This window comes from Leucopleurus acutus (genome assembly GCF_964270905.1).
Source record: "Leucopleurus acutus genome assembly, chromosome: 19".
In the NCBI taxonomy this organism is placed as follows: Eukaryota; Metazoa; Chordata; class Mammalia; order Artiodactyla; family Delphinidae; genus Leucopleurus; species Leucopleurus acutus.
Genome location: NC_139161.1, coordinates 42,919,489 through 43,041,384, shown reverse-complemented (window position 1 = coordinate 43,041,384; position 121,896 = coordinate 42,919,489). Strand labels below are relative to the sequence as shown.

The window sequence follows — 121,896 nt, the reverse complement described above, 5'->3', positions numbered from 1 at the left end:
TTAGTGTCAGGTGCACGACATGATTCAATATCTGTATATATTGTGAAATGATCATTACAATAAGTCTAGTTAACATCCATCATATACATAGTTACGAAATTTTTTTCTTGTGATGAGGACTTTTAAGATCTATTCTCTTAGCAACTTTCAAATATGCAATACAGTATTATTAACTATTGTCACCATGCTGTACATTACATCCCTATGACTTATTTATTTTACAACTTGAAGTTTGTACCTTTTGACCCCCTTCCCTCATTTCACCCACCCCCACCCCCCACCCCTCAACTCTGGGAACTACCAATCTGTTCTGTGTCTATGAGCTTGGTGGTGGGGGGGTGTTTTTTAGTGAAATTGTATATTTGTCTTTCTCTGGCTTGTTTTGCTTAGCATAATTCCCTCAAGTTCTATGCATGTTTGTCACAAATGGCAAGATTTCATTCTTGTTTATTGCTGAATAATGTTCCATTGTTTGTGTGTGTGTGTGTGTGTGTGTGTGTGTGTGTGTGTGTGTGTGTGTGTGTACACACACCACATCTTCTTTATCCATCCATTGATGGACACTTGGGTTGTTTCCATATCTTGGCTATTGCAAGTAACAATGTAATGAACATGGGGGGTACATATTCTTTTCAAGTTAGTGTTTTTGTTTTCTTCAGATAGATACCCAGAAGTTGAATTGATGGATTGTAGGTAGTTCTATTTTTAATTTTTTGAGGAACCTTCATACTGTTTTCCATAGTGGCTGCACCAGTTTATATTTCCACCACGAGTGCACAAGGATTCCCTTTTCTCCATATCCTTGCCAACATTTATGTCTTGTGTTTTTGATATTCTAACAGGTGTGAAGTGATATCTCACTGTGGTTTGATTTTCATTTCCCTAATTAGTGATTTTGAGCATCTTTCCGGGTACCTGTTGACCACCTGTATATCTTCTTTGGAAAAATGTCTATCCAGATCTTCTGCCCATTTTTAATCAGTTTTAAATTGTTGTTTTGCTGTTGAGTTTTACGAGTTCTTTATGTATTTTGGTTATTAATTCCTTATCAAATATGTGACTTGCAAATATTTTCTCCCATTCAGTAGGTTGCCTTTTCATTTTGTTGATGATTTCCTTTGCTGTGCAGAAGCTTTTTAGTTTGATGTAGTTCCACTTGTTCGTTTTGCTTTTGGAACCAGATCCAAAAAATCATCACCAAGACTGATGTCAGGGTGTCTTAATCACCACTGTATACTCAGAGCCTAGAACAATCAATACTTGGCACATAGTTGGTGCTCAATAAATTTTTCTTTTGGCCATGCTGTGCAGCATGCAGGATCTTAGTTCCCCGACCACACCAGGGATCGAACTCGTGCCCCCTGCAGTGGAAATGCGGAGTCTTAACCACTGGACTGCCAGGGAAGTCCCTCAGTAAATATTTTTTGAATGAATGAATGAATGAGCAGGCAAATAAACGAACTTAAGGTTACTTGCCTTAAAACTCTATAGAAGTCAGTGCAGCTTATTGGACTGAGTGAGGAAGTAAAACTAAAGGGAAACCCAGATATTTTCTGCTGAGATAGCTCTGGCAGCTGAGACGCTGTGGGGAGGGGCCTCAGCAAAATCAACTACAGAATGACAGGGACTCAGATAACTCAGGTATAGTGGTCATGGGCCTCAGAGTTGGGGTCTAAGCTTTTCTTCGAGTCATCTGGTCAACTATCCTCCTTAGCCTGAGCTCAACAATGTCTCTCCTGCTGCACTTAGTGTTGTTTTTTTGTTTTGTTTTGTTTGTTTGTTTGGCTGCATTGGGTCTTAGTTGAGGCACGCAGGATCTTCGTTTGAGTTATGAAGGATCTTTCATTGCAGCACATGGGCTCTTCATTGTGGTGTGCGGGCTTCTCTCTAGTTGTGGCCTGCAGGTTTTCTCTTTTCTAGCTGTGGCGCGCAGGCTCCAGGGCGCGTGGACTCTGTAGTTGTGGAGCGCAGGTTCCAGGGCGTGTGGGCTCTGTAGTTGTGGCATGCAAGTGTTAGTTAAGACGCGCAAGCTCAGTAGTTGTGGCGCGCGGGCTTAGTTGCTCCGTGGCATGTGGGATCTTAGTTCCCTGAACAGAGATTGAACCTGTGTCTTCTGCATTGGAAGGTGGATTCTTTACCACTGGACCACCAGGGAAGTCCCTGCACTTAGCTTTATCACAAGGGATTCCATACTGCTTGGTCATTCATTCATTCAGAAGCATGAGTGAATAAAGTGCTGGGCTGGGTGTTATGAGAACTAAAGATAAGATAGCTATAGTGAGATCGATTTTTATCTTCCAAGAGGTAATATGTAAATAAGTGTCTACTACAAGTAGAAAAATAATAAGAACTGTAAGAGAGAAAATCAAGTGCAGTGGGGATTCAAGCAAAGTGGGAATTTTCTGAAGTTGAGGAGCTCCCAAAAAGCTTTATGGAGGAGGTCGTGTTCCATTTGGACCTTGAACAATTCATATATAAAAAGTATTTAGTTAGTTTCACTCAGGCTGAAGGAGTTCAAGTTCCTGTGTACCTCCTGCTTCTGGGGCTGGAGATCAGCAATCACCTGTTTGAAGGAACTTCCTTCAGTGTGGTGTGTAAAAAACATTTTTGACACACATTTCTATTAAAAAATGTCAAGGTAGCTGCTGAGTTTGAAAAATATACTGTATAATAATGCACTTGAGGGACTTCCCTGGGGGGTCCAGTGGGTAAGACTCTATGCTCCCAATGCAGGGGGCCCGGGTTCGATCCCTAGTCGGGGAACTAGATCCTACATGCATGCCGCAACTAAGAGTCTGCATGCTGCAACTAAGAAGTCTGCATGCTGCAACTAAGAGCCTGCATGCCACAGCTAAAGCTCCCACATGCCGCAACGAAAATCCCACATGCTGAAACTAAGACCCAGAGCAGCCAAAATAAAAACTATATAAATAAATAAATATATTTTTAAAATAATGCACTTGGGCTTCCTTGGTGGCACAGTGGTTGAGAGTCCGCCTGCCGATGCAGGGGACACGGGTTCGTGCCCCGGTCCGGGAGGATCCCACATGCCGCGGAGCGGCTGGGCCCGTGAGCCATGGCCGCTGAGCCTGCGCGTCCGGAGCCTGTGCTGCGCAATGGGAGAGGCCACAATAGTGAGAGGCTCGCATACCGCAAAAAAAATAATAATAATGCACTTGAAACAAAATAGGTGTTCATCTCAAGCACCAGGAAAGCTTTGGTCACCTGTTAAGTGTCAGTGGCAGCTGAAACATGTACCAGGTTATAAGCCAGGTGCAGATGTAGCATCTTACATTGCAGTCAGGATTCTGCCACATTTTAGGATTCATGTTTTGGAAGTGAGAGTTACTGTTTATCAGAAATGACCTTCAAAGCCCAAATGAAGAAGCTCTGCCTGCCCAGCAGTCAGTGGGAAAGAATTGAGAGGCATGTCACCTGCCAGGGAGAGCCCTCCTCATGTGGCCAGGACTATGGAGCTCCGAAAGCCAAGGATTCTGGGAGTCGGGCAAGGAAGCCTGCTTTAGGGTGTCTCCTGGCTGGCTTCTTTGTGCCAGTAGAGCCACCTGTCTTTAGAGCTCCCTGCTGCACTCTCTCTGCTCGGCTTATATTTATGCTAAACCAAAAGTTTCAGCTGATTTTCACTTTGTGAAACAAATTCTGCAACAGAAAACGTGTGGTTCTGGAAGGTGTGAGAAACAGGGACAGCTGTATGTGTTGCTTCACTGGGTGCTCGTTTAGAGAAGGAAGACAGTGTCCTCTGGTTGTTCACCCAGCCCAATATGGTTTCTGGTCTTTATGCTGCATTCTGGTAAGGATTAACTTCTACCTGCTACCTCCAAGCAACAGTTCAAGTGCTGCTTATGTTGTATTTTAACTAAAGATCTCAAGAACAAAATGGAGGGAATTCCCTGGTGGTCCAGTGGTTAGGACTCCGCACTTTCACTGCTGAGGGCCCAGGTTCAATCCCTGGGTGGGGAAACTAAGATCCCTCAAGCCGTGAGGTGAGGTGCAGCGTGGCCAAAGACAAACAAACAAACAACAACAACAAAAATGGAAAATATAGATTCCGATACTCTAAGCAAACCTAGGCCTGGGGGAGTTGACAGATAAGCATTTAGGTGAGCAGACAGTTCATTGTCATCCCACCTCACCTTAGGTCAGTTCACGTGTGCAGGGGTGCGTGGTGGGATGGTATCCATTTCTTTCCTCTTTGTGTGATATTTAAAAGGTGCTTACATTAAGGGGGCACCCAATCTGCATGTATCTTTACCCACTCATCGATATGAGTTCTTAAATTCCCCACTAGCAGGTTGGATTCCCATTCATCTTGTCGGTAGGATGGCTCTGTTAGGGTGCCTCTTCTCAAAAAAATAGAAACAACAAAAAAGGCAACGAATCCTGAGAAGCGGGTATGGGGTTATAGCAGACAAGGGTAAGATGCCTGTCACAAAAGATAACCTGTTTTGCTCATCAGTAGCTCATCTGTCCTTTGACTTCTCAGGGTCCTGGAGAAACAGGAGCTCAGCTGGCTGTGAGGTAGTTGGGACCCCTACATGTGCTTCAAGAGTGGGTAGTTTGGGATGGACGGCAAGGTAGCGGTCCCTTCTTGATTAAGAAATAACTCCTGAGCCCTTGTACAGGGCAGTACAGCATAGGAAATTCTGGATTGCAAGATGAGAATGTCTGTGCACCAGCAGGCTTCTGCCTTCAGGGTCCAGTCTGAGGACCTGGGGATGGAGGGATCCTCAAAGCGCTTTGACCTCTTGCCAGGACAGAAACGGAAAGGTGGCCAGAAGTGTCAGGAATTGGTGGGTCTCGTTTTCCTCCCCCACTCCCTGCCTCCCACATAAAGCCCCAGAAGGAAAGGGCAGCTTAGCCCCCCTACCAGCAATACTGAACAGTCACCCCCACCCACCTCCAGATCACCCACCTCTAGCCTGTATGGGAACCCTGACCCTTGAGGAAAAAATGCTGACCTATGAACTCCCCCCATTCTCCTCGAATGCACCCAGAGCAGAGTTTTGACTGAACTCATCAGCCCTTTCTTTGGAACCTGTTCTTCCAGCTTCATCTTCCTTCCCTTGTTTCCTTTATTTCTAGAATTCTGAGAGCTGTACTGTTCATTGTTTCTACCCATCATTGTTAAGGGAGAGATATGGAAACATTCCCATGGTAACAGTTTCATCTCAAAATATCTGAATGCTATTAGCTGCTTTCCCACTCCAGGGAAAAGACTAGATTCTTTTTTTTCCTTCTTCATCTTCAGAGAACAGTTGACAGTTCCTCTCTACACTGCAGGGAGGCCTGCCCAGGTCAGGGGTAGAGACCGGAAAGCCCAGAAAGTCAGACTTGTTTCTTAGCTAACTTCACTTTCTGAACAAAGTAGAACCATTTCAAAAACTTAAAATTATATGGCTCTCACACTGACCCGGAGAGCTGCTGGTGGAAGCACTGATGAAAATACCGACTTCCTTGGGGGAAATCATCACCTGAGAACACATGAGAGGGGCCAGCACAGACATGGTTCAAAGCCCCACACGCCGCACTGTTATACCGCAGAGCAGTGTGGTTTGAGCAAATTCAGATGTATGTGCTGATTGTCGTTGGAGACGCAGCGAGAGGCAGTGGGACGAGAGAGGGTTACGCTTTATATTCACGGCAGCCTTTATGGTTGACAAGGATTTTCAGATTGAAATAGGATGATGCAAGAGACAGGACACATTTGTTTTAAACACGTATATTTGTTGTCTCCCTCTTTTGATGGGTCAGAAACTTAGGAGCAGTTTAGTTGGGTGGTTCTGGTTCAGAGTCTGTAATTAGTCGCCGTCGTCTGAAGGCTTGACTAGGGCTTGAGGATCCCTTTCCAAGACGGCTCGCTGTTGGCAGGGGGCTGTTGGCAGGAGGCCTCAGTTCCTCACCACATGGGCCTCTTCCTGTAAGGTTACTTGAGTGACTTGGCAGCTCGCTTCACCACAGCGCAAGTGAGTGAAGAGCTAGAGAACAAGGAGAAGCTGCATTTTCTTTCATGACCTAGTCTCAGAGGACACACATTGCTTCTGCCATATTCTATCTATCAGAAGTGAGTCACTAATCCAGCCCACACTTAAGGGGAAGGGAATCAAGCTCTACTTCTTGAAGGTAGGACTATCAAAGACTTGTGAACATAATTTAAAACCATCACATCATAGTAGTTATGCAAAAGAAGGAGGCAGTGCTATATGTACTGATATGAGGCAATCTCCAAGATATATTCATGGAAAACAGCAAGATGCAGAACAGTAAGTTTGGATATCATTTGTAGTTTAAAAAAGCAATGAGGGATACATATGCAAATATACACACATATGGTCTCATATACATACATTATCTCTTAGAGGATATGCAATAAACTAGCCTCGAGGTAGGAGAGAGATTTGCTTCTGTACCTTTTGAATTTTATTTGTGCAACTATTACTCTTCAATAAAATAAAATTTAATTTAAAAATAGATTAAAATAACAGAAATAAATAACATCATTGCAAGAATTCAGAGTAAAAGAATGACCAGTTTGGGTGGAATGAATTTTAAACAGCTACTGGGGTAGATGATTTCTGGGGATTGGTTTGCTTGCTTGCTTGCTAATTTTCTTTGAAGCTAGTTTGCTTTCTTTGAAGGCATGTGTTGAGACAGAAGGCTATAAGCAAGAAGTTCAAGGAAAATAGACTGAGCTCTCTGAAGGAAGGCGCTTGGAAGAGAACTTCCTCAAGCTTCCACACCATATATACCTGTACTTGCATTTGTATGTATCTGTTGTCCTTTCTCTTCTGTTACTACAGATAAACTGTCCACAAGGCAGCCCCACTACTTCAGCGTTAGATTCCATCCCCTCTCATCTGCATCTTCCAGCAATTCTCTCTCTCTCCACCCCCTGCATCATCAACTTTTTTTTTCCTTTCTGCTGGATGTTTTTTTTTTGGCCACACTCCACGGCTCTCGGGATCTTAGTTTCCTGACCAGGAACTGAACCTGGGTCCTTGGCAGTAAGAGCATGGAGTCCTAACCACTGGACTGCCAGGGAATTCCCTCTCCTGGATGTTCTTATACAAACATATTGTTATTTCTGCCTTCTGAAAAAATTATCTTGTCCCCATTCTTCTGTTCCCCTTTACAGTAGCATTGCTTGAAAGCTTCTCCAATGTCTTCTCCTATTCTGTCACTTAAAAACTTGAGATATAATTCACCCACCATAATATTCACCTGTTTAAAGTGTAGGATTCAGTGGTGTTTAATATATTCACAAAGTTGTATAACTATCACCGCTATCTAATTCAAGAACATTTCATCACCGCCCCCCATATCCATTAGCATATACATTAGCAGTCTAATGTATATTAGACCACTCCCCATATACATTAGCAGTCACTTCCCCTCCAGGCCCTGGCAAACATTAATCTACTTTCTGTCTATGAATCTGCCTATTCTGGATCTTTCACATAGATGGGATCATGCAGTATGTGGCCTTTTGTGTCTGGCTTCTTTCACTTAGCATGTTTTCAAGATTCATCCATGTTATTGCATGTATATCACTCCTTTTTTTTCAAGATTCATCCATGTTATTGCATGTATATCACTTCTTTTTTTCCAAGATTCATCCATGTTATTGCATGTATATCACTTCTTTTTTCAAGATTCATCCATGTTATTGCATGTATATCACTTCTTTTTTTCAAGATTCATCCATGTTATTGCATGTATGTCACTTCTTTTTTTCAAGATTCATCCATGTTATTGCATGTATATCACTCCTTTTTTTCAAGATTCATCCATGTTATTGCATGTATATCACTTCTTTTTATGGCCAAAAAATATTCCATTGCATGGATATACTACATTTCGTTTATCCGTTCATTAATTGATGGATTTGGGAGTTGTTTCCACCTTTTGGTTATTATGAATAATGTTGCTATGAACATTTGTATGCAAGTTTTTGGATGGACATATGTTTTCAGTTTTCTTGTGTATATACCTAAGCGTGGAATTGCTGGATCATATGGTAACTTTTTTTTTTTTTATCATGGTGTTCTGAATTCACAGAACAATTTTTTTTAATTTATTTTTCATTTTATTTATTTTTGGCTACATTGGGTCTTCTTTGCTGTGTGCGGGCTTTCTCTAGTTGCAGTGAGCAGTGGCTACTCTTCGTTGCAGAACACAGGCTTCTCATCGTGGTGGCTTCTCGTTGCAGAGCACAGACTCTAGGCGCATGGGCTTCAGTAGTTGTGGCACGCAGGCTCAATAGTTGTGGCACAAGGGCTTAGTTGCTCCGCGGCATGTGGGATCTTCCCGGACCAGGAATCGAACCCATGTCCCCTGCACTGGCAGGAGGACTTTTGACCACCGCGCCACGAGGGAAGTCCACGGTAACTCATTTTTAACATGTTGAGTAACTGCCAGACAGTTTTCCAAAGTGGCTGCAACATCTTTACATTCCCATCATCCTTTCCTGACGTTACACTTGTTATTGTCCATCTTTCTATTATAGCCGTCCTAGTAAGTGTGAAGTGATATGTCATTGTGGTTTTGATTTGCATTCTCTAACTACTAGTGATATTGAGCGTCTTTTCATGTGCTTATTGGTCATTAGTATGTCCTCTTTAGAGAAATGTCTCTGAGTTCTTTGCCTATTTAAAAATTGAGTTATTTATCTTTTTATTTTCAGGTTGTAAAAGTTTGTTATTTTCTCTCATTCTGTGAGTTGTCTTTTCATTTTCTTGATAGTGACCTTTGAAACACATAAGTTTTCATTTTAAAGAAGTCCAATTTATTTATTTATTGTGTTTTTTGTGCTTTCAGTAACATATTGAAGAAACTGTTGCCTAACCCAAGGTGACCGAAATTTATACCCATGTTTTCTTCTAAGAGTTTTAGCTGTTACATTTAGACCTTTGGTCCATTTTGAGCTAATTTTGTATATTATGTGAGCTAGTGAGCCAACTACTGTCTCTTGCATGTGGATATTCAGTTGTCCCAGAACCATTTGTTGAAAAAACTATCCTTTTCCTATTGAATAGTCTTCTCTAGGTCCATCCATATTGCTGCAAATGGCAATATGTCATTCTTTTTATGGCTGAGTAATATTCCATTGTATGTGTGTGTATGTGTATATATATATATATATATATACACACACATACATACACACACACACACACACACACACACACACACACACACACACACACACACACACACCCCACATCTTCTTAAGCCAGTCATCTGTTGATGGGCACTTAGGTTACTTCCATGTCTTGGTTCTTGTAAATAGTGCTGCTGTGAACATTGAGGTGCATGTATCTTTTTGAATTAGAGTTTTCATCTTTTCTGGATATGTGCCCAGGGGTGGGATTGCTAGATCATATAGTAGCTCTCCTAGCCTGAATTCTTGCTTTGTTTTTCTCTATAGCTCTTACCACCATTTTATATACTGTACTTTTTTTTTTTTTTTTGCAGTACGCGGGCCTCTCACTGCTGTGGCCTTTCCCGTTGCGGAGCACAGGCTCCGGACGCGCAGGCTCAGTGGCCATGGCTCACGGGCCCAGCTGCTCCGCAGCACGTGGGATCCTCCTGGACCGGGGCACTAATCCGTGTCCCCTACATCGGCAGGCGGACTCTCAACCACTGTGCCACCAGGGAAGCCCCCATACTGTACTTTTTTTATAATTAATTTTGTTAGTTGTTAGTCTCCCCAACACTGTAAGCTCTGTGAGGGCAGAATTTTTGTCTATTTTATTCACTGCTTTACTCTCAGCTCCAGCACAGTGCCTGGCACATAGCAAACACTCAGATACTTGTTAGTGAATGCATAAAGAGAGCCTGCTGGGGGTGGATGGGAGAGTGTAATAAAAAGGAGGGAAAATTAACACATTTTATAGAGCTGTTTCCAAAGTCCTTTTCACATATCATTTGATTCTCAAAACCAAGAGGTATGGTATCATCATCCCCATTAAAAATATAACAGAAAAAAAATAAATATAACAGAACTGTGGCTAAAGGAATTTGGATAACCAGTCACAGACCCAGTTAAGTAGCAGGACTGGGACTTGAACAAATGCCCTCTGTCAGATGCCTTGATTGAGATTAGTACCCAGTTAGCAAAGGCCTTATGGGACAGACCTTAAGCTCCTTTCAGCTTTGATTTTGCGTATGACCATTTCCCAAAAGAAGGAGCAGAGCTTCTGACATGCACTTCGTACAAGCAACACCATATTTCTGAGTTACAGCATCCTAAGAAAACTCCAGCATGACAGAGTGAGCACACCACCTGCAGATGCCCAGGAGAGCCTGTGACTTATTTTTAGCCAGAATAGGAAAAAAGCCCAATATCTTCTAGGAGAGTTGGCAACTGGCGGGCTGCTGATACAGCTGTGTTTATGTAAGCCAGCGGCAGAGGAGAGTGTGAGGGTTAGAAAGGAGGCAGGAGGTGCTGAATCCACCTCTACACTTGCTGATGCTCTGATGCCCAGTGCCTTTGTGGGGAAGTTAGGGGTCAAGAGTTATCACTGAGGAGAGAGGGTTGTGCAGATAATTTGGAGATTGCAGAGAGCATGGGAGCAACGGTCCCCCTGGCCCACATGTCAGAGCATTGTCGAAGTGGTCCCTTAGAAGATGTGTCCACTGGTTCTTGGCCTCTTCCCACCCTATTATCCAGGAGTAAATAAAAGAACAGGAGCTCATTCAAATGGTACAGCTGTAAAGCACGGCAGCTCATCTGATTCTGAGCGTGTTTCTGATGTTTCAGGGGAAAGCAATCCCTAACACCCCATCCTACAGAAGTTGTCCAACAGTGGGCTCCTGTTTTCTCATAGAGGGAGAGAATAAAGCTTTAAAGGAGTCTTCTACGGGCTGTCCTAAGGGTAATCACGGTGGAAACGTTTTCTAGTAGGGATTTTTCTTACAATTAATTATGAAAATGTTCAAATAAAAACAGAAATAAAGCAAACAGCGTAATGAACCCTCATGTACCCATCAGCCACCTTCAACAATTATCAGTGTGGCCAGTCTTATTTCTAAAGTTTTTGTGGTTTTTTTCCCATTTTGTTTAAATCAGGATCCAAGAAAAGATTCATCTCTTTCCCTCTTTCTTTGCAATTTATTGCTGAAGAAAGGAGGTCATTTGTCCTGTAGAGTTTTCCACAGTCTGAATTTTTCTGACTGCATCTCCGTGGTGGTTTTCAACATATTCCTCTGTAAATTTATTTGTTAACTACCAATTTGTTTCCTGTAAATTGGCAGTTAAATCTAGAGACTGGGTCAGACTCAGGTTCAGTTCTATGGCAAGAATATTTCACAGGTGGTGCTGTGTACTTCCCTCAGAGGCAGCGAATGACTGGTTTCTTTTTGTGATGTTGGCAGCCTAGAATCATTGCCTAGACCCCATTCACTGACTAATGCCTAGTCATTTTAAGGAACAAATGTGGCTGCAATGTCTGTCTCTGAGTAATACAATCAGAAAGGCATTTCCTGGAAAATGTGTTGTCCGTTTCTTTGGTATCTCCCAGTCATGAAGACAGCCCTGGACGTCCTGGAGGCTGCACCCTGGGGCCGATCTGGAGCCCTTCAGGGAACCACCCGCCCTGGGCTTTGTATGTCTTGGTTGGGTCTCGGGGTGCTCTGGCTATTTTTCCCCACTAGAGGACACTCTGGCTCCAGGACTTCATGTGGTTCCCCACCAGTCTTGCAACTCCCATGCCTCTCAGAAGGCCAAGGCTTTGGTGTGCATTTATTAGGCACCAACTGTGTGCCTCCTGTGTCAAGGTGAGAAGAGGTCAAACACAGTCTTGTGGCATTGTTTCCCGAGCTAGTTTCTTTGTATTCTCTTTTAAAAATAAACGACCCTAGGTACTTCTCCATCTGTTGGAAACCGCTTTAGACCTCCACAAGGTGGCTGCCTCCTGCTGTAAACTGCAAATTTGGTGCCTTGGTGTTGGTTTGGGGAAAAAAACAAAAACAAAAACTGCAATATATGGGCTTTTTGGAATGTGAATGTATCCAAGAAAGATGCCAAAGTATATTCATCTCTGAAATAATGTATTCATTTATCCAGCACCACGTATTGAGTATCCAGGGGGAAAAGGGAGGGGCACTGGTGCTGACTGAGAGGTGCTGTGTGTCAGCACTGTCTCATCCTTTTTACCCACACTATGGCAAGCTGTGTCTTATTAGCCTCGTTCATATCCACGGAAACTGAGGCTCATTGAGCCTAAGTGAACTAACCCACTGGAGGCAAACAGAGATCTGTATGAACAAAGATATGTGGTTTCCACTAAGCCCCCTAGTTACCACGCCGACAGGCATTGTTCTAAGAGGTAGAGAAAGGGAGCTGATTCCAAAGGCATCCTGTCATTGTGGAGGTCCTGATCTAGCACGGAAGTTACAGTGAATGGACAGTTACAGGTTCCCCAATAAGTAGTCATCCTCACGACATACAGACGCCGCTGCTTTGCTGCTGTCCTGATGCAGGGGGAGGCCACTGACCACAAGTAAAAGGGCAACACCGGGCTCTGCAGCAGGGATGCCTTTGTGTTGACTGCCCACTCACCCTCCCCCATCTGCCCAGCAACCAAGGCTCTCAGGAGCATCTGTGGGATTCAGGCTATGACCACTCCACCTGGAATATGTAGCAAAGCCAAGACAGACATAGCACATACCGCTCACAATCTAGTTTCACAGAGGAAGACAAAGGCAGACACATGTGTTAGCAGGGGAAGATAGTTAGTCCCCATTACCTCACAGTTCAGCCCTGGCGGCACAACCAAACTCACATCACAGGTGCCCAAGCTGTATAATTGACTAAATGCCGACAGTTACATTAAGGAGAGAGAATGACAGCTGGCAGTTAGGAGAATGGACTGAGTGGCTTAAGCTGGGAAAGAAGATACAGGTGGCGGGTATCTAAAGAAACAGAGCTAGGAGTACTTGGAGAGGCCCAGTCCCCATCACCACCTCAACCTCAGGCAATCAGAGCTCCTCCAGATGAGCCCTAGGGTAATGAATGAGCCATCAGCCGGTGTCTTTGCTCTCCAATGGAAGGACCCCACCCCCTGCAGACCGTCACTCTGCAGATACAATTGTGCTCCAGGAACCATCTGGCAAATGTGCCCGTTCCTTCAGCGGTTCTGGTATTTCCCTGATTTGCAGCCCTTTTCTCTTGGATATAAATTGTTGCAGCAAGCCAAGCCAGCAGAATGCTTACTGGTGCCTCACAGGCTTTCCCCGAGCCTGGTCAACCCCATGGCTCACAGCCTGTGAGGCTGTTCGCAGCTAATGGATGTCTTGGATGCGTGCGTTTCTCCTCTCTGCTGTTGTGTCTATGGGAGTATGCAGAGCAGGCATACAAGCTGCAGACTGGAGCCGCAGCAGCCAGATTGAGAGGCCGGGGGGGGAAAGCACATTTCTGTTGCAGGACGTCCTTCACGGAGAAGGGACAGGTCAACTCCATCTCTCTGCAGAGGACTTGGACAGCTCCCCAAGGAGCCACAACAGGCCACCACAGCTGTAGGACAGGTCACGTGCTCCGGCCGCACGTGGGAGGCTGCCCAGCAAACCCAGACTGCCCATGCCAGCCAGCCACTGGCCCCCACTTTGCACAAAGCCACGTTCCTCCTCTGACCCAGCCTGATGGTGTAAAAGGCTGGAGAACTGTGGGTCACCTTGGAGCCCCTGGAGCCAGTCCCCTATTTCCAGCCTGCTTTACTGATTCTAATTCAGAGAACTGATAAAGGCAGGAGATGGAAGCGGAGACGTATGAGTCTCTCATCTCCTTGGTGATATGCTTTATGGACAGGGAGGCCAAGCTGAGCCATCACCCATAAGCCCCTTCACCCCCATCCAGGGAGTACTGGATTGTTCCAGAGGGGTGGGAGAGGAAGCAGTCAATGCAAAGGCTCCCAGAATGTCTCCATCACCGTAACAACAAGCGGGCAGTTTCTATGCAGATTCACACCTTCCTGCCTTAGTACACGCAGTTCCCTCTGTCTTGAACGCATCAAGCCTCATCCACCTGGCCAACTCCTACTTGGTCTTTTCAGATTCAGCTCTGGCATCATTTACTTGGACCCTCTTTCTGCCGCCACATGCTTTGTATATATCTCTACTCAGTACCCATCACATTGTACCTGCAGTTTTGTTTTGTTTTTTTTCTAGCATTTTAGCATGTCTTCTCCACCTGTCTTAGACCTCAGTGAGGGTCTAATTCATCTCTGTGTCTGGAGCCTCAGGCTGTCAAGATGTTTGTCAGCAGTGTTTTGGGAGGGGAAATCAGAGATCACGGAATTTCAAGGTGGATTCTCCTACTGAAATCTCCTAGTCCCACCCACATGTTTCACAGAAGACAAAACTGAGGTTAGGAAACTGTGCCTTCCCCAGGGTGACATGGCTAAATAGTGGCAGAGCTTGGACAAGAACCCAGGTCTGCTGACTCCTGGGCCTGCTCGCAAGTGCTGAGGAATCACATCCTGATCTGTATTTGCCCTGGCCAGCCTGGGTGGAAGGGATGATTGAAAATGAACAGGCTTCTGAGCAAACAGCAGGAGAGCAAAGGATTAGAGTGAGAACGCTTGAACTGCAGAGCTGCTGGAAGAGGTGTCACAAGTCATCTAATCTGACCTCTGCATTTATAGATGAGAAAATGGAGGCCCACGGGGTTGAGCTGCTTTGCCCAAGGTCGCACAGCAAGCTGGTGGCAGAACTAGGACGAGAATGCAGGCTTCCTAATTCCCAGGAGACTTGAGAGCTCACCTCCCACCCCCACCCCAGAAAGAGGATGACCAAGCCCCCATGACCAGCTGCTATCCGAGGGGCGGGTCCCTGGAGTCTTCGACTCTTCTGGGCTTTTCTCTCCCTCTCCTAGTGGCACAGCACTTAAGTAGGGTGCGTTCTGCATAAATAATAAAGAATGCTTCCCTTCCAGGGAGGAAAGCCGCGTCTGGGCAGGCAGTGTGACAGATGGTATTTACAATGTGTACTGAGAAGTTCTCACACAGCCTCACTTGGGCTGAGTGGCTGAGAGATGGAGGAAACAGATTTGAGTGCCCGCTGTCTCACTCCTCTGCCTGGTGTTTGCTGCTGCTTCTGCTGCTGTGAACTCATCATCAGAAAGCCTCCCTGTGGGGCTTCCCTGGTGGTGCAGTGGTTAAGAATCCGCCTGCCAGTGCAGGGGACACAGGTTCGATCCCTGGTCCGGGAAGATCCCACATGCCGCGGAGCAACTAAGCCCATGCACCGCAACTACTGAGCGTGTGCTCTGGAGCCCATGAGCCACAACTACTGAGCCCATGTGCCACAACTACTGAGCCTGCACTCTAGAGCCTGTGTTCCACACCAAGAGAAGCCACTGCAATGAGAAGTCCAAGCACCACAACAAAGAGTAGCCCCCGCTCACTGCAACTAGAGAAAGCCCGCACACAGCAACGAAGACCCAATGCAGCCATAAATAAATAAATAAATAAATAAAAATTTTTTAAAAAAGAAAGCAAGCAAGCCTGCCTATGGACCCCAAGGCATTCTTCCCCATAGCGCCTCACCAGAGGAGGTGCTGGATTAATGGACACTCTTCCCCAAAGGAGGCCAAGGAAGTCCTCTGAGGCCAAACACTGGGCAGAGTTCCCAGGAATTCTGATATCTGGGAGGCCTTCCCCAGGCCTGGAGAAGTATGAATAGGACAGGTCCATTCACTGAGCACATACTTGCTGTGAATCTTCTAGGTGCCAGGAGTCGTTCTAGGAGTCAGAGATTCTGCTGTAAGCAGACAGAACCAAGTCCTTGTCCTCGTGAAGTGGCCCCTCAAGCAGGACGTTCACCACGGGCTTTGGGACAAATTGCCTCCAGACTCTCTGTCCCTTTCACTCTGCACAGACTCATGTCTGGCTCTGTGCAGTGGGGAGTGACAGCAAAGCAGTCCCCCTCCTGGGGGCACTGCACATGTAGCTTAACAGAAACAAAGCAGAAAAACAATCCAATGGCTTTGCTCCACAGCCAGAGACACACCCCCTGTTCTGACTCCTACTAGCCTGCAGCTGGACAAGCCCCCCCCGGGTGCCCTGACTTAACCCCACCCGCTTGCCTTGGGAGAAGGTCACTGCGGGCAGTGGTCGGGGCTTTGGCCTTTCACTCTTAAAATATGAAATTTGGTGAGAGGAATGGAGAATCGAGCCTTCTCTGGGCCTGGGGATCTTACTGTCCCCATTTGTATCTGTTCTGCTACCTCAAAAAGGCCAGCTTTTTGAGGATGGAATGAAATGACAAATGTGTAAGTGCTTTGAAATAAAGGCAGCAGGGATACAATTGTATTTTTATTATGCAGAAAAATCTTTTCTCTATAACATAAAACTTGTTTCTTGTTGAGGGCTGAGAGTAATAACTATGTAATTAGACTCCATGTCAGATCAAGACACATGCTCTGTTTTTCATTAAACAGACATTTGTTCAGCTCCTACGGTGTGCAATGTTGTGTATTGTGATGGGTGCAAAATTGAATAAGCCATAATCTCTCCTTCAAGGAAAATATATTTTCATACAAGGAAGACAAAACTTAGATAATTTAATGCAAGGTCAAAAGAAAAAAGTGATCCAGAGGAAGCAGTGGTCCATTTGGGCTTGGAGGGTTGAGGAAAGGCTTCTGGAGGAGAGAGCATTCATCAGAGAGGCACACGACTGAACATGAACGTGCTGTTTGCTAAGGACACAGGGCCTGCCTATGGCATAACCAAAGGTCACACAGACTGTTGGAGGCCCAAAGAGAATCCAGAAATGGGACCCTGGGGACGGCAGAGAAGGAAGGGGAGACCCAGCAAAGTAGCTGAGTTTCCCTGAATGTGGGGCTGGCTAAATCTTGGAACCAGAAACGTTTCCTCTGCTTTTCTGAGCTTCACTTTTGGGTGCCCACGCCTGTCTCTGAAAGGGCTTGGTGTCTGTGGACCTAGACGTCTTTCAGTAATGATTTAAGTTCCTTGGAAAATTGGCCCTGGCGTGAGAGAGGAAGAGACGAAAGGCGGGGGGAAAAAAGTCCGTTTAGCAGTCATGTTCCGTTTGATCTCCTCGACAGCGGGCAATAATGGAAGAATGCTGGAGCTGGGGATGGAGGGTGGTTGGATTCCAAGTGGCGGTCTCCTCCCTGAGCTGCGCCCGCTGTTCGGACTTGCAGACTTCAAATGTGACTGGGGGATTCCTGGAAGACAAAAGAATTCAGGGCCGGGGCTTGGATCTCAGTCAAAAATAACTAATGTCTTCATCTCAGGCAGCTCGGGGCTGTTTGCAGGTTTCTCAGAAGATGGAGCTCCACGCGGGCAGGGGGGACTGTGAGGGTCAGTTTAGGTTTGCTTTGGGGAGAGAAAGGACCTTGAAGGGTGTGGGCTGTTGGGTGGGAAACTGTTGTTGAAGCCCGAGAGGTTCTGGAGAGAAAGTCACCCCCGTTTACCCCCCTTCTCGGTGCCGCCATTTGCTTTGAGCGGTAATTACAGCCCTTAATGTTTCTTCCCTGGCTTCTAATTAGCTCACCGTGTCCACAAACAAACTCCGGACTCCCCTCACCGCCCGCCTTCCCTCTCCCAGTGGTTCCTCCTGGCTTTCCTGGTTCCCCATGGCAGCCCCATTGTTCCAGCCCCTCCCCCACCCCAGGTCAGAACATCAGGTCCTTAAAGCAATCCCCCTCCCTGTCTTGGTGGGTGCAGCTTAGACACTCAGCCCCCAGACAGCTCTTCCTCACTTATCCCACTGGGCTGTAATTAGAGGATTATCTAATTTTCTCCCAGGAGGCCAGGGCCTGGGTCTTATTCTCTTTGTATTCTCAGCACCTCGGCCAGGGTCTGGCAAAGAATGGACACTCGCAATGTGTTAGATGCATTGCTCTCTTGGGCTTCTGCCAACTTCATCTTCCTAAAATGCTTCAGTTAGAAGCCACCACTGCTTCTCCGTCGCCCATTAAGCAAGGTCCAGCCTCCTCAGACTGGTACTCAAAGACTTTTGTGGCAGTTTCTCACCCACCTGGCATCCCCACTTTGTGCTCACCCACTGAGTTGTCCCCGGGACAGTCATTGGCTTTCCTGTCTCTGTGCCTTTACTGCAGTGGCTCCTTTTACAGAGAAACCCTTCCACACAAAGCTGCCCCCCTTTCGAGGTTCATCTCAATAGCACGCTCCTGCCCCTCTGAGCTCAGTTTGATCCTTCAGGGTTTGAACTGCTCTCTCCCAAGCTCTTATCCTGTTCTGCATTGACTTAGCGTCTGGATAGGAACTTCAAGAGAGGTCATGAGTGTAGAGCTCTTACAAAATGAAAAGCAGGGTGTAAATGCCAATCAGCCTTTGCTTGCTGTCATCTCCAGGTCGGTCTGGGGTTCCCTAGGGCAGAGCCCGTGAACACCTCTGAGTGCCTGGCCATGCACCGTTCGGTGAAAGTGAGTGGTCACCGTGTCCTTTCTCTCCTCTGTCCCCAGCAGGGCTCAGAATGTGCTGGTCCTCAGGTTGTGTCAGAGTGGGACAAAAGCTATCAGACAGCCTGGCCACTCCCACCCCTCAGAGGTTCCGGGCCTCGGGACCCAGGCTCTACATCCCACTGCCTGCTGGGGAGTGGGTTATTCCCAGTTGCACATTCCCCTGGGGCTGAGGGGTGCAATGAGCTGGCTGGTGAGGCTGAGGCAACACTGAGGGCAAAAGGTGAGTGTGGCCTCAGGTCCACAGGGGATGATGGATGTCACAGCTCGTCTCCAAGTCCAGATGGCCATGCTCCTTCCAGCAGGGGCCAGGGAGAGGGAAGCCATCTCCCGAAGGGAAGATTCTGGCTAGAGGTCAGGAATTCTTCCCTAGGAGACTTTTGGGAACAGTCTGCCAAGGCGGCGTGAAATGTTCCTAGGACAGAAGGAAGAAGAAGATGCCCTTCTGGATACTTCCAGAGTCTCGCTGCTGCCCTCAAGTCTCTTGGACGGCACCTCCCATTCTCATCTCCCTATGCTCAGGCCAGCCTTCTGGAGGGGATCTTTTTTTTTTTTTTTTTTTAGTTCCCTGACCAAGGTTCTAACCCGGTCTCTCGGTAGTGAAAGCTTGGAGCCCTAACCACTGGACCGCCAGGGAAGTCCCTGGAGGGATCTTTTTAAATATTACTTTCCTGCTCACAATCTTTCGATGGATCCCCATTGCCCTCAGGGTAAAGTCCAAGCCCCTTTCTCAGGAAACTCAGAGCCCTTCAGACCCTCCACTCCAGGCTGGGTTCTTTACATTGAGCACCTTGCTCTCATTTCCAGCCTTGCCAAATTGCTTGTAGTTCCCCTCCCAAACCATACTGCTTCCCAAGCCCAGCCTCTGCCCATGCTGTTCCCTCCTGGAATGTCCCACTTTGCCTGGTTCTGGGGCATATCCTTTGGGAAGCCCTCTTGGACCCACAGGAACCCCCCTCCTTTGGGTTTCTGTACCCCCTGGACTTCCCTGGCTGTCACCCCCAATTAAACAGTTTCTGAAGGTCACTGGATGCTATCCACCTCTCCCTTCCCAAAGTTCTGTCACTGGCACTCGGTAGGAGCTCAAGAAGTGTTCAGGGAACTGAACTGAGCCTGCTGAGGTCCCTTCCACTGGAGGAGATGAAAGAGTTGGATAGGTTGATGAGAGCTGTTCCTGGGCTGGAGAAAAGGCAGAATCCAAAGGGCAGCTAGGGTCAGAACACTGCCCAGGGCTGCTGGGCATCTCACAGAGACCAAGCCCTCTCTGAGCTCTTCTCCTCCCCCTGCCCCTGGAACCACCCACTTCCTGGCCCACTTCTCCAGCCCCAAAGATCCAAGTGTAATACATCCAGCACCCGGGTGGTGTCAACGGCAGTGACACTGACCTCCCGGCCCCCAGCCACACCTTGTCCTTCTGGGCTTCTTTCCACGAAGAAGTGTGTCGGCCTCTCTTCTGTCCCCTAAAGGCTGTTTTCAAAATCACACCCTATGCAGTTTTATTTACAAGGAAATCTTGGCAGGATCTTGACTTAGTAGAGTAGGGTTGGGGGGAGGGTGGTGAGAAACAAAAATAGTTGGAATGATCACACTTTCTGAAACCGAGATGAAAATTGGTGTCTGTAGCAAACTCAACTAATTAGAAGGGGGTTAATTTCCTTCTCTGTGTTTAGGGGGAGCAGTCATTGTCAGGTGAGATGGTCACAGGTTGGATCCTGGGGCTGGGGTCATGTGTTTGCTTTACGAAGATGAGAGCATTAATTGCAACTTCCACTACTGGATTAGAGCATCAGTTTCTGAGAGGAAGAGGAGCAAAGGCCAGTGGGTGAGTGGGTGGTGGTAAGAGGGGTGGAAGGAGGTGTGGGCTGGGGACTGACTGTGGGACATCACCAGAAGTGAATCCCTGAGCCCCCTGGAAGAGCTGGGCACCTGTCCCAGCCGGCCACTGACACCATTTACAGGCACGGCCTCTGCTTAAGGGAGACAGTCTCTCCTGGGAGGTCTTTCCTGCAAGGAAATGGCATCAATTGTTTTCTTTAGAACCCCTGTTCCTCTGCTCTAACTTGATTCCTACTTGCTGTAGTTGCCTTACCTCCCCTCTCCCAGTTGGGGCACTTCCCTGGTCTTACCTTTGTCAACCTGGTCCAATGAAGCCAGGGCACTGTCACATAGTTCTGGGGTGTGAGGAGGGAAAGATTTAGGGTCTGGGGTCCGGGACTCCCCTGAGTTCTCTCATCCCTAAACTACTGAGCCTGCCTGGACCTCCCACGATCTGAGACCGAAGTGAAGAGAGATGGAAGGGTGATCAGGGCATCCTGTCTTCCCAGCCTCCGGCCCCCAATTCACTCCTAGTTAACTCCGACATTGCCAACTTAGTGAAAACCTCGCCCCTGCCACCGTCACGCGTCTACTGCCTCCAAGTCATCTTTAACCCGGTGGGTCCCGGCAAGTAGACGCTGCACCCCCACCCCCGACCCAGTCCTGAGAGACAGACCTGAACCCGGGGTGGAGGCAGGTGGGGATGGGGCCATCCCCGCCCGGGACCTTGCAGCCACTTCCCCGCCAAGCCCGCCGCAGCCCTCCTCCTCCCTGGGCCGCGGCGCTCTGACCGATTTGGCCCGGGTGGTGGCGCCCGGGGTGGGGGGGGGGGTAGGGGGCGGCGGTCCCGGGAGCAGCCCCGCCCCCGCCTGCGCGCCGCCCCCGAAGAGTCCGCGGGGAGGAGGAGACTCGGGTGCGGAGCGGGGAGCGGGAAGGCAGTGCGGGGAGCCGGGAGGCCGGGGCCGGCCCAAGGGCGCCCTCGCCTCGGAGCCGGGCGTAGGGCCGGGGCGGAGGCGGAGGCCGGCGGGGCCGCGGGAGCCGAGAAGTTTGCGGCGGAGGGCCGGGCGTCCCGGGGTCGCAAGACGGCGGCGCGGGGGCTGGGACCATGGGGGCGGGCGCGGAGGCGGAGGCGGCGCGGCGCTCACTGAGAGCTCCGAGCGGCGCGGCCGCCGCGGCGCAAAGTTAGCCTGGAGCCCCGGGACGAGCCCCGCAGCCGCGCCCGGCCCCGGACGCCGCCTCGGCATGGGCGAGCACCCCAGCCCGGGCCCCGCAGTGGCCGCCTGCGCCGAGGCGGAGCGCATCGAGGAGCTGGAACCCGAGGCCGAGGAGCGGCCGTCGGCGGCGCCGGAGGACGTGAGTGCCCTCTCCCCCGCCCGGGCAAACTTTCTGGGGGGCTCCAGGGGGAGAGCTGCCCCCGGCTTGCCCCCCGCGGGGCAACTGGGAGGTTTCAGGGTGACGCGGGAGAGCCCCGGATTGGCCGGGTCCCCACGGGCGAGAGAGGGCGGAGGGACCGGGCTCCCCGAAACGCGCGCGCCACCCCCTGCTTGGGCTCCCCGGGCTTCCCTTCGGAACGCAGCGCCCGCCGCCGTGCTGGGGACCCGTCGGCCACCGGAGACCCCTCCTCGCGGCTGGTGCAGTGCCTGGGACACGGCGTTTTCCCGCAGAGGCGGCCGCGTCACAGCAGTGGCTTGGCTCCCCTCCCCTCCCACTCGCGACCTGCGGGCTCTCCGAGTCCGGGGAAGGAGCGGGCGCCGCAGAGTCCCCGGAACCCGGCGGCGCAGACCGGTCTGGCGACCCCCTTCTCCGCTCCCGGATTAGCTCCCGCCCGGCACCTGGCCTGTCGCGACAGTGATTGAAATTCAAGCTGGCCCCTGCCCCTGAGCCCGGCCGGAGGAGGGAGAGAAGGAGTGCTGGGAGCGCTTTTGCTCCCAGAGGGGGGCTTAGGAGCCCCAGACCGCGTCGGTGCCAGCGACGGTCCCCTGGGCGAGGATAGGGAGGGGCTGCCCTAGAGGGCTTCCCTGCCATCTGCTGCCTGTGTCTCCCTCCCTCCGGTCCTGGGAGCCGTGGGCAGAGCCGGCACTGGGGAGTCCTGGGAACTGGAGTTTCTTAAGCTTCTTCCTCCCGAGGTTAACCCGCTAACAGAGGTGAAATATTGGGCAGACGTCCTGCCCGTTCCCTCTCAGGGTGGGGACAGGGAAGTGAAGCCAGGCCCTCAACCTGCCAGACCTCAGCCGGAAAGTCTAAATTGGGTTGTATCTCCTGTAACTCTTGTGATTAAATCCCTCACTTGCTTCTGGCCCCAACACTCTGGCAGACTCTCATGTGCTCATCACTTAGACTCAGTCTGGAAAGAGGCCGGGGGTGGGTTTCAGTGCAGGCGGAAACCCCCTCCTCCCAAACTACAGGCAAAATGTTAATGCTTATGCAGGGGTGGATTTTCCTGATAGGGGTCATTGGCCCCCAGCAGGTGGAGACCGTTGCAGCAGGTCTGATGGAATTGCAGGAATTGCACCTGGGCGTGCATTCCCACGGAGATAAGCTTTAGCCAGAAGTTATTAGAGGCCCTCGGACAGAATTGGACGACTTTATTTAGGAATTGTTGAGGATACCCTTGTTCTGCTGATCTCTCCTCCTGCCTGTCCCAGAATGAGGGACGCTGTCTCTCCCCAACCTGAGTTCTCCACCTTTGCTATGTGTAGACTCGTTTGGGAAGCTTCTCCCAGGTTTTCCTGATCTCTTGTCCGCGCGGGTCCCTGAGCCTGGGCAGCCGCTGGGAGGCTACAGAGGCCTTGGTGATAAGTGTGTTTCTTTCTTTCTCTCTTCTTCCTCCTCTCCTGCATGGCCTCCCTCTCTACCAGCACTGGAAAGTCCTGTTTGATCAGGTATGTGAGCAGTTAAATCCCCCCCCCCCCGCCCCGTTCCTTCCAGCCCTCCCCGCAGTCTCCCTGCTTGCGTGGGCTTCCCCAGCTCTGCACTCCTGAGACGGTGACGTGGGGGCGTGGCTTAAGGCAGCTCTGGAAATGAACGGTCCTGCTCTCCAGGTTTGGGGGGCGGGGGGGCTCCCCTGAGAGATCCCTCCCTCCCTCCCTGCCTCCTCCTCCCAACGCCACTTCACCAGGACGGGCTTTATACCAGGGAGACACTGGATAATATGTATTGAAAGCCTGGGACGTTCTCTGTATGCCAGGGGATCACCTTTGGGGCTGGGGAGGAGGGGGAAGGGCTTAGGTTAACGTCCCCTTTCCTCTTCCCCCTCCACCATCAGAGAGCCACTGAAGTCAAATCTCTGCCATCCTTGAAGGGCGACTCGATATGAGCACTTCTGAAAGCTGACTCTACTCTAATTTTGCTGCAGGGATGGGGGAGTCATAGCTGGAAACTTGTATGTGATTGTTCGCAATGCTTAGAGCCTAGGCGTGGTGGATGGAGTTGGAAGTGCCACGCATTGGCTTTGGAACCGGGAGACGGACATTTGACCTTCAGCGGGGAAATGGTTCTCTTCTTTGCTTGGTACTCCTGTTGCGTGCTGTTGTTATGTGTTTCCTTCTCCCTCCCCGTTTCATGATGCAGAAGGAGAGGTGGCAAGAGCTGTCCCAGTGTGGGGGAATAGTGAGCATTGTGGTCCTGGGGTGAAAATGACTATACCATGAAGTGTGTGTGACTTTAAGAGACCAGTCTGGTTGGGCCAGAGGGAGCGTGTTGGGTTGGAGAGGTAGATAAAGCTGAAAAAGTAGCACGGACCAGACCTCGTCCTGTTGGAGGCAGGGGAAGCCTTTGAAAGCTTTTTTGACAAGTTTGTTACCAGATCCAGGCAGTGCTTTGGGAAGATCCTGTGTGAGAGTGGGATAGAGGTGAGATGGGTTGCAGGGATGAGAGGAACTGGCCAGGAGCCTGCTGCCATGAATGGAGACAAGCCCTTGACTTGGAAGATGACAGTGGGAGTGGAAGGGAAGAGGGACATGGTGATGGGAGAATTGGAAGATCTTATTAGACCCAAATAGATGAGGTGAACCACATGTATAACTTTGAGGTTCTGCACCTAGGAGGAGAAGGAAAAGTCAGGCTGGGGGCAGGGGGGTTTGTAAAATTGACAACTTTGGTTTCAGACCAGTTCAGTTTGAGGAGTCAGCTAAATGCAGACAGACGGCCAAGTGGGACTGACAACACGGAATTCAGCTTGAAAGGCATGGTGGGCCTGGGGTGGGGATTGGGGGCTGTCATCCACCTCAACACAAGGCCTGGCTGTGGCTTGGGGAGCATCCTGCCGCTCCTGCCCCTCTGGGGTACACCATCTCTCCCTCCGGCTCTTAAGAGTACAGACACTTCTGGCCTGACGCCCTGAGGCAGGAGGGAGCTGCCTGCTGCCACAGATGCCACGACCAGCAAGCTGCCAGCCCTTCACACCTCCTGCCAGATTTAGAATCCAAACCTAGAACAAAGTGTATCATTCTTTTTTTCCCTCTGTCTGTGTCTTTCTCATTTTGATTAATTTCCTTTGCCAATCCCTGCGTGTGTGTGTGTGTGTGTGTGTGTGTGTTTACATTGTAAAATGAACTATTTGGGCGAACGGAGGAAAACTTTTAGGAGAAAGAATCTGGAACTTGAGGGAGCAGAGAGAATGTATAGCACCTCATATCAGCGCGTGGTCTCTGAAATCCCATTTGTCCCACTGTAGGGAGATCCTGGGTGTCACAGAGAGCATCCACCTGCTTCTGGGAAGGCCCACTCAGAAACCATTCTGGACAGACAACATTAATTCTCAGAAAGAAACTCCCCAAACTTAACTCTGGACAGTTTTTTCTCTCATGATAAGTTCTGCCTTAGGTCCGCTCCCCAGCCCTCACGGGGCTTTAGCAGCATGTTTCTGTTGTTTTCCTTCCTATGGGTGCTTTAGTGTTTGAGAAGAACTGCTCCTGAGCGGGGGCCTGACCTCTGGCAGATATCCAGTCCCTCTGCGTCTGTTCCGCCTCCTTTGTGCAGCCCACCTGGACCATTCCCCTGATAGGGCTGAATGCAAAGCCGGTGTGAAACTTCATAAATGGATGTACAACTTCAGAAGGACGCCGGGTTATTTGGAAAGCTGAGGGGTCTTATCCTTTCTGACTCTTCCTCTGGGCCTACTTAAAGGAAGGATTTGGTGATGGTGAACTTGGTGCACTCAAGAAAGAACGTTTGGCTGGTGGTTGCAGGCAGCCTTCCCACAGTTTCTTACAGAAATAGCCCTGATGGGCCAAACTCTGCTGAATGGGGTAGGATTCACATGACATCCGTCAGAATCCCTGTAAACTGATGTGGCCCTGGAATTCACCTTCCCGCGGTCACTGGATTGGGAGGCTGGCCCCAGTCGGTCCTCCTTCCCATCTTGGGTCAAGGGGGGGATGCCAGTGGTCACCTGGTTTCAAACCGGGATCAGCTGGGACCTTTTCCAGGTGTTAGGAATGGAATTAGACCGGTGCCTCTGTGCTGTCTGGTTCTTCAGCATGTAGAGTAGCTTTGACCCAACATGACCCTAATTGGATCCAAGGGCTCGAAGCCATGACCTTGGCCTTTTGGTCCTATGTGGTCACCCCTCAACTCAATGGCCAGAATGCCTTTTGGGGAGTTGGAGGTGCAGAAAACAGGTGACCCCAGTCCCTTGGATGTTTACCTGGCCGCCGCCCACCCCCGGCATCCTGGACATTTGTCTGGTCTGCTCAAGCAGGGGTGTAACACGCCACCCAACCTCACCCCCTCCCCAGTGTTTCCTCACAGGTCCCAGAAATTACAACAGACAGGAAACCTGAAGATCATCACGTTGACCCCCAGATGTTCCAGGTGTTTGTTTCCTGTTTGAACTTCTCCTTAAGGAAACTGTCTTTTCATATCCTTGGGTGGTTTCCCTAAATACTAGATTTTAAAGTTACCATAAATATTAACCCGTCATTATAGTGTAATATCATGGTAAAAATGTCTTATTTTTCTACAGCTGAATCTGTTGGGCCTTTTCTTCATGATTCCTTATGTTGCTTTGGAGCCGAGACACTTTTCTTCCCTCTTCAGATCGCATAAATATGTGCTTCTGTTTCCTACTGTTTTTTCTCTGATTGAAAAAAAAAAATTGTCTGACTCTTTATTCCATCCAGATCCTATTCCTATCCAGTTACACCAGCATCACTTACTAAGAAAGGCTTAATTTATTTATTTACTTACTTATTTAATTTTTTTTTTATTTTTGGCTGCTCCACGAGGCATGCAGGATCTTCGTTCCCCAACCAGGGATTGAATGCATGCCCCCTGCAGTGAGGGCACAGCGTCTTAACCACTGGACCACCCGGGAAGTCCCAAGAAAGCCTGCCTTTATATATTGAGAAATTGTATCATTTAGTAAATTTGTATATGTGGTTAGGTTTATTTTTGATTTCTGATCTTCTCCCCTGATATTGACAATTGTGCCCAGGTAATGTACCCTTTAGTTATTGCTCCCATAGGTTTCCTACAGGCTCCTCTTTTTCAGGTTATGCTCTGATAGTTTCACTCCCAGTCCCTTCCTGAACTCCAGGGAGATGCCCTCAAGGACCCAAGGTCAAATAGCAGGTCCATGGCAGGTATGGGGCTGGAGCCCGTTAACCCATAAAAGGTTTCCAGGGTTGGAAAACCATTTCCAGGTTCACCCTTACAAATGCCTTCAAGATCTCCAAATGTTTAATGAGCAAAAGGGTTTGGAGCAGAGTTCTGTTAAGTCAACAGAGCACAATTGCTTTCCAAGCTCAAACAAGCAAGAGGGAAAAGGGAGAATTGAAAGGAACTTGATCCTGTCTCCCTTTTTCCCTCCCGACTAGGAGCGTGCATTTTCCAGACCTCAAGAAGGGACCCTAACTTGGCTAATCTCCCAGAAGGGAAGCAGACAAGTCTTGACTATCCCTCCAAAATTATAAACATGCTACGAACACAACACAGAGCTGCTTGCGTGGGCTGCTGGGGAGAACCCTGAAAGTGGGGTCAGAGAGTCCTGGGTTCAAGCCTTACTGATTTTGTGATTGGGGTCAAGCAACATGAGCTCTCCGAGCCTCAATTTCTTCATCTCTAAAATGGGGAGGGTTATCTTTAACTCCGGGGATGACTGTGGGAGTTAAATGGAAGTGGAAACTCTCTTAGTGATGTCTGATACCCAGTGGACTTTTTTTTTGGCCACACCGAGTGGCATGTGGGACCTTAGTTCCCCGACCAGGGATCGAACCTGTGCCTCCTGCAGTGCAAGCGCAGAGTCTTAACCCCCAGTGGACATTTGACAACTGTCTTTTGACCAGGAGCCAGAATTTGCTGGAAGAAGCACAGGGCTGCTTCTGAGATCCAGGCCCCTATAGGAAAGGCTGAAGCCTCCAAACCAGCTCCTTCCCAGTCCCGGCTCCTGGAGAGAGAGACACTTCTGCGCCCGGAGGATTTTTCTGCTTGCTTTTCCCAAGTGTCTCCCCTGTCCAGCCTCCTTGCCTCCAGCCTGAGGGTCTTCCCTTAGCCTGACCCTGAAGCCTGCCTCATTTACAGCCCTGCAGGCTGGCTTAAGAGGGTTCTGGGAGGTGGAAAGAGGTTCAGATGAGACTGCTGCATGGATTAGTGAAGAGCCGCACAGAAAGCACCTGCCCCAGAGTCAGCCACCAGGACACAGGATGAACCAGCAGGGAGGGATTCCCTTACTCAGGCTCTGCATCTCCAACCCCTTATCAGGTGGCGTCCAGGCCCCTAAAGTCTGTGGACTTCCTTCTACCGCAAAGCCAGCTTCCCTACCCTGCTCCTGGCCCAGTGACCCCAGCAGTCATGCTGAATTAACCCTTTTATCCCTGACCACTCCCAGAAAGGCATTTGATAGCGGTTGAGCAGCGGGGCCAAGGGAGCTGAGGTTGCTCGCTGCCTTCCTGCCTGCCTGACACGGAACAGGCACGCACATGCTGGAGTGAACAAGTCCAGCTACGTCCCTGCACATGTTGTCTTGGGTTCTGATGTCTTCTCCAGGGGCAGACCCCGACTGTGCGGCCACCTCGCCTGTGTCAGCCCTTCTGGGGCTGCCGCCACCTCAAGGACTGTGGATTAGTAGAAGGTCGGTGGAAGCATCTTGTCCGATCTGCTCACTTTGCAGATGAGGAAACAGAGGTCCGAGACCTTCTGAGGTCACTTGGTGCAGTAATGTCGGAGCTGGAACTAGAGCCCGGCTCTGCTTTCTTTCCCTCTCTGACCGGTGTTCCTGCACCCGGGCCTCGCAGGCTTCCGTCTGCTTTCTTGGCACCCTGAGTGACTCAGGCAGGGGCGAGGACACGGAGTCTGCCTCAGGTCCCAGTTTTCCTCCTCGCTATGTGACAGGGGGCAAGCCGGGTGACCTCTCCAAGCCTTGGTTTTCTCATCAGTAAGCTGCCTGCCCTCAGGGCTGTGGTGAGGCCTGATGAGATGGTGTGTGTATAGCACGTGGCACAGTGTGTGGTGAGCCCCTGATAAATATGGAGGTGGTTACCGCGTTACTGGAATTTAAAGAAATTAACACAGTTTTCAAAATAACCTCCGGCCACGTAATAGTTCTAGGTCTTGAATCAAAGTGTCCAGATCCCCAGTCTGGGGTTCCTTCCACCATATCAAACTGACTTCTTCAGGGCAGGAGCTGGAAAACCACGTTCCCCCTGAACCTTCCAAAGAAAGGAGAGAAGTGTTTGGATAGAGGCTGCCTGGGGGAATGTGGACGCCCAAGCATTTTCCCTCCGCTCACTGGCTGCCTGCATGGCAGAGGGTGAGGGTGAGAATGAGGCATCGGGCACCACGTGTGGCCAGACCCCAGGGCGGGCCTGCTCTGCCCAGTGTTCAGATTTGGCAGTTCCTGGTGATCGACTGTGAGATTGGGCGCAGGGCGCTGTTCTCTATTATGGAAGTGAGCTGATGTGTATCTCGAGTTGTGGACAACCCACTCCCCTCCTTCTCCCTGGATCTCTCTTTTCTGGGGAACCAGAGGGATCCCTTGGTGGATTCCAGGAGAAGCAGCAAGAGGAAATGAGTTTAGGCTGAAGGGGGTGGGATGGGGCAGATTAAGACCCCTCCCTGCTCGAACCCTCCCACCTCTCCCTGCCCGCAGCTCCCCTGGGACTCCTACCTTTATGGCCATGACTCGGCTTCAGTCCCCAGTTGTCCTTGATGGTTGGACCTGGGCGAGGCAGCACAGGTGTTACATCTGCTCCTGGGACCCAAGGGGCCTGCCTCTGAGTCACAACCCCCAGCTGCCCCCTCAGAGTCTGTGTGCCTCCAAGGCCTTCTGTGGTTTGAAGCGGGAGAAGCAGGGTCTTCCAGGAGGCTCTCTCTCAGGGTGGAGATGGGCAGGCCTGGAGGAAAGAGGCGGCCCCCACTTGACCCCAGCTTTCTGCCTTCCGGGGAAGGTCTGAGAGCTCTTCTTCTCACGGCCCAGGTGTTGAGAGAGAGAGAGCTGGGTAGTTTTCTGGAAATTTGCCAGTTGTCCAGCAGCTCAGCCTGGATTCAGGCCAGGACGTCCTCCGCTTCTCTGCTGATGGAAGGGTGTTCTAGCTTCCTAATCAGCCTGCCAACCTCAGATCCTGGGGTTCAGCTCTTTGACTTATGGGAGGGATGTTCAGGAGCCTGACTTGGAGCTTCTGGGAGAAGCCCCTTGAGAGGGATGAGCTCCCTCCCCCAGAACCCTGGGGTGGCAGCTGTAAGAACAGAAATAATGTAACTGGGAATCATCGAATTGCTGAAGCTTCCCCAGCTGTCAGATGCCTGGCCAAATCCCAGGGGAGCCCCTCGTGCCTCCATGTGGGGAGACTGGAGAGCAGGAGGGGTCAGAACCTGGCTTTTAGGAGCTGGTCTCTCTTCTTCCCAGGGAGGCTTGAGGTCTTTATAAATCCACTCCTAGCTTCAGCTGAAAGCAGGCCCGATGGTACCCTGTTCTACTCACTGAAGCGCCTCTGGACAAGTCGTTCGTCTCTGTGTGCCTCAGTTTCCATATCTGTTAAATGGGACGAATCACACTTATACTCTAGGGTTGATGTGAGAATAAGAGCAATCAAATATTTGTGCCAATGAGTATTTCAGGTCTGGGGGGGAAGTCGGGGGATGGTGTGAGGTGGTTTTCTCTGTGGGGCGAATTAGCATCTTCATTTGCAAGGCAGAAGCGCTAGAGAAAGCTGCTACTCCCCTAACCTCGCCTCCTGACCTCAGCAGCTGCAGGCCTGGGCCTAATTTATGGGGCTGTAAATATCCCTGAATGGGCCTGAGTTCCCTGGTGGGCTGTGGCTGTTGGATGGGGACTGCTCTGCTGAGCTGGAAACCCCTGGGCAGCCTCGTTAATTCCGCTCTGCTCAGAAGCCGGGTGATGATGCAGGGAGCCAGCAGATGAGCCATGGTAACCCCCTAAGTGGGGAGGGGCAGTTGCCTGCACCCTCCTCTGCCCTGGCACGCATACCATGGGGTCCTTTCCCAGGGCTTATTCTGTCTCAGTGGACAGAGCGGGGACAGTGGGGCCTGAGATGGGAGGCTTCCTTAGACTCCAGGTCCCGACCTTCCGGGCGTGAGAGGTCTGCACAAGGATGGCTCCCCAGGTGCTACCTCTGGGCTCCCACACCCCTCACTGAGGACATGGACCTCTCGAGATGAAGGAGAGGGAGAGGTCCCCCTGGGAGAGAGAAGGGACCAGACATGTAATTGTCCTGGAAATGAGTTGCTGCAGATCACACGTAACATAAGAGCTATAAAATAGACGTGTTCCTTTCTTCTTTCTCTTCTGCTTTGCTGCCGCTGGGTGGATTCTGAAACCTTGGCCGGGCTCCTGGGCCTGCAGCAGGGAGGGGAGAAGTGGCGCTGCTGTCCTGGGTGCTGAGCAGGCAGATCCCAGACCCTGCGGGCTTGGTTCCCTGGAAGCTCAGCTCAGCCCATTAGGCCAGTCACTTCCTCCTCGGCCACTCCGAGGGCCTGGCACCCTCCTCAACCCTCTGGCTGGGGCCTGGATCCGGCAGGCTTCTAACTTGCCTGGAGGACTCCGGACAAAGTGTCAGCTGCCTCGAGGGCCTGTGCCACTCATGAGATGGAGGCGAAAGGCTGGTTCGGAACCACTGACAAAGGGGCCTGGTTTCACAAAAGGGGAAAGTAACTCTGCTATGGATTCATGCATTTTCCCCAGATCGTGTCCCATGGAGTGTTACTGTGAAAAAATATTATGATCAAAGACCCAGTAAGTTTGGGAAATGCTGGGCTGAACAGAATCAGACAGGATTCTCCACTGTAAGATCTTGAAGAACCTTTAATATGGTTTTATACATCACGCCCTTCCAAAAGGGCTTCCCAAACTTCTGGAACCACAGCACCCTTATTTCATGCACCGTCTTGGGCCTGGTGTTCCACGAAACACACACTGGGAAACCCTGAGCCAGTTATATTTCATACGACAGAACAGGACAGATAAAAACAAGGAAGAGCAATGCTGGACCAGCCAACCACTGTGGAGGAACCCTGAGCTATTTCCGTCTTGACCACTAACTTGCTCTGTGACCTTGAACTAGTTTCTTTTGCTCTCTGCACCTGCTTCCCTGTCCATAGAGCTAGTGTGATGCCAGACACGTAGTCGATCCTTAGCAAGTATTTGTTAAATGAACGAATGGGAGGACTGAACTGGGGTCTCTCGAACCCTTTTTAGCCACAGCATCCTAATGATGGGAGCGTGCAAGCTCTGGGCCCGTCCCCCTGGATGTGAGTCCACCTGCACCAATGACCAGCTCTTCAAACTTGGGCAACTCTGCTCTTGGTGCCTCGTTTTTCTCCCATGTAAAATAGCACCTACCTCGTAGGGTTGTTGTGAGGTTTAAATGGGGGAACCACATAATTGATTATCCAAATTGGGAGGATTTTGAGGGTGAAAGGGACATTGTTAATAGTCATGCCCAGGGACTTCCCTGGCGGTCCAGTGGTTAGGACTCTGTGCTTCCATTGCAGGGGGCACGGGTTTGATCCCTGGTCAGGGATCTAAGATCCCTCAAGCTGCGCAGCCACGGCCAAAAAAAAAAGTCATGCTCAGACAGTAGGTGTAAGAAGCCAGGACTGTCCCAGACAAACCTGGACATAGGGGGGTGACCTGAGGTTTCAGTGAGGTAGCACCTGATACCTGGCAGGTATTCTGCATACATAGCCACCATCGTTGCTGTTCAACCAGGCAGTATGCAGAAGGCTAACACAGAAAACAACTCAGAACGGGGCCGCTTGGCAACCCCCGCCCCACCTCGCTGGGCTTCGGAAGTCCCCCAGCCCCTAGAACTCTGCAGAGCAGTTTGAAAACCACTGAGGTTCCGTTCAGCTCTCCTGGATCATGACTTACAATTTCCTGACCTGCTGTCCTTCTTTCCAGTGTCACCAGGTCCTTCCTACAGCACAGACCTCCCCCCTCCCCCCCCCAAATGTAAGCTGCCTCATCCTGATTCCAAATTTCCCATCAGCCCTTTGGCCGAGCAAGGATGCAGAATTGAAGATCAGCTGCTCCCATGGGCTGTGTGGGCTGTGGATGTCTCTTTCCCCAGCCCCCATTTGCATATCGTATGCTTAGGTATGCAGGGCTGGGGACGGACCACCTTACATCGCCCCAGGAAGGGAGATTTCCTACTACATGGTGGATGGGGAAAGTGAGGCAGTGTGGTTAATGATCTGCCCAAGGTGGTACAGCGGCTGGGGCCGGGGTTCCTTCCAGAACTCTCCCCCAACTCCTTGCCCCAGAGGAGGGGAAGAGCCCTAGGTGGCAACAGTACAGAGAGAATCCAGTGGGTCCTTTTTGCATCCAAGGTCATAAGTGAGCCAGGAGGGGGCGCAGGGCGGGAGATGGGATATATATACAGCAGAGCATGCGTGGGGCGCCGGGGGTGGGGAGAACTGGCGACCTAGAGGATTAAGGGACCAGAGGGCTGGGTGCTGGTGGGATTAAGCGCCCCTGGAGTCTTGAAGCTCTTTTCAAGGCCAAGGCAGGTGGGCGGGAGCTGTGGGAGGGTCACTCGTCACTTTGTGTTTTCCTCCTCTTCTGTGTCAGCAGTCTCCATGCAGGCTGAATGTGGGCTCCCCCTTCACACACGCACGCACGCACACACACACACACACACACATGCACACACACACCCGGCCTTGCACAGCACTGGGGAGGCAGCTGCAAGGATGCTCCTGGCTCTCCAAGGGGCCTCTGCCTGCGGCTGTTCACAGCCCCACTCCTCCCGCTGCCCCGCCACCCCCAGACTAACCCCGGTCAGGTTGTCTCCAACCCACCCAGCCTAGACCTCATTCCAAGAGCCCCCCTTCAGTCCAAAGTGGGTGACTCTGGGTCATGGAGCACCCAGGACGGGGAGCTTCGGGGCCTTCAGTACATTATTGACAAGGGTTTGTTACCCCCAAAGCTCCAAACCACGGTGCTTGTATGATCCTGTCCCCAGAGCTGCCCTTGAGGAGGCCCAAAGGCGGGAATGGTGTCCAGGAGGGTCGGCCAAGCCTCCATGGCAGGGCTGCTCCCTCCTCGCTTTGAATGAGGCAAGTGGAGCTGGACACTGAGTCCGGGCGGCCCTGGGCCCTGGAGAGCACAGCCCTGCGTTTGCTCCAACCCACCGCACCCCGAGGGCACGCTCGCCCCGCCTGATGAATGAGGCTGGCGCAGTTATGGCTCGAGATGTTTACCCTCAATCGCACAAACTGGTCAGTGGCTGAGACCAGAGTGGCGTTTTGCCTTGCTGCTCGCAGCCTCCTTTAGAAGCTCCGTCAGGGCAGTGGTACCCACCTCTCTCCGCCTCTGCACGAATCCTCTCTGTGTGTTTCTTTTTGTCTCCCCCTCGCTCCCTCTCTCTGCACTACCCCCCCCCGCCCCGCCCCGCCCTGTGCCCCCTGCCCCCTGTCAGCTGGGGCTCTTGCCCTCATCTTCCCAGGTGTTTGGGGTTGTGGTTGGAAGGTGTCCCGTGTACATCTGTGGAGCCCAGGCAGCTGGCCCCTCCCTCTCTCTCCCACCCTTTCCCCCAGTCCCCCTCCTTCATCCCTGAGGCCTCATTATTAGCGTAGCGATGACCCCCCCCCCCCACCATTGTCTGGGCTGTCTGGCCCTGGCACGAAAGGTAGAGTTTTGGCAGAGAAGGGAGGCTCGGCCGGCTTCCAGCTCCTTCTCTGCGGTCTGGAACCTGTAATGTGCTAAGGGCAGGCCTGGCAGGCCCTGGTGGGGGGTAGGGGGAGGAGCCACAGGGCAGCCCCTGTCACTAGGACGACAGCAGGGAGCCCTGGAGGGGGAGGGAGAGCAGGGGAGCAGGTGGTCCTTTGTCTGGAGCTGGAATGAGGGAGAGGGGCCCTTGCCTGATCCCAGCGCCTCCACCCCACTGCCCCCCACCCCAGCCGCGGATGGGCCCCCGGGGCGGGGATTGGCTTCCTTCCCCCGGGCTGGGCAGCAGAGGCTCCCTGCTGTGAGCAGCCCACTGCCCCCTGCCGTGCTCACCAGGGGAGGGTTAGGGAGGGGATGGATCTTCCCAGGGCCCGGGGCTGCTTCACATCCCCCACGTCAGCCCACCCAGTACGAGGGCCACGTGGGCCCAGGCAGGGGCCAGGCTGGTGAGTCCCTGTAGCCAGTGCCAGCCTGTGGGGACGGGAGGGGTCCCAGGCAGAGAAGGAGACCCTCCCTAGCTGCCGTCTCCACTTTGCCACTCCAGGCGTCATTTCCTGTCTGAGCTATAAGGAGATCAGAACTGTTGCTGTTTGAGCTCTTTCCTGCTTAAAAAATCTGTGTAGAGTGGGCCCGTGAGGCTCCTGGAGCCCCTCCGCTCCCGGGCCTGCACTCACCTCTTTGACCCTTGACATTTGGCTTCTGAGCAGCAGAGCAGAGGCCCTAGAGGCTGAAGGTCAGCGGCAGCCAGTGGTTAAAGGCAGTGCCGGGCTGCCCGGGTCTGGAATCCTGGCTCTGCCACTTGCAGACATGTCACTTAACCTCTCTGTGCTCGTTTTCCCGTGTCTCTACTTCCTCATCTGTGACATGGAGATCTAATCATAGGACCCGCTCATAAGGTCGCGGTAGGAGATCAAAGAAATCATATATTTACATGAAGTGCTTGGTGTGATGTTTGGCCCCATGAAAACACTCAGCAAATATTAGGCGTTTTTACTCGTAAAGGTCTTTCTGGAACGGAGGGTAGGTGAGTTTCCTGAAGTACTCGATGGTGGGAACCGAAGAGGTGTCATCCCTGAAATCTGGTATTTTGGGTGGAGGATTGGGTACACAGGCAGATGTTTAAATAGGCCTCATTAGAGAGGTCCTCTCTCGTTGAGTTCTGGGGAGAATTGAAGGAGTCACGACTTGTGACTCTTGGCTGTTTCTCCTGGATTGTCTTAGACAGGCTGCACACAGCATCAGCCTTCCGAAAATAGTCTTCACTGACCTTATCCAGAAAAGAGGGAAAGGTGGGTTCGGTCTTCGGGCTCCCTTGTCATGCACACGCGGACGTCTGTCTGCCTTTTAAAATCTCAGCAGCACCTCCGTGTGCAGTGAATTCATGTGGGGACGAGGTTTGTGAACAGGACTTCCCTGGGCAACCTGGCAGCTCGTTAGTGTGTACTGAGTGGGGACACTGGGCTCTGCAGGGAAGGAGAGGCGATGGAAGGGTGACAGAAAGCTTATGTGCTTCTCTGGGAGAGATGAATAAGCCCCTTTTCTAACTGAACCTGTGAGCCTTTCCTTGGAAAACGGGTACCTGTCTTTTCACCCAAACATCCACTTGTTCACCCAACAAATCTTCACTGAGTGCCGACTCTGCCCGGCTCTGTGGTCTAAGCCCCGGGGAAAGTTGTGCACCGACCTGCAAGGAGTTGAAAATGGAGGCCAGTGCAGGGTGGAGGCCAGAGGGCGGTCTGACATGCAGGGGATGCAGATCGTGTGTTGGGGGAAGGCTCCCTGGACGCGGGACATCTGAGGAGTCGGAAGGGTGAGTCGGAGTCTCCCAGGGAGACAAGGGGAGAGAGGGAGTCTTAGGCAGAGGTGCCCACGTGTGCAAAGCTGCAGAGGGAAAAGGGCAGCGTCAAAAATCCAACCAGGGACTTCCCTGGTGGTCCAGTGGTTAAGACTCCGCGCTTCCAATGCAGGGAACGCGGGTTCGATCCCTGGTCTGGGAACTAAGATCCCACATACTGTGTGGCATGGCCCAAAAATAAAGAAAAACAACCAAACACTCAGAGCACAGTGTCTTTGGGGAGCCCTGTGTGCAGGTTGTGGGGTGTACGTGGGTGCAGGCGTGGGAGAGGGGCTGGCAGGCAGATGCGGAAGCGCTGTCCGGGCTGTGCTCCCCGCTGCCCGGGGCCTCGTGCCTTCCCCGCTCAGTCCCTCTGCCCCAGGCCCCAGATTTCCTCATGTTCCTCTACTCATCGCCTTTTCATTCCCTCTTTCCCCTTGTCCAGGGTCAGGAGTAAGGGCAGAGAGTAATAACCTCTCTGAACCTCCGTTTCCCTTCTCCACGCACCACAGGGCTGCGCTGGGCGGTCTCAAAGGTCTCCAGGGCCTTCTAGGGTTGTACGTGGTTGTCCGCCCTATTTGGATGTTTCCCCTGGGGGCCTTGGAAACATCCCAGATGCCGCCTAGCCCTCTGTCAGCAGAGGGCTGGAGACAGGAGCTGTGAGTGGTGACGGTGATGGGGCACCCGGGGCAGTGTGGAGAGGGAGACGGAGCCCTTCTGACCCCGCTGCTGTGTGTGCTTCTCCCTCAGTTTGACCCTGGGAACACGGGCTACATCAGCACATGTAAGTTCCGGAGCCTCCTGGAGAGCCAAAGCTCCAAGCTGGACCCGCACAAGAGGGAGGTGCTGCTGGCTCTCGCCGACAGCCATGCCGACGGGCAGATCGGCTACCAGGATTTTGTCAACCTGGTGAGTGCTCTGGGCCCCTCGCCACTGGGAGAGGCCTGTTTGGGGGTGTGGCTTAGAGGATCCTTTTGGATAATTAATGGGATCTGTTGGTCTGCAGCATTGAAAAAGTGCAGGCTTCAGCAGGTGAAAGGAAATCACCAAGGACCCAATTTCTCTTTATCTGTCAGTTCTGCTTTCTGCAGTGTCAGCACTACTCAAAAAAGCCCCAGGCAATTCCAGGCCCTACCATCGTGGCAGCAAAGTGGCTGCAGCTGTTCCAGCCCTCATGCCCTCAGGCCTCACCGCGCAGTGGAGGAGAGGGACTTGGTAGCTCCCACCTGAGGCCTGGGATTTCCTTCCTCCAGTTGGCCTAGATTGGGTCAGTGGGTTGTGCTGATTGAATCAAACCAATCAGTGCCCACCCGTGGAGCTGGGAATGGGGTCATTTCCACAGAAAGGAAGGATTTGGAGTGGGAGGTGGGAGGTTATCGTTGGCAGGAGAGGAGCTGGGGAGTGGATGTTGGGAGGATCAGGGCAGACCTTTCGGGAGCCACGGGGCGCATGGGTGAAGGCCGGAGCTCATCAGACCTGCCGGCAGCTGTCCTGGGTTGTCGGAGGGGCTGGAGACGGGAGGCCCGGGAGTCCTGCCCAGTGGTCTGGTGTCTTGGAGTCAGGACTTCCTCCTCACTGGGGTTACTGCTGTGCTGTCCCGGGGGCTACTGTGGCGGGATTGGAGTGGGGTTCAGTGGGATTAAGCAGGAAGCATCCCTCTGTGGGGTGGATGGCACATGAGTAGAAGCTGCATGAACTAGCAGCGTGAACACGAGGCCGGAAGGCCCCACTTGGTTTCCCTGTTGGTGAAATGGAAACAGTCGCCCCTCTTCTTGTCACCCATGAAATGACTGGTGTGAAGTCCCCAGGCTCTTGGAATTCAAAAGCATCAGTGATGGAGGAGCCAGGACCTGCCATCGTGCCAGGTTTGCTCTCTGATGTGTATGCGTGGGCTCTGGCATTGTTTTAATTGCCTCTTGATTAAGGACCTGCCTTTGCCCAGAGGTTAGCGTGATTGCAGGGAGCAGCTGTAGGGCTTTTAGTGGTGAAGAAACCTGCTGTTCAGAGTGGACCCAGGGAGCAGATCTCCCAGAGGGCGGGGGTGCAGAGCTCAGATAAGCAGGGGAGTTGGGGATGGTTGGGATTCATGGGATGGGCCATGGAGGTGAGCCCCGTGACTGGGAACCCAGCAGTGCCAGCAAAGACCAGGCCACGGAGTTGAGCCTGCATCGGCTCGTCCACAGCCCCAGCGTGTTTGCTGCATGCCCTGCTCAGCCCAGGGCAGAGTGAGGGCATGGCTGGGCCAGGGGAGCTGCTTCTCTCCAGCTGGGGGTTCGTCCGTGTGAATTCGCAACCGCAGATCACTTGTTACCATCGAGATTTCTCTATTTGCATTCTGAGCTGGAGCAGCCAGCCATAGCCTGGATTCTTGTGAGCAGGGCTGCCCTGGAGGCCAAGACTAAGAACGGGTTCACCAGGAGGGAAGCTCTGGGCAGGGCAGAGAGCTCAGGGGCTGGAGTCAGGTGGGCCTGGGTCCTGCGACAGGCTCTGCCTTTGCCACTCAGTGGCAAAACTGAGCCCCGGTTTTCCCATTTGTAAAATGAAGCCAAAGGAGACCCTCTTCAGGGTTGTGGCAAGGATTAAATAAGAAGTGTTTGAAAGTTTCTGTTGCCTCTAATGTTCTTCCACCAGGTTAACTCCTCTGCATCCTTTGTGAGCCCTTTCCAACCCCAACCCAGGCAGAATGAACCAACCTTACCCAGAGCCCCCGCAGTGCTTTGCACAGGCCTGTCTTTTAGCACAGACCACATTGCATTACAGCTGAGTGGCCAGGGTTGTCATGTATGGGTGTGCAGGTTGTGGACTGCACAAGGATGCTGGGCAGAGAGAGATATGGGGCCTGAAATCTGGCTTGGGCTTTGTTCAGCAAGGCCTGGAATGGGTGCATCCACCTGGAAGGAGAGGCTCCCTTATCTAATTGGCACAAAAGCTCCACATGAGGGCTTCCCTGGTGGCGCAGTGTTGAGAGTCCGCCTGCCGATGCAGGGGACACGGGTTCGTGCCCCGGTCCGGGAAGATCCCACAGGCCGCGGAGCGGCTGGGCCCGTGAGCCCTGGCCACTGAGCCTGCGCGTCCGGAGCCTGTGCTCCGCAATGGGAGAGGCCACAACAGTGAGAAGCCCGCGTACTGCCAAAAAAAAAAAAAAAAAAAAAAGGCTGCACATGAGCCGGCATGGGCTCCAGAGTCAGGCAGATCTGGATTTGAATCCCGACTCTGTGATTTACTAACTGTGGGTCCTTGAGGAAATTACTTACGCTGTCCAAGCTCTCATCCCCGTCTTTATAACGTGGGAATAATACTACGCCCCAAATAATGAAGATGACATCCTCTTTTGCTGCCATTTATGCATCTGTCTCTCCTGTATGCTCCGTGAGGCCAGAGACCAGGGCTGCTGCTGTGCCCGGCACAGTTCTAGGCACATCGGGGCACAGCTGAATGGTGAGTGTGTATGTGTGTACACACTGCTTCTCCTGTGTTTATGCTGAGCTCCTTCCCACCACGGGTCTTGCAGATGTATTGTTTGTGAGTATATGTGTGGTACACGCACATGTGCATGTACACATCCAGGAATTGGGGGAGAGGACGGCTACAAACTAATTTGATGACATGGTCTTATCTTGGACTTGTAGTGATCATGGAGCCCCAAGTCCCATCTGCATTTACAGAACCGCCAGGCCACTAAGAACCAGACCCAAGCTTTGCAGGCGTGGAGAGGATGGGAATAGGGCATCGTTGGAAGGGGTTCATCCAGGAAGGCCTGCTGGATGGGGGAGGCTTAAGCCAGGTTTTTCAGGTGTGTGCCAACCCAGGAGAGGGGACGGGGCACTGCAGATGGAGGCTTGTTCCACCTGGCCTGGTCTGAACCCAGATCCTCCCCAGCTCCCTGCCCCCTGACAGGGCTTCAAACCCATGTGCCTTGGTTGGGCTGGCTCACCTCCACAGCCCTGTCTGGACTCCTGCCTTCAGTTTTAACCTGATGTCCCTGCTGGGCCCACAGTCCCAGGAATATGTCGATAATCCCCACCCAGCAACCACAGAGCAGACCCTGGGTGGCACTGTGAGCTCTGGGGTTGGGAGAGCTGTGTCTTTAGGACATCTCCCCGTAGGAAGGGTCTAGAGTGTGGTCGTGGAGGGTGGGTGGGAGATAACAGAAGCCTTGGGAGGCTGGAAGTCAGTAGGACCGCCTCTGATCTCTGGGGGTCAGGCTGACCGCTGGGTGAGGCAGCCAGGACTCTGCCTGGGGAGGGGCCAGTCCTGGGGCTCCCTGAGCATCACAGTTCCCTTGGAGGCACTCAGGGCTGATGATCTTCCACAAGCACAGCTTTAGGTTCTGGTTCCGGGGACCAAGGATGCTGACCCCTACTTATCCTTCAGTTCTCACTCATGCCACCTCCTTCAGGAAGCCCTCCCTGACTACCTTGGGACCGGGTTGGACTCTTTCCTGTGTGCTCCCGCAGCAGCCTTCACTCTGAACCGTTACTTATTGCTGGTTACTTATCTGTCTTGAGCACCACTGTATCCCCATGTCTGGCAACACCTGATGCTTAGTAGTTGCTCAGGAAATTGTGATGGATAACGGACAAGTGGGTGGAAGGGATATGAATACAGGCTCCGGAGCCCTACTGGGTTTGAACTTGATGGATTCCTAAAACTCTCTACGCTTTGGTCTCCTGTCTGGTGGAATGGGGATGTTCATGGTCTTTATCTAGCAGGCAGACTAGTTGCATCAATGAGCCAAGCTGTGATGTGCTTCGAACAGCCCCTGACACATAAGAGCTCAGTGAATATTGCTTCTTGTTAACTATTACATTTAACTTCTTGTTAACTATTATTACAGAAGAAAGAGGAAGGTAGAATCAGGCCTGCTTGGTCTAAGGAATGTGCTGGCTGGGAAAACGGGATGGGGCTCCCCTGAGACTCCGGTTCTGACCCCCCTCCCCTGCCCTGTTTCCTGTGTAGATGAGCAACAAGCGGTCCAACAGCTTCCGCCAGGCCATCTTGCAGGGCAACCGCAGGCTCTGCAGCAAGGCCCTGCTGGAGGAGAAGGGGCTGAACTTCTCCCAGCGACTGATCCGCCACGTGGCATACGAGACCCTGCCCCGGGAGATTGACCGGAAGTGGTACTACGACAGCTACACCTGCTGCCCACCGCCCTGGTTCATGATCACAGTAACGCTGCTGGAGGCAAGGACGAGGGTGGGGAAGGGGCTGCCGGAGGGTCAAGAGGATATCTGAGATCACGAGGGGAAGGGCAAGTCACTGCAAGTCAGGCCCTGTTACAGGGCACGCAAGTGTTGTTATAACCCCCGGACCGTAGAGAGATTACAGAGATCATTACTTTAAGCAATACGCCCTGCAGCAAAATCCCCATGTGACCACCTCCACCAAAACCAACAGCAGCAAAAACAATGTCAGTAGTTCATTGATTCGGGGGATTTAGCCAGGCTAACTCATGAAGACACCTTCTTTTAGTTCCTCCTGGAGTGAGTAACGTGGACGAGTCATGTGCTCCCCTGGGATACCTGTAAAGTAGGAATAACCAGACCTGCCCTCCTTTTCCCACAGGACTCCCCTATTTCGAGCCAGAGAACGGCAGGTGGTGCTTTCTGAACACAAAAGCATTGCACAAATACATATGGGAGGGAGCCTATATGAACAGGTAGATGTGGGCTTCATGTATTTTGCAAGAACACTCTCCCCTTAGGAAATCATCCATACCTATTGTTATTCTAAAAGTCTCATGCTTATGCAGCAGAATCCAAGTACCGCCTTCTGCATCAGCGCTCCTGTATGAGGAACTCTCAATGCGTTCTGCTCCTCAGCCCAAGAACCAGCGGGCCTCCCAACCCCAGCTCTTGAACTAACCAATGCTTGGCTTCCCTTGGGCGTTTAATAATCTCCATCGTTTCTCTTCCAGAACCAGGGGCCTACTTACCGCCCCTGCATATGTTCTTGTAAAGTTCCTGCTGAATCAAACTGTGGGATCATTAAGCTTCATGGAGTCCCTCTTCTTTTTTTCTAAGTCATAATATTTGGACTGCAGGCTGGAGCTCCTGTGTTGTTCTGGCTTCACCCAAGTACATGTGGAAGTTGTGATTTTTCTGAGATATTCTTGGACTTGTTTTCTAAGCACTTACTGTGTTGGTCTACTTATTAACTTCTATTTGAGGACCAATAATAACAAGCTGTCTTGGAAGCTGTATTTGCTCCCAGGCCACCTGTACCCATGGTGTTAGGTGGACAGAATGGCTCCCAGAGAGCCCCGGGAGTCCAGCTGCTGGGAGGCCTGAGCCATTCCCAGGCTCAGCCCAGGAGGGCTTAACCACACACTAATTACAGCTGCCTTCCCTCAGTGCATGCCTGCTCCTCACGTACTTTATCGTTTTTAAACCTCACGATCACCGTGGAAGTGTAAGAATTAGTATCCCCATTTCCAGATGGGGAAACTGAGGACCAGTAAATTAAAATAATTTGCCCAAGGTCATCCGGAGGAGTCAGATCTTGTGTCCAGATTGGTTTCAGATTTTCAGAAACCTCAGCTGTGTAATCTCGAGCCACCAATCTAGAAGAAACTGGAAAATGATGAAATAACTGTTTCAGAGTCCTTATACTAAAGCCCAAGTTTTTTGTTTTACATACAGTTCTAGTAACCTGGTTTTCTGAGGCCATAACAGAGTGAACATGGTGGGAAGCTACTAGAAGGGGCCCCCTACCAACCAACAATAGGAAGTAAGAACCTTGTTGTAGTACCTGGTCAACAACATGCTGACACCCAGGCATTGCGGGAGAGGACAAAAGAAAATGTAAAAGCAAACGTGAGTCGTAAAGAAACACAAGAATTTGGGACCATTTAGTATAGGAGCAAAACCCCTATCAGTTACTGGAGAAGACATCACTCCTATAGCCCAGATCAATACCTGAGACATCCTTAAAATTAAGGGACGTGAATTTTGCATTCTAGAAAGAGTTCCAGGGGACTTCCCTGGTGGCGTGCTCCCAGTGAAGGGGGTCTGGGTTTTATCCCTCGTCAGGGAACTAGATCCCACATACATGCCGCAACTAAGAGTTCACATGCCACAGCTAAGGAGCTGACAAGCCGCAACTAAGGAGCCCACCTGCTGCAACTAAGACCCAGCGCAACCAAATAAATAAATAATATTTAAAGAAAGAAAAAGAGTTCCAGGAAAAAATAGTTCAAATAACTACTCTCTTAGGGCTTAAACAAGTACACATCAGTCATCTTTAAAATTAACTTATGTGGGACTTACCCGGCGGTCCAGTGGTTAAGACTCCACGCTTCCACTGCAGGAGGCACAGGTTCAATCCCTGGACGGGGAAGTTCCGTATGACACACAGTGCAGCCAAAAAAAAAAAGAACAATTATGTGAGGTGTTGGTGAGAATTCAAAGAAATTGAAACACTTGTGTACTGTTGGTGGGAATGGAAAATGGTACAGCCACTGTGGGAAACAGTATGGCAGTTCCTCAAAAAAATTAAACAGAATTACATGGTCCAGCAATTCCACTTCTGGGTGTATACCCAAAAGAATTGAAAACAGGGGTTCAAAGAGATATTTGTACACCCATGTTCATAGCAGCATTGTTCACAATAGCTGAAAGGTGGAAGCAACCCAAGTGTCCATTGACAGATGAATGGATAAACAAAATGTGGTAGATACGTACAGAGGATTATTAGGAAGGAAATTCTGACATGTGTTACAACAGGGCTATACCTTGATGACGTTATGCTGAGTGAAATAAACCAATCACAAAAGACAAATACTGTATGATTCCACTTTTTGCAGTCCCTGGGGTAGTCACATTCATAGAAACAGAAAGCAGAATGGTGATTGCCAGGGGCTGGGAGGCAGGGAATGGGAATTAATGTTTAATGGGTACAGAGTTTCTTTCAGTTTTACGAGATGAATACTGTAAATGGATGTTGGTGATGGCTGCACATTATGAATGTATTTAATACCACTGAACGGTACACTTAAAATGGTTAAGATGGTAAATTTTACCTTATGTGTATTTTACCGCAGTTTTTTTTTTTTAATCAACTTATGTGGAATTGCCTCAGCCCCCAAGTGGGTATGTGAGTTATTATCTGAATTAAAGTTTAAAATCCTACAAACCCTTCCTGCTTAACACCGAGGAAATGTGGGCAGAGACCATTTTGTGAACATTTAACAAAATAATCGAACAGAAGTGGGGTAAGAGATGGTGCAGAGCTAGCTTGGCTCTGGTCGTAGGGATGTCCCTCCTTCCGTAGGGATTCCAAAGGTCAGTACAAGAGGGGTTCCTGGGCAGTTTCACACCTAGTAACAGGCTCTCTTCATTCTGTGCTCTCATCCAGGTTGCCTTTTTCCTCTATAATGGGGTGTCGCTGGACCAGTTTGTGCTGCAGGTAACCCATCCACGATACCTGAAGAACTCACTGGTTTACCATCCACAGCTCCGAGCACAGGCTTGGCGTTACCTGACCTACATCTTCATGCATGCGGGGTGAGTACGCTCTATCTAGAGTACCTGTGGGAAAATAACTGGTCCAGAGAGCCTGGATTGAAATATATTTTTTATTTTTATCTACCTGGACACAGGATTTGAGGTGGCTTCTTGAAACTTATCTAATACCAAACTGTATGAGTAAATTATTAAGAGTGTATGGGAGGGGCTTCCCTGGTGGCGCAGTGGTTGGGAGTCCGCCTGCCGATTCAGGGGACACAGGTTTGAGCCCTAGTCTGGGAAGATCCCACATGCCGCGGAGCAACTAAGCCCGTGAGCCACCACTACTGAGCCTGCTCTCTAGAGCCTGCGAGCTGCAACTCCTGAGCCCGTGTGCCACAACTACTGAATCTTGCGTGCCTAGAGCCTGTGCTCCTTAACCAGAGAAGCCACCGCAATGAGAAGCATGTGCACCGCAATGAAGAGCAGCCCCCACTCGCTGCAACTAGAGAAAGCTTGTGCACAGCAACGGAGACCCAAGGCAGCCAAAAAATAAATAAATAAAGTAAATTATTTTAAAAAAAAGTGTATGGGAAAGGGAAAATAGAGAGAGGAAAATGCTAAAAAGCCAGCAGAGAGCTTTTTAGCATATACACAGCATGTGATGCTATGTACTTGCTGTAAGTGGGTTATAAATTTATTCTGAACTTCCTAGCGGCCAAAGCAAAGAGGGAAATGTGGTCCGCCACCAGGTTCATTGTCCATAAACCATGTGTGTGAGTGCCCCATAAGTGAAATAAAGGACAGATTTATTGAAAGGAGGTCTCGCAATATGGTGGCATGAGTCTTCTTGAGGAACTCTGGCAATACTTAAAGTTTCTGTTTGTAGAGCCGTGTGGCCTTTTTTGGGGCCTGGAGTGCAATCAGTTCTCAATAGTACCTCCTACCCCATGATAAGGACCAGGCGACCACCCAGGTCCAAGTCCCTTGAAGAGCATGGTCTTGGCTGGAGACTGTTTTTACATGGTAGAAGCATGGAGTTGGGAAATCAGAGTCCCCAGACACCAGACCTCTGCGGTGTCTTCTACAGACTCTTCTAGAGAAGTGATGGAAAAGCCCTGTGGGTGCCTGTCCCTGGGATTGCCAATGGGGAGCGGATTATCCCGGCCCCCATGGCTCTTTCCTTGGCAGAAAGTCCCACAGTGGCCAAGAGGAAGCTCCACTGTGAGCCTTCCTTCCTGCTGAGCCGCTAAAGGGGGCACGAGAGCCACCCCCTAACTGGCTGCACGTGCTGGGAAGGGTGCTTTGGCGTGAGGAGACTTCTGGATGGTTGTTGATGGATGTCTCCACTCTGAGCCTGAGCAGATGGATGCCTTGCCTGCTGTGTCCCAGCTTCAGCTTCACAGGCTGAGGAACAGGGTCGGGGAGGCCCTTTATGCTTCAGTCTCCTCGTGAGCCAAGATCTGGACACCACAGGGACTGGAGGATAACTTTGATATACTAAGCTCTAACGATATCTTTCATGCTTGCACTTGTTTGGAAAACATCTTTCTCTTTAAATATCAGTAGGTCTTACAAATACAGTAGCGAGCCAGAGCGACTGAGTAGCCAGGATAATGGACCAGGTCCCGCACATCGGAGATCAGGGCCGTGGTCCCAGCCTGACCACTGACCAGCTGTGTGACTTTAAGTCACACAGCTTCAGCTTCTCTTGTGTCAACTGATGGAGTTGCTGGATCTTTTTTTTTTTTTTTACATCTTTATTGGAGTATAATTGCTTTACAATGGTGTGTTAGTTTCTGCTTTATAACAAAGTGAATCAGTTATACATATACATATGTTCCCATATCTCTTCCCTCTTGCATCTCCCTCCCTCCCACCCTCCCTAGAGTTGCTGGAGCTTGACCGTTGTTAGCCCCTCATTGGCAAGTGCAGACACTGCCAGTCACCGCCCCCCCCAGCCCTGTACCTGTGTTCCTGTCCCAGCTAGCAGGGAGGGTGGAAGGAACACTCTAAAATGGTCTGTCTGCATTGTAATTCCTTCCCCTCCACCCCCTAGACTGTGAACTCCTCAAAGGCAGCTACAGGGTCTTTTTTTTTTTTTTTTAATTTAATTTTGGCCATGCAGCGCAGCTTGTGGGATCACAGTTCCCCAACCAGGGATTGAACCCGGGCTACAGCAGTGAAAGCACTGAGTCCTAACCACTAGACCACCAGGTCTCCCAGCTATAGGGTCTTGTTCACTACTGGATCCCCAGCATCGTGGCATGCTAAATGAATGGATGAATGAATGTGATCTCTCTGTACAGGATAGAACACCTGGGACTCAACGTGGTGCTGCAGCTCCTGGTGGGGGTACCCCTGGAGATGGTGCACGGAGCAACCCGCATTGCGCTTGTCTATGTGGCCGGTGTCGTGGCAGGTAGGCAGGTGGGCCCCGTGTCCCCAGGGGTGAACCTCCCCAGGGCGGCTAGGAGACCCCATGAGGTCAAGCAAGCCCCAACTTCCGGAGGACCCTCACCATCCAGGCTCCTGACCACTAGGCTTGGCCTCCAGGCAAATCTCCCCACTTCCCTGGGGATACTGGAAAGGGACCTGCCACCCAGAGAGGGAGGCATGTGACGACAAAGGAGGGGAGAGCACAGGATTTGGAACAGGCAGACTGACCGGAGTTTCAGTCTTCACACCGCCATGTTGCAGCTCTGTGAACTTGGGGACATGCTTTACCTTCTCTTGGCCCTGTTAAGCTTTAAGAGGGAACTGATGAGATCTGCCTGCCAGGCGTGAGGAGGGCAGAGTGAGGTGAAAGATGAAATAAACCGTGCAAGGGAGGTGAGATCCCTGTGGGGACATCCAAGGAGTGGGTGGAGCCAGGTACCTCCCCTGGCCAGGCCAGCACCTGTACCCTAAGGGGGATCTTGCCTCTGCCCGGGCTGGCCCTTGATTGACCCACGGCTGGCTGGAGAGAGTCTGGCCTAGGAGGCAGTGGGCACTCGTGCCAGCTGGAGCAGTCTGGGGCCCTGGCTGGCTCAGCGCACATGGCAGGTGATGATAGTGATCATTGTGGGCTTGAGGGTAGTGGCCAGCCCCCTATCCCCCTCCCCAGTGGCAGGGGAGGTGCACCGGGATGAGGTGGGGAGGGCAGAGCAGATTTCTGCAGGAAAAGTCTGCACCAACTGGGCTTCTGAACAGAGGGATCTCCCTCGTGATGTTTCCACCTTCATCGCTGGCTTTTCTCTTTACAAGGTCTGCCGCCTCAGCTCTTCCCCCCTGACAGCTGTACCCAGGGGAGCTTTGTGTGTATGTTTAAGTAAGATCTTAATCCTTTCTGAGTGGCATTGAAGTTGTCATCAGGAGAGCAGGGCAGCGTCAGCTTTGTAAACAGTGGTCAGGCAGGGACCCTGGAAGTAAGTGGAATGACTTCAGGAATCAAAGAGGGAAGGGTCCCACCACACACCCCCATCCCATGAGAGGCTGGTCTGCTAGTTCGTGAACCCTCAGCCTGGGAGATTGGCTCAGCGCTGTCTCCTTCACTCCTGTGCTGAGGTTAAAAACTTGGCCACCTTGGACAGCACTCACACCAGCTTCTCCCAGAATCCAGCACCTTCTGCATCCTTGAAAAAAGGTCTGATGAACATCTCTGTGTGCCAGACTTACTTAGCCACTGACACACCCCTGAGTGTCGACATCTGGGGATTTAGAGCCACATTTTCCATGCGGACATACTCAGAGACCCAGATGGTTAATGGCGAGGAACAGGAAAGATGCTCGTAACACTTGCAGTTGGTAGTTAATTAGATGGGAGTGCCAGTAACCTAGAAGACAGACATAGATTCAAGATGACTCAGGCCTCGCCCAAACCAGATGACACCCAGCGGGAAGACAGTGCAGGTATCGCTTCCCAGTGATGCCAGTGCAGAAGGAGATGGTGTAAAGGCAGACGGGGGCTTTCCAACTAAACCTGAGGGTGTGGGGCTGTATTGCAAAGCAAATTACATGTGCTGTTCTATCTGAGTCATTGATTCAGAGCAGAGGGCATTCTGGTCACCGCATATCAAATCGCTGATCTCCAGGACTGAGTTGATTGACCTGCCTGTACCCCTTCCTCCCTCTCTGCTCTGTGTGCATCCCTCCTCAGAGAAGGGGTCCTGTTCAGACAGCCAGACCCTGACCGGATAGCCAATACTTATCAGGTGCCTGTCCTGTGCAGGCTGTTTTTAATCCCCACAACTCCATGAGGCGGGAACTGTTAACTCTCCATCTGTTACAGATACAGAGACCGAGACTTAGGGACGCTAAGTGACTTGCCTAAGAAGATACAGTCATAAGTGGTGGAGCTGGGCTCTAATCCAGGCTATCTGACCTCAAAGGCTGTGCTCTAACACTATCATAGTGATATGAGAATTAAAAGGCAGGCCTTCTCCTTTATGCACATAATTTGTCAGAAACCAAGGGAGGTCTTAATAGACATTGACCCCTGCTCTCTAATTCCTGCCCAATGAAAATATTCCAAATCCAAGGCCATCGCATTTTGTAACAATAATAACTAACCTCTGCTGAGCGTGTCTAGTAGTCCAGGTACGTGATAAATGGTTCACACGTATGTTATCTGCTCTTCTCATCACACCATTCCTATGAGGTAGGTGCTGACACCCCCATTTTATAGGCAGTTCAAAGAGGTAAAAATGACTCTATTTGCTCAGCCAAGAAGCCCTAGCACTGGAGTGGAAACCCTTCCTCCGCCCGGCGCTTCTAGCCAATGCTTGAAGCCAACATGCATCTCACTTCTGGCTAATGATTACAGGGCTGAGTTTAAATACTTTAAGATCCAGTCTCTTCACTGCTCTGCCCAGCTTTATGATAGATTATATAGATCAGAAGTGATGGATGCATCCCCAGAGCCTAGCACAGGGTTTGGTACATGGTAAGCAACAGATATTTGTAAGCTAAGTGAAAGAGTACATACATAAATAAAGTTGTACTGCTTAAAGGTAGATGTTCTGCCAATTTTTATTTGGATTTGTTTGGGGTTTTTTTAACGGCTAAGGGAGATGCTGGAGAACACCTGCTTTAAATTTTCCAGGCTAAAATTATCGCAGCTGTGCTTTATGGCAAAGTCACCAATTCATCCCCGTGCTGGCATGGACCCAGGGTTTCGGGGGAAAATTCATAGCCCTGACTAGCACTGATCCTTTGGTTTGCTGCTGTGTACAGGTGTGGCGTGTCACTCCGGCTCACCTTTCTCTCCCCATCCTCTGCCCCCATGACCTCCAGGAGTTCACACTGGCCTTTATTGAACTGTGATCCATTCCGTTCATCGGGAATCCTGCCTGGCCCTGGCTTTCTGTCCTGGGATGACCTGTCTTACTTTACTGATATGCATACATACATTTATACTTGACCTCTCTTAGTCCCTATAGTCCAGGTCTAATCTGCAGTCACTTAAGGAAAGTCTTTCTTTTTTTTTTTTGCGGTACGCGGGCCTCTCACTGTTGTGGCCTCTCCCGTTGCGGAGCACAGGCTCCGGACGCGCAGGCTCAGCGGCCATGGCTCACGGGCCCAGCCGCTCCGCGGCATGTGGGACCCTCCCGGACCGGGGCACGAACCCGCGTCCCCTGCATCGGCAGGTGGACTCTCAACCACTGCGCCACCAGGGAAGCCCAAGGAAAGTCTTTCTACCACAAATGGAGGGCAGGTGGATCCAGATTGTCACCTTCCAGATTCTAGAACCAGGATCCGAACCTCAGAACCTGGATTTTAGGCCAAGACTTGGATTATTGTATTTCTGATCTGGAAGGAACCCTTGAGATGCCCTCCAGTGGGTGGCAAACTTTACTCCCCAGGTCCCATCCCCATTCAGCCAGAGCAGCTCTCTGCACCATGGGGTAGGGGTGTGAGTCAGTTTTCTTTGAAAACAGTGTCTCACTGTTCAAAAGTTAGAAAGCCTTAGACTAACCTCCTCATTTCACAGATGTGAAGAGTGAAGCCCAAAGAATTCAGGAGCTGTGCCCAGGGTCACACAAGTAACCAGTCACGCCCCCATCCCATAATCCTGCCACAATCCAGACTGACCTCTGGTCCTGGGGTCAGGACTCTCATCCATCCTTAGGGTGAGGGAAAGGTCAGTGCACGGAAGCTGGACCCTGGGGGCTTCCCTGCCGCCTCCCTGTCCTGGTGGATCCCACCAGGGAGGCCGAGGGAGCAGAATCTGGCCCAGTTTGTGGGGACTCACGTGGAGGAGAGAGGCCAGCCCCGAGGAGGCTGGGGCTTCCTCTGTCCAGACGGTAATTAATGGGCAGCCAGCCCTGTGCAGCCCTGCAGTGCAGCCTTTGCGGCCAGCCCTGCCGCCAGGGAGGGTGAGAGCGTGGGAATCCTTTGTCATGCAGATCCTGCTGCCTGCCCGTTGGCCACCCTGGGATTTTTTTCTTTTTCTTTTTCCTGTTATATAGGGCTGACCCCATGGCTAGGCAGTTAAAAAAAAAAGAAAGTTATCTGACAATAGATCAATACCTAATTAAAGCCAGAGGGAAAGCATGAAAGGGGAGAAGAAAGATTTATAGTTGCCCTGGGAGGGGAGAAGGACTTGGGTGTCCTTAGTTCATGATGGTTTGTATTTTCCTGAGAGATGACATTCCCCTTGAGACTAAGAATCTGTTGTGGGGATCTCTTCCTCCAAGGATCTCAGTGAGACAAGAAGCCTTGAGAGTGGTCTGGGGGTGACGGCAAGCCAGGGAGAAGGCACATGACGTTGCAGGGGCCTCTCCACGCCCAGGGTGTCAGGCACTCTGGTTCCCGGGCCGGGCCTTGCCTCCTGCTAAGTAGTGAACCCTCCACCCCTGTAGGGCCTGCAGAATTTGGCCTTCTGCCTGTCCCTCTTCTCTCCACCCAGGCAGCAGCTAATTGGCTCCTGAGCCTGCGGGCCTTTTCCAGTGGTGATTTCTGCACACTCACCCAGGCCAGCCACCTCTCATCCTCTGAGCCCTGGGTTCTAACTCCCAGTTATTTTTAGTCTCCTGTGTCCTTCCCTGAAAGCCAAAGCATTGATCACACTTAAATGAGACCAGAACAACACATTTCCCATCTTCTTCTCTGCCCAGCTTCCCTCCCAGGATGAAAGTTTATCATCCCCCAGACCAAGAGTCTCTACCATTCCTTTCCCCCAGAGGGTATGACATCATCTTTCTCTCTTCCCCGGGACTTCTCAAGGACGTTTTTCCTCCAAAGAAGCCCCGCTCTGGAGATCCTGTTGGCCTGTTGTCATTTCACTTGGTTGGAGGTGATGCTAGGCAGGTTTTTGGATGCTGTTGAGGGGAGCGAGGGTAGAGGGTGGAGGTTGACCTCTGACCCATTTTGGGGAGTGACTGCTAGAGAGGCCGAGAGCACACATGTGTCAGGCAGACCTGGACTCATATCCTGGCTCCAGCCCTTCCTACCAGGTGACTCTGGGCTCAGCCTCATCTCTGCAGTGAGGCTACTAGAGCCTGCCTCAGAGGGTGGTCTTGAGGGTCAAAAGGAAGGATGTCTGTAAAATGCTTGGCCGGTGTCTGACACACAGTGCCCCATAAGGGGCGGCTGTTTCTGCAAGAACTACTGCTACTATTTTTGTCGTTGCTCAGAACCCTGAGATAGCACAAGGGGAGGCTGGATTGCCAGGCAAGATGATCTGGGTGGCAGAGTTCTACTTTGGGCAAGTCACTTCTCTCCTTGAGACTTTGCTTCCCAGCTGCAAAAGGAGAAGTTTGAACCGAATGGTTCTTTCAGCCATAAATGAATCTTCTAGGAAGCTCCGAGGTGACATGCGATCAAGGGAGGAAGAGAGCGAGCCTCTTGCTCTGGGGTCTCATCCCCGAGGCTGCAGCATCCGAGGGCCTGGGACTGGGGTGGGGAGCCGACTCCAGCATCCTTGAGTTCTCCATCTCTCTCTGTACCAGGGTCCTTGGCGGTGTCTGTGGCCGACATGACCGCACCAGTGGTGGGCTCCTCTGGAGGGGTGTATGCGCTTGTCTCTGCCCATCTGGCCAACATCGTGATGGTGAGCACCCCCTGTCCCAGCAGCCCTCTCTTGGCCTCCCCTCTGCTGTCACTGGGCCTGGCGTTAATCTGTTGGAGCTGGGTTTTAGATCCTCCTTCACGCTCCAGCCCGGGCTTGGCAAGCACCAGGTGGCCTTGGCCAGTAGCTGAGTTTAAGGACACTCCTCGCCCTCTGCCGGGATACTTCCAGTGGGACCCTTCCATATATGATTCATATTTTCTCCAGCCATGGCTCTGCCCATCTTCCTATTCCAACTGTTTGCTACTCAGTGACTTTAAAAAGTTTAAATCCTTGACCACTAGCATGCGTTGTAATTGTAACTTGTTGTTTGTCATTGGCTGTTAAAAGTAAGGGGATCTTAGGGACTTCCCTGGTGGTGCAGTGGTTAAGAATCCGCCTGCCAATGCAGGGGACACGGGTCTGAGCCCGGGTCCGGGAAGATCCCACATGCCTCAGAGCAACTAAGCCCGTGAGCCACAACTACTGAGCCTGCATGCCACAACTACTGAAGCCCGTGCGCCAAGAGCCCATGCTCCACAACAAGAGAAGCCACAGCAATGAGAAGCCCGCGCACCGCAACGAAGGGTAACCCCCACTCACCACAACTAGAGAAAGCCCGCTTGCAGCAACAAAGACCCAACGCAGCCAAAAATTTAAAAAAAAAAGTAAAGGGATCTTAGAGATGATCTCATCAAAAGTCCCAAACAGGAAAGAAGGCTCTGAGAGGTTAAGTGATTTGTCCAAAGCCACAATCAAATCTGTGGCAAAATGGGGACTTGAACCCACATCTCCTGGCAGTCATTCTAGTGTCGCTCTCCTCCACCAGCCCTTCAAAGCGACTGGACGCCGTCATTCCATTTCTCATGCTCTTCCTTGCCTTTTCCCGAAAAGCAATCTAGTGTAACTCGCTAAGAGCAGGAGCTGTTATTCCTCCTAGATCTGAATCCCAGCTACCCACTTCCTAAAGAGTGACCTTGGGCAAATGACTTTACTGCTTTGTGCCTCAGTGTCTACATCTGTGAAATGGGATGAGATGGGATCAATGACATAAAGTGAAAATAGCCACTCAGTATAAGTGTGAACTTAATTCCTGACTCCCCACAGAAGAGGCCGGGGTAGACTCAGAATAGAGACAGGATCTTCAAGGCAAGCAATTGGAAGCCACCTGATAGCCTCAGAGGAGGTCAAGACGGCTTCCTTGTTTTAGAAGCTGTCTGAAGTTTGGAGGCTGAAAGAGGAGTCACTGGCAGTGCTTGGCTCACCCTGTCTGATGCCCCCACTTGCCCAGGAGCCTCCAGGCAGAGCCCAGATCTTACTCATCTTTTCCCCAGTGTCTGGAATAGGGCTGGACACATGGCAGAGGGTGCCCACTAAACTGGGGGGAAGGAGGGAGAGAAGGGCCGGAGGGAGGGCAGGAGGGACTGTCAGGAAAGGAGTAGCTTCTCTTTGGGGTCTTCTTGCTCTCGCCTCTCTCCTCCATCACTGTCGTCACCCACGTGGCAGATGTGTGAATGCTCAGTGACAGCAGTTTATGGAGGTCTTGGAAACACGAGTCTTAACCACTGGACCTCCAGGGAAGTCCCACCCCCATTTCTTCATTATTATGGCCACTGTCACCTAGCCTGCTCCTCAGCACCATCCCCTTTCTTTGCACCAAAGTCCCCTTTGTACACTGAGAGAGAAAGAGAGCTACAGCAGGGGCGGGTGGGTGTGTGACAGTGTGTTTACACACGGCGTGCTTGGCTTGGTCTGCTAAACACCTGGGAGCCCAGGGCCGCCTCACATGGCTCTTTAAATGGGTCATTCTGTATCAGTGCCACAGCTTTCCCCAGATACAGCTTTTCCTCTGAATTCTGCTTCTGCCACTCCCCCCTCCCCCTGCCCCAATTCCTTTCTGCAGGGGGAGGAAAGGCCACCCTCCCCTTCCCCTTCCCCCCAAGGTGCATCTGTGTATGAAGGGGATGAGCCAGCACAACTAAGAAAGAAGAGGCAAACAGGACTTCATAACGATGACCTTTTCCACCCCTTCCCACCGCCTGGGAAGCAGCCCCAATGCCCCAGAAGTTCCTGTGGTGAGGGCAGACCACCTCTAGGACCCGGACCGAGGGCTGGGGCATGGGGTTGAGGAGGGGGGTGTGAGAGCAGTTTTCTTCCAGTTTATGTTTCTTTCTGCAAGTAGCCTGTGGCTGTGCAGATGAGCTGTCCCACCCAAGAGCCCAGCGGTCTTACAGAAGGACGTGGCTTTCCCTGACCAACGGGGAGCTTTGGGGTCCCCTGGAGTGTGACATAAGGTAGCCTTTCCCTTAGAAAGTTGTGTGGTGCTTATTGGACAGTGAAAAACACTCACTTCCTCCTTAGGTCAGTTTCCTTTCATCAAGAGGCTGCCTTTACCCAAGCTAGCTCAGTGCCCAGCAATTCAGAGATACATTAGGACACACCATGTGAAATTGCCATTTCTGTGGATCAGAAGCATTGAAGCATTGGCAATTTCATGTGGTTCAGCCTAATAGATAGACTATCGATTTGTTTTTTCCCAGAATGTTAGCAAATGTATGGGGAGAGTTTTTTTTTTTAATTTTTATTTTATATTGGAGTATAGTTGATTTACAGTGTTGTATTAGTTTCAGGAGTACAGCAGGGACTTCCCTGGCTGTCCAGTGGTTAAGACTCTGCACTTCCACTGCAGGGGCCAGGGGTTCGATCCCTGCTCGGGAAACGAAGATCCCACATTCCACTCGGCCAAAACAAAAAAAAGAGTATATAGCAAAGTGACTTAGTTATACATATACATATATCTATTCTTTTTCAGTTTCTTTTCCCATATAGGTTATTACAAAATATTGAGTAGAGTTCTCTGTGCTATACAGTAGGTCCCTGTTCATTATCTATTTTATATATAGTAGTGTGTATGTTTAGACTATTGATTTTTTTTTTTTTTTTTTTTTTTGTGGTACGCGGGCCTCTCACTGCCGTGGCCTCCCCCACTGTAGAGCACAGGCTCCGGACACACAGGCTCAGCGGCCATGGCTCACGGGCCCAGCCGCTCCGCGGCATGTGGGATCTTCCCGGACCGGGGCACGAACCCGTGTCCCCTGCATCGGCAGGCGGACTCTCAGCCACTGCGCCACCAGGGAAGCCCTAGACTATTGATTTTTAATTCCAAAATGAAGACTTGTCTGTGTGTCCCAATAAAGCACCTCATCAGAACAAAAAGGAAAAAGAACATGCACTTGACATCCAGGAAATCTGGATTTGAGGACTGGTATCACCATTTTGATAGCTGTGAGTCCCTTAACTTCTCAGGGACTCTGTTCTGTCATCTGTAATCCCTTCTTCACAAGGTAGTTGTGAGAAAGACATGAAAAAATTGAATGTGAAAATGGTTTTCATGTGACAAATCACCAGACAGCTGGGAGACCCTGTATGTATATGTGTGTATTTATATATATATATATATATATTTTTGGCGGTACGCGGGCCTCTCACTGTTGTGGCCTCTCCCGTTGCTGAGCACAGGCTCCGGACGCGCAGGCTCAGTGGCCATGGCTCACGTGCCCAGCCACTCTGCGGCATGTGGGATCTTCCCGGACCGGGGCACGAACCCGTGTCCCCTGCATCGGCAGGCGGACTCTCAACCACTGCGCCACCAGGGGAAGCCCTATATATTTTTATACATATAATTCTTTATCTTTATAAATTCCACCTGATATCTGTACAGAGAATAATCTGAAAATGCGTCCTTTATGCTTCAGATACATAACAGAAAAATGTTGAACACTTCTGTTCTCAGGACTCTGTTTAAGTGAGAGATTCTGCCTTAAATTAAAGTATGTCTTATTTTTCATAAAAGACACTCTGAGTTTCAAAACGCTTGTTTACATCAAGGGAATAAATCTAAAAAATATTTCAGCAAATGATCTGGATGGCATTAAAGACCTGTAATCAAGACTTCTTATTTTAAATTCTAGCAGTATAAAGGCACACATAATTGAATAATTTATTAATTGCCTTTTGCTGGGGCCCATAGGATAGAGTTTCATTTTTATTTATTTTTAATTTTTAAAAATTTATTTATTTTATTTTATTATTTATTTTTGGCTGCATTGGATCTTTGTTGCTGCGCGCGGGCTTTCTCTAGTTGCGGCGAGCGGGGGCTACTCTTCGTTGTGGTGCGCAGGCTTCTCATTGTGGTGGCTTCTTTTGTTGTGGAGCACGGGCTCTAGGCTCGTGGGCTTCAGTAGTTGCGGCACACGGGCTCAGTAGTTGTGGCTTGCAGACTCTAAAGTGCAGGCTCAGTAGTTGTAGCGCACGGGCTTAGTTGCTCCGTGGCATGTGGGATCTTCCCAGACCAGGGCTCAAACCCGTGTCCCCTGCATTGGCAGGCGGATTCTTAACCACTGCGCCACCAGGGTAGCCCTCATTTTTAAATATACAAGATATTTTCTTTAACTTTGCCCCATCTGATAGATGTTTTTCTAAAACATTTGAGATCTAAATTTTTGCTATTGGAACCATACTGTCAAAGCACAAGGAAAGGTTGTTGTCGAAAAGTCACAGAAGATTTCTGTTATAAGGTTCATTTTATTAAGTAAAAATCCTTCTGTAGGATTTTTACTTAATAAAATGTAATTTTATCTGTGTCGTGCTTTCTTTTTTATCTGTGTCATGCTTTCCTTGTTTCCTGTGTTGGGTTTTCTTGAAGTGATTTGACAAGAAATTGTTTCCACTGGGGTTATGTAAAGCCGTCTGGGAACAGAACCTCTCCTGGGTTTCAGCCTCTGAGCTCTTGACTGACTGGGTGAGCAAGATGCCTAGGGGACTGGTTACTGCCTTGTTTGTCGTTGGTGAGTTACCATCTCACCCTGTGAGGCTCTGGTAGAGAATGAAATTAAAGGACCTGAAAAAAGTTTATATTCCCCAGGGGCCTGCAGGCTTTTCAACATTTATAGCAGCAGCAGCGCTGGCTCTGTGTGAGATTTTTTTCCTTCTCTCCTGTTGTTTCACTGTGCTTATTTTATTGGAGGGAATAGTGGGGAGGAGGGGGGGAGATGAGGCAGCTGGTGGAAAGGAGTGACTTTCTAGTTTAACCCCTCAGCTGCTGGGAGGCTGCTCATTTACTGATGTTTGCTCAGCTCTGGGGGCAGCCAGCATGGACAGACAGAATGTGACCCTGCCTTGGAAGTGTGGGCGGACAGAGCCCTGGACTGGGAACCCTGTCAAGCTCGACATTAACTCACTGTGACCTTGTACTTGCCCTCCTGGACCCTCAAGTGCAGATCAGAGTGGGATGACTAGATCAGCTTGGCAAACTTCAGAGCCTTCCAGGGCTTGACAGGTATGGTAGATGAAGCTGGTCCTGGGAGCCATGCTGCAAAACTGGAGCTCCCCGGCCTCCTCCAAGGTCATTGAGAGTCTGAAGCTTCTTTTAAAAAAATTTTTTTTTATACAATTTTTAAAGGTTACTTTCCATTTACAGTTATAACAAAATATCGGCTATATTATGCAATACATCCTTGAGCCTGTCTTACCCCCTAATAGTTTGTACCTTCCACTCCCCCATCCCTATGTTTCCCCTCCCCCCTCACTGGTAACCACTCATTAGTCCTCTGTGTTATATTCACTAGTCTGTTGAATTTTTTTAGATTCCACATGTAGGTGATATCGTACAGTATTTGTCTTTCTCTGTCTGACTTAGCAGAGATTCTGAAGTTTTGAAGCCGCTCTGCAGGGCAAACTCACCATCTTTGCCCCAGGTCCAGATCCTATCAGGCACTTAGATGACTCTTACCACGTGCCAGTGTTCTTCTTTACACATATTAATTCATTTCACCTTCGCAACAAACCATGAGGTGGGTAATGAGTTAGGTACTGTTGTTATCTCAGATGTACAAATGAGGACATTAGAAAAAAGGAATTCTGAGCCACCACACCAGTGGTCTTGCCAGACCAAAAATGCAGACAGTGCTTTTTTAGACAAATCCCAGATAGGGCCCAGAGGGACCTGGACCTCAGCTGAAGGAGAGAGCGGCCAATACATTCTAGACTGAACTCTGCCCAATACTGTCACTCAGAACACAGTGTCTCCATGAATTTGACTACCTCTGTAGTCTGTACCTCGTACAAGTGGAATCAAACACTATTTGTCTTTTTGTGAGTGGCTTATTTCACTTAGCGTAATGTCTTCAAGTTTCATTCAAGTTGTAGCATGTGTCTTAATTTCCTTCCTTTTGAAGGCTGAGTACTATTCCATTGTGTGGATACACCACCTTCTGTTTCTATATTCATCCATCCATGGACACTTGGCTGGCTTCCACTTTTTTGGCTGTTGTGAATAACACTGCTGTGAACATGGGTGTCACATTTAAGGGAGAATGACAACCCATGGGTGGACCTCACAGGGAGACAAAGCCTGCCTGGACAATAGCAGGAAGAACTTTTCAGTGAGTGGAGCCCCTTCACGGGGCTGCTTCAGGAGGTGGTGAGTTCCCGGTCACAGGGGCTGGAGGGCCATTTTGTCAGCTTCTTGGCAGGGGTGTCCCTTTGGGTGGAGATGGCCCATCAGGTGACTCCCAAGGACCCTCCCATCCTTGGGCCTCATCTTGGAGAGTTGCTGAGGGGCCACCGACCTTCGGCCAAATGAGCTAGCTTGGGTTAGGTGGCCAGATCCGGTGGAGGGCACCAACTCCCGTTTTGTTGCCTGTCTCCCAGCGAGGGTCCCCTGGGGGCAGATGCCAGCAGGTGACAGCGTTGTCCTGCCGTCTGCTCCTTTAGCACAGAACATGTCAGCAAGCAGAAATTCGACTCCCCCACCTAAAGAGGGGCCGTGTGTCACTCACCTCGCCTTTTGTGAGGTTCAGGTCATTGAGGAATAATAGGGAATAACAGGGAGGCAAAGGGCAAGAAGCCGAATGTGGCAGGATTTCTCTGTCTTTTGACAGCTTCCCGGCATCCTGCTTGGTCCAGTGAAGCTTCCATAGACATTATTGTACATGCCAGTGTTCAGGGCCTCTGTCAAGTTTCACGCATGGGTCCCCCAATGTCAAAGGAGTTCAAGACGTGCCCCTGAGCTGGGCCTGGGCCAGGCAGCAGAAACAGGGGAGGTGGGTGGGAGGGAACAGAAGCCCTCGCTGTCCCCACTTGCCTCCTACCCTAGGACTGATGTGTTCCAGGAAGATTCCAGGCTCGTTTCTGCTTCTGGGTAAATGGAATTGAGCTTTGAAAGCGCTGCAGGAGTGCCCCTCAAAGGAGCCCTGTGGCGCAGTCTTTTGTAAATTGAACAGTCCTTTTGTAAAGTGAGTAATTGTACTCTGATTATCTGCTTTGGAGGTTCAGAGTTTCAGAGCTTCTCAGGGGAAAGAGGGATTTGTCTGAAGGCAATCTGGCCCACCCCATTTCCAATGCCTGATTCTCTTGAGCATCCCCTCTGAGTGATGCGAAGCCCCCATTGAACCCCTCGACGATGGGAAACTCACCATCCCAGGGATAACTTCATCTTTGTTTGGACAGCTCAGCTTATTAGAAATGAAAGCTTATCCTGAGCTTAAAAAAAAAATCTCTGAAGTTTTCATCCATTGAGTCTTCCGCTTACAGGTTACACTGAATATGCCCTTTCCTGCGTTGACTCACTTCATACTTGACGGCAGTGAACTTGACCCCTGAGTCGTCTCCTCATTCGCTCCTCAGATGGAGGATTTTGAGTTCTTTTATCATCCTGATGGCTCTGCTTTAACTTGGCTTGCTTTGCTGTCCTGCATCCCCTTGCAACCGTGGGACCCAGCAGTTGAGGCAACCGTCAAGACATCTGTGTGAGGGAAACAAGGACTGTCATCTCCCAGGATCTAGATTCTCTTCCTCTGTTCGTGCAGCTTGAGAGCTTTTATGACGCTAATAAACTTACCATTGCCTGAAATCTCAAAGCCATGCTGGTGTGATCTGGGACAAAACCACAACCGGCTCATTCAGGATTTAATGGAGATGATTTTTTTAAATGTCAGATTTTCCTAAGCGGGTTACCTCTGCAGAGGAGTGGTCTGATCTGGAACTAATGGAACTCTCTCTCCTTTTTCCCTAGAACTGGTCAGGCATGAAGTGTCAATTCAAGCTGCTTCGGATGGCTGTGGCCTTGATCTGTAGTAAGTTCTGACGGGGCAGGCTGGGGGAGGGGAGCCCTGTACTGGGCCTGGGGGATGTAGAGACGGCACGGTCCCTGCCCTTCTGGGACTTGTGGTCAAAAAGAAAAGGGAGACGTGTCCACAATGTGCAACACAGTGGGGATGTTACGAGAGGGTCTGGCCTACGATGCTGCTACCTAACCTTTCTTCAACTTTTCACTGATGTATAATCTGCAAACGGGAAAGGGCATGCAGGATTAGTGTCCAGCTCAATGGTCAGATCAAGAAGAATAACCTTTTTTGGCTTTTATTTATTTCAAAAAAATTTCTGGTTTTAGTATTTTTATTTAAAAAGATGTTTTTCCTTCCAGCTTTATTGAGATATAATTGACATACAGCCCTGTGTAAGTTTCAGGTGTACAGCACGATGATTTGACTTACATACATCATGAAATGATTAGTACAGTCAGTTTAGCGAACATCCGTCATCTCATACAGATAAAGAATTAAAGAAATGGAAACAAATATTTTTTCCTTGTGAGAAAAATCACTTCTTAACCTTTTGGGTCATAGAGTTGATCCTTTGAGATCTCCTTGGAAGCTCAGGATTCCTTTCCAGAAAAGTGCCTGGATGCACGCGCGCGCGCGCACACACACACACACACACACACACACACACATACACACACTCTAAAACTCGCAGTTCAGCAGGTTCACAGACTAGCTAATCCATGAACCCCCGTGAACGGGTGCCATGGGGGCCTTAGTTGGGAGAAGTCAGTCTACCTGCATTTTGAGTGTGAAAGACAGGCAGGTGTTTGCCAGATAGACAGGATGCAAGAGGACACTTCAGGTGCAGCAGGAACAAAGACACGGGTGGGTGAAGGGTCATGGCTGGCAAGTCAGTTAACAAAACTGCCCCAGGAGGTTCAGGACTGTGTGTGATTATGTAAGAGGTCATTGGAGTCAGATCATGGAGGGATTTAAATGCAAAGAGAAAAATTGGGCTTCATTTTGAATGTACTGGGAGGCCACTGGAGGCCTTTAAACAAGAGAGATACTGACAGTTTTGAGTTTGCAGTCACTCATCAGGCTGCAGGATGAAGAGGATGTTGAGTGAGGGGGATGAGACCAGAGGCCAAGAGGCTCATTGTGAGATGGGAAAAGATGAGTCTGAACAGAGGAGAGAAGAGGGACACACAGACTCTCATTCAGTCCCCAGAACATGGCTGTGAAGAGTGGGTTATTGTCAGGCTTAATTTACAGGCTCAGAGCGTGCAGTTCCTTGCCTGGGGTCACCCGCCCTAGAGGTGGTAGAGCCAGTGTTCAGAGCCAGCCTGTGTCATCTCTAATGCCCCACCCTTTAGCCAGGCTGGGCAGGAGCTCCTGGACTGTCTGTGCCTGGGTCAGCTACCTGCTGTGTGGGGAGGAGGAAGACTGAGCCAGAAGAAAGGAGCAGGGGCCTGGGTGGTTTCCACTTAAATCCACTTTTACATCCCTTGTACCCCCGGCGTTCAGGGCCCTCTGGTCTCCGTTTCCTGGATGGGGTTGGAGGATCTCTAATCCCAGAGAGGAACTTCCAGCCCTAAAACTCACAGAATCTTTGAGCCGGGGCCATGGTGGGCCGTGGGTGGGGGGGGCAGTGGGCTGGGAGCAGTTGGGGAGCATAGCCTCCAGTTTGCTCAAACTGAGTTTGTCTGTTTGCAAGGAAAGGAACAGAATGATGTCTTGCTGTTTAGAAGAATCCAACTCCAAGCAGCATAAAAACTGAAATGTGGTTTTGGAGCTGGAACCAATGCCATTCAAACCTCGTTTGCGGACTGCAGGGCCTGTGAAGCAAAGGCAGGAAGATGCCCCAGGGCTTGGGGAGGCGTGTGGGAGGGCACTGTGGGCGTCCCTCGCCGCTCCTTTTCCGCCATCTATTGGCCACCCCTGGAGTTGCAGGGTCCAGGCCAGGAGGCTGGGCAATTCCCCTGGGGAAGGATCATCCCTCGAGGTGCTGGCATCTCTGGGACGGTTAGTGTGGAGAGAGGTGCCCTGGTTAATTAACTGGTAACGAATAAGTAGAAAATTCCCCTCAAAGGCTTTAGTCTGTCAAATGGGGATAAGAATCCCCACACTTGGTGTTTTTTGGGTGGTAGGTAATGAAATGGCACAATTTCCCAGCGCTTATCCTTTCAAGAGAGTACATCCCCATCGGACTGGCCAACCCAAGAAGTTCGTGCAAGAACGAGGGATTGGAGAGCGGGATGGGGGCGTTTTAGAATCCGTTAAGGTTAAATTCCAGCACTTTGTTGGGATTGTTTATTTCCATTCCTTCTTTGCCCTTCTTTCCCTTCATCCCTTCCTTCCAACCACAAAAGCACTGGTTCTGAGGGTTCTTTAAGGATTTTGAACTAGTACATGAAGACACTTTATAAAATGTAAAGGGCTAGCACGTATTGAGATTGTTATTAATGTCCCGGCCGTGCAGCCTGGTACCTAGAGGCTGAGACTTTATACAGATGGGGAAACTGAACCTGCAGGACTCACACCTGCAGGGGTGCAAGGGCCTTTGGGCTTCTGCACAGAGCTGTCCCCTCTGCCTGGAATGCTCTTCTTAGGGTCTTCTCTTGATATTCAAATGTCAGTCCTTTAGGAAGATCTGTCCTGATTCCCCAAACTAAAGAATCCCCCTCCTTAAATGTGGCCTTGATTTTAACTCACCTATTTTTTTCCCCATAGAAGTTCTTTTACTGAAATTATCTTACATACGTAACTATATGCTGGTCCATCTCCAGACCCTGTAAGCTCTAGGAGGACAGAGGTTTGTGTGTTATCTTCACGATTATATTTCCAGTGCACAGAGCAAACAGTGCTGGGCCTGATGGGTAGTGAATGCCTTAGTGGGTGGACGGCTGGATGAATGGATGGACTGCAAGGCTTCCTGCTCAGCCCCCGCCCTGTGGCCCTCCTGTGACTTCTCTGTGCTTCCTCCCCTTGCAGTGAGTATGGAGTTTGGGCGGGCCGTGTGGCTGCGATTCCACCCATCAGCCTATCCCCCGTGCCCTCACCCGAGCTTCGTGGCACACTTGGGTGGCGTGGCTGTAGGCATCACCCTGGGCGTGGTGATCCTGAGGAACTACGAGCAGAGGCTGCAGGACCAGTCGCTGTGGTGGATTTTTGTGGCCATGTACACCGTCTTTGTGCTGTTCGCTGTCTTCTGGAACATCTTTGCCTACACCCTGCTGGACTTAAAGCTGCCGCCGCCCCCCTAAGGGCCTGGAGGACCTTGGTCGGGGAGGGGAGGGAGAAGCAGTCGGGCAAGGAGCAGCCGTGTTCTTTTTCTCATCACCAGCTCAGTGAGGCCAGGGAGGCGAGGACAAGAGACGCTGGGCCGCTGTAATATTTGTGTTCCGATTTGAACAGAGTGGAGGCATTTTTCTGAAAGGCACCTGTTGGAGGGTTTGGATGTGGCTTCTGTAGTTTTTCTAGATTGTTCTGAAAACCTCGGGCCAGGGTGAAGGCCTGGGGTGAGATGAGAGTGGCCGTCCCCTCGGGCTGGGCGTGTCCCATGTGTACGGGGTCCCCTCCCTTGTCATAGACTGGGCACCAGCCTTCTCACTCATCGCCACCCTGAGACACCTAAGCGCGTAAGGAGGGCCTGAGTCTGTAGTAGCCAGGCAGGCCCTTGTCCAGCCCAGAGGTTACTGTGGGCCAGGAAGTGTTCCCTCCATAGCTGTTGGGTCTGGAGCTCTAGAGTGGAAGGGAGCCTGGTGGTGGAGGACATGTCAACTTTGGTCTGGGGGGCCCAGGGTGCCCTCCCATGCATGTCAGTGGGTGCTGGGATGTGGTCTCTAGTGCCTGGGGTGGGCAGAGGAGGCTGATTCTGTAACTCCAGGCCCCACCTTTGCCCTGCAGGTACCCAGCGAGAGGAACCCAAGTGGGAGGGAATAAACTTTGTTCCAAGTTCCCCCCCGAGGAAGGGTATCAACTTTGGGTGTCTCCTGGGCGCTGACATCTCACACCAGTGTCCCAGCATCCGTACCCTTATGTTCAGGGCCTTTTCCTCCCCTTCCACTGCCCTGACGCCCCAATGTGCCTGTCCTTTGTTTATAGAGCCAGTGTTCTGATACGTGTGTGCATGCGTGAGTGTGTGTGTGTGTGTGTGTGCGCGCGTGTGTGTGTGTGTGTGTGTGGTCTGGTGGGCGGATGCACGTGGGATGGGAAAGACAAAGTGAGGCCAGTTGGAGGCAGCAGAGGAGGCTGTGAGGGGCAGAGGGGGATGGGGCGGGAGTTTGCATGAGAGGAAGGAGGGTGCTGAGAGATGGGAAAAAGCTTGCCCCCTTCTTTCTTGCTTTCCTCAGAGAGGCTACTGGGCTTTCTTGCCTTTCTCAGAGAGGCTCCCGGGAGCCTCTCTGAGAATCATTGACCGTGGGAGACTTGCCGTGGTGGAGGGAGACCTCGGGCCTTTCCAGGCACCCTCAGGATGCTCAGGTTTTCCTCGCCTTTGCCAGTTCTGCTCCAATTCCCATCTAGAATAGACGCCCTATCTGAAAAGGTTCTGTTGGATCTCCCTTAGGAGCCTTGGGGGCGCAGGAGAGGCTGGAGCAGGAATGTTGAGGCCAAGTGCCCTTTTGAGTTGAGGGCACAGGAGGCTACATAAAAGGAACTCAATTCAGATGGAAAACTACTCCTGGAGAAGAACTGTAGGGTGCTTGGGTGAGTGTCAGAGGTGAGGGCAGCCCGTAGACTCAGATGCTCAGAGCTCGGAGGGAATACGGAGATGATCAAATCCATCCCCCCACCCATTACACAAGTGGCAAAACAAGGCTGAGGCAATGACCCCTGATAGAAGCTTGTGCCCACCCTGAGGGGAGGGTGTGGGGAGGATGGCGTTTGACAAACTACGCCATTCCCTTTATACCGCTCTGGGAACTCACAGCCACTGACAGCCCAGGAGGCTGCGTTCGTGCAGGAATGGGGCAGCCACATGCCTGTCAGAGCCCTTAAATATACCAAGGTCCAGAGTCAGCCAGGCCAAGCATTTGGGGGTCTTGGGCCACTGTGATCGCACGTAAATGGTCAGGGTCTTCCTAGCCAGGGACACCCCCAAGCCACGCCAAGCCCTTCCCTGGCTTTGCCCAACAATAGATGGTTCTGGTCCCCGCGTCTGGCTCCCGAGGTCCTGCTGCACTTGTGCCAACGCTGTGCTGAGGACTGCCAGCCCCAGGGTGGGGGATGAGCCTGGGTGTGGTTGAGCTGTGCCAGTCTGTGCCCTGCCAGCCACTCTCTGCCCTCCTGAGAGACAGGTGTAGCTGGAAGAGTCTGCTTCTTAGGAGACTCTGAGCTGGAATGGGGGCCAAGAGGCTCGGGTGAGGACGGAGCGGGGGGGGGGGGGCCTCAGCCCTGGGCTGCCGCCACTGCTAACCCTGAGTGGCGCTGTCCTTTCCTGGAGGGACAGAAGCTGCTGGTGCCCTGCTGCAAGGCAGGGGCTTCCCCTCCAGACCCTGGCACCTGAGAGCTCTGGGATGTGGGTGGAGGGGGCAGAGAGGGGCCTTCTTGTTTGGTGCGGCCTGGAGAGAGGCAAGAAGACTGTGAACCAGAAGAGTCTAGAAAGCCCTCAGAGAAGCACCCAGTTCCTTCAGAGTTTCAGATGGAAGCCTGTTACCGAGACGGACTGCCTGAGGCGGAGGGCCTGTCTCCCATCCGGTTAAGTCTGCCCTGCAAGGTCTGGGATGCGCCGAGGGAGCCTCCTCCACACCTCAGGCCTCCAGCCCCAGCTGCTGCCTGTCCAAAAACAGCCCTGAAGTTCTTTGCTGCGCTTAACGCCCACCTGCACCACCCCTCCCAACCATCGCTCCAAGCAAGACTGCCCAGTGATGACGGCAGCCACTCCACACCACTCAGGTCTCCAACCCAGGGCCGGGAGACAGCTGTCCGGTAAGAAGGCTTTACTTTTGGAGTCTGGCTTTTTCCCCCGGCAAGTCCCTCTGTTCCCGAGCTCCCAGCACCTGCCAGCAGCACGTCCCCGTCGTCCTCCGTCCTCCCTCCTCTAGTATGGCCACCTGGCCAGGGTGCTGGGAAGCAGAGGGTGGAGTGAATCTTCAGGCTGTGGAGGACAGTTGCCTTTCATCCGCAGGCTCCAGAGATTGAAAGCTGAGGTTCCCCAAACAGCAGCCCTAGACTCACTCCCTCCCTCCCTAAACGCAAGAGGAATCACGGAAACTGGGGAAAGGAAAACAAACCTTCGGAGGAGAAATTTCGTTTTAATGACACCATTCATCATTCATTTTTTAATTAGGAAAACTCCCTAATGAGACGCTTTTGACAGCTAATGGGATTCTCAACTTCCATGAGAATCATTCTTGCCCAGAGGATTGGGGGAGTTGCTGCTCGCCAAGCCTGGATCTTCTTTCCCCAGTGTCCAATTTAGTTTGCAAATAATGATGATTCCCGGGTGCAGTGGAAACCCTTTCCTGACATCACTCATGTTGCTCCCAGTGCTGGCTGGAAAGCTCTGAAACTCCTCTGCCTTAAAAAACTGCCCAACGCTGATCTTCCTCTGCCCAGGACTTGAGTAAGCGGAAACAAAAAACACAAGCTGCAATGTTTGTTTCTAAATATTTTTATATTGTGTATATTCTGTATATTTTTGTTGTAACATATTATTTGAGCACAGATTCCATTAAAGATTTTTTTTTTTCTTTAAGCCATTGGTTATTCAAGAAGTGACCTGAAGGGCTGGCATTGGACTCTATTTCATCTCAGTTTGGGTTAGGGAGGGGGAGAGTGTGGACAGCAGTGGGGGTGGGTCTACGATGTATGCGCTACAGATGGGGCATCCGTGCTTGGTGCTGGTGTTTCCTGCTCGGTGGTTCTTTTTTTTTTTTTAATATAAATTTATTTATTTGTTTATTTATTTTGGCTGCATTGGGTCTTCGTTGCTGCGCGCGGGCTTTCTCTAGTTGTGGCGAGCGGGGGCTACTCTTTGTTGCGGTGCGCGGGCTTCTCATTGTCGTGGCTTCTCTTGTTGCGGAGCACGGGCTCTGGGCGCCAGGGCTTCAGTAGCTGTGGCACGTGAGCTCAGTAGCTGTGGCTCACGGGCTTAGTTGCCCCGCGGCGTGTGGGATCCTCCCGGGCCAGGGCTCGAACACGCATCTCCTGCATTGACAGGTGGACTCTTAACCACTGCGCCACCAGGGAAGCCCGGCTTGGTGGTTCTTAACTTTTCTTGAATTACTGAGTTCTTTTGACTGGTTGATGAAAACACGATTTCTCTGCCCATAAAAATGCACAGATAGACAATTTTGCGTACGATTTGGGGGGAAAGGGCTGTGAATAAGGAAACTCATCCATAGTTTCAGGTCAAGAACCTCTGTGCCAGCTGTCCTGGTGGGTGCCCTGCCTTCCCCTTCCACTCTTACACGGTACCCCAATGAGAGCTTAATATTTTGACTATTATTATTGGAGGAATTGTCTTCAAAATATCCTAGGTACTTCCATTTTTACCCCAGTGACCTAGTCTTTAGGTCTTTCTAGAGGCTGTCAGTACCCTGATCTTGAGAAGCGATTAGGAATGTTCTCAGGGTAAAAGGGCATGGACAGTTCACATACAGAAGGGGAAAATAAGCGGAGCATTAAGCGTTAAGGTAGAGTCTGGTGCTTGGTAAGTTTAACAATCGAGTGGGCTTTGAATGGATGAAACCTGAGAAGGTGATCCGTTCTCACCAGTTTTTCTAAGCTGATGGCAGTGTATGTAGTTTTGACATTCATGACTTTCGCTGGAGGATTAAACTACCCTGTTAAACTCACTGTGGGAGTCGTTTCCCTTAAATGTTTTCACATCCGTTTCCTGTGTATCATTTACAAATATTTTTAAATGCTTTCTGGAATGGCAGAAGTCACCCCAGAACAAACTTGAGAGCAGGGTTCAGCCTAAAGGTCCAGGAACCCACTTCTGTCTGGAGTGTGGAGAACTGACTCTCCTAGAAGGAAAGTCTGGACCCTGTCAGCAGCCGTGTTCCCAGGACTCAGTTCCAGGTTCCGACACCCGAGGCAGTTAAAGGTAAGCTCCCTGGCAGCCAGAAGTCGTTCAGCCAGCTTTGGACTCGGCCTCTTATCACTTCCTTCTTCACTCTTCGGCTTCCTCCCTTCCTCCCTTCTACCATTAAGTAATGGGAAGATTCTTTCTTCCCATTCCTTAATGTTTACCGATAATGAGGTAATTATGAAGACCATTTACTGGGTACCTACTACGTGCCAGGGCACTGGGCGAGAGGCACTTTCAATCTTACTCTCATTTAATTGCACAGCTACTTGGTGTGAAGTGGGTATAAGTACACCCGTATTGACACATGAGGGGAAGGCTTAGAGAAGTTCAGTAACTTGCTAGTAGGATCACACCCAAGACTGCCTGGTTCCAAAGTTCGTGTTCTTAGCCTTCGGGTGTTTGTATAGAACTTTAAGGACAACTAAGTTTGTAGAAGCATCAGGGTGTTTGTTTAAAGAGCCAGTCTCATTGCCCTGGGCCTAGGGCCATCGGTCACAGCCGTGAGCCTTGGAACATTAACTCGGTGTTCACTTAACAGGATCTCCGTTTTGTCAGCCCTCCCAGAGGCAGGTCACAAGAAAATCAGCAGCTATCACCCCCTATCACCCCCAATTTCCAGAATCTAGCATTTATGCCAGCGCAGAGTGGTATGAAGTCCATGAGGCACATCTAAGAAGTTTAGCAGATATAGGACTGGAGCTGCCTTCTTAGACCTCCAAATGGAAAGACTTCATTGAAGCCAGTGGGGTTTCATTACTAAGAAGACACATGGTTAGGAAAATGTAGTCCTAGTAACTGAATCTCATTTCTGAGATGCCTGCAGGCTTTTCTGGCATCTGGTATAAGGGATCCTCTGGTAAAGGAGAGGCATTCTGTCATGGTTAATAATGAATGAGAGTGAAAGGAATTGACTTGGGTTATTGAGTTCGAAAGGTAAACTTTACTGGACAATGAATAAAACATTGTGATGGAAATTGCTCCTACACTCTGCCTGATGCCTCCTGCAAGATGCAGAAAGGTGTCTCCCAGCAGGTGATTTGATCTTCTTCAACAAATTCCTTAGCCTAACGAGTATAATTTCCCCCATAAACTCGTTGTGAATTAATAGAAATGTCAGGCTGGAGAATTGAGCTCACTGAATAAAAATGACTGTGCTGGTGAGAAGCTAAGTTGTTTTATTATTATTATTATAAATATAATTACAGATAAATTGAGACCATTTTTGATATGTGACAAACATACATTTCCTGTGTATAGCACACAAATAATATATAATGTATTCCACACTTGAACAAATGCTTTTTAAAACTTGAAAAGTTAATATATTAGCTTATTAAAATTTGAATACAGTACATGTTTTTGGTCATGAGCTCTTTGAGTTTCTTCTCATGGCCCACAAGATATTCAACTCCATGTCACTATTTTCCTTGTCTACAGTAGTGATATACAGTTCATCATACACTTTTAAAATAAGACTGTTTTATATATAACTGTGTAATGTGGTGAGCTTACATTACAAAAAGTATATATGAAAGTACATATAAAGAATATGTAATTATGCCTTGACTCTATCCATAAATGACTTGAAGCAGGTAATACATTTGCTTTTAAATGCTATTTACAACATGGACTCTTGAATGATACGTGAATTTGAAAATGAAAAATATGTTTTCCAGACTCAAAACGTTGATGTCTTAACATTGTTTATTTAAAAATTTGATTTCCAAGTGGGCAACACTACATTAGAAAAAGATTCAAGGGCTATGCCATAAAATCGCTTGTTTTCCATAGTCATTCTGAATTTAATGCTATAAAAAAGATGCTACTTGGATTTTTTTTTTTCTACACTGACTATGATCCAAGTTATTAAAGTTTAAAACCATATGAAAGCCTTTATGAGGATCCTGAATTATATTTCTCATTAAAGAAAAGAAATGGCTCAGTGAGTCATGTCTCTAGACTTCAGTATACGAGAAAGCAGAAGGCCATTGTCAGTCATTTGGAAAGTTAAAACTCAGCACTTAATGTGAATTTAGATGAGTGTAGGAGAGGACTTTTATGGGCTTGTGTTCCTCTGGGCATCCTGAGGGCAGTGAGGACACAAGACTTCTGCTCTTCTAAACAAAAATCATTATCAAATGGATTTATTAAAGAGCTAAGCAGAACAAACTGCAGTCGTATGTGTGTAGCTACAGTTGGCTTCCATGGGAATTATAAACGGCTCTGAGAACACTTTCAATTGATTCAGAATAAAACAATTTAAGGCTTGCAACAAATGTACAAAAAACTAAAAGCAATGATTAACCCTGACATGAAGGATCTCTGTTACATTTGCTTGTAAAATTTATGTACTTTGTTTCTTTTTTAACCCTCTGTTTAAAAAATCCAGCATTTTCGTCTGAAAGAAAAAAGAAAGTATAGGCTCTTGGCAAATACTTGTGAACAAATGAAGAAAAGTGATGGGGCCACTTCTGCAGTAGCTTTCCATCAGAGATAATGTTTTATCTTGAAGCTAGTACATCTATTTTTAAAGCTCATTTACCTCCCTACACGCTCATGATTTATTTGCATATTGACACGAAATCTGGCTTCATCATCCATCATCAATCAGACAAAAAAAATCTATCAAGCACCCACAGGATGCACAGATCTGTTTTTGAAATGGTGTCGTGGTGTTAATCTGTCCTAAAACTAGGAGTACTTTTTTTAAAAGAAGCTATAGTACGTTGAGAAAGAAGTATTATCATTTTTCTGGGAGGAAAAGTTGCTAAATACTGCAGCAAACTCCTCACAGAAGCCACAAAATCACCTCTGACGTTTTTTAAGGAACAACTCCCTGAAGTCTAGAATTTATGAGACCAGCAAATGTAAAATTTTCACAACTCTAACACACACCTATCTAGGGCTCAGTGAAGACTTGCATCAGATTTATATGTCTTATTAGGTTTAATCTTAAAAGTACAACATGAAAAAACCTAGAATGTTTCAAATAATCTGAAATAGCAATCCTATGACAGTTATAACAACTGCAATTTCAAACACCAAGGCTTGCATAACTTCACAATATAATCATCTCAAAACATGTGATCAAAAACTTTGGGTAGGAGCTTCTTTCATAAATTCTTCGAGGACAGCTACCACACTTTTGGCTTCGGGCATTTCTTCGTGTTCCACTTTAACAATCTTCAAAAGGATATCTCCACTACCACAGTTCTTTAGGAACATGTAACATTTAAACAAAGCATAATGATTCATTTCTGCCTGCCGGATAAATCTCTTCAAATTATTTGTGTCTTGTATGGCCTAGAAAAAGATTACCCAGTTAAATGTGTGTTTAGTGAGATAATAATGAAGCCTGAAAAAGATCTCCTATCCAGCTGAGAACTCAACATATGTTACTGAAATGTTTGCTTTTTATTTTTGAATATTTTCATCATTTTTATTGCTAATATGCTTTGCCCTCGGTAGAACAAAATCTTTTATATATATAAAGTAAAAATACTTTACAAATCTCCTAAATAAGGTGACAACATGCCTCCCCACCAAAATTTTGAACCCTTAGTCATGGAACTCCTTTTTTTGTGCTTTCCAACTAAGATATGTCACGAATTACAAGACTGAAGTCCTTGAAACATAAGCAAGCATTCAATCCAATTAACTGGATATGCAATGGCACATATGCAGAAGCCACTGAAAAATACAAATGGAACGCCTTTTGAGGATTCTAGTTCGTGTTTGTTTTTAAAAACTTATTTTAATTATTGTGAATAAGGCTTATGGTACAAAATAGATACAGAATAATGCAAATTTATGGTTAAGACCCGGACTCTACTGACAATTAGGAAACCATAAACAAGACCAAAAGACAACCCTCAGAATGGGAGAACATATTTGCAAATGAAGCAACTGACAAAGGATTAATCTCCAAAATTTACAAGCAGCTCATGCAGCTCAATAACAAAAAAACAAACAACCCAATCCAAAAATGGGCAAAAGACCTAAATAGACATTTCTCCAAAGAAGATATACAGACTGCCAACAAACACATGAAAGAATGCTCAACATCATTAATCATTAGAGAAATGCAAATCAAAACTACAATGAGATATCATCTCACACCAGTCAGAATGGCCATCATCAAAAAAATCTAGAAACAATAAATGCTGGAGAGGGTGTGGAGAAAAGGGAACACTCTTGCACTGCTGGTGGGAATGTGAATTGGTTCGGCCACTATGGAGAACAGTATGGAGGTTCCTTAAAAAACTACAAATAGAACTACCATATGACCCAGCAATCCCACTACTGGGCATATACCCTGAGAAAACCAAAATTCAAAAAGAGTCATGTACCAAAATGTTCATTGCAGTTCTATTTACAATAGCCCGGAGATGGAAACAACCTAAGTGCCCATCATCGGATGAATGGATAAAGAAGATGTGGCACATATATACAATGGAATATTACTCAGCCATAAAAAGAAACGAAACTGAGCTATTTATAATGAGGTGGATAGACCTAGAGTCTGTCATACAGAGTGAAGTAAGTCAGAAAGAAAAAGACAAATACCGTATGCTAACACATATATATGGAATTTAAGAAGAAAAAAAAAATGTCATGAAGAACCTAGGGGTAAGACAGGAATAAAGCACAGACCTACTGGAGAACGGACTTGAGGATATGGGGAGGGGGAAGGGTGAGCTGTGACAGGGCAAGAGAGACTCATGGACATATACACACTAACAAACGTAAGGTAGATAGCTAGTGGGAAGCAGCCGCATGGCACAGGGATATCGGCTCGGTGCTTTGTGACCGCCTGGAGGGGTGGGATAGGGAGGGTGGGAGGGAGGCAGACACAAGAGGGAAGAGATATGGGAACATATGTATAGGTATAACCGATTCACTTTGTTATAAAGCAGAAACTAACACACCATTGTAAAGCAAATTATACCCCAATGAAGATGTTAAAAATAAATAAATAAATAAAAACACCAATAAATAAATAAATAAATAAAATAAAGATATTGTTTACATATAAAGAATGACAGGTAACATCTTTCATTAGTATTGCCTTTACAATTTATAATGTCGCTATATCACAGTGGATAGATTTGCTCCATTGAAATGTGTCTTTTTGTTTGTTTATTTGCAAATAGTAAACTAACATGAAAAAATGTTCAGCCTGAATAATAATTAAAGACAGATTTGAATAGCTATGGAGTGCCAGTATTAAGTTAATAAAAATAAGTAAGATTGATAAAAACCTGTTGTATTAGGTTCTGCATAGACAACCCACACACATTGCTGGCCATTCTGTAATTTGTTCCTATTTTTCTGAAGTGCAAGCTGGCAATTTGTAAGAGGAACCAAAGCATTCAAACCCTTTGACTTGGTAATCCCACGTTAGGGAACATACCCTAAGGTAATAATCCAAATGAAAAAAATAGGATCCAGCAATGCTCCTTCTGCATCTCCCTGAAGAAAACAAAACACCTATTCAAAAAGGTATCTGCACCCTCATGTTCCCTGCGGCATCACCGAAGAACCCAAGTGTCCACTGACGGATGAGCGGACAAAGAAACTGTGGTATATATACCCAGTGGAATACCACTCAGCCATGAAAAAGAATGAGATCCTGCCATCGGTGACAACGCGGATGGACCTCAAGGGCATCGTGCTAAGTGAAACAAGTCCGACAGAGAAAGACAAATACCACACGATCTCTTCTACATGTGGAATCCAAATATATATAGAGTTAAAAAAAAAAAAAAACAAAAAGCAAGCTCATAGACTTCAAGAACAGACTGGTAGCCACCAGAGGCAGGAGGTAGGGAGTGGGAGAAATGGGTGAACTGTTTTGGTTTAGGTTGAAATAAACTGAATTTTTAAAATGCAAATAAAAGGACTTCCCTGGTGGTCCAGTGGTTAAGAATCTGTCTTGCAATGCAGGGGATGCTGGTTCGATCCCTGGTCAGGGGACTAAGATCCCACGTGCTGTGGGGCAACTAAGCCCGCGCGCCACAACCAGAGAGCCCGCACGCTGCAATGAAGAGCCCACGCTCTGCAACTAAGACCCGACACAACCAAAAAATAAAAATAAAAAAATAAATAAAGCAAATAAAAACAGTGATATACCATCGTCACCCTGTCAGGTTAGCAAAGATGAAAAGTTTAGGTACCCAGTGGTCACTGGGTACGGGAAAACTGGCACTGAGGATTCTAGTTTTGAGAATGACATCATAGCTATAAAGCAGATTTGTTACTCAGTCACCGGTACTAATTACAGTTCAGACAAAGACTATGCGTGGCACTCGGCACACAGCCAATTAGTTACCTTTAGTTTAAAGTTCTCCAGGACTTGTCGAAAAAGAAAAGGGTTACCTCCTTCAGCACCATTCAAAAAAGCCTGCATCCAATCCTCACAAAACCGATTGCTTCCTATATTTTAGAAAAATAAATAAAAGTGAAATCACAAGACATTTATTCTTCCTTTCTTTTTATTTATTTTCTTTCTTTCACGGTACACGGGCCTTTCACTGTTGTGGCCTCTCCCATTGCGGAGCACAGGCTCCGGATGCGCAGGCTCAGCGGCCATGGCTCACGGGCCCAGCCGCTTCGCGGCATGTGGGATCTTCCCAGACCGGGGCACGAACCCGTGTCCCCTGCATCAGCAGGCAGACTCTCAACCACTGCGCCACCAGGGAAGCCCTATTTTCTTTAAATTGAGGTGTAATTGACATATTAGTTTCAGGTGCACAACATAATGGTTCAATATTTGTATACATCACGATATTCTTTCCTCCTTTATAAAAACTCTTATAATGAATTATTTAAGACTTCTATAATGGTCTAAAAAAACTTAACTCACCACCTGGTTAAGAAATACCAAAATGGTTGAAGTTCCCGTGTGCCTCTTCCCAATCGCATCACCTTCCTTTCCCATCAGAAAGAATTATCATGCCCATGTCTTTCTATAAACTTTTGCCACATACTTTATCTATAAGCCTATATAGTATTATTTTGCATATGTTAAAACTGTATTTTTCTTTAATGGCTCTTGCATTATATAATACATTTGTGTGCTATACTGAGACATATAGCTCTAGTTCACTCATTGTCACGGCTATATAGTATTCCATTGTACGAATAGAGCAGTTTATCAATTCTCCTGTTGACAGACACTTAAGTTGCTTTCAGTTCTTTGCTATTTCAAACAGTGCCCTTATGAACATCTTGTATTTGTCTCCTTGTGTACATGTACAAGAGTTCTCTATATACCTAGGAGAAGAATTGCTAGGCATGACATGATTTCCACGTTTCTAGAACTGCTATTGTTTTTGGTGATTTGGGGATAAACATGTAAAACTGCACAAGACAGGAAGGATAAGTTTGCATCATTTGTTCTCAGCGCAAAAAAGGAGATTCACAAGCCTGCTCCCGGGGTTGTTGGCTCACCTGCGTTGTGGAACTGAGGCTGGGAGCTACTACAATCGATGATCACAGACTTATGCTGCTCCTCCGTCATGGCCATGCACAAAGACGTCATGGTGCCTTCGTGAATAAGGCCTTGGAGACTGGCCACACTCAGAAACCTGCCACACACACAATCCTTTTGCACAAACTATATTATAGGATGGGAGGGAGGAAGCAAATTCATTCTGCATTGGGAGTGGGGGTGGGTGTTAAAAACATAAACATCAGGCTTGCTGTGGAAAAGGTTCTCTCTTTGCAAAACTGTTCTTTACCTGTGAATGTCTCTCTTTGTTTTTTCATCTGATTCTTTAACCTCAACAGGAGTATAACTCAGAGCCTATGAAAGAAAAATAAAGCCTAACTGATACATGTATTCCAGTTTTCCTTGTTGCGCAGCCACTTGTGACTAAACATCACCTCCCCCAAAAACCACCACGCTAGACGACGCTTGCTCGGCACTGTCCGGGAGCCCTCCAGAGCCTTGTTCAGCTGTTGCTCACTAGTGGTCTGAAACCTGGCTTCACTACCTGGGCTTGTGGGGCCATCCAGCCTCAGCTGCATCTACCTACCACATATTTACATGAAAAACCTGGCCATTTACTCGAGCCTACCCCATTGTCTAGATATTTTAGTGAATTTTTCATTTTTTATTTGGACATTTTTATATAGGTAAAATCCCTTTTGATTTCCATTTTCCTTCTCAAATTATTTTGGAAATTACACCTCTTCCAGATCACTTCAAAGGGTAATTATTTTAGGGCGTTCCCTGCTGGTCTAGTGGTTAGGATTCGGGGCTTTCACTGCTGTGGCCCAGGTTCAATCCCTGGTCGGGGAACCAAGATCGCATAAGCTGTGCAGCGCGGCCAAAAAAAAAAAGGTAATTATTTTAAAACGTTTTATCTTATTAGAAGACTCAGTATTTGCAATTCTACCTTAGTAGTGTAACTTTCTAGATCTGAATAAATAGAGTGTGGTCTATCCTAATGCAGGCATTGTCTGAATGAATATTCGGGGGGAAGGTAATGTTCAGAGAAAATAAGTATGTCTTTAAATAATCCAAACTTGGCCAAAGTGATTCTCAATTAAGGAAATGCTTTTGTTTGGGCAATACTTACAGCATGTAGCAGAAAGGTAAGCTGCTCCTGAAAGAGATGAACCACCCTTTGGATTGGGCATACAACATCCTCAAACCAGCTGCTCAGGTAGGACTGTACGTGGTTCTCCCCACCCCTTTCCTAGATCAAGAGAGAATGTCATTTGCTTTGATATCAGCCTTCACCTTGGACTTAACATTTTCTTCATGATACTCTTGACAGTGAAAAGAACTGGGGACAGACACCTCCTTTTAAGCTAACACCACAAATTTTAAAAAAGGAATTGTGATATAACTTTGCTGGGCTTGTTGGGCAGAGTGGGGATTAATTCAGTACTGCATTTCTTAAAAACACACTAAGAAATGCGTTATATAAAATGAAGAGACTGAATTAATAGGGTTCCATGCTATTTCTTCACTGAAAGGAGTTGGGGCATTTACATGTCAATCTCCTCCCACTGTACTGTGAACTCTTGGAGATACTCTCTTAATAATCCTCATCTCCCCAGCACCTGGCACAGCGTCTGAAATGTCCATGGATGAGCTTATAAAGTGCCTGTTGAATGAAAGAATGCAGATAGTTCGTTCACACTCGAAATGCGAACAGGGAAGGATACAAGTCATCGCATCAAAACACTCAAGCCCACTCCGGGTGTCAGACACGCTGCCAGGAGCTCATTTGGCTTCCTTGGCTGTGCTGCTCCCTGGGGCTGGAGGGAGAGCTCCAGCCTGGGAGAGCAGCTCCCCCTAGACTCGTAACCCCGGCTCACTCCTATGCTATCCTTTCCCCTCCTGCAGTGTCTTGTAAGCACAGGCACAAGTGAAAGAAAGGAATTATTACCACGTGTAATGGGGAGTAAATTTTAAGAGTTATGACTTAACTGCCACCAACCAAACACATAGTTTTTAAAAGGTATGGATAAAGGAATTGATACGGAGGTATCTAATTCATAAAAGATCGATTAATGAAAACTGGGATGTTTCTAAAAATCTTTGAGGTTGAGTTCAAGGACAGTCATCCCATTGCATAGCATGTCTCTGGTGCCAGAGGCTTTGTGGGCCATTAGTTCTGACCAGAATATAAATCTTATGTGTCTAGAAATTGGGAAAAGAACGTCATCTTCCTCACTTGGCATGTTACTATATACCTTTGAATTTAATTGAATTTTTCATAGATGCAAAACTTCAGAAGCAGTCTTGTGAAACATACAGCACTTATAGGACTATGTTCCCTGCTTCCCTTAACAAGCACCTTTCTTTTTTTCTCTTCTTTTTTTAAAACAGAAATCCATTTTAAATTAATTTATGTATTTTTGGCTGCATTGGGTCTTCATTGCTGCACGCGGGCTTTCTCTAGTTGTGTGGAGTGGGGGCTACTCTTCATTGTGGCGCGCGGGCTTCTCATTGCGGTGGCTCCTCTTGTCGCGGAGCACGGGTTCTAGACACGCGGGCTCAGTAGTTGCGGTGCACGGGCTCTAGAGCGCAGGTTCACTAGTTGTGGCACACGGGCTTAGTTGCTCCGCGGCATGTGGGATCTTCCCGGACCAGGGCTCGAACCCGTGTCCCCTGCATTGGCAGGCGGATTCTTAACCACTGCACCACCAGGGAAGCCCCCAAGCACCTTTCTTTTAGCCCACAAAGTAGCACATTTTCAGAATTTTTAAGTGTTTGTGTCCACCTGGATGATTTGACAAGTATAGCAGTCGCATAATGTTAATCATCTCAGTCTTTAAAAATATTAATGCAGGGACTTCCCTGGTGGTCCAGCGGTTAAGACTGCACACTCCCAATGCAGGGGGCCCAGGTTCAATCCCTGGTCAGGGAACTAGATCCCGCATGCCACAACTAAAGATCCCGCGTGCTGCAACTAAGACCCGGCACAACCAAATAAATAATAAATATTTAAAAAAAAAGAATGAAACTCTTTTAAAAAACATTAATGCAATCATCTTACCTCACAGTTCATGTTATTTTTCAGCCCTTGAATATACTTGTCCAATTCAAGCCTGAAAGTATGTTCTTAAGGAAGCAATAAAGGATGAATCAAGAAAGGGTTTTATTTCTCAATAGGTAATATAAAAATCTCTCAAATAACTGTTAATTAAAACAAGCCAAGACAAACTGGTCGTATGGAGGTCTGAAATTGAAGTTAATGCATAAGAGGTAGAAAACCTTTTCGGACGTTGCTAGTAATAATCCTCTACTTGCCTGCCAACATTTTCCTTCCCGATACCCTCAAAGACCAAAGAAAGGATATAGCTCAAGTCCTTTTTCAGACCCTCCTAAAAAGCAGACCACATACTCTGAACAGTTATGTTCAGAGTCTGTTGTTGTTTGGGAAAGCAGTTTTTCTTGTTGGAAAAGGCAGTAATAACAACCAACTCGGTAACCTGGAGTTCTAGAACAGAAAGAAAAAGGTTAAATGTATTATTTTGATAACTCATGCATGTAGTTCTGTAGACTCCTCTGAGCCCTGGTCATCCTTGTCTGGCAATACCATTAGATTGCTCAGTAGGTCAGAGCTTCCCAGACTTCTTGGTTTACTTGTAACAACAGAGGAAAATGAACGTATACCATAATGGGCTTTAGCTAAAGCAGCACCTAACAAACACGGAATTTCTTTGAATTCTCCTGTCTTATGTGAAAAATTCATGCAAATTTCACTCTTGTTCATAGTTTTTCCATGTTCACATAAATATAATCATCTTTTCTCCCTCCCCTAAACCTTCATGAATCACTGAAGCTCCAGGCAGATGTGAAGTGTTTATCCGATGGCCTTATCTTTGGTATGTGGCCTCATACTCCTGAGAGGACTTGATGCCAATATTATGGTCTGAAGTGAACTACAATCAAGGGGTGTAGTAGAAAGATGGCTGGAATTCAACTGAGGACACCTATATTTAAGCCTGAATTCCATCAATGTGACCAGCCTTGGGACCTCAACTTCTCCGGGTTTATTACTTCATCTGAAAATGGAAGTAAGAGTATCTGCTTTATCACCCCTTTGTAAGGAGAATGGCATTGAAGTTTGTGAAAGCCCTTTACCACTGTAAAGTATACAGTTATAGTCTTGGTAATGAGCTCTTCTCTTCCAAGTACAAGACTAAATATGTACACCGAGGAGGCAGAGTCTCTGCCGTTCAGTTAATTCCATTCCACAAAAATGTGAGGCCCAGTGCTCAGCTGCCAGGGAACAAAGATGAACTTTGCAGGTCTAGTAGGTACTGATCTTTTGGAGTTTCTCACCACTTCTCATATTTAGCTCAGAAATAAAATCTCAGGATACAGCACATTTTATACTTACCTCAGCTCCACAGATGCAACATTACCCAGCCCTTCAAAGACTGCTCCCTTAGAAAGACGCTTAGCAATGAAACTGCACAGCTCTGGCTCCAATTCAGATGGTAGATTAGTATCCGCCAAGGAGAGGCTTGACAAATGAAACACACACGTTCCTTACCAGTGGACTCTGCATTTACACCCCGCAAGTCAGACAGGACATCGCTAAAAGCCCTCACTAAGGACTCGGCAAAGCTTTCTATCTGACTCCTGTTGGTGAGGCTTCTAGGAATGTATATCACCAAGTATGATCTACCTCATCCATTTAAAATAGTTCTATCTTTCCAGCTCATTCTCTCTAGTATTATGACTCCACTGGGACCCCCAAGCCACTGACCTTATATCTTTTTCACAGTAGCCTCAAGTTTCTCATCCTCATCTTCTTCCTCCTTACCCAGCTTAAATTCCAGTCATTGTAATCACACCCCTGCACACATTCTCATTCAACCCCTTTGTTTTCACCTCCCTGTACCTGCTTAGCAAAACTTCAGCCCTGGTTAGTCCAGCTCTCTACCTACTCTGCATCTGCACCTATGCAGCTGAATGTGGTTGGACAAAAACCCATATCCACAGTGTCTAGTCTCATTTTAAATTAATGACCACTAGGAATTCCCTGGCGGTCCAGCGGTTAGGTTGGTGGTTTCACTGCCGTGGGCCCGGGTTCAATCCCTGGTCGGGGAACTAAGATCCCGCAAGCCGTGCAGCACAGCCAAAATACATACATACATACATACATAAATAAATGACCACTAGCCTCCAGTGGGCCCTACTGCTGCCCAGCTATCACATTTCCTGGTTCACTCATTCTTCAACTCTTTGAGATCTCTATTTTTCTTTAAATTAATTAATTAATTAATTTTGGCTGCATTGGGTCTTCGTTGCTGAGCGTGGGCTTTCTCTAGTTGTGGCGAGCGGGGGCTACTCTTCGTTGCAGTGCGCGGGCTTCTCATTGCAGTGGCTTCTTTTGTTGCAGAGCACGGGCTCTAGGCACGCGGGCTTCAGTAGTTGTGGCTCGCGGGCTCTAGAGCACAGGCTCAGTAGTTGTGGGACACATGGCTTAGTTGCTTCACGGCATGTGGGATCTTCCCAGACCAGGGCTTGAACCTGTGTCCCCTGCATCGGCAGGCGGATTCTTAACCACTGTGCCACCAGGGAAGTCCCTCGAGATCACTATTTCATGCCTCCTCTTCTTTCCTCAATCCTCCAACTACCTACTACCCATGAATAAACACACCAGCTTAGTGATCATTTATGAGCTAAACATAAACACTTCAGTTTGGTTGAGATTAGAATATAAACAGAAACTATAAATTGAATATGCAGGAAGAAAAGCTTTTCTGTCATCAAACTTCCCAATATAAAATATAAACCCAGTACGCCTCACATCTTTGGTTTCATGTTATGGAAAATTTCAAACATATAAAAAGTAGAGAGGATAGTATAATGAACCCACATGTACCTACCACCCAGTTTTGACAATTATCAGCTTATGGGCAATCTTGTTTCACTTGGTGGCGGGGATAAATTTGGAGATTGGGATTGATTTTTACACACTACTATATATAAAATAGATAACGAAAAAAGACCTAGTATATAGCACAGAGAACTCTACTCAATACTCTGTAATAGCCTATATGGGAAAAGAATCTAAAAAAGAGTGGTTATATGTATACATATAACTGATTCACTTTGCTGTCCACCTGAAACTAACACAACATTGTAAATCAACTACACTGCAATAAAAATTATTTTTAAAAAAATCTTGTTTCACCTGTACTCCCATGTTGTCCATACCTCCCACTTCCCAGACTTATTCTGAAGCAAGTTTCTGGAATCATATTATCTCATCCCTAAATTTCTCTAAAAATGAGGACTTAAATATATATATATATATATATATATATATATATATATATCTCCACAGTTCTATTACAGTACCTGAAAAATTCCTTAAATCATCCATCATCCAGTCACTCAGTGAACATAATTTTGTTTTATACTCCACTTTGCATCCATCAAGTGTTGAGGTTCATTCATTCATATATATATATAAGTATATATTAAATACCTACCCTGTGCCAGGTACCACTCAAGGTACTAGGTAGGGAGACATCGATGAACAAAAGAGACAGCAATCCCTGCTATCCTGGAGTTTACACTGTAGCGTGCAGCAGAGGAGCTATGAAAGGGTATTCAATGCGGGGGGGAAAGGAGGATTTTAAATTTCTTGATACTTATATTGAATATTTACTGGAGTTCCAATCAAGAAGCTCAGATTAACTGTGTGGCTAATCACCCTGGGGCTAATCACAAGGGTATTTGGATCTGCCCCAGCCTTGACTAAATGAACTAATAAAATCAAGATGAGGTTCCTAGGGGAGAGGTGGGCTTGATGGTTTGACTCAGGGAAAGCTGCGTAGAGACAGGGTACCCACTGACATCTGCAGGCCAGAGATGCCCTTAAGAGAAAAGCACATACGCGGGATATGGCCAAGCTGTTTTTACCTGAAATCATCACCAGAGGGAGTTTCTGCATTTGTGCCACTTGGGCTTCCATCATCACTGTCCGCTCGCTGCTGTGCCAATCTGCATGCCGCAAAAGCAAGTCAGCTATCAACTTATGGGTTCTAACTCAAGCGGAGTATGGGGCCCCACCCCCCGCAAGCAGGATAGGGGCAGTCAACTAAAATGCTGCAAGGTAGAAGTGCTTGAATCCTCCACTGCCTCCATTGACAGGGAAAACCCATAAAACAGCTCTGACAAGAGCTCCTTCTCTCTCCAGGCCACTTAAGGGGTGGAGGAAAGGCTAAATTAAACATCCAGAAGAGTCAAGGAAATTTACTCTTAAAAACAGACTTTACAGTCTGTTTTGGGATTCCCTGGCGGTCCACTGGTTAGGACTCGTAACTTTCACTGCTGAGGGCCTGGGTTCAATCCCTGGTCGGGGAAATAAGATCCCCCAAGCCACGCACTGCGGCCAAAACAAAAACCAAAACAGACTTCACAGGGCCAGAAGAACCCCAGGAAGTCTGCTGGGGCAGAGGGAAAAGAGGCAACAAGGACAGAGGGTAACTAGAAGGTGGGCGTGGGGGTAGGGATGACGGGTTGGGGATGGAGGAAAGTGGGGAGACAATGACAGGAAGGACAGGGGATGGGAATTGACATTATTGAGCGTGTGTGGCACTGCGCTAAACAAAAGGCAGGGGCGACAGGAAGGGGCTGGAAGATGTTAAGGACGGAGCGCACAGGCATGGGAGGGCCAGGCACAAAAGTCCAGGATGGGGGCCCGGAAGTACCGCGTAAGGCGAGGAGGACCCTGAGGGCCAGAGACCTTGGCTGGGAGGGGAGAAGACGGCGTTTGAGAGCCGCCAGGCTGCGGGACCTGGGGTGGGCTGCGGGGCCGGGCGGCGGGGCCGAGCGGTGGGGCCGGGGCGGGGCCACAAGGGCGGTCGGGCGCTGCACCTGCTTCCGCGGTAGCTGTAGAGACAGTAGTAGCTGCTGGGCGGCGGCTCGAGTCTCCGCTCCTCAGCGGAGCCACCCTCCTCGCTGCTCTCTAGCTCCTTTTCATCCCCATCCAGCGATTCCTGCAAGGAGGGGAGCATCGCGGCGGCCACTGAACGGCCCTGTGTCCCCGCCAAACCGCTCCCCCGCTGCCGTACAGTCCTCGGTGGCCCGGCTCCTCCGGCTCCCGGCCCTCGCGTATCTGCGTTCCGCCGGTTTTCCGGGCTCTCAGGCGAGGAAGCTGGACCGCCCCCTGATTTTCCTGTCTTCTCTCACATCATTCAGGTCTCTGCAGAAACGTCACTTCCTCAGAGAGAACTTGACTGCCCTATGCAAAACACACCACACACGCATCTCTACTGATGTCCCATCAGTCTCTGTCCTGTCCCCTTATATTTACTTCTTCTTCATCGCACTTGCCCCCACCTTATGTATTTGTTTACTATGTCTCTCCCAGTAGAATGTCAGCTTGTTCACTGCTATATCCTCTGTCCTAGCCCACGGCCTACGGTGCTCAAGAACTGTTTGCTGAATTCGTTTTAAGATTTTGTAACGCCTAGGCATGTTTTTCTCGCACGTTTCACCCTATCACTATATCAAAGATATTAAAGTACACCTACATCCCATGTTAACTTTATATAGAAAAATAATAGCTAACATGTACGGAGCAGTTTCTGTGTGTGAGGACCCTTCTAAGTGCTTTACAAATACTTACTCATTTAATTCTCACAACTCCATGAGGTAAATATTATCCCATTTGACAGATGAGTAAACCAAGGCCAGTATTACTTAACTTGTCCATGGTAAAATAGCTAATAAGTGGCAGAGTGGCATTCAAACCCACTCTGGCTCTAGAACTCTTTTTTTTTTTTTTAATTTATTCATTTTTGGCTGCCTTGGGTCTTCATTGCTGCCCGCAGGCTTTCTCCAGTTGCGGCGAGTGGTGCGCGGGCTTCTCATTGCACTGTCTTCTCTTGTTGCAGAGCGCAGGTTCTCGGCGCGTGGGCTTCAGTAGTTGTGGCTCGTGGGCTCAAGAGCACAGGCTCAGTAGTTGTGGCGCACAGGCTGAGTTGCTCCATGGCATGTGGGATCTTCCCGGACCAGGGATCGAACCCGTGTCCCCTGCATTGGCAGGCAGATTCTTAACTACTGCTCCACCAGGGAAGTCCCTCTAGAACTCTTAATACTGCAAAATTGAATTGAGGATGACTTGTTGACCTAAAATTATTGGACAATTAATTTCAGGGTTGTTTTGTTCTGTTTTTTTTTTCACTTCTTCAGATCTTTAATTTCTTACAATATTTTGGTTTTCCAGAATATAGCTCAGAACTTTTGTTAAATTTATTCCTAATTTTTATGCTTTTTGATGCTATTGTAACCAGATTGTTTTCTTAATTTTATTTTCAGATTGCTTGTTGCTAGTGTATAGAAGTACAATTGGGGCTTCCCTGGTGGCGCAGTGGTTGAGAGTCCACCTGCTGATGCAGGGGACACGGGTTCGTGCCCCGGTCCGGGAAGATCCCACATGCCGCAGAGTGGCTGGGCCCATGAGCCATGGCCGCTGAGCCTGCGCGTCTGGAGCCTGTGCTCTGCAATGGGAGAGGCCACAACAGTGAGAGGCCCGCGTACCGCAAAAAAAAAAAAAAAAAAAAAAAGAAGTACAATTGAGTTTTGTATATTGATCTTGTACTGTGAAATTTGTTGAACTCTTATTAGCTCTAGATTTTTAAAAAATGTATTCCGTAGAATTTTCTACAAACAAGTGTATTAGTTTTCCAGGGTTCCCATTACCAAAGTACCACAGACTGAGTGGTTTAAACACACACACAAAATTTTTTTTTTGGCTGTGCGGCTTGCAGGACTGAACCTTGGGGTCCCAGCAGTGAAAGTGCTGAGTACTAACCACTGCACCCTAAACAACAAAATTTATTGTCCCACAGTTCTAGAGGTTAGAAGTCCAAAGTCAAGGTGAAAACAGGGTTGGTTCCTTCTGAGGGCTATGGGGAAAAGTCTGTTCCAGGTTTTTCTCCTTGATTTATAGTGGTCTTCCTATCTCTTTATAGTGTTTTCTTCTATACCTATCTCTGCAACCAAATTTCCTCTTTTTGTAAGGACACCAGTCACCAGTGTCCACCCCAATGACCTCACCTTACCATTATTACCTCTGTAAAGACTCTATTTCCAAATGAGGTCACATTATGAGGTACTGGGGGGTAGGATTTCAACACATTACTTTTTCTTTGCGGGCTTTTTCTTTTATTCACATACTCATGCCATCTCTGAATAGAAATGGTTTTACTTGTTCCATTCCAATCTGGATTCCTTTTACTTCTTTTTCTTGCCTAATCACCCTGGCTGGACCTGCAGTACAATGTTGAATAAGAGTGGCAAGAGTGGACATCCTTATATTGTTCCATCACTTTCTTTCTTCATTTTTGTTTTTGGTAGAGCACTGGGCACCATCTAAAATTATCTTATTTTTTATTTCAGGAAGAATGAATAAATGCTTTTCTATATATAACCACTTCCTACTTCAGACCAATTTCATCTCTTATCCAGATTACTGTCACATTCTCTATGACTTGCCTTTCAGCCTCCACCAATCCACTGTTCCCACCGTAGGCAAAACGATTTTTTCTAAAACTCAAATCTAATTCAGCTTCATACTTACTAACTCTGTGACTTTGTGTCAATTACTTCAACTCCCCGCCCCCCCCTTTTTTGGCTGCTCCCCCCGCAACTTGTGGGGTCTTAGTTCCCCCATCAGGGGTCGACCCTCGGCAGTGCAAGTGAGGAGTCCTAACCACTGGACCACCAGGGAATTCCCTGCTTCAACTCCCCTAAGCCTCTTTTTCTTCATCTATGTTAACCGGGTGATAACAATGGCACCTCCATCACAGGTTTGTTGAGACAAGTAATGTAACTTACCCCTTGTCTGGCGCACGATAAGCGCTCCATGGATATCTACTATTACTTTTTCCTTTTAATAGTAACATCTAATTTACATTACTGGTTATTTCTCTATGCCAAACTGTGTTATAAGTGCAGACAGAGGAAGTTTAAGTGGCTTGCCCAAAGCCATGCAAATAGGCAGTGGCACTGGTGGAAAATGAACCCAAGCACTGGACTCTTAACCAGCTATACTCTTATTTGCGTTTTTCTCTAACTGCTCTCTTAAAATTCTTCTGTTGCTTCCCAGAGACTTCAGCATAAAATCCAGCTCCTCAGGCTGCTGGAGAATCTCCGGAAGTCGCCTTCGCCAGCCTCCCTAGGATTATCTCTTGCCATCAGCCCCTTCACTACGAGCTCCAACCCTACTATCTCTAGTGTCTTTTCAGGTGCTCAGGCTCAAAGACGTGCACTTTTTGCGCCCTGAGTGAGATACCCTCTCCTCCACCTCGTTTGCTCCCATTGACCCTGCAGGAAACCTTCCTCGATACCCCAATGACCGCCAAGGCCCTGTAAACGGTTCCTCTCCTCTGAGGTCCCGCAGCACCTCGAATTTCCGTCACCGCGGTGGTCACGCTGCGTCGTTTACGCATCCGTCACCGATCTGTGAATTACAAGGCAAAGACTCCGACTTCTTCGACTTAGTAGGCAAACGTCCGACAGTTACTACAGAAAGGAGTAATCCGGGAAATGAAAGAAAAGAAAAATTGGGCGCTGTCTCAATTATCCTTTATTTGTAGTTTACCTTGAATTACTCTGGTAACCTATTGAGGTTTTTTTTTTTTTTTTTCTCCAATTCGCGCTGTCTCGGCGCACCTACGTATCACCGGCTCTTTTACAAACAAAGTAAACCCGGAGTAATTCGCACGCACGGGAGAACCCGGACCGGACGCACGGACAAGATGGCAGCCGGCCCTCCGCTGGCGCGAGTGTCCGCCCACTCAGGGCGTAGGCCTCGTCATGTGAACCTCCCCTGCCTGGCACCGCCCCCGGCCGCAGTGCCTGACGGGAGGCAGAGCGGCGAGCGAGGGCGTCGGCCATTTTGTGGCTGTTTCCTGTGGGGCACGGAGGTGGCGGTTGGGTCGGAAGAGTGAGAGCCTCTTTGGCTAGTTTTTCCTGCTTGTTTTCTCCTCCTTTTTTTTCTGTCGGTAGAGCGCAGTTATGGGTCGCAAGAAGAAGAAGCAGCTGAAGCCGTGGTGCTGGTATCCTTTGTCGGTTTGAAGTCGAGGCCGAGCGGGGGCGCCGGTTGGTGGTGACCGGGACGGGGAGGCCTGGCTTTGGCCTATGGCGGAGAGTGGGATTTAGGCCCCGGGGTCGGTGGTTTGGTGGCTGGGCTCAGATTTGGGAAGGTTTCTCGGAAAATGGGGTCCCTGGGGCGAGAAGCTCTGTCAGTTGTGGGTCGTGGGACTCCGTGACTCAGGAGGGTCTTGGTTTGGTGCGAGCGTTGACCCGCGGGGAGGCGGCTTGGACCCCCTTCACCAAGGACAGAGTCCCCTGAGGAGTCTTCTGCCACACTCCGTTGTTTTGGTGACGGTTCAACAAAGGGACTTGAGCTTCGAGTGTAGTACGCTTATTGACTCTGTGGCGGATCAGGGGGGAGCTTCCGGAGTCGGTCACCCACTCTTTTCTTTTTTCTTTTTTTTTTTTTTTTTTGTAGAATCGGTGGTTTAGTAAAGGCTTATGTTAGTCAACCCTGATTTCGACGCCCCCCACCCCCCCTTTTTTTTTTTTTTTTTGCTGGGGGTTGGGGGGAAGATCTAGCTTCCGCCTCCCACCCACTGACGCCTTAATCTTGGAGAAGCGTTCTCTTACAGGGTGGGGTTTCTTGTTATCTTTTTACCTGTTTTATTGCAGTGAGAAAGTGCCTCTTAATAAGGAAACGTGGCGTCGGTTCCCCCCCCGCCCCGAAACGTTAGTAAACTTTACGTTTCAGTTGATTTTATTTACTGTCTGGTACCTAAAAACGCTGCATTTATTTATATAATAGTTGAAAACCGGTTACAGATTTTGTAAAGTGCTTTCAGGAAAATCTGACAAGGGAGAGAAGAATTCTCAGTATTATTGACAGAACTTATCTGAGTTTATATACATTTTTGGGCGACAAATTCGTACGGAATTGCAAGCAGCTTTGTGGATTGTTCATAGGAAATTGTCGCAATGAACTTATTTTCAGATTCTAAATAATATAAACATTAAATTTTAAATGTTAGGTAAATTCTTAGTATTTCGATTATTTTTATCTTCTAATTTTTGAAGATCTGTCCACATTAACTTTGGGTTTGTTTTTTTTTTTAAACATTTTGAACCCTTCCAGTTCACAGTGTGCATTTGTAAATGTTGAGACATTGAACACAAGAAAAGTTAATTTCACATAAATCTGTGAAACGCGGGAATTTGACAAAACTATACTGCCTACTGAGATGTGTTTATTTAGGGGTGGTGAAGAGATAATGTGAGATTGTGAGCTTCCAGGACATTGAAAATTCCAAAATTATGTGGCAGGTTAATCCTTAGTTATATAATAAATATCAAAAGTAGACTTTATATAAAGTACTCGTGGTTTTAGCTGTTGCCTGTTTTTAATGTTACTACTATTCTCTTTCATTACAGATTTATTTTTTATAGGCAGTGTCACTATTGTGCTAGTTTTGTACCTTAACAATAGTGATCAGGTATTGTAATAGAGATTTTGATGATGAGAAGATCCTTATACAGCACCAAAAAGCAAAGCATTTTAAATGTCATATATGTCATAAGAAATTGTATACAGGACCTGGCTTAGCTATTCATTGCATGCAGGTAAGGAGTTTCTTTCGTATTTAATTTTTGCTCTCTTGTAGTTTGGAAACAACATGAAAAAATCTTGAATTTCTCTTTGATAGCTGTAGAGTTTTTGTTGTTGTTGTTTATTGCAAAAGGTTAGGTAAGATGACCAGTAAGCTTTAAAATTAAAAAAAAACCCTGTTCTTTAGCCATTGAGAAGATAAACAATTGATTTTTCATGTTTAAAGAGTTTATGCTACTATTTACCTTTAAATTATTGATAATACCTTTTATCCTAGATTTAGATGGGTGACAATTAGATTAAGATCACGAAGTATTTCGTCAGTACTTGGCTAAGAGAACAAGGATCAGTGATTTAAATTTTGTGGGCAGTCTGACCAAATCCAATCCCATAAGAATTAGTACATAGTTAACCACCATTACTCACTGTCTTTGAACCATTTGTTAAAATCTGTTGCCTGGGGCTAAGCTACCATTTATCCCGTGGACCTCTTTTGGAATGGTGGCGTGGTGTTTCACTTAATAATTTCTAGGTTTCTTGAGTTCTTTCACTACTAGGTGGGGAGGGCTTTGTAATTTATATTTTTGAAGATCTAATAAGTACCGTTTTTATTCAACATTATTTCTTCTACTTTTGCCAGTCCTAGAGCTGCCTGAATTTTTGCCTAATTGGACCCTAGAGAGATGTGAGATGAGCAAATCCCCATTCATTGGAAACTACTGTTGGTAGGAGGCAGGGAGGTAGATTAAAACAAGATATTGCTTCCCTGAGTTTAAAAATAAGTTTATAAAGATCTGTTTCACTCCAATTATGTTGCTATAATAGCAATTCAGTATTCATTTAAAAATATGAGACCCACAATTTTCCACTGTGGTAGTCACTAGTTACTTGTGGCTATTTAAACAGAAATTTAAAAATTAAAACTTCAGTTCCTCAGTTACATTATAGTCACATTTCCTGTGCTCAGCCACAAGTGACTGGTGGATGACTATTGTATTGGATAGTACAGATGCAGAACATGACCATTTATCACAAAGTTTCTGTGAGACAGTACTGTACAGTGTTTTAGGCACTGAATATACAGCAGTGAATAAATTAAAGTCATCATTGTGTTGCGGAGTTTAGATTTACATTGTGGAGGAGAACAATCTATAAATATTTAATTTTATGCTGATATGTGACAGAGAAAACTAAAACTAGGTAGGGGTTAAAACTAGGTAGGGGGGATAGGGGAGGGCCACAAGGTAGTACAGGCCTGAATGAGAAACTGACATCTGAACAGAGATCTGAAAGGAGTTGAGGGAGAGATTCCAGGGAACAGCAGATGAAAGACCTTTACTTCAGGGGCATTCTCGTATATTGAGGGCAAGGACAGCAATGTGCTACTTTACATAGGAGGGTTTGCAGGCTATTGTAGGCCATTTTCTTTAATACTGAGTGAAATGGGGGGTTTTAATTGAGATGTAACATGCTTTGGCACACTTTTTAAAGAGTCATTTTGGCTGCAGGGTTGAGAGTAGACTGTAGGGTGCAGTAAGACCACTTAGGAGACCAGGCAAGAGTGTTCCAGGCAAGAGGTGATGGTGACGGAGAATTTGCTGATGAATTAGATGTGGAGTATGAGAAAGTGAGGAGTGGAGGATGTTCTGAAAGTATTTGGCCTGAGCAGTGTGAAAAGTGAGTTACTGTATTCATTTGGCCCTTGGTATCCACATCTGCGTATGATACCGCAATTGAAATTTGGTAAGTTGAATCCACGTGTACAGAATCCGTGGATACAGAGGGCTAACTGTACTGCGCCATTTTATATAAGGGACTTGAGCATCCTTGGTATTGGGGGGAGTGGTCCTGGAACCAGTCATGCCTTGATACCAAGGGACGACTGTACTGAAATGTGGAAAGCTGCAGGAAAAATAGGCTTAGGGATGAGGCTATCAAGATCATCTTACGTTAATTTTGAGTGTGGGTATGTTAGTTTTGAGATTTTGAGGAGGTCTGTTGAATATCCAGATGGAGATGTCATATAAGCAGTTGAATCTACAGGTCTGCAGTTCAGAGAGGTTGGAGCTGGTGATAGAAATTTGGGGGGATACAGTATAAGGATGGCTATTTTAAGCCATGATATTATATGTCCTTAGGGAGTAGAATATAGATAGAAAAGTGGTGCCAACGACACCACCATGGGCCACTCCCAGCATTTAGAGGTCAGAAGATTAAGAGAAACCAATCAAGACTGAAAAGGTAGGAAAATCAAGAGAGTAGTGCCGTGGAAGCCAAGTGAAATGTTTCAAGGAGTGAGTTATTTATTTAAGTCAAACGCTGGTGGTAGGTTAGTTAAGCCCAGGACTAAGATTGGATTAATCAAACTAGAGGTCATTGGTTACTTGCCAAGAGTGATTTCCTAGAATGTAGAGGATGAAAGGCTGATAGGAATGCTTGCAAGAGAAAATGAGAGGGGAAAGTAGAGGTGCTATTTCAAGGAGTTGTACTATAGAGAAGAGCAGAGAAATGGAGTGAGTGGAAGCTGGAAGATCAGTTAAACTACTAGTAATAATCTTTAATTGACTAAGTGCTTCTGTTTATATGTTCTTACCATAATTTCACAGGAGCTTGTGAGATAGGCATGGCAGTTAAATCAGACACATGCTGGAGTTTTATAGATTAGTTTAGGACATTAGTAATTTAGATACTTTACATCAATGTTTGCGCCTATCTTTTCAGCCGAGACCATACTAATTTCTACTATGTAAGACTCTAAGAAATCTAATTCTGGCTGTAACATAAGGTTGGGAAGATTTTGAGTGAATGGCGTTATTTTTTCTTCTCTTTCCAATACCTTTTAATTAAGATATTTCTTTCCTTCATCACTTAGAAATGTAGTGAAAACTAGTTAATGTGTATGTGAATGTAATTGTATTTTTTCAGAGAACATATGTATGAGTTACTTCATCTGCCTTCATCAAGAGAAGTAACATGTTCCAAAAAATTTAGGAAATGGTGATTGTCATTTATTGAGTAGCTTTATTCATGGATCTTTTAATCACAATAAGATAATTTGTGAGTTTTATTTGCATATCACTTTTTAAAATCTTTGAGATACTCTTCCAGGAAAATACTTAGTTTTCTTTAATTACCTTTCTATTCTTCCATGAAAGCGTCTTGGAAGGAAAGAAAAATTGAGTATTACTTGGACCAGTATATCCAAGTCATTAACCTAAATAAGTGGTTCTCAAACTTGAGTATGCAAAGGAATCACCTTGAAGTCTTGTTAGATAGATTTGCAGTTCCACCCAAGAGTTTCTGATTCAGTAGGGCTCAGGTGTGGCCTGATAATTTGCATTTATTATTTATTGTTTTAAAATTTTTATTGGCGTAGAATTTGCATTTCTAATAAGCTTCCAGGTGAAGCTGAAAATTTAGGCAAAATACTTTGACATCCTTTAGCCTAAGGTAATACCTTTTGCGGAAGAAACCAAGACCGACAGGGATTTTAGCATATTGGCAAAAGTTATTTGCGTTTGAGGGTTAGAAATGTTTGATCTAGCAAAACCATACAGTGAAAAAAGGTGCTAGATCCCCAGTGTTTTATTTTACAATAAAACCTCTGAAGGACTTCTTTTTGTGATCTGCCAAATAAATTCAGAGGTGGAAAGTGACAGGATCGCTACTGTGGCAGTGTTAAGCTCTTCAGGTGACTCATTAGTTACGGGTAATGCTAATTGGAAATGTCACTTTTGTGGTTTGTAGCTACTAGCTGTCTCAGGATACATTCTTGGAAAATTTACTTATTCTAATACTTAATTTTAAGACTTCATAAGCTTTACTTAGTTCAGACTTCACACTTCCCTGATTTGAGTAGCACTATTAGTTCATTTTTAATAATTCAAGCAATCAAGGTTATAAGGTAAACTTGAAATAGTTTATTGAGCCCTTGCTATGTGCTTCACATTGCCAAGTGCTTTTTACATACACAGTATCTGTTTTAATCCTAAAAATGACCCCAGAAGTTAGGTGCTGAATAGGTGAAGTAAACTGAGGCTTAGGTCAAAGAATTTGCCTAATCTCACATAGCTAATAGGCCATAAAGCTGGGGGTTGAATCCACATAGTCTGGTCATTCTTAACCATTATACTAAGTGGTCTCTGAGTAATTTAAAAGTACTCTTTAAAAGACTTTCATGAGGCACTTTTGTTTATCTAATGGAAGGTTTTTGTTTTGTGTGGCGTCTTTTTGGTTTGTTTTTTAATGTTAGGTGCATAAAGAGACAATAGATGCAGTACCAAATGCAATACCTGGGAGAACAGACATAGAGTTGGAAATATATGGTATGGAAGGTATTCCAGAAAAAGACATGGATGAAAGAAGACGACTTCTTGAACAGAAAACACAAGGTAAATGCTAAGATGTATGCTTTTTCTTGATACAGCTTAACTAGTGAGAGTATTATTACAATATTTTCAAGTATAAATTTAATGGTAGATGTTAGTTCTATTCAGAATTTCAATTTGAGGTTTTTTTGTTTTGTCTTATGTTCGAAGTTAATGTATCTTATTTGTATATGTGGTAGCATTTGGATCATTCCATACATTTTATTATATTTTTACTCATAACTGAATTCCAGGTGGATTTAGCAAGTGTTGAGGCCTTTGAAAAGGAAGGTAGCTTGTTTTGATTTATGAAACCACTAATTGTAAATTTTTTTAGTGGTGTATTTGACTTGGGATTTGCAGCCCTCTCCTATCCAAATGATAGAAACTTACTAATAAACTATGAAATCTTTTGTTTTGAAAAGCATTCTGGAGAGGTCAGACTAGTTTTCATAGTTTACCTTTTGGAGTGGAATAGAAAGCTGTTTTTTAAAAGTATAACTGCTTTAGGAAAATGTTCTTTACCTGCCATAGAATAGGGAAAGGATGTTAACCTTCTTAATACAGATTGAAAAAAAACATTTAAAGAGTAAAGAGCAGTGAACTGAGTTTTTTTGGAAGAAAAATCTCAGGAGCTACTTGCACTGAAATAAAAATTTTAAATGTTGTTGAATGTCTTAAACTTGCTTAGGTTTTCTTTTTTTACTCTATGGGAAAAATTAATTTAAACTTTTTTAGCAGAGAGTCAAAAAAAGAAGCAACAAGAGGATTCTGATGAATATGATGATGATGACTCTGCAGCTTCAACTTCATTTCAACCACAGCCTGTTCAACCTCAACAAGGTTATATCCCGCCAATGGCACAACCAGGACTACCACCAGTTCCAGGAGCACCAGGAATGCCTCCAGGTAGCACATAAGGCTTCTTACAATTTAACACTCTCAGGTCTTTGTTGATACAGTTTAGAAGTATTAATTTTTTCCTCTTAACCCTTTTTTATTTTTTTGGTTGAAATACTTGTTTGTAGGCATACCTCCATTAATGCCAGGTGTTCCTCCTCTGATGCCAGGAATGCCACCAGTTATGCCAGGAATGCCACCTGGGTAAGAAAACTCTTTTAATTGACTTGTGGGCTTGTGCCTAGAATGATCTTTTTCAACTTGGGTGTGTTACATCACTTAAATGTTACTTTGCTGTGTTTTTTTTTTTTTTTCTTTTTGCTTCTAAAAGGTATGGGCTCTGTAGCTATTAAACTTACCTAATAAAGGGATCTACTAATAAATTTAAGGAATATAAATTTGACTCTGAAGAGAATAGATTTTTGGGTTTTAGGATGTATGTAGGCAGCCATCTGCTTCAGTTGCATCTGATGTAATTGAAGTAGTTGGTTGTAGATTTGAGTTTCTGAGATTCAAAACTGTCCATGACACTTCGTAGTTGTGAGAAGAAGCAAACTCTGTAAATGATTTATTTGTCAAGTCATCAAGAACTAAAATGAATATGAGGTGCTCGTGGCCATCACTTTTATTTAAATATTGTTGGATGTGAGAGGTATACAATACACTTTCCCACTGTATTTTGAAAATCAGTTAGATTTTGATTTTGTCATACATTTTCACAGATTGCATCATCAGAGAAAATACACCCAGTCATTTTGCGGTGAAAACATGTAAGCATCTCATTCGTAATGTAATTCAGGAGGTATAATCATAATGTCATTTTTTTGTGTGTTTAATGGTATCTATTAAGTTGACTTCAGAAGTTTTCTAATCTTCCTCACTAAAACTTCTAAACTTTGCAAACTGATTGACACAGATCTCTTAAAGGAGGGAACTAAAACATCTGTGAGGAAATCGTAATAGACTCATATAAACAAAGCATTTTCTAATTGTGCAGCTGTTTTCCCCAAACTGCTAAAAGTAAGGGGACTTAGTAAAAAGGGGTGATATTTAAGAAAGAGTATATATTCCTTTGCCAAATTACGTGCTGTGTTACTATAGAAGGTAATTGATTTTTCTTCTGATAAAACCTATATATAGAAGTTATTCTGATAAGAATCCTAAATCATTAATTCACAAACTTGGTAATTTTTTAAGTGAATTGGACACTGATATTTGAAGGTGAGCTCTTTTAAGGAAAGGAAAACAAATATGGGTTGTGTTTTTAAGTCCTGGTTTAGTGATAGCAACTTTGTACATGAAAAGTAGGGATTCTGAGTTTACTTTTGATTATCTTTAATTTTGATGGTAGTTTTTCCTTGCCTGTCCAAAACAAATCTTTACTCCACAGAGTACATTCAGTATTTTCTTTTTGAAAAAATCTGATAACTCTAAAATATAGAGGGTTTTTTTTTTTGATTAATATTCTGTGGATATTTTCCAAGTGAGACAAAAGGTGATTTTGTTTTCCAGTTACGCACATTTTGGATAAGGCCTCTTGTTTATATTAAGGAGAGTATAATAATTGTTCTCAATGACTTTAAATGTATTAAAATGTTCTGTTAACAAAGACTGAATTTTTTCCCCTATTTTACTGGTAAACCAAAGAGTTCGCTGGTTTTTAGGGAATTTATTTTGATAGAATTGTTTTAGTGTGTTGTGTGTTCTTTCAGCTTGATTTGATTTCAATATTAGGGGTCAAATTCAAGTCTTATCTATTGTTGTTTCAGGCTTTAGCCAAAATATTTTCTAATGTTTTATACTGTTAATTAACTTTAGTTGTCTCTTGAAATTTGCTTTCTAATAGAATGATGCCCATGGGTGGAATGATGCCACCTGGACCGGGAATACCACCTCTGATGCCTGGTATGCCACCAGGTATGAAATGTTAGACAGTTTCCTTTTTAATATGACAGAAGTGCTTTATTCTTAAGTATTTTAGACAGCAGATTTGTGGGCATTGGTGCAGTTTTTTTTTGTTTGTTTTTTGCGGTACGCGGGCCTCTCACTGTCGTGGCCTCTCCCGTTGCGGAGCACAGGCTCCAGACACGCAGGCTTAGTGGCCATGGCTCACGGGCCCCGCCGCTCTGCGGCAGGTGGGATCTTCCCAGACCGGGGCACAAACCTGTGTCCCCTGCATCGGCAGGTGGACTCTCAACCACTGCGAGGTGCAGTTTTAAAATTGGTGTAATTTTTAAAGTTTCTGTAGGTTAGTGACTTCTTTTTAAAATTACTGTGAGAAATGTGATGATCTCGTTTTGTTCTGAGTTCCGAGTTTTGAAATAGATAGTAAAAGTAGTCCTCAAAGCCACCAGAATGAGTCACTGAGCCTGTGACTTAAGAGTGGTTATATCTGTTAGGAATATTTTAGGCAAGTACTGGAGACTCTTAACAAGTAATAGAGAAATCCAACAAACTATTAAACAACGTAGGTATTTATTATCTCACTTAACCTAAAAGTGGTAGACTCAGTGGCTTCAGTGATAATAAGAACCCATACTTTAAAAATTTTCCACTTTGCCAACCTTAGCTTTCTCTCTCAGACATGTAACTCAGTAGTTATAAAATCTCAGGCAAGAAAGGGTGATTTCCTTTTTCTTGTATTAGGGAACAAAGTAACTTTCCCAGAATCTCCTTAGCCTCTTACATATCATTGGCCAGAAATAGGTCTAATGGAGCTTCTAGGTGCAGGGAAGCATGGGAAATAAGTATCTTGACTTTTTAGCCTACAGTGTGGGGAAAGGGATTTGGTTAGCCCAGTAAATGTGCCACAGAGGTCTTCATGAGGCTTTCTGAGTCCATTGCCTAGCGTTTTAATCCTAGCAAGTTTGGTTTGTAGTCCATAGCAGATTCAGATGTACTCAAGTGATAGTTGGTTTAAAAGGAACAGAAAAATCAGCAGCAAAATTTGAATCATGCCAGTGCAATTGTTAATTTATAGGCAACAGCTTCACATACATCATGCCCTGAGATAATTTTAGGCATTTAAATGAATACAGAAAAATAACCTATGTTCATTTGGTAATGTGAAGTCAGTAAAAGTTTTAAGTTACATTGAGGAACTTCAAAGAATGCCTAGTGGGCTTCCCTGGTGGCGCAGTTGTTGAGAGTCCGCCTGCCGATGCAGGGGACGTGGGTTCGTGCCCCGGTCCGGGAAGATCCCACATGCCGCGGAGCGGCTGGGCCCGCGAGCCGTGGCCGCTGAGCCTGCGCGTCCAGAGCCTGTGCTCCGCAACGGGAGAGGCCACAACAGTGAGAGGCCTGCGTACGGCAAAAAAAAAAAAAAAAAAAAGAATGCCTAGTGGTATATTTTAGGAAAATCTGTGTATTTAAAGCACACTTAAAGGAATAACTTAGTTTCTGGAATAATTTTTATGGGTATTTGACCTATTAACAGTTTTTACTGTAGTTCGCATTAGAGTTCTGGAAACATCTGTCTGTTAGATGATTGAAATAATTCTATATGTTTCAAAAATTTGCTGCATCAGTAATATCAATAAGCCTAATTGTTGGCTTTGCCCATATACAGGGTTTCTAGTGGTATCTTTCATGTCCCAAAATTCTGAAGAGACGAAAAGGTGTAGAAAGTTGGAGGCAAAACTGTTCCAAGGGGGCAGGTGCCCAAAGTACTTTGGGCTTCATTGAGTTCAGCAGTCAGTCGTCAGTATTGATAACTTCGTAGTATAGAATCTTGTTTTGTGTGTGTCTGTGCCGCACGGCTTATGAGATCTTGTTGGTTCCCTTACCAGGGATTGATCCCGGGCCATAGCAGTGAAAGCCGAGTCCTAACCACTGGACTGCCAGGGAATTTCCTTGAATCATTTTTAATTTAATTTAGTATGTTTTAATGGCAAAGTTCTGAGGAAGTATTTTTTCTGAACTAAATGTTTCAGCAACAGGGTCCCACTCCAGTATTTCTTCTCTGCAGGTATGCCCCCTCCTGTTCCACGTCCTGGAATTCCTCCGATGACTCAAGCACAGGCTGTTTCAGCGCCAGGTATTCTTAACAGACCACCTGCACCAACAGCAACAGTTCCAGCTCCACAGCCTCCAGTTACTAAGCCTCTTTTCCCCAGTGCAGGACAGGTAAGGTGAAATTTCTGAAAAAGAGTGTGCTTATATTTAAAGGTAAAGTGGAGTTGTTCACTGAACTCTTTGAAAATGTCAAGTCATTTTAAATTTGTAATCTTCTTAATACAGTTTATTAACTATACTGAAGAAGTGGTGTTCTCTTCCATTTTTGCACACATTGATTTCCTTTACTCAGAAGGTTGACTGGAACCAGAAAATAGTGTAGTATGTTATTTTTTTGTAGTTGTGAACTCTGGTTATTCTTAGCTTTAGTTAGAAATGAAAATTTAATTTCTGGGAACTTAAATACATAAAAATGTTATGAGGTCCTCCTTTACCTAATGAGCTATGAGTAGAATGAAAACCAAAGTCAAAAAATCCTAAGACCTTAGCAAATAATTTTTGGGCTCTTCCTTTAGTCTAGAATTGTGACAGACAGTAGTGCCTCACTGTTGCTGGAAGGGCATCATTTAATGTCTTTTGACCTAGTCACACTCATATTTCCTACTCGTCCTTTTTTTTTTTCCCTCCCCAGAACTCAGAAGCAAAAAATCCTTTTATATATAGTATGTATATAATGGTGGTTACCTTCGCTTTTTCACCCCAGTTTGATTCAGAGTTAGGCAGATGTATTTAATTCATTCAGAATTGAGACACTCAGGATGTATGTTCTTCATTGTTCACCTTAAAATTATCCCTTAGATGTTTTCTTTTTTCAATTTTTTTTCTGTTTGTAGTTGCTAAATTAAAAGCATTACTTTTTAAGTACATTAACATGTTTTTGAGGTGGGGGGTTTTTGTTTATTGTTTATTTTGTTTATCCTATTAATAAACTTTTGGCAAAAATTGTAGTTATCGATGGAGAATTGGATTGAAGTGTCAATAATGCATCATAATTCTCAGTTTTAAGGTTTCAGTTTTGAAATATAGTGTAAAACATTAGTTTTAGGGGAAAAAACCCTGTGGTTAATTAGGTTTATTGGTGTAGAATTTAGAAAGTTTTTTTGAGGCTCATAGTGTCACTCTGTTTATTGTAAATGCATTAACTGCCTGCCTCTATAAAACAGATTTGATTGCATTGTATTTTGCATTTAGAAAAATGCAATCTATACTGAAAAAAAAGTCTACCACGTGGCTTATTTTCACCCATTTGTTTGGAGACTTTTCATTGTTTCCTTTCTTTTATGCTACAGATGGGGACACCTGTAACAAGCTCAAGTACAGCTTCATCCAATTCAGAAAGTCTGTCTGCGTCTTCTAAAGCTCTGTTTCCTAGCGCAGCACAAGTACGCAGGAAGTTGCAGTTTAAAATTGTTAAAAATGGCTTTATAACTTCATTAACCCTTTGGACCCTACTTTAAAACTAAATCTTTTCCCAAAAATACGTTTAATTTTTCTAAAGTAAAATTAATGGCTTATAAATCAATGGTATTTGAAAATTTGAACCGCATACTAATAGAAAAAAATATACCCCAAACTCCTATGGTTCTAAAGGGTTAAAAGCATGTAAGCAGTAAATGCATTTTAGTGGCCAATGGTTAGCCTGATGCATGATTAAGCTATTCTGTTTTATGCTGTTTAATGCATCACATGTAATGTAAGGAAATTTAGTACTCTGCATTTGATTCTAAAAGTTGGCCTAGTTTACATGTTTCAGATGTTCAGTGTTATGAAAAGTAACAAATTTATTACTTGGTAACTTTATACTTAAAAGCTTACTAAACCCTTTAGTCCATCATAATAATCTAGCCATTGTTAATTGGGAGGGCATTGTATTACTATATAAAGAATACTTCTGAAGGACATATCTTTAATGTGTCACCATTGGTAGTTATTATTTATGTTATACTTAGTAACTGAAATTTATCCAAACATTTGTATTCTATAATTTTTAACTATTTTTTTTTTGAGCTCCTTGGTAGATTAATTTTAAAAAGGAATTTAGAATGATGATAATAGAAAATATGCTATTCCATTTTATGATAATATCTTCAATTAGGAATAAATACAAAGCTTTGTAAATTAAGTAATTTCTGGTGAAGAGATAGATGATATCTGAGAAGTTACATAAGCAGTCTAACTTGTTTCTTGTTTCCACTGCTGTGGTTTGGATGTACATCTTTTGGTATTATGTGTTATCTCGAATTTTGTGGATTGTTCATGATTTTAACTTTAAGTTTTGTCCCTTATTGAATGTTAGTGTCTTGTTTTTAAGTTAAATAGGTAGTAGATATATTCAGGTTTGGATTTTGAAGTTTTGTTGATGAAAGATAATGTTTTACAGGCTCAGGCAGCTGTCCAAGGACCTGTTGGTACAGATTTCAAGCCCTTAAATAGTACCCCTGCAACAACTACAGAACCCCCAAAGCCTACATTCCCTGCATATACACAGTCTACAGCTTCAACCACTAGTACAACAAATAGCACTGCAGCTAAACCAGCAGCTTCAATAACAAGTAAGCCTGCTACACTTACGACGACCAGTGCAACCAGTAAGTTGATCCATCCAGATGAGGATATATCGCTGGTAAGTTGTTTACATTTTTTACTAGCAGAGTTTGATTGAGTACTGTGGTAGCAGCTTGTCCATTTGAAAAGTTTTAATTTGTATACCAGTGGTCTTATGATCTGATTGAATACTAAGTGATTTTTATCATTCTGATTTTTAAGAACCACAAAACAAAGTGAATATTGCATGTTTTGATCTTAGATACATCCCCCCTAAGACTATTCCTAAAAGAAGACAGTAAGTTGGGTTCTTACTCTCTCAAAAATTATTTTTGTTGTTCATAAATTTAATTAATTGAAGAAACAAGTGTGAGAGTCTGCAGGTCCCTTGCAGTCCATATACCTTCTTCATTACACAGTTTCTTGCTGAAGCAATTTATAATTTCTGGGAAGTTGTTCAATATAACGTGCTTCAAATATAAAAATAGGTAACGTTTTCTTAAGGCATCAAGATTTTAAGTTGGACTGGTTTGTGGGGTGAAAGTAATTGGGATGTAAGGGAACATTTAAAAATTAGTCTCACTCTATAAATATAAAGACTTTAGATGCTTACCTTCATGCTTAACTCCCTGTGTTCAGATGTTTCACATTTCACATATTTTTATTCCTAGGAAGAGAGAAGAGCACAGTTACCTAAATATCAGCGTAATCTTCCTCGACCAGGACAGGCTCCCATTGGTAATCCACCTGTTGGACCAATTGGAAGTATGATGCCACCACAGCCAGGCATCCCACAGCAACAAGGAATGAGACCCCCGATGCCGCCTCATGGTATTCCTCTTTTTACATTTATTTTATTTAGTGGATTTTCTGAGTGTACACATGAAACAGATTTATCTGCAAAGTGCATTGCATTTAAAAGTACAAGGCAACAGACTCAATCTATTTTTTTGTGTTTTAAATGTGTTTTTTAGGTCAGTATGGTGGTCATCATCAAGGCATGCCAGGTTATCTTCCTGGTGCTATGCCACCGTATGGGCAGGGACCGCCAATGGTGCCCCCTTACCAAGGTGGGCCTCCTCGACCTCCGATGGGAATGAGACCTCCTGTAATGTCGCAAGGTGGCCGTTACTGATCTTACTTCATCCAGTCTAATAGGTTTGGAGATTAAACCTTTTCTCAACTTGTGCTGTTTATATAGCCAAGCTTTCGTCAATAAGGCTTCATTGTGACTTTAACAAACATTATCTTCCCACATACCAGGAACTATTGGACATTTATTTTACATGGGAAAATTTATTTGGAATAATAAAGCAGGAACTTTTCCTGAAGTTGCAATTTATACTGTATGGCTTCTTTTTCATGTTTCATCTAGGTTTTTAGAAGTGAAGTATAGTAAATTTGGTTCGTTATATTGTGAAGGCGCTGGAATTACATGAACATACCACCCTAATAAAGGCAAGTTCTGTAAGCTTATGTTGCTATTTGTAAAGTTATGCCTTCGCAGCATTTCAGATGCTGTTGGACTTCATGTCCCCAACCTAGCTTGGTGAGGGCTGTAACTGTCTTCAAGTACCTGTACATTGGAAGTCTGAATGTGTAACAATATTTAATGTATTTAGAGTTCCTCATGTTTCAGGGTTTAAGAAATCTGACCCACCAAGGTCATGTGACTTTTCTGTACTGTTAAACTTCATTGTAATAAAATGAGAGAAAAATTTATGCCTTTTTATTCATAACCCAGCTGTGGACCACTGCCTGAAAGGTTTGTACAGATGCATGCCACAGTAGATGTCCACATAATAAAATTCGTAGTTATACCAATGCAGTTTTGATATATCATTGGATTCTGTCTTTGAATTGTAGGTTGTTCCTTAGCTGCATGTTTTAAACTGGACAGTATATGTAGAATTGTATGTTAGTCCTTCAGTTGACAGAAAAACTTAGATATACCTATGAGTCATTACATGGGTATGAAATCTTTGTATTGTGTCACCTTTCCACCCCCTTGGTGTGTCAATATATGTTAGCTATCATAGATATTTGAAATGTAAACCTTAATATTCCCTCCTTCCTGCTGATGTTTAGAGCCTAGTGCCAGACCCATTCATTTCCTTCTGATTATTTTTGAGACTGCGGTACTGTGTGGACCTCAGAAGCTTTTCAGGTGCAAACTTCTAGAAGCTTAGGTGCATGCAGTAATAGCCTTCTGTACTGTTAATGACTGGTATATATTCTAATGTTATGATGAGAATCTAAATGTGCCTCTGTTAAGATGGTTAACAGATGGATTTGAAATTTTTTATTATGTTCCTGGAAGATTACATTATTTCTTTGATTAAATGGCTATCTTCTGTTATTATTAAGCCTAAATGGCTTTTTACTGTTAACCTTTTCATCCTTGGAAATTTGAATGTTCAACTGTGTTCTATGGAGAACTTTTCTGTAGAGATGACTGCTATTATTCAGTATCTTACGTTGCAAGTCTCATATATTAATAGCCTTGTTGACCTCTTTTTGGCATCCATTTTTTTGATTTTCATTTTTTCAGAGTACTTTCATGACTAAGTATCAAATGACCTGTACAAAGTATCACTATTAATATATTATGAACTCAGGTTTAGTTTTCCTCAATATAAAGTTAAGACAGCTAAGAAAATAACATTTCTTTATAACCTTTATGTGAAGGTGTAGGTATAAGGCACAGAATCTGAAGTTTTGTTTAAACAAAAGAAAGCTTTAACCATATAAGAAAATACTGAAAGATGTTTTAATTATCATAAAAGAGTGTATATAAGTGACAAGTAAAAGTCATTCATCTTAAAAAAAACATTGTAAGTATTAACAAAGCTGAGTGTTATTTTAAATCTGCTATTTTGCTCCAGTGGTTTTACAGCTCCTGTGCTATTTTTGAGGGTCAAAAAATTTCATAGTTTGAAAAGGCAACATGCATGTATCGCCAAGAATGCATTTCTTCCTGCTCCCAGCAGCCAAGTCTCTACCCCTTTCTCACCAAACGCCTGTCTACGTAAATACGTAATAGAAATTATCATATACTTCTTAGATTTGGCAGCATGTTTATCATACTGCCAAAGAAAGACCTGTGTTGAAAATCTTTTAAGGTAAATATGGCATAATTAAATTTAGAATTATTAAATAGGAAATATTCTCCCAAACCAAATTTCTCTCAAGCGTTTCATGTACAGGCTTATCAACAAACTACGGATGGATTATAGCAGTGGGGGAGAGGAATCAGGAAGAGGGAAAAAAATGGGTTAGTAATGTTTCAAAAATTATGCAAAGCTTGATTTGCATTTGATGCAAAGAGAACTGATATATTGAGGTTTGTTGCTATCTGAGGTCAGAAAGGAGAAAATATTGCCACTTTTAAAGAAATGATAGAATGAATTCTAATTAAAAGTTAATTCAAAATGTTATGCACAACACTTAGGCACATCGTTCATCTGTTGTATTTTGTAGGTCTGTGGCTCAGATGGTGCCCATTTGGTATATTTAATGTGTAATCTGTGCATGCATCAGAGTGTAATTAAGCTTCTAGAAAATATCTTTTACCTAATTGCTTCTGGGGTCCATAATGTGGTTAAATCACGAGTGGAACAAATTATGTTGAAATAATTAACTCTGACTTACGCTTTCTTAAAGAATAGATGGAGTTGAAATAAACTTCATCTGCCCTCACAGAAGACAGCTTTGGGACTTGGTATATACCGGCAGGCATTGTGATTGCCATAATTTAGGAAGTTGTAAGATTAATGGGGCTGCCAGTTTTGGCTCTTACCTTACATCCACTGTTACCACTTTCTTTAAAAAAACAAAAACGATTTTTGTCTGGCACTAGTTTCTATTGTGTGTATGACAGTAACAAGACCAGCAGGTGAGGATCAACTTTTGAGTGACTGCTGGATATCATTTGATTTGAATACTATTTTAGCAATCTTTCACACTTTTACTGTTAGGAATGGGGTAAATATTCTTTGAGCACTCCTGTTCCACTGATCAAGTCACATACTGAACTTAAACTCAGTTTAATTAAATTTAGTTATTTGCAGAGGTGGACGAGATTCCCAGTAAAAGTATGGGCTCAGAGTGGAATTATAATGGACAATAGATTTTTTTTTTTTTTTAAAGAGCTACTCTTTTTTCCTTTGCTTGCTTGATCATTGGGATTTTTTTAAATGCATGTCTTTTAAATTAATTGGGTAATGTTTTTCTAAAATTAAAATTTTCTTCTTCCTATAGCCCTGCCATAGGACAGGCTGAGGCTGAGTCTCAGTGTTGCCCTGTTCAGTCTGAGGCAAGTGGGATTTATTTTATTCCTTATAGGGGCTTTCACAGCTTTATGGCTGTTGGATATTCATGTCCCCAAACTTGCAGCAAGTTTGGTGAAGGCCCCTAAATTTAATTAAATTTAGGATTTTTATACTCTCTTGGCAGAGAAGGCTCTATATTAATATTCACGTTTGACTGTGGTGTTAATAAACAGAAAAAAGTATTTGATATATGTAATTTTATGTAATTTACTTTGTGTTACATAATATTTAACAGCCTCAGTAAAGGTGATGTTATTTATATTGAACTTGAGTAAATTGACAAAATTTGACGTTCTTGATTTGGAGGCATGAAATGTTTCATTCAAATTTTCCCTTTCACTTTTAGGAAAACCTTACTGGTTATTTTCTCCTCAAACTATTAAATTTAACCTCAAGGATAATAATCATTGGAAATGCCACTGGATACTGAAATCTGCATTTTTAATCCCAAAGTTATGCATTGAACGTTAAGGTTGAAAGGTCATCTGGAAATGCTTGTGACTTTTAATATTTCCAAATTTCACCACATTAGAGCAAATGTTAATGTAGAGCCCTGTGAAAAGTGGGAAGATGGTGTGTATGTGTGGTATGTATGCGTATACACTACACATTTGATATAATAAAAGAGTTTGGGTATTACACACTTACCAGTATGGATGGATTACAAATTTTCAGGCAGCCAAACTGAAATTGTTTCACATAGTAAAGTTTAGTATATTGAATTGTGGTTTTGGAACGATTATTTTGAGTTTCATTTTTATCCTTACTGAACAATATTTGATGCAATATGCACACATGAAAAACACCCGTGTTTGTTTCCAACTAAAAATTGCTTTTATTTGGTGGAAAAAGTTGTGTTTATGTGTGTATGTTGTAGTGGGCAAGTAACGGGGGAACTGAAAGAGAGGCCAAAACATTAACTTGGATTACTTTTGTTCCTTCCCGTGTTAAAGCCACTGTTCTATGCAGATGGCATTTTCCTCTGAACAGTAACAGTTCACTTATAGTACAATGTTTAGCAAACCCAGGCTTGTGTTTCTATGTGGTTTTAATTCTTGGAAACATAAAGAAGAAAAATGAATTAAATGAATTCCAAATTTTCACCTCTGTTATTAGAATATAAGCTTTTCTCTATAACTGAATCATGGAAAAAAGATACTAATGTTTGAAAAAAGAATTGTGTCACAACAAAAAAATTCCACTGGAATATTTTACTACCTGCTCAATAACTGCATCTTTTAAGACTCCTCAGTTGGAGTTGTTTTCTGTTGCATCCATCATTCCCCAATATACTGAAATATTCAAGAGTGAAGTTGCTTGTCCTAATTCTAATAGTGATCATTGAAATAATTATAATTGAAATACCCTCTTAAATGCTTGAGTACTGTCGTGGGAGGGATTTTCTAAGGGAGACATAATTTGTTGAAGGTGATACAGATATCTAAGATGTAGGTTCTTCGATCTTTGTAGTCCTCTGACTCAGACAAATACAGTTTTGAGAATAACTTTCAGGTATCTATTATATCCACAGATAAAACTTAGTAAATTACTGAAAGGAAATGTTGAAGTCACTTCTTTACTGAGATGAAATTTTGTTTAAGTAAACTGACACTTGTATCGGTTAGGGGATTTTTTAAAAAGTAGTAAACATGTTCCCTAAAATTTTGTGTAAATCAAGTATGTCTTTTTTTAAAGGCGGTATTTATCTACCTTATTGAATAACCTTTGTATGTTATTCCAAAATGAAACTGGTTTTCTTACTCTTTTATGGAAGTCTTCTAAAAGAAGAGATTCATTATAAGACTATTGACTATAAGGCAGAGTTTTGTAAGTAAACATTCTCCCATTTATGCTTCTGCTATCATGATTTGAATATTAGTATAGGTTATTCCTTTTTAGCCTTCTTTCTCAGTATTTTGTTTTCTGTCATCCGAATCATTTTAATAAATGATCTTTTGTTTTAATAGCATAGCAATCATCTGATATTTCTTGGCAAAATAAGCAGCTACTTTAATGATGTTATATAGTGTCATGCACATAGTGGATATTCACAATTTTGTAATTAACGTTGTATTTTCAGAACTATACTTTTAATATCTTGGCTCTTAGGCATCCCCTGTTATGAATCTAATTCAAACTAATACATAGCAAATGGGGAAAGCGGGACCTCAGTTTGAGCTCCCTAATACTTTAAACATCTCCAACATTTCCAAGTGTTTTCATGTTCTTACTTGGCATTTTTGTAGGAAAATAAGTTTGAAAGTATCATGTTTTAAAAATCTAGATTTCTTCAGTAAGGCTCAGAGGAGAATTGTTTTTTATAAGCATTGTTTTTCTTGCTGTGGACTTCATACATTTTTGCATAATAATTTGGCCATAAAAGAGCCTTTCATTTTCTTCCCAACTCTGGAAAAATAATAGCTTGAAACTGTATTAGTTTGAAATTTTTGAACCATTTCTCTTTAAATCTGTTCAACTAATCTCATGTATATTCTCAGGGGAAATTACATTTTACGAGTCAGGATATAGAAATCATATTAAGGCAGAAATTGGAGACCCAAAGGAGATCTTCACTGAAGCTAATCTGAACTATTTCTATTTGAAGCAAATTGAACACTGTATTATAAATGAAGACTGGTTCATGGTTAGGTTCTTTAGGAGGCAAATAATCACCAGCTTTATCATGAGAATGTGTTTGTGTATATGTTGTAATTTTGGGCACATTAACTACAGAGAAGATACATGTGAGTAAACTGTTTTAACAGTTGATTAGTTGGACCCCAGCCATTAATTCCAAATGCTGTAATGGTATGTAAGGTTGTGATATGGCACAGTTTCAGTAATGTGCTGTGTGTTTGGTCAGGGGTTTGTGTAATGCTTTGTTTGTAAAAAAGGGGAAGTCCTTTATTGGAATTCTCCGGGCCTTTTGGCATTCTTACTGTGTCTGGGTTTTTTTTTATCATTATTATAGTTAAGAATCATATGCCTTCGTTTTTGTTTAAATGTGAGGAACTGGCAGTGAAATTCATTGATGCCCAACTTGGATAAAAATGAAGAATGTTGTTTGCCCAGCTTACTACACACAGACCAGTAGTGATTATTTGGGTGAGAGGCCATTGTACAGTATCGTTAGACTTTTAAGAACCTTAAATGTAATGGAAGGTAATAGTATTTTGGCCTTGGTTTACATTTGTTATGCAAGATTTCATCAAATCATTTATTATAATGTAGCTCATTCTTAATATTTTTATTTATAAATAATTTGGCAATCAGATGAAAATAAACAAGGTTTGCCACGTCATTTTCCAGTTTCTACTAATAAAGCAAGTCTGCTTAACTACCCAAGTGGACCAAGGGAAGCGTTATTAAAGTTTCTGTAAGTTTGAGTTAGAAAAATATGGGCGATTTAGTTACTGAGCATAGCCTGCCTTTTAGCTATTAGCTTGTTAGTGTACTTATAGGAGAAGCAATAGAATGTGCTTTTCAGCCCATGCGTTTAAAATGGGAAATCTTTAATATACAGAAATGAAGTCAAGTATTTTAGAAGTTGAATTTAAAATATTAAAAATTGCTTGTTTCTGTGGGATGTGTCTACATGTACTTAAATTAGAAATTATGCAGAGATTTTTATTCCTAGATATATGTACCCCCTCTCCTTTTAGAGTAACCCATATCTTTATAGTACACATACTGGAATATATAATTTATTAAAATTGAGAGGTGTCCAAGAGATATACAGTATTATTAACTCATTCTCATAAGGTCACTCTAAATTTAATAGCCAATATAAGGTACTTTTTGTAAGACAGGGAAATTTTTTTTAATGTAGTTATGTCAGGCTCTGAGGAAATTTTATGCACATTGACTTTTTAAACTATGAATTGAACTCCTCAGTTTAATACAATTTGTGTTTTTGTTAACTAGCAGCAGAATTTCAGCATTTGCTACTTACTGGTAGAGAAGAAAAATCCCACAGCCCTGCCAGTACAGGTTAGTTTAATCTGTAAGTACCTGATGTTCCTATTTTTTTCAAACATATCCATATAACCCACACCAGGAAGAAAGCTGTGCAGTTACTGAAATGTGAGTATGACATTGGACACTTCTAAAGACTCAGTACTTGGGCCAAAGTAGCTCTAGGTTTGCTCACCTGAGTTGTAATAAAGGTGTGATACTGCTCCTTTATTATCGGGTTACGGTTAAACCTAAATAGATATGTTGTACATAGAAGGAAGACTGAAAGTTTTTTAATTGGCTATATGCTCATGTTGGTATATGGAGTACAGGTGTTTGGGTCCAGGGTCTCCTACTTAAGCCCCTCCTTGGTACTCATACTTACCTTTTAACTTTTTACAGTATGAATCAACAGATAAAAAGTCAAGTTTCCTCACCTCTAGTAGTGATAAATGGTGTGCAGTCGTATGCCAGAATATATTTTTATGCTGCTTTTTTGTTCTTAGATATTTCTAGTAACTCTTGTTGTAAGTACTAATTTTGTTCATCCTTTTTGTAAACTATAACCTGTTGGTGCACCACCACTGTGGGTTCATTTTAATTTGAACTAAGAAGAACCTTTTTAATATTCAGATGAAAGCTGACTACCCATCAAGAAATCTAGACACATTCTTTGCATATTCCTTTTGAGGAGCAGTGAGGACATAACAGGTTGTGAAAGTTATGTTAAAGTTTTTATTAGTTTCATTGGTTCTACCAGCGTTCATTGTTGTCTTGAACCATCCTTCAGAGATTTCCTTTAACCTTTAAATATTGTGCTCTTATGTTGATAAAAATTTTAAATACTGAGGAGAGAAGAAGAAAGTATACAATTTAGTTTATACAAGCCTACCTGAACCATTCTGCTATTCTGTATGGCTTCCTCTTCACCTTAAGTGTAATATTGTATGATGTGAGTCTGTCCGTACAACTACTGATTTTTTACTCCTGTTAAAGTGGGATGGTGATAAAGACCTTGATTTATCAACCGATAATAAAATATATTTTATAAGATATCCACTTGTTTTTTAACATATAAAATTGCCTAAGGGCTTAAGTTTCATTGCCTTTCACAGTTTAATCTGTATAAGAAATGGCGTAGATACAGTGGAAATGGTTTTCCTTAAAACCATCTCTTTAAAGCTGCTTTTCTGGTGAGTACTATTTTATACTTTTATATATCAGTATTTTTCCATTTAAATTTAACTTAAGTTGGACACTTTGATCAAAGTGTATGAGTTTCTACACTCTTATTACCTGAATTGAGAATGTTAAGGTGATTATTTTACCTCCCTATGTTTCTCTAATAATTGGGGCTCACTTTTTTCCTGACCTTCACTTAATAGACTATATAACTGCAAAAACTTTAACATGTAAATTATTTCTTTTTGGTGAGATAGGAAAGATGTTTTTACTCAAAACTAGTGTTAAAACAATTTTTATTTTAACTTAAAAATTTTTTTAGTTGACAGGCAAAAGTGTTTTTTTCCCTCAATGCTTTTGGTTGCCATGTTGCATAGGTTTAAAATTTAAAGACCAGAATTTTTGTCTAGTGATTCTTGAGTAGTTAAGCTGGGAATAGAGTTGAAGGAAAGCTTGCCCAAAATGGTCATGCAGACTAATTGCTTACAGGAGTCTCTGAGTGAGGCTTGAGAATTTCAAATGTATTCTTAAATCATTCTAACCTTGCATGAAAAACTTGGGTTGGACTACTGATTTCTGGGATTGTGTATACCCGTGAAAATTAACCTGAGCATATTTCTAATTACTTGATCCCCTGTTAAATCCCTCCGTCATTGTAACACGTGGATTTTTTTCTCTCTAGCTTTTAGCCACATCCTACCTAACATCAGTTTATCTTAAGGATGTTTTCACATTGTATTTCCTGCTGTGATCTTTGTAAGCCAATAATAAAAAGTCAGCTCATGCTTTTTAGTATGAACAGTGATAGTCTTCTAAAATAAATCTGAAAATTTGAATATGTGATAATGGTAATGTATTCTTCTAGATAAGCACTACACAAAGTATGGACCCTCAATTTATGTCTTTAAGATTTAAAGTGAAGTAAATTTCTAAGGAACTCTGTCCTTTCCTAGCAAGGATAAGCAGACACTGAAAATTTGGTAAGTATGTAACTAAATGCATGTAATAGTGATGAGAATAAGTAGCCAAATTTCCACGGTTTAAGCTAATATTTAGATGTGAACAAGAATTCTTAAATCTTCTTTGCGACTTAATGAATGTGTCTAGAATTTTTACAAATTTGTGTGCACACTGATTAAATTGAAATGTACCTTACTCCTTTGTCTGCATTGGTTTCTTTTTATTTTCTATGGTGTTTTACTAATTTCATATTTCAGGGTTTTTTCAGGGTAGAAATAAGTGGCGGGTAAAGAAAATATCTTCAAGAATAATTATTTAAACCTCCCTATCTTAAAACTCAGTGATGACTTTCAGTTTATGTAGGCCTTCTGTTTTTCAGCTCCAGTTAAAGCTGACAATAGACAACTGATCAAAAATGAGAAAGAAATCTTTGTGCTCTTCCTGGAGTATTGTAGGAATCATCGTATAATAATGTTAAGCCAATGCTGGATTTTCATGGAAGGAGTGGTTTTTAAATAAGAGAAAAAGGTGGTGAGATTTTGGAATCTCTCCTCCCTGGAACTGCATTACTATTAATAAGAGTAAATAGAGGTTAAAGGGAAAACATTTAATTACTACAGCAGGGAAGGTGATTTATATCTGAGCGGTATGTCTACAGTTTTCTAAACTGGTATAGCATTATTTTGTGAAGTGGTACAAGATCTTAAAGGGTTGGGACCCGGGTTGGGGTGTTGGGGGTGGGTGGCTTCCCTCCATTCAGTCTCCAGGTTTCACTCCAGCATTGTACTGGCAAGGAGGGAAGTGAAGGGCAAGTCATACAAGGGGTATGATACGATGGTAAGGAGGACCTGAACAAAACAAACAAGGGAGGATAAATGCTAGTCCATGTGTATGATTAAATGGTCTAGCTAAACAAAAAGATATTGACTAGTGGCATAACCTTTAGTGTAAGTAAGTGAACTCTCTGATTTAAAGGTTGTAATTAAATACTAGCTTTAAATTATTACCAACTTTAAAACTCTAGCTGCCCCCCCAAAAAAAAATCATTGGGGAATTCCCTGGCAGTCCAGTTAGGACTCAGCACTGTCAATGCCAAATTCCTGGGTTCCATCCCTGGGCAGGGAACTAAGATCCTGCAAGCCCGCAGCTTGGGCCCACCGCACCCCTCCCCCCTCCCCAAAAAGGAAAATACTAGCAATTAATACTTGGAATTTTTTTGGGCAGGGTGTGTTTAAAATTTTTTCTTAACACAAGTGGTAGTGCATTTTGGTTTTTTTTGCGTTACGCAGGCCTCTCACTATTGTGGCCTCTCCTGCTGCGGAGCACAGGCTCAGCGGCCATGGCTCACGGGCCCAGCCGCTCCGCGGCATGTGGGATGTGGGATCTTCCCGGACCGGGGCGCGAACCGTGTCCCCTGCATCGGCAGGCAGACTCTCAACCCCTGTGCCACCAGGGGAGCCCAGTAGTGCATTTTGTCACTTTGACATAGCACCTGGAAGCTAGTGCATAAGAAAAATGGATGACCACGTTTATAGTAGTTAACTATATTAAATTTTAGCCTACTGGTAGGGTTTGGATGGAAGAGATGTTCCTAGGTGTTCTTTAGTGTATGGAGCCATGTAATTATTAGAGCTCACAAAAGGCATTGAAGTGTTTATTTTCTTTCTCTTGAAGTCATCTGGGAGCGCTTGCTAGGCTTTAAGAAAGCCAAAACTACCATTTGAGAAATGGTGCTTTATTTTCATATTGGAAGCAATTTTCAGTTTGTGTTTTCTTTTAAAGGTTGAAGGATTTTTGCTTTTGCATTATTAAAAGCAGGCCTCTTTTTATTCCAAGGTAATGATTGACCATTAATAAACATTTGAGTGCTTGTTCTTAACAAAGATGAGTAAAAATTTTTTTCATTTATTATTTATGATACTTGTCTGAGCCCATTTTATTAAGTTGTATCCAGAACAAATTCTATTGAGAATGAATTGTAATGATACACATCAGCTGTCCTGAACAGTTTTTGGTATGCCTTGGGAAATAGAATACAAAGCTATTTTTATTAAATATGGAATGTGTATTGGGAGAAAGTAAAGGGTAAATGAGGAGGATTAGACTGTGGGTATGGGGTAATTGTGATTAGGTATTAAGGTTGAACAAGTAGATGGGGCCAGGAGTAGCGTAGTGGTTTAGACTATAGGCATAAAATTAGACCTTGCAGTCAGATCCTGCTCCATCATTTAGTAGTTTTATGACCTTGAACAAGTTAACTTCTCTAAAATGATGGTAATTTTCCTAGACTTGTGAGAAGAAGTTACTGTGTGAAACAACTTAGCCTTGCCTGACGGATCAGTGGAAATGGCAGGGCTGGGGACGGGTAGGCAGTTATTGAAAACCTAAAAATTTCATTTAGTAAATATGAATGCCTATGACATGTTTGGATACTCTCCTGTGTACAGATAGACAGGGAATGCATCTCAAAAGGGACCTTGGAGTTGAGGATTTAAGAAGCCAGCCATTGCAAAAAGTCTTGTTGGGTAACAGTATTACAGGCAGAAGGAATAGTATGTGCAGAAACTGAGATGGAAAAGCATAGCATCTTGGAGGAACAAAAAATGAAGTATATGAGTGGTGGATTGGGATGGCCTTTGTGCAGCTTGGAAAGGTAGGCCAAATCACAGGTCATGGTTTGAATTTTATTCTAATGGAAGTCATTGAAGGACTTTGAGCTGGTGAGTAGTATAAATGATTTTTAAAAGGTCATTCTAAGTTGTTTGAGGGTGGGGGGATTGGTGGGCAGTATAGGGACTAGTTAGAAGGCCAAGAACCTGGCTCTAAACAGAAGTCAAGAATAACTGATGTTATGAATTAATATGGCTTAGATGATCATTGGAGAAGAAGTTAGAAGATGCCAAACCTAAGCACAAAAAAAGTAAAAAAGATTTGAAAGTTAAACTCTTACACATGGTTTAGCCCACACCTGACCGTTCATTTAGGAAATGTTTATTGAAGATCTGGTAAGGCATTGAGAAAGCTTCGGTCTTTTTAGATTTAAGGATAAATGCTAACACAGGAAAGTGAAAATGCCCTCTGAGGAAGTTTGGAGGACGGTAATTCCACCTGCCTTGTGTCGGGAAAAAGAGGCATTTGAACTAGGTCTTGAAGAGTTGTTAGGATTTGGACAAATATGAAAAAGTGTTAAGGGAATGACTGGAAAACCCAACAATATAAAGAGGTATGTGAGTGAAAGTTGCAAAGAATGAGAAGAAAATTTAAGGTGTGTCTGTAAAGGTCCTTGAATACCACATTAGGGATATACATTTCCTCTAGAAATTGGAGTGCCTTTGATCTTCACTGATGAGAGTTTTGTTTTGGTCTCCACATCTCTTCAGAAGCATCCACAGTCTACCACCAGATCACCAGACACCGTCACCATTTCCTCAGTGCCACTGTTCTAGTGATGTGGAGTAGTAGGATTCAGGAACAGTAATTGGGCCTGACTGCTATTGACTCAGTCAAGTTAAAACTAGAATTCCTCCTGTTCACAAGGACTAGCTTAAAACGTTTTGGCAACCCTCTGTATCTCACACTTTACTTGGCCACCGTCTTGTAATCCCTCAATTTTTTCTGTCACTTTCTCTCAGTAGTAAGACTGCTCCCCTGCTTCAAAAACCTTTCTGTTAGGCCCAGGTAAATCCTATTTTACATAACTGAACTCTTTATAAAACCTTCCCCAGGGCTTCCGTGGTGGCGCAGTGGTTGAGAGTCCGCCTGCCGACGTAGGGGACACAGGTTCGTGCCCCGGTCTGGGAAGATCCCACATGCCGCGGAGCGGCTGGGCCCGTGAGCCATGGCCGCTGAGCCTGCGCGTCCGGAGCCTGTGCTCCGCAACGGGAGAGGCCACAACAGTGAGAGGCCCGTGTACCCCACACACACATAGAAAACCTTCCCCAAAACTGGTTTTCCACAGTCAGTTTCTAATAGTTGGCAGAGTGAGTGTGCTGTTCATCCAGCTTATTTGTACCTGGAGTTTGAAAGGATCGGTGAGCTGCTCATTACCTGAAACAAAACCGTTATTTATAAGCTCATTTGTTCCATTTGACCTCATGACTTTTATCTCTCTGCTTTAATTTACTGACTCCTGAAAGTTCCTTTTTATTGATGTCTTTGACACACTACTTAATGTAATAGGTGCTTAATGTTTTTTTTGATTTTTTGAGTGATTAATGTTCTTTGAAGAATATGGGTTGTAGTGACACTACTGAAGCAATCACACAACTTTGCAAGTTGTCTAATAGGGTATAATCATACACTGTAGATGGATAACATATAACCATTTCAACCTTTGCTGAGCCCATGGTGCTGCAAAGCAATTCTGTGTAAGGGTATAGTCACCTTTTCTGCTTATTTGTTCCATGTGTCTTCAAATCCTTATCTGCTTCCTTCCCATGCCAGCACACACGGCATACATGTACTTGTCTCATGGCTTTGCTTCCTAATTCATGAAGGTAATAAAAAGTCAAAGCCTTCAACTTTTAGATACCATATCTATAAAATAAAATAACCTGTATTTACACCCTTTATTGCTTTGGAGTCAGTATCTAGTTCTTCATGGTAACCCCTTTTACTGTGCTCTGGAATTCCACCACCTGCCTTTTTTTTTTTTTTTTCTTTATATTTTAGAGCAGTTCTAGGTTTACAACAAAATTGAGAGGAAGGTTCAGGATTTCTCATATACCTTCTGCCCCCACACATAGCCTCTCCCATTATCAACATCATTTACCAGAATGGTACTTTTTTTTTTTTTAAATACTATGGATAAATGTACACTGATACATCATAATCACCCAAAGTCTATAGATCTGTAGTTTACCATAGGGTTCACTAGATGTGCTTTGTATGGGTTTGAATAAAAGTATAGTGACATATCCATCATTGTAATATACAGAGCGTTTTCACTGCCCTAAACATTCTCTGTGCTCTGCCTATTCATCTCCCCAACTCCCACCCCTAGCAGTCACATCTTTTTTTGTTTTCATAGTTTTACCTTTTTCAGAATGTCATACAATTGGAATCATACAGTATATAGCCTCAGATAAGCTGTCAGTAATATGTGTTTAAGGGTCTTCCATGTCTTTATGGTTTGTTAGCTCATTTCTTTTTAGTGCTGAATAATATTCAATTGGATGTACGAGTTTAGCCATTCACCTACTGAAGGACGTCTTGGTTGCTTCCAGGTTTTGACAGTTATGAGTAAAGTTGCTATAAACATCAATGTGTAGGTTTTTGTGTTGACATAAGGTTTCAAATTCTTTGGAGTAAGTGTGAAGAAATGTAATTGCTGGATTGTGTAGTAAAGATTGTTTAGTTTTATAAGAAACTGCCAAACTCTGTCAAAGTGTGCCCTTTTGCATACCCACCAGCAATGTATGCAGGCTCCTCTTGGTCTGCATCCTTGCTAGCATTTGGTGGTGTCAGTGTTCTAGACACTGGCCATTCTAATAGGTGTGTAGTTGTATCTCATTTAACTGTGCATTAACTTCATATAACATGTAGCATCTTTTCATATGCATATATCTTCTTTAGTAAGGTTTCCGTTAAGGTCTTTGGCCCATTTTTAAATTGGGTTGGTTCCTTATTGAGTTTTAATAATTTTGTTTTTATATTTTGGGTACAAAGTCCTTTATCAGATTTTTTTTTGCAAATGTATTCTCCCAGTCTGTGCTTGTTTTCTGTGCTTGTCTTGTAATGTCGTTACAGAGCAACTTCTACCTTCTTTAGTGCTCTCTAGATTATTCCTTTTGGTGCTTCTTAAGCTTCTTTTCCTGTTCCTCATTTAATGACTTCTCTTTTCCCTCAGGATAAAACTTGAATGATTGGAAGTGCCATAAAGAGTAGGAGTGAAGAGTGATACTCAGGTTTCACTTCTTTATTTGGCTTGGAAGACCTTTCATAATCTGACCCACCGCTTATCTTCCCAGTTTCACTTCTTTCCAATTCCCCTTTGTACTCAGTTCAAACTCTCAATTCTCTTAGGCTGAACACCCTGTCTCCTCCCATTACCTCTTGTCTTGGTTGACATCCTCATCTTTACACTTAGCAAATTTTAGTTTAGAGGTTATTTCCTCTTAAAAATTCCTGAGCCTTCACGATGACCTTCATATATGCTTTCATTACACCAAGTACTCAACCGTTAATGTTGCCTGTTTGGACTGGAGTGCAGCCTTCTTGAATGGAGGTGTGTCTTGTTCATTATATTTCTAAAACCTAGAATGCTGCTGCGTGGTATTAGGTTGGCCAAAAAGTTCGTTTGGGTTTTTTCTGTAACTTACAGAAAGAGCCGCGTGAGCTTTTTGGCCAGCTCAATACTTAAAGAGAGGCACTTAATAATTGCTGAATTCAACTAACTTGCCAATAGTGGGTTGATTTCATCAGAGCAGACTAGCGGTTCCAACAGACATGTGCCTTTATTTGAGCATTGCGCAGTTTAAATCTGACTAACTCATGCTGTTCTTTTGAGCAGGATTTTTTTTTTTTTAAGCAGGATTTTAGAAGGTACTTAGAGTTTCTTGGACAAAACTGTTCTGAGAAACAGTGTAGTTTGTGCTTTTCCAGGAAGATTAGAAGGATTTTTGAGAGGTAACTTTTCCTATAGGATGTAACTTTTGAGAGGTAACTTTTCCTATAGGATGTCTACCAGAATAAAAAGTTCCCTTTTCCTACATGGTGAAAGATCAGCTCGAATTTAGAATAGAGGTAGGCTGGACTAGGGATTGCAAACTATTAATAAAATATCTAGAACCAGATAGGTAGTAGAAATGAGTGAAACGAGCCAATTGGGGAGTGGTGAAGTCCTGACCCTTCTGAATGAGGTTCATGCCATGTGTAACGTTTGGTCAGGGTTGTCTGATTTCATTTTCCTAGAAAAGTTAGAAATCTTTTTGAATTTGACAAAAAGGTAGTTCTGTTTTAAAAATTAAATGAAACACTATGAGCCAAACACACCTTCAGACCAGTTCTTCTGTGGGTCACCAGTGTGGGGCTTCTTGGATGGAAGCTGATGTTTGTGGGAATTTATCTAGCAGCTGTCAATAGCAGGAAACCCAGATAGTCCCAGAGAGGAAGGTTTGATAATGGACAAGCAAATGATATGTCAGCTTGATGGAGCGTGATGTCAGGGAACAAGAGTGGCAGTAATTGGCCACTATGACTGAGTTGAAGGTTGTAGATGGGAATAAATAAAGAAATTATTGTTCAGCCTCAGGATTTCAGTTCCTAGAAGGGTTTTGGTGGCAGTGCAGTATTCTAAGAGGGTTGAGATCATGAAAGTAAAACTTAAGAACAACCAGTGAATTGTTTGGGTGGAAGACATATCTTGGAAACAGTTAAAATAGATGACTAAATTTATTACCCTGGTGTTCATTCTACCTCTGGTTCATAGTGCCTGGCACATAGTGGGCAATAAATAGTGGGCAATAAATGTTTGTTGCATTGAATAGGTTCATCTTTGTGATCTCAATTCTCAAATCAAAAAAGCTGTGATAACTGTCAGGATATTGACAAGCATACCTCAGGCATCTGTTTCTCAATCAGCAAGCAAGTAGTGGTGAGACTAAAAAAAAAAAAGAATTTAACTCCAGAAATTCATAATTTCTAAGAGCGCCTAATCTTTTACGTGGTCCCTGGAAATTTGTACAGAGTTCATACTGTTCCTTTTTGAAACAGTAAATTTTTGTTTAAAGTATTGCATATCACTTTTAAAAATCCAATGTGGATCAAATAAAAAAACAATAGGGAACCTCCCTGGCGGTCCAGTGGTTAAGACTTGGCGTCTTCACTGCCATGGGCCTGAGTTCAATCCCTGATCGGGGAACTAAGATCCTGCAAGCTGTGTGGTGTGGCCAAAAAAAGGGCAATAGTTCCCTGCCCCACCCACAGTCACAGTACCAAGGAAGAACTACTTTTAATAGTATTTTTATTTGGCTTCCTCTCAGTATGTATAAATGACATCTTTCTGTTACTGACTTATAAATATTAACATTTGTTGATTTCCACTGTCTTAAGCAATGATTTAGCTTATTCCATCTATGCTATCCTTTATGTAATTATATCACTTTTTTGTTCCACTATTTGTTACCTCTGTAACATATCTTTATTCCTTGTTCTGTCAGTTAAAGACAGTATCTAAACTCCTTACTTAATAACATAAAGATATCATCGTTTACTCTTCTGTTCCTTTTCTACCTTTCACTTTTTACTTTGCACATCTATACTTTCTGTAGTGTCAAGGCTCGGACATTTGCATTTTCTATAAAACATAATTAACATGTTTTGTCTATAGATTGATTTTTTAATTTCTTTACAGATTGATTTTAAAATTAGAAATCGACAGATTTCTTATGATAGTAAATATTATTCAAAAGGCCACAAAGTGTAATGTGATTACATTTCCTTTTCAGTAAAGTTTTTTGTTTTACCTGGAGTCAGTCTCTCTCTCTCTCTCTCTTTCACTTTGCCTACTTTATTACATCCTTTAGTTCTAACGATTTTTTGAGGACAGTGTCAGTCTCTGGAATTCCTTTTCTTTTTTTTTTTGATTGTTGTGTGCCTTTTATAAGAAAAATCCATCATGTAGTATTTTAGAAGTATGTTTGCAAATCCTGGATGCTTTCTGAAAGGTGTCTTCATATTCAGAACTAAGAATTACGTTCCCAGCCTACATACACTCAAATGAAAATGCTGTAAAACCATGTTAACCTCCTTGTGTTGGACAGCTAAGAAAACTGAAGTTAGCTCACAACAGTAAGGTTAAGTCAGGAAGAAGTATTTTGCTATCTATCTATCTATATCTATATATACAGAATATTTAAAGCTTTTAGTTGACAAGAAAAGTATAGTCCAGTGGAAAAATGGGCAAAGTATCAACTGGTACTTCACAAAAGAGAAGACGAGAATGACCAATGAATATGAAAAGATGACTCATCTTCACTAGGAGTCATAAAAATACAAGTTAAAGCAGTAGAATACCATTTCAAAAACCTATATCGATTTGGCAAAAATCAAGGTCTGATAAAAAGACAAAGATGCGGAACAACATATGTTCTTACACATTGCCAATGGGAGCGTGTTTTGTTAGGATCCACGTTCTGACTGTTGTAACGAAAATCCAACTATAACGTGGTTTAGTGAAGTGGAAGTTTTTCTCTTGTAACAGTCCAAGCATAGAGCTGATGTTTGTGACCCAGGCTTCTTTTAGTTTTTTATCTGTCAGCTTTAGTAGGCACCTTCATTCTTTGGTTTCATGATAGCTACTCCAGCTATGACCATCATATTCACATACCAATTAAGAAGGGGGGAGGGTCCATCTCATCTTTTTAAGGGTATCACCTAGAAGTGGCCCAACTTCTATTTACATCCCATTGGCCAGAACTTAGGCACATGGCCACAGATAGTTACAAAAATTTTGAGAAATGATATTATATATTTTTAGTTGGCTATGCGCCCATCTAAAATTTGGAGGATCTGTTATTAAAGGAAGAAGGAGAGAATATCTTGGACCTCTTAGCAGATATTGCCACATAAACTAGTTCAGTCACTTTGGAAAGCATTTTGGCAAGATTATGAATAAGATTGGGGCTTCCCTGGTGGCGCAGTGGTTGAGAG

General features: G+C 45.5%; 3 protein-coding genes across 16 annotated transcripts; 2 read left to right on the top strand and 1 right to left on the bottom strand.

Moving 5' to 3' along the window:
• Positions 1-21,520: 21,520 nt before the first annotated feature.
• RHBDL3 (rhomboid like 3) lies at positions 21,521-64,081 on the top strand (the record flags this gene model as incomplete). Of its 4 annotated transcripts, none has more annotated exons than XM_082860044.1 (9): positions 21,521-21,631; positions 23,137-23,160; positions 36,988-37,146; positions 41,197-41,421; positions 44,593-44,741; positions 46,991-47,103; positions 52,613-52,713; positions 60,785-60,845; positions 63,810-64,081. In XM_082860044.1, the coding sequence occupies 9 exons, from the start codon at positions 21,521-21,523 to the stop codon at positions 64,079-64,081; spliced, it is 1,215 nt and encodes a 404-aa protein (XP_082716170.1). The 4 variants fall into 4 exon arrangements, with proteins under 4 accessions (XP_082716170.1, XP_082716169.1, XP_082716171.1 ...); XM_082860043.1 differs by having other exon boundaries at positions 36,988-37,170; XM_082860045.1 differs by lacking the exon at positions 23,137-23,160.
• Positions 64,082-70,020: 5,939 nt separating this feature from the next.
• Positions 70,021-84,378, bottom strand: LOC309975075 (protein Njmu-R1). The gene is made up of 10 exons (XM_082859996.1): positions 84,221-84,378; positions 83,264-83,344; positions 80,724-80,849; positions 79,671-79,817; positions 79,374-79,425; positions 77,442-77,561; positions 76,599-76,663; positions 76,309-76,445; positions 75,188-75,291; positions 70,021-72,159 (listed from the first exon to the last, which is right to left on the bottom strand). Exons 1-10 carry the CDS (start codon positions 84,358-84,360, stop codon positions 71,944-71,946), a joined length of 1,188 nt encoding a protein of 395 aa, XP_082716122.1. The 5' UTR covers positions 84,361-84,378; the 3' UTR covers positions 70,021-71,943.
• A 3,872-nt stretch (positions 84,379-88,250) lies between these two features.
• Positions 88,251-115,966, top strand: ZNF207 (zinc finger protein 207). Of its 11 annotated transcripts, none has more exons than XR_014326985.1 (14): positions 88,251-88,410; positions 89,881-90,007; positions 94,246-94,384; positions 95,099-95,269; positions 95,389-95,464; positions 95,983-96,030; positions 97,107-97,177; positions 99,228-99,385; positions 100,564-100,656; positions 101,655-101,897; positions 102,490-102,649; positions 102,793-102,976; positions 103,194-103,276; positions 106,079-115,966. XR_014326985.1 is itself a non-coding variant. In XM_082861781.1 (13 exons), exons 1-12 carry the CDS (start codon positions 88,370-88,372, stop codon positions 102,951-102,953), a joined length of 1,488 nt encoding a protein of 495 aa, XP_082717907.1. In that variant the 5' UTR covers positions 88,251-88,369; the 3' UTR covers positions 102,954-102,976; positions 103,194-103,536. The 11 variants fall into 11 exon arrangements, 8 of the variants coding, with proteins under 8 accessions (XP_082717907.1, XP_082717908.1, XP_082717904.1 ...); XR_014326986.1 differs by having other exon boundaries at positions 102,793-103,276; positions 106,079-106,133; positions 110,074-115,966; XR_014326987.1 differs by having other exon boundaries at positions 102,793-103,276.
• The last annotated feature ends 5,930 nt before the right edge of the window (positions 115,967-121,896 follow it).

Coding starts and splice junctions, on each gene's coding strand:
- LOC309975075 (XM_082859996.1), bottom strand. CDS start 84,360: ATGCTCCCCTCCTTGCAGGAATCGCTGGATGGGGATGAAAAGGAGCTA. Junction 83,345..84,220: donor TACAGCTACCGCGGAAGCAG/GTGCAGCGCCCG, acceptor TGCGGCATGCAG/ATTGGCACAGCAGCGAGCGG. Junction 76,446..76,598: donor ACAAAGAGAGACATTCACAG/GTAAAGAACAGT, acceptor TGTGTGTGGCAG/GTTTCTGAGTGTGGCCAGTC.
- ZNF207 (XM_082861781.1), top strand. CDS start 88,370: ATGGGTCGCAAGAAGAAGAAGCAGCTGAAGCCGTGGTGCTG. Junction 90,008..94,245: donor TAGCTATTCATTGCATGCAG/GTAAGGAGTTTC, acceptor TTTTAATGTTAG/GTGCATAAAGAGACAATAGA. Junction 96,031..97,106: donor TCATTTTGCGGTGAAAACAT/GTAAGCATCTCA, acceptor GCTTTCTAATAG/AATGATGCCCATGGGTGGAA.